The following is a 144,179-nucleotide window of genomic DNA, read 5'->3' on the forward strand; positions in this document are numbered from 1 at the left end:
TTAAGTCTGGAGTTTCCACCTGGGCCGTTAGGAGTCTCCAAACCCCCAAGTTGTAAGCAGAGTTATGAGTGCATTTTTATGTTCGTTTGGGAGAGTCGTTTTTATCAAATACCTAAAGAGATCTGTGACCCTAAAAAGGTTATGAACCTTTGCCTGAGTGGTTTCTGGAAGCCAAAATTGGTGAAAATTCTCGGATCTGCCTTCTGCGGTGTGGTCCAGCCCAGGTGACCTGGAAATAAGGGAAGCTCCATCCATCTGTGCGTTGATGCCACATTAATCAGTGCTTTCTCTGTGCAGAGTCCTACAGAAGGAGGGTGGGAGATCCAGCTGGGACCAAACAAGAGCTTTCTTCTGAAGCTTATAATCTCTTGTGGCTCAACAAATAATAAACAAATAAATAAATCATTAGAAAGTAATGAGTGCTAAGTAGATGAGAAGATTTCCAAGAAGATGAGTACAGGTTTCTGGGACAGGCACAAGGGAAGCTACATTTATTTAGCTGGGGTGTCAGGGAGAGCCTCCCTCTGAGAAGGTGACATGAGATGTGGAGGTGAGATACCAGTGCACTGAAGGAAAACAAATAAAAAAGAGTTGTCCTTCTCAAAAGACCCCAAAGAGAGCCTCTGTGTCTGGAGTTAAGTGAGAGGAGGTCAGAGGGTGGGCAAGAGGGAATGGGTCTTCCCTACCTTAAGGCAACCCATGCACTAAAAGCCACCAAGACAACCCCAGTCTCCAAGCTGGAAATTCTCAACTAGAAGAGGATTATTTAAGCAATAATTAAACCCCAGACTATGGGATGATCTGCAATTTGCTGTAAATTTAGGACAGCTGCTTTCTAAACTAATTCTACCCTCAGGGTACATTTTCTTCCTTTCTTGGGCATTTTGGCTTCGGTCTAAACTTTGTGCCTCCTCCTTTCTATCTGACTTCAGGGCAGGGCCCAGCCCTGTCCCACCCACCTTGCCCGTTCTGTGAAGCTTCTGCTTTAAGGATTTTGCTGCTAGTGGAAAGAGATGGGAATGCTAAAGGTGAGACTTTAAGCTATAGAAATCTCAATGCTCTTGTCATGACACTTAAGTAAAAGATAAAAGCAGAAGAAAGTTCCCTTACTGTATGGCCCAGGTTAGGAAAAGCTTGGTTCAAGAATAGGACCATCCTTTGCCTTCCCTCACGACCTTGCTGTGATGGGCAGAGGACACCCTCCTGAGCTTCTGCCCCCTAATGTTCTTCCCTCCAAATTCCCACATCACAGCCAAAATCACGCTCAGGTCAGGACACTTCACATAGGTGGTCTTAGCTGGCCTTCAAACAACCTGTAAAAGAGGGGGTGCTGTGCCCACTGTACAGATGAGAGCCTGAGTCTCAGAGGCGGTGAGACCAAGGCAACCATAGACCAGGCTAATGAGGCTGAGCTGAGCCTACAATCAAGGCACCAAGGTGAAACAGGAGGAAAGGAGGCAGGGCACAACTTTTGAAAGAATGACATAGCCCGAGGACATGACAAAAACTGATTAGAACCAAATGGGTCCAAGATGGGAGACAAGTTGACTTCCACTAGACCTTGAGCCTCAGTATACGCTCACTGTAACACATCAGCAAGCTAAATGACACGCCCACAGGCGCCATGACAGTTCCAAGACCAACCATAATGATCAAAGAGTGGGCGATGGCCCAATTCCTGGAAATCCCCGCCCCTTCCTGAAATAGCTGGAATACTCCTCCCACTCATTAGCCTATGAAATTACCCACCCCTATAAAAACTGACAATCCCATACCCTGGTGCTTTTCTCACCTTCTCAGATGGCCTACACTCTGTGGAATGTGTTTCTCTCTAAATAAATCCACTTCTCACCTGTCACTTTGTCTTTCACTGAATTCTTTCTGTGATGAGACATCAAGAACCTGAGCTTCATTAAGTCTGAAACCAGGCGTGTGATCTCAGTTGGAAGACTGTGGGTTTTGGCTGGGTTCCAGTCCCAGCCACGTGGGTCTAGTCCCAGTCTGAGTTTTGGCTGGGTTTGAGTCCCGGCACATGGGTTCAAGTGCCAATCTGAGGTGCACGGTTTCAGCTGGCGACCACGAAGGGATAGTGATTAGGTAAGAAAATGTTGAGAGTTTGGTCTTGGTTCTAAAGAGGCCCATGGGACACCACGAGCCAGGCACACTGGGGAGGACGCTCTGTCGATTGTCGGCTCCTCTTTGACTGGTAGGTCAACCCCATATACTTATGCACATCCAACAGCAGATCCACGACAGAACTGTCAATTCCTATACTCTTCTCCTTGACTCTGAGGTTTTTCTCCTACATTCTTGCATTCTTGTTCATTCCTGCTCTATTTCTTTCTTTTCTATCAACCCCAGAAGACCTGTGAGACCACCAAGGTGTACTTTTTATTACTTTTACTCCCCTCCCTCTGACCCTTACAAGTACTTCACTCCCAACTTATAGCCAGACCAACTCCCGCTCATCGTCAGCACCACTGGGAACATCTTCTGTGCCATTTCTTTGCAACTTTTGGGGCCCTAACCTGGTTGGGAGACTACCTTGGAAAGGATAGCATCTAAAATCGTAAGTGCAAATCTTGACCAAATTGTGCAGTGGATTTTGACTTAAGAGTGGAATTTGGATAGCTCATGAGTTAGGCTCAGGCTTTGTCTGAAATGGGTCAGGCATCAATCTCAACCAATACCCCCTGGACCATATACTCCGGGACTGGGAAAGATTTGGACAACAGTAATTAAAAGGAAAAACTTAGCAGGTTGTGTAATCAGGTCTGGCTACAATACGAGTTAGGAAATTTAAAATGAAGTACCCTATGTTCAGATTTTCATGGCCTTGTATCTAGGCAATGAAACCCAAAAGAAATCTAAGGCGTGTGTAGCTCAGAGGGGTAACTCTAGAAAGGACACAGAGGACTTTTTAACTGACCTACCCTACAGGGCCATGGATCCCGAACGAACGTGGATCCCTCCTCCCCTGAGGTACAGGCCCTTTTGGTTATGCATTTCATAGCCCAGTCTGCCCCAGACATCAGGTGCAAAATTCAGAAAGCACCTGCTGGTCCTCAGACTCCAATGAATGGTTTGTTCCAATTGGTTTATTTGGTTTTCAGTAATAGGGATGTGGCCAAAAAGGCTGAACACACCCAGAGAAACATGCAAAAGGCCCAAATGATGGCAGTAGCTTTGTCTGCTCAGAGACCACCAAAGGGGAAGCTGGCTTTTCTGGGCCAATCTGGCCCTGACAGACCCCATGGCACACGGGTACCCATACAAGGCCAGTGTTACCGTGTGTGGACAAAAGGCACTGGAGGGAGGATTATGACTGATGTGCGCTTCGCAAACAGCCAGGGCATTGGAAGAGAGAATTCCCCAGAGGCCAGAGAGTGACGGGGCCCCTCCTCTATTGATGGTTTTGCAATCAAAAGACTAAAGGGGCCCAAGGCCGAAGGTGGCTCTGCCTAGAGGTACCATCTACATAATTAATGTCAAGGCTCAGGTGGTCACTGATGTGGCGGGCCACTTGATAAAATTTTTTTTTTTTCTTTGGAGGGTACGCGGGTCTCTCACTGTTGTGGCCTCTCCCGTTGCGGAGCACAGGCTCCGGACGTGCAAGCTCAGCGGCCATGGCTCACGGGCCCAGCCGCTCCGCGGCATGTGGAATCTCCCTGGACCGGGGCACGAACCCGTGTCCCCTGCACCGGCAGGCAGACTCTCAACCACTGCGCCACCAGGGAAGCCCGATAAAATTTTTTTATAGACACTGGTACAACCTTCTCGGTCTTAACCCAAAGGATTGGAAACCTTAGCAATCATAAGGAATATGTAATGGGGTTGTCAGGGAAGAGACAGGGACACACTTTCCTGGAACCCCTTTTGTGCAAGATCAAGGGCCAACTGTTTTTACATTCCTTTCTGTTCATGCCTGACTGTCCCATCCCTTTAATGGCAAGAGATTTATGAACTAAGTTAGGGGCCACTCTGTTTCTCGAGGGGCAAGAGAACCACCCTCATCATCAAATGGTTCTAACAAAAAGCAAAAAGGAACAGATAAAATCTGAAGCTAAAACAGAAGCCTTAGTAGACCCTGGAATGTGGAATATCGAGGTTCCGGGCTTGGCCAAAGATATCCAGCCAGTGATTATTAAGTAAAAAGTGTTATATAGTGTCTGAATATAAGGTACAAATTTCTTAAACCTAGGGAAGATCCTCAAAAATGTTTGTAAGTAGATTACCAAAATAGGAGGCCACTGGTCTGACTAAGCTGACCACAGCTGATACTCAGAGCCTGATGGGAATTTTGGAAGAGGGCTTCTCCCCTAAGCTAAATGAGGAAAAGTAAAACTTAGGTGAATGGGTATGTCAGTCCTTCAGTATCATTGAGGTAACCACCCAATTCTCTGAAAAAGCACACAAAACTGTCCTTGTTTGACAAATTGTAGTCTTTATAGGACCAGAAGTGTGGCTCCAAAAATAATCCAAAACCCACCCATCCTTTTACTACTCCCCAAACCTTCCCTATTTATCTTAAGAGGCTTGTAAGTATTAAACAAAGGGGAAACAAAGTCATCCTAGGAGGAATTTGCCTGTACCTTTGAGATGAAAATGTCCTATCTGGTCTTCTCAGAAAGCCTTATCTCTGCCATCTTTTTAAATGCAAATTTTAAAAAAGAGGGTAAAGTAATTTAGAGCTTGACTTATCAAGGATAAATAGAAGTCTTAAGTGTCTTTTCTGTAAACACTAGTAAATAGGGTTTAGCCATCTAGGTAGGTGACCTTGATTTTCCATCTGCTAGAAGCGCAGTTTGAATCCAACCCCTTGTTACTGATGGTTTTATGCTGTATCTGACTCAGGGCTGAAATTCTGGAGTGGGAACTACGAGGTCTCTGTGTTTGTGTGTTCATATGTATCTATATGTGTGTTGTAGGTGTATGGTATTGCCAAAAATGAATTCGTAAAAGAGCTCTACTTAATTGCCTTAAAAAAAAATAAGCAATTATATAAATACTCAGAAAGAGAAAATAATCTGGCCAGAATGAATTTCAGGTTCATGTCATCCGGAAAATATTCAGTACTAAACTGATATCTGGTATTGAAGGTGGCTTAAGCTTGTTGGTGTGATTAATACAGGCAAGTTAGAGTCATCAGTGTTGAGTATAATACTTGTGTTGTACCTAGGTTTATTAGAGGTCAAATACGACCTTATTCTGTTACAAATTTGTCAACAAGAAAAGTATCTCAATGTGAAAAAACTTATAAGAAAAGTAAGATATGCGTTTTTAGTAAAAGAAGGTGTGAAGAATGAAAAATACTGAAAAGAGTTATGCGTGATCAGGATTTTCTAAGACTGGATTGAATTTAGTTGAGTAAATGGATTTTGTTAGGAATGGGCTGGAACAAGACTGGATTTGGCTTCTCCCTCCAAAGTATTCTTGAAATTCTGCTTTTTTTTTTTTTGCGGTACGCGGGCCTCTCACTGTTGTGGCCTCTCCCATTGCGGAGCACAGGCTCCGGACGCGGAGGCTCAGTGGCCATGGCCCACGGGCCTAGCCGCTTTGCGGCATGTGGGATCCTCCCGGACCGGGGCACGAACCCGTGTTCCCTGCATCGGCAGGCGGACTCTCAACCACTGCGCCACCAGGGAAGCCCGAAATTCTGCTTTTGACAACAGATTGTGTGAGTTTCTTTGCCTTTAAGTGACTTGTATTTGCTTTTGAGATCTTTTGTAACTTTGGTTAAGGAATAAGTATTGTCTCACAGTGACCTATGATCTTCTTTGACCAAGTGTTTAAAACTTTTTGACACACTTCCCAAGTATCAAATTTTAATTGTTTCTTTTGATTTCCAGCTAACTTTGGGGTACTTTAGAGGTCCCCTGAGGTATCTTAAAGAGAAATATTTAACTAGGATTATTTGGTATGTTAAGTTAAATGCAATCAGTCAGAATTCTGGTTATTGTAACCAAGTTTCCTTATTGATTACACTATAATCAGGTGTTTAACCATGACTTTTAAGTCTTTTGTCATTTATAGATATTCTTGTAGTCTGATGCTGTTACAGAAAGTGCTTCATCATCAAGGAGCTTCATAGAAAAGCTATGGAAGCAGTTACAACAGTTCCACACCAAGATGATGGCTATGCGAGGATTACAGCCCATTCTGACTTAAAACAAGGAGCTGCCCTGCCCCTGGGGCCCCTAGATCAGGCATCCAGAGATTTTTACTCCCTGACAGGCAGGGTCCACACCCCCACTCAGCCCTGAAGCAGTTACATAAGCCGGACCATGCCCTTCTGCTTCTCATAAGAATATGGGAGTAAAATCTCTGAGGGGGGAATGAAACAGGAGGGAAGGAGGCAGGGTACAACCTTTGAAAGAATGACACAGCCCGAGGACATGACATAAACTGATTAGACCCAAATGTGTCCAAGATGGCAGACAAGTCGACTTCCACTAGACCTTGAGCCTCAGTATACGCTCACTGTAACACATCAGCACACTAAGTGACACGCCCACAGGCACCATGACAGTTCCAAGACCAACCATAATGATCAAAGAGTGGGCGATGGCCCAATTCCTGGAAATCCCCGCCCCTTCCTGAAATAGCTGGAATACTCCTCCCACTCATTAGCCTATGAAATTACCCACCCCTATAAAAACTGACAACCCCATACCCTGGTGCCTTTCTCACCTTCTGAAATGGCCCACACCCTGTCTGTGGAGTGTGTTTCTCTCTAAATAAATCCGCTTCTTACCTATCACTTTGTCTCTCACTGAATTCTTTCTGCAATAAGACATCAAGAACCTGAGCTTCATTAAGTCCTGAAACCAGGCGTGTGATCTCAGTTGGAAGACCGTGGGTTTTGGCTGGGTTCAAGTCCCAATCTCAGGTGCACTGTTTCAAAGGCTCAAGTTGATTCCCGCTGAAGCCTCACATCTGGCAGAGCCACTCAGGACACTCAGTGGGGGATAAGCCGTGTTTATTCAGAATACTCATGGATCTTAGTGGAATTACTTGCATTTTTGAGTCTTGACTTCCCTGTAGCATCTTTGCTCCCTTCTGAACTCCACAGCAGGTCCACCAATAATGAGGCCAACCCCGGGGAGGACCCAGAGGCCCTGTATATCACGATGCTCCACCGGGAAGATGGTCCAATCCTGAAGGTGCCTTTGATTCCAAATCTACTGCCATAAGCAGAAGCCAGGGAGCACAGTGGGGGATGTGGTTCAGATCAGGCGATCTCTGAGCAGATTGGTGTGATTCTGTGCACAGAGCCCTGGTATGAGGTCAACTCGATTTATGAGTTTCACTTCTCAGATCCCTCTATAACTACATAGTAACAGAAAGTACAGAGAATTCAGTAAAAGCCACCGTGGAGTCCATAGAGGGGAAGTGGGATGGGTGAGGTTACAAATCAGGGACATGGGAATAAAGCAAAATGATGACAGTCATAAACCAGAATATCTAGAAACTGATATTCTAGAAATTGAGGAAAGTAAAGCCACAAGTTTAATAAAAGAAGCAAAGGCGAAGCCAACTTCAAAGCCAGCCTGTGCAATTCCTCCAAGGCAGCGCACGTCTGTCTGACTGAAGCCTGGCCCTGCTGTTCCTCAGTGCCTTCCTATTAGTGTCTTAAGCAATCAGCATCTCCAGTAATCCCCTCTGCAGTGTTCAGGAATTCACCTCATCATGGGGAAACTTGTGGTTTGAGGACTTATGTTTTTAGAAAACTTTTCTTTTCAAAACTGTACATTTTTATTCCAAATAAAAGAACCCTATCCAATACGTTTCTAAAGAATATTTTTAGAAAATTTTCAGTTAAAAAATATTATAGGTTCACTGTGGATTTGGAAAATACAGGAAAGTGTCATTTTAAAGCCCCACTCTTAATCTTACCATGAAGAAATAACCACTGTTACATTTGGTACATTTCCTTTCAGATTTTTATTCTACAGGCACAGAGGAGAGGAGGGAGATTTAGTTTTTAAAACAAAAATTGGAATCCTACCATATGTACTGTTTTATATCCTACTGATTGTTATTTTTTGTTTGGGGCTTTTTTTTTTTTTTTTTTTTGGTAACTGAACAAATATTAATTGAGCATCTGCTTTGTGCCAAGAACTGTGTTGGCTACTGGGCATAAAAGAATGAGGAAAAAAAAAAAAAAAGCATGGTTCCTCTCAAGATGAGTATGCAGTGCTATAGGGAAGATAATTTTTTCTGTAACAACATACATAAATGTGTAATTATCACAAAGGAGAAAGTGCTATGCAAACATGTAGTAAAAAAATTCCTAGCAAACATCTGTTGTTTGCCTCTCCAGGATCCAGTCTCCCTGCCTCCTGAAATCCCAGTTTAGGTTTGGGGACCCGACACACACATAACGCTTAGCCTTAGGAGTAGGGCATGGCCTGACAGTGCCCTGGTGGATCAAAGCATTGCTTTCCCATGGTGACAATGATTGGTTCTAAAATAGGCATATGCTTGGAGTCAAGTAACCTAAGCCAACAAGACTAAATTCTGGGACACTTATTGGAATCTCCTTGGAGAAGTATATCCACTCTTCCTCCTAGGTTTGAAGGTGAAGAGGGAAGCTGGAGCCACTGCAGCCATCTTAGCATGAAAGATGAGCTTCTCTTTGGAACCAGCACCAAAGAAACGCGGCCAAGAGACGAGAAGATAATCAGGTCCTGGTGACACTTTTTGAGTCCTGGATCAAGCCAGAAAGTAACCCTGGATTTTGCAGTGACCTGAACTAATTAGGTTGTCACAGTTTGGGTGATTAAGATGATTTGAGGCATAAATGAGTCAGGTAAGGTTTCTCTGAGAAAGGGAGGTATAAGGTGAGATCTGAGGAATTAGGAGCTCAGCAGGCCTGAAGCGGGAGGGAGGTGAGGAGCCCCGTTGAAGGCAAGAAACAGCATGCTCTCGTGCTTAGGAGCCTGGAGCAGACGAAGCTGCAGAACATGGGTCCCAAAACGCTTGAGCGCAGGGACGCGGCAAATCACGCGGGGCCCTGGAGGTTGGATTAAGCATTCAGAATATGAAATCAAGAAGTGGGAGCCCATTTAAGGCTTATAAGTAAAGAAGTGTCAAATTTGTGTTTTAAAGGTGTTTATTAACAATTTGCTGTGGTGCGGAGAATAGAACTGGTGGCAGACGGGAGAAGATACAGGGCGTCTAAGTGGTCTTTGCAATATTTCAAGTGAAAGACGATACAGTGACTTTGACCAGGATTCTTGTAATGGATTTTTTAAAAATATATTTATTCTTATTTATTTGGCTGCATCGGGTTTTAGTTGCGGGATCTTTGTTGCGGCATCTTTGTTGCGGCATCTTTGTTGCGGCATCTTTGTTGCGGCATGCGGGATCTTTCGTTGCGGCGCTCGGACTCCTCTCTAGTTGTGGTGCACAGGCTTAGTTGCCCCATGGCAGGTGGGATCTTAGTTCCCCTGACCAGTATTGAACCTGTGTCCCCTGCATTGGAAGGCAAATTCTTAACCACTGGTTCACCAGGGAAGTCCCTGGATTTTTTTACTTAATGCTATTTTGTGAGAATCTCTCAGTATCAATTTCTAGTTAAAACAACAACAACAACAACACAGGGACCTCCCTGGTGGTGCAGTGGTTAAGAATCCGCCTGCCAAGGCAGGGGACATGGGTTCCAGCCCTGGTCTGGGAAGATCCCACGAGCCACGGAGCAACTAAGCCCATGCACCACAACTACTGAGCCTGCGCTCATAGAGATGTGGGAATCAATAAGAAACCAGTTTGGGCTTCCCTAGTGGCGCAGTGGTTGAGAGTCCACCTGCCAATGCAGGGGACGCGGGTTCGTGCCCCGGTCTGGGAAGATCCCACATGCCGTGGAGCGGCTGGGCCCGTGAGCCATGGCTGCTGAGCCTGCGCGTCCGGAGCCTGTGCTCTGCAACAGGAGAGGTCACAATAGTGAGAGGCCCACGTACCACACAAAAAATAAATAAGAAACCAGTTTGGACTTTCCTGGTGGCGCAGTGCTTAAGGATCCACCTGCCAATACAGGCGACACGGTTCGATCCCTGGTCTGTGCATCACAACTACTAAGCCCGTGTGCCACAACTACTGAAGCCCACGTGCCTAGAGCCTGTGCTCCACAACAAGAGAAGCCACTGCTCGCCACAACTAGAGAAAGCCCGCGCACAGCAACGAAGACCCAACGCAGCCAAAAAAAACAACAACACAATACTTAAAGGACATATAAATAGCCTATTCTTGGGCTATGCATATTCTATTTCCTTATAACTGACATATAATGAAATTCCAGGAATATAAGTCCTTATGACTAAATACTGAGATTGTTTCCACTTGTTATTTTATGAATATTATTCAATACAATGGAAATCTTGTACATAAAATTTTTCCTCCTTCTGGTTACATCAGGATAAATTCATAAAATTCAAATTACTAGTTGAAAGAATACACTTTTTGAAGCATCTCTCTATATATCTATCCAATTTACACTGGTCTATATTCCCACCAGTAATAAACAACGCACGTAACTCTTGAATTAAGAATAAATTTCGGTATAAACAAAGTTCCAGCTGAATTCAGTTGGAGAAAACTCACAACTCTGCTGGCCTGTCTCAGTTTAAATTCCTGCCCACACATTCAAATAGCCTTTAGGGCCAACTGGCAGTCTCACCACATCCCCCAGCCAACTTGCTCCCCTCTGCTGAAGGACTGTTGAAGACCTTCTCTTCTCTCCTCATACTTCAGCACCTCCTCCCCTTTCCTCCCTCTCAGCTTTTTATTCCACTGAGAAAATAGAAGCAATCAAAAGACACACTGCTATATTTAAAATAGATAACCAACAAGGACTTGCTGTATAACACAGGGAACTCTGCTCATTATAATAACCTAAAGGGGAAAAGAATTTGAAAAAGAAGAGATCTATGTATATCTATAACTGAATCAGTTTGCTGTACACCTGAAATTAACACAAAATTGTTAATCAACTATATTCCCATATAAAATAAAAATTTAAAAAACAAAAAAGATCACTTCCCCAGCCTTAAAACACCAGTGTTCCAGCCTTCCCGAATTCTCTTATGTCTCCCCCTTGCTCGTCCCTCCATTACTACCACGGATGGCCTGTCTGGAACTGTCCACTTGGGCACGAAGTACCCCCTGCCCCTCACAGAGGCAAGGAGCTTGTTCTGGAACTGCCACACTTTTTTTCATCATCACTTCCTCCCATTCTACAAGCCCATCCCCATGCAACATTTAAACATGCAGTAATATCCTCCATCCTTTAAAAACAAGACAAAACTTCCTTTGGCCTCGTGTTCCCTTCTAGCTGCCCCCCTATATCTCTTCTCTCCTTTATAATAATGTTAGGGGAACCACTGACTGAAACCGCCCACCCGGGCCAGGCACCACGGTAACCATTTGCATGAGTTATCTTGCGACAGGAGGTCCTGGTAAGGAACGCAGAAGTAACAAGCCACCACCAACCAGAAGAATTCGGAAAAGGTCAAAAGGAGAGAGGAGATCCCATCCAAATGTCCTACCAACTTCCCAGAATCCTTCTCGCAGTAATCCATCTTGGCTGAGTGACATGTATGCCACCAGGAAGGACCCAGAGTCAAAGCGATTGGTCAGAGACAACCCGGAAACTAATCCCATCACCATAAAACCTGAGACTGCGAGCCACATGGCAGAGCAGTTCTCCTGGGTTCCCTCACCCTCCTGCTCTCCGCCCTGGTGCCCCTTCCCAATAAAGTCTCTTGCTTTATCAGCACGTGTGTCTCCTCTGACAATTCGTTTCAGAGTGTTAAACAAGAGCCCACTCTCGGGCCCTGGAGGGGTCCCCCTTCCTACAACAATAAAGACTCAGTTAGCTGTTACTCCCTGTCTTTGCATCCTCTGATTCCACATTCTTTTGAACCCACTCCCATTAGGCTTCTGCCTCCACCACACTGCTTTTATCCAGATCGCCAATGAGCTCACGTTGCCCAACCCCGTGGGTAGCACTCAATCTTCATCTCAGTCCACCCATCAGCCAGGTCTGACCAAACTGCAGGCAACCTCCTCCGGGAAACTCTGTCTCCTTGGCCTCCAGGACACCACTCTCTCGGCTCTCCTTCTGCTTCACTGGCCTCGTCCTTTTGCCTTTGCTAAACCCCCCTCATCTTCCAATCCTCTAAGCATTGGCCTACCCAGACTCAGTGTTTGGACCTCTGTCATCTTCACTCTCACTCCCTAGTTTAGCTGAGATGTGGCATGAGTTAAGATAGTGTTTCAAAGCCACTACTGTGTATTTGGACCAATTTTTTTTTTTTTTTTTGCGGTACGCGGGCCTCTCACTGTTGTGGCCTCTCCCGTTGCGGAGCACAGGCTCCGGACGCGCAGGCTCAGCGGCCATGGCTCACGGGCCCAGCCGCTCCGCGGCATGTGGGATCTTCCCGGACCGGGGCACGAACCTGCGTCCCCTGCATAAGCAGGCGGACTCTCAACCACTGCGCCACCCAGGAAGCCCTAAGTGTACTTTTTGAGATTTGAGAAGAAACTAGTAACCTGGCCAAGAAATGCAGTGTGTGTATGTGACTTGATTCACTGACATGCATGTCTGCACATACACACATGTGCACACACAGACACATCCCCAATAAAGGCAACATTTCCACAATTCAGTTCCTTTGTGTTGTGGCTTTCATTGATTATTGAAACCAATCACCAGGGAAGGCAATCCACAAACTCTCAAGCTGTTTCCATTTCTATATAAGCTTGTTTCCAACATGATTTTCATGCAGTAGGGATTTATGGAAAGAGGGGTGCAAGCCCTAGAGCCAGAGTTGTGGTGGGGCTGGGAAACATCCTTGAGGAAGGTGGGAAAGCCATATGCTGCAGGTTTACTGTTGAAACCAAGCCCTGTGGGGTTCCCAGGCACAGAGACACTTTTGTTCCCTCTTCCTTGTAGGCAAGACTCCAGCCTCCATGACCTTCCCTGAGTTCCACAGTTGAACATTTGCTAATCAAGGGAGAAGCAGCTGAGAAACCACCTGAGGCAAGACTGATGGGAACAGAGAAGCTCATCAAGATTAGGAGACCAACCACCTGAGACGAGATAAAGGGAGTGCAAGCCTGCTCACGCCCTAATCTTGCTGGAGACCCCACCTTTGAACCATTGTTATAAAAGCCCTCATCAAATCCTCCCAGGTTGCTACGCAGTTTTTCGAGGCAGAAGTCCAGTGTGTCCCCCTTTGCCCAGCAAAGTAATAAAGCTATCCTTTTCTACTTCATCCAAAACTCTGTCCCTGAGATTTGATTCAGCCCCGGTGTTACCAAAAGAGAGGCCAAGCTTTTGGTAACACTGTCACCCCTACAAGTTCTCAGTGGCGGATGTTTTGAGTGGGCTCCTCCCTCTTAGGTGAAAGTCCTAGACTGCCAGGCCCCACTGGTGCCTCCATAAGTTAAGTACGCCCATTATCTCTAGAGACCGCAAATTGGCTTTAAAAACGTAGCTACATGCATATCACCAAGAGTGGGCTGGTCTAACGTCTCTTCTTGACATACTGAAGGATTCGTGCAGACATTGCAAATCCCTGAGAAGGTGAAATTATTAAAGCATGAGACAAATATCCCTGCAGTCACCTTCATTTCTGCCTTAGAGGTTTAATGGTATCTAACCAGATGTATATACTAATTAATACTATTCAAATGTTAATTTATCACACTGTAAATGCCAGATTGTCTTTAGAAAAGAAAAAAGGTACAAAGTGTGCCTTTGTGTGTGTGGAGGGTGGGGGGAGTGATTATGCAAAACCCTTCCTGATTGAATTCTTAACACTGTTAAGAATTCAATCAGGAAGGGTTTTGCATTAATCATCCCCCACCCTCCACACACACAAAGGCACACTTTGTACCATTCTTTTTCCTAATCATAAAGAAATCTGGTTAAAGGCTAACTAAAATAAAAATAAATGGCATGGGAGGAGTAGTCCCTGGGTTTCTCATTTTGTTAATCTGGTCAAATACAAGATACTTCCACAAAGCAGGGGGCTTGTTATCGCTGCCCCACCAAAGGAGAAAAGAAAATGGAATGCAGATACACCTTGATATCGGCTGGCAGCTACAATTACCATTAACAATGCAGAATATGTCAGAATAATGGATGCCATGGAAACTGGAGAGCCTTAGAAACAATTTATTGTGTGAGAGCTGGCCTTTGATTTGATCTTCAGTTATGTTCAGAGACTTGCCTTCCCCATTCTGGGTCTTGGTTTCAAAGGATTGGCATCAGTCCTGCGTGCTGCGCTTTTGTCTGACTTCTGCCACCGTTTTCTCACTACTTATATCCACCCGACTTTGAATTCTGAATGCCCAGACAATCACCACGGTCCGGGAAGTTCTTGTGGCCACTCACAGTACCCAGTGGTGACGCTGATGAGTTACCCAAGACATAGATGTGATGTTTGGGGCCAGATCTATAGCTGGATAGGAGGGGGCTTCAGTTTGTTCTGAAGCTTCGTGCCACTTTGGCTTCATACATTGGCAGTCTCCTGTGAAATATACTGAACTCCATGGTTGACATTTAAATTTCACATCAACCAGAGAATCCTTTGCCTTGGTGTTCCTGATAAGCAACAACTTTTGGTTTTGTAGCATTTAGTCGAACTCCCCATGTAATCCTATGGTCATGTGTAGGCTAAGCACGTGTACAGAGTCACTAGATAAATGTATATGTTGGGCAAGAGACTGAACGTCAGAGCCAGTGATTTCAAAATCCAGGGCAGGGAGTGGGGAGGGCAATGGAAAACAACCAGAATCACCTAGTCCTCAAGTGAGTTGGGACAGGGAAAGAGTGGAGAGCTAACATCTCCCCAAGGTAATGTGTTGGGATTGTCTTATGGGAGGAGAGGAGCTTCTGCAATCAGATGCCCTGAGTGCAAGTCTGGTCTCTCTGCTTACCTGCCATATGAATTTGGGCACCATGTTTAACCTCACTGTGCCTCCATTTCCTTATCTCATTCTTATGCCTCCTAAAGATGTTAGCAGTATTAAAAAGTCCACACAATAATTATAGCTGTACTACCACTAGCAGTAAATTTTTTTTTTAAACCTCATATTTGTTTATTTATTTATTTTTGGCTGTGTTGGGTCTTCGTTTCTGTGCGAGGGCTTTCTCTAGTTGCGGGGAGCGGGGACCACTCTTCATCGCGGTGCACGGGCCTCTCACTGTCGCGGCCTCTCTTGTTGTGGAGCACAAGCTCCAGTCGCGCAGGCTCAGTAGTTGTGGCTCACGGGCCCAGTTGCTCCACGGCATGTGGGATCCTCCCAGACCAGGGCTCGAACCCGTGTCCCCTGCATTAGCAGGCAGACTCTCAACCACTGCGCTACCAGGGAAGCCCACTAGTAGTAAATTTGATAAGTATTAACTTTATTTAAAAGCTGCCTCACTGACCAAAACACCTTTTCCAAAGCATGATGTGCCTTAAAAGCATGTTTCAAAGCACTGGAGAGAGCTAAGTGGGATGGCATGGTAGCTCCGTGGGTCCAGCCAGCTCGTCCCCAGCAGTGCAAACCACACTTGACTTTCACATGAAACTCAGGTAATGAGCAGAATAGTAATCTGCATACACAAGCAAGACTTGGGCGATCACATGGTCTCAAGGATCTTTAGGGTAAGTGATGTGAATGCCTAGGGGAGATGGCCACCTAAGAAAATGTCAGCTCACTGCCTCCTACATTCAGGAGTTTGTGAGAGAGTATTTGTTCTCCTTCTGTTGAAAGAGATCAGGTTCTCTGCCTTCTAATTTCCATCCTTATAATATTATGCCATCATAAATACCTGATTACATGTTGGCTTTTTTCTTTTTCTTTTTCTAAAATAATAATAACGAACATTTATTAACTGCTTACTGTGATTCCAGTAGAGGGTTTTATATGTATTGCCTTATTTAATACAATTATCCATTGATATAGGTTGTATGTACTATTTGCATTTTTTTAAATTGAAGTGTAGTTGATTTCCAATGTTGTGTTAGTTTCTGGTGTACAGAAAAGTGATTCAGTTGTATATATATCTACATAGATATATTCTTTTTCATATTCTTTTCCATTATGGTTTGTTACAGGATAGTGAGTATAGTCCCCTGTGCTCTACGGTAGGACCTTTTTGTTTATCTATTTTATATAGAGTAGTGTGTATCTGTTAATTCCAAACTCCTAATTTATCTCTCCCCCCCTTTCCCCTTTGGTAACTGTAAGTTTGTTTTCTATGTCTGTGAGTCTATTTCTGTTCTATAAATAAGTTCATTTGCATCATATTTTAGATTCCACATATAAGTGATATCGTGTGATACTTGTCTTTGTCTGACTTCCTTCACTTAGTATGATAATCTCTAGGTCCATCCATGTTGCTGCAAATGACGTTATTTCATTCTTTTTTATGGCTGAGTAGTATTCCATTGTATATATGTACCACATCCTCTTTATCCATTCATCTGTCAATGGACATTTAGGTTGCTTCCATGTCTTGGCTATTGTAAACAGTGCTTACAATAGGGGTGCATATATCTTTTCGAATTAGTTTTCTCCAGATATATGCCCAGCTGTGGGATTGTAGGATCATGTGGCAACTCTCTTTTTAGTTTTTTAAGGAACCTCTATTCTCTTTTCCATAGTGGCTGCACCAATTTACATTCCCACCAACAATATAGGAGGGTTCCTTTCTCTTCACACCTTCTCCAACATTTATTATTTGTAGACTTTTTTAAAAATAAATTTATTTATTTGTTTGTTTTTGGCTGCGGTGGGTCTCCATTGCTGCGCACAGGCTTTCCCTAGTTGCGGCGAGCAGGGGCTACTCTTCATTGCAGTGCACAGGCTTCTCACTGTGGTGGCTTCTCTTGTTATGGAGCACAGGCTCTGGGCACGTGGACTCAGTAGTTGTGGCACACGGACTTAGTTGCTCTGCGGCATGTGGGATCTTCCCAGACCAGGGATCGAACCCGTGTCCCCTGCATTGGCAGGCAGATTCTTAACCACTGTGCCACCAGGGAAGTCGCTATTTGTAGACTTTTTAATGATCACCATTCTGACTGGTATGAGGTGATACCTCATTGTAGTTTCGATTTGCATTTCTCTAATAATTAGCAAAGTTGAGCATCTTTTCATGTGCCTATTGGCCAACTGTATATCTTCTTTGGAGAAGTGTCTATTTAGGTCTTTTGCCTATTTTTTGATTGGGAGGTTTTGCTGTTGTTATTATTGAGTTTTATGAGCTGTTTGTATATTTGTAAATTAAGCCTTTGTCAGTTGCTTGGCTTTTTTCTAATATAGGTCAGTATTCTAAAAACAGTGTTAGGAGGTAACAGATATTGGCTGTTAATTTTATCTTTATTTCAAATATTCTGCCCTTTTGATATAATATTTTAAGACTTCGGTGAAGCAAATAATTAGCAGGAATTCATTCAGCTGTGAGGTTTTTCTGTGCAGGCTCAGCCCCCTCTTTATCTATTTTCTTAAACCACAGACTTTTCCTCTCTGGCTACTCCTTTCTCTCTGGTCACACTTTTTCCCCTCTTGTTTCTTCCCTAGTCACACATTTTGGAAAGTACTGAGATTGTTCCAGATATTCTGTGTAAGTTATTATCTCTCTTTTGTAGATAAGAAAACTGAGGTTCAGAATGGTGAAAAACTTGTTAAGATCACCTCACTAGTAAAGGGCAGAGCTGGGGTTCAGATTGGGCAACCTTGGCTCCAAAGTCTAGTATCTTTCCACTAAGTAATCTTTTAGCCCCCAGCCTGTGTTTTATCCAGACCTTGAGCTTTCCTTTATTCTTGTCCTCTTTATTCCCAACTCCAAAACTTCCAGCATTTTCGAGCACGACCCTGAAGAAGGTTTCCTGTTCTGCACACACCGTTCACATCTCCTTCTCAAGCCTGATGTATGCGAGTCCACCTCCTGGACACAGGTCAGGGTCCCACGGATGGGAAGGGCGAACTCAAACACCCATGAGAAAATTCCCGCCATGGGAAGCCATGAGAACTCTGGCCCCGCTCACTAGAGCCAGTGGACCCCAAACGTTGGTGTGCACAGAAATACTGAGGAGGGAACGTGCTGAAGATATATATGCCAGCCCCTCCTGAGAAATGCAGACTCAGGAGATCTGTTCCAGGGCACAGAGTGAGGTAGTTATGGGCTTACATTCTACTACAAGGCTTTGATTTTAGTCCTGGCCTCACCACTTACTAGCTCTGCCACCTTGGGCTGACTGCCTAGCTTCTCTGTGCCTGTTTCCTCATCTGTAAATGGAGATAACACCAGCATGAAATTCAGTTTTATTGTAAGAATGAAGCACAATAATAATAATACCTGAAAAGGGTCTAGCGTGGTACCCGGTACATAGTAAGTGCTTAATAAAAGTTAACTGTTCTTGTTGATACTAAATTTTTGTGAATTTTTTCTTAGGCCAAAACAAAGATCTCACTCGGACTGTGTGCCCCCAAGGCTAGTAGAGGAGCTGGAGTTCTGAGCTTGCCCTCCCTGCCCCTGACACCCACAAGCATTCTTCATCCCCACAGGCAGTTCTTTTTCAGTTCAGTTCTGTCTGGAACGCTCTGTCATAAGACGTTCTCCCCGAGAGCTGCCTGGGTGGAGAAGCCGGAAGTCAAGGCAGAGACTACCCCGCACTTTCCAGCATAAATGATTAGAGGACTCACAACTGGTGAAGACCTCAGAGCCACTTTCGTTATTCACAAGCACTGCTCCATTCACCACCATTTCTTTCTTTTCTAAGCCCAATTCAGAAATTCTGTATTTTGTCCCTACTATGTGCTGGGCACTGAGGTAGGTGTATAAGCACCAGTGGATGCAACAGACAGTATCCAGTGAATTATAATCTAGTGGAGGGATGGAAAGTAACCAGTACACCAACAAAAACACTATAATTGGAAATTGTGGTGAATTCTATGATGGATGAAACCAGTGGCCAGGGTATAATGGGGAATCCACTTAGAAGGGGAATAAAGGGAGAGAATGTCTGATGAAGAGACATTTAACCTGAGGGTTGAAAGGGGACCAGCCAGGTAAAGTGGATGGGAGAAGACAGGTGAGGGCTTGGAGGAGCTGGAGGAGGGCAGGTGGGGCTGGAGCACAATGGGGGGCAGGGCAGTTGAAGAAGATCTTGGTCCCAGGTGAAGGAGGCCTCGAGGGCTCGGATAGAGCTAGGATTTTGTTCTTAAAACATCTCTTTCTTTTAGCTTTCTAAACAAAATGGCACCCTAATCTCATTAGTTCCCGTGATTAACAAATTCACGAACAAAATGCTTGCTTCCCACTCCTCTCTCCTCTCTCTGAATCCTTCTTTAAATGGCGTCACCTATCTCAACCCTTGGCTATGCGGGTATTTGCTTACCTGAGTTCCCCTAAACAGCACAGGAAATCATTTTTCTTGGAATGTGGTGATTGGGAGTGATCCACATTTTTCACTGCTCCCAATTAGTAATCATTGAGCATTTGCCTAGATAGTTCTCTTGCATTAAACCTACACTCCCAGGCAAAAGGAGAGTGTAAATGTTAGCTCAGAGTTTGACTTCTGGTAAAATGAAGTTCCCAGAGCAATAAATAACTTTTTCTGTTCCTGCTGGATTTAAAGACTAGATTCTAACAGTCTTATGAGAGTTAGGTGTTAGTACAGCTTTCAAGGAAGACCAGAAGAGTGAGCTAATTTCAAGCCAAGACATGGCAGTAGAGACCCCCTGTGTTCATTTTGAGTAATAGCTGCTACAGGAACCTGTTTTTCTCCTGACTTAAGAAAATTAGAGGAGGGAGGGATAAATCAGGAACTTGGGATGAACACACACACACTACTATATATAAGGTAGATGAACGACGGGGACCTATTGTATAGCACAGGGAATTATACCCAATATTCCGTGTTAAACTATATGAGAAAAGAATCTAAAAAAGAATGAATATATGTATATGTATAACTGAATCACTTTGCTGTACACCTGAAACTAACACAACATAAATAAAATTAAATTTTTTTAAAAAGTCAATGGATTCCAATTGCATGCCTTACAGACAGTAAGAATGTAATCAATGTTTACTAAATTGAAATGAATTGATTTGAATACTTGGATAATTAAAAAAAATCACAAAAAAAAAAAACCCAAAGAGATTTCTCCCTAAATTGTATTAATAAAACTAAGTGACATTTCACATAAAAAAAGAGAAAATTAGAGGAGTTAAGTGGAAAAATGTCCTTTATGTACCAGGGCCATTCTTAGGAACTTTATTTTTTCTATAATTAGTTGCCACCTTTCCAAATAAACAAGTCAGCTCAGATTCAGTGGCACTAAGAAGTAGGGCCACTAATAAACTGTCTTTCAGCCATACTGAGCCTTAAGCGTTACCATCTGTGAAAATAGTAAGTTTGGTCCATGTACTGTGCAGCGGCCGTTTCAACTCTAAACTCCCGTACGTATATATTGTATGTGATGGGGATTGGAGATGTGGATTCTAGTCTTGCCTTTGCCTTGGGATGGTCAAGTCACTGAGCCTCACCAGGTCTCAGGGTCATGGAGGAACTGGGGGATTGCATCAGTGCTCTCCTAGGCACTTCTCAGCTACTTTAAACTTGTAACCTTCAAAAGTTCCACGCAACTTCCAAGGCTTAAAAGAGTCACCATTGCAACTTGTCCAAATCTATGGCATTCCCCAAGCTTGACTCTCAGACTGGGCGGCTCCCATTACACTGTGGTCTCTGTCCCCAAACGAGAGGACATGATTACAAAAGGCCAGTCACAGGAACCAGAGAAGAAAGACTCAGACGTGAAACCCTGGGATGCAACTTGGGCTTTTCAAACACACCCTCATCAAGCAGGGCTGGGAACTGGGTCTGGGATCTGCCCGACACTGTCTTCACCTTGATGATAGTACCCAGCCTCCACCTGCCAGGCAGGAGGGCTCTCTAAGTGCCTAGCAGGCCTCTGAGATGCATTAGTATTCTTTGAATTTCTAATCTTCTCTCCCACTCTGGTGCATCAAAGAAGTTCAAATTGGGCTTCACTGGTGGCGCAGTGGTTGAGAGTCCACCTGCCGATGCAGGGGACACAGGTTCGTGCCCTGGTCCGGGAGGATCCCACATGCCACAGAGCGGCTGGGCCCGTGAGCCATGGCCGCTGAGCCTGTGCATCCAGAGCCTGTGCTCTGCAGTGGGAGAGGCCACAGCGGTGAGGGGCCCGCGTACCACAAAAAAAAAAAAAAAAAAAGTTTAAATTTATATCTATAGAATGGAATACTACTCAGGAATAAAATAAGTAAACGAAAGGTTCACTCACTCAGCAGCATAGGTGAATCTCCAAGTCATTATGCTGAGTAAAAGAAGGCATACATAAAACAGTACACATGGTACAATTCCATTCATATAAAATTCTAGAAAATGAAAACTAATGTATAGTGATGACAGAAAGCAGATCAGCGTTTGGAGATGGAGATGCAAGGAGGATGGATAACAGAGGGGCATGAGGAAGATTTGAGGGTGAGGGCAAGATCCATTACCTTGCCTGTGGTGATAGTTTCATGGGTGTGTACACAAGTCAAAACTCACCAAACTGTACACTTCAAAGATGGGCAATTTATTGTAGCCAGTTGTACATCAATTAAGTTGTAAAAAAAATGCATTTATTATATAATTTAAAAGCTACTGAAAAACATAATAAAAAAAACAAAAAAAGTTCAAGTTTACTGAGCATTGAATATGTGGCAGGCAGTGTGCAAAACACGTTGTATATATTAGCTAATTTAATCTTTGCTACTAGACTCTCTGAAGGTAATTACTCTCCCCCACCTTATAGATAAAGAAATCTTAAGCCAGAGGTTAAATAACTGGTCTGAGACCACACAGCTCCTAAGGGAACTTCCAGTCCAGGAATTCGACTCCACAGCCCATGGTCATGGCCACCCCCCTAACCGAACCCTAACAGCTTTGCAGAGTGGGTGCTCAATGAATACATGTTGAATAAATCAATTTTTAAATTTATAACTCCAAATTCTCTATACTTATTTATTTAAATATTTATTTATTTGGTTGCACTGGGGGCAGGCGGGCTCATTAGTTGAATGAATCAATGTTGAATGACTGTTTGAATGAATCAAAATGGAACTCACTTCAAGATTCAAGATCCCACTGAGGAGTGTTCCTGGACTCCAGATTCTCCTAGTCCCTTCCCTTCCTTTCTGGCCCCTAAGGGACTCTTGGCCAGCAGGTCTATTCCGGGCCCATGGAGAATGTTTCCCCTCCATGAGTACAGAGCCCTCTTTGTTACCCTTGGAGAGGCGGCCTCACTCATATCTCTCAATCCTGCTCAATCAGATTTTACGGGTTTTTTTCTTTGATTGGTAATAAGCACCCCTGGGGCTGGGTCAGGGAACAGTTGTGTGCACTGCCCAGTATTGGCATTTTGTTAAAGCACGCTGTGTTTTTTCTAGGCCATGAACCAGGAACTCAGGATGCAATCAGACCACACACCTCAACTGTCCAACCCAAAGTAGGTTTTGCCTCAAGGGGCATATCCCACGCACCACTCTCCTCTTCTCCATCGACTTCCCCAAAATATATTCAATCTCCACTTCAACACCATCATTTCTAATGAAAGGGAGGGAGAGGAAAGAAACTAATATCTATCATGGACACTAAACTAGCTACTTTAAACACCTTGTGCTTTACATACGTGATATTATTGTACTCATTCTACAGGTAATGAAAGCAATGAGTGGCCAGGATGTTTGCGTAACTTGTCAGTGTTAACATATCCAATGAGCAACAGCGCTGGAATTCAACCCCAGATAAATCTGGGAGCAAAGTCCATGCACTTTCTACCCCATGTAGGCTTCCTCTAGGAAGTCAGAATCAACGCTTGGGCAGAAAAACCAGAATTTGAGGAGCATTTCTTCATCTGTAAAATAGGAGTAAAAATAGTTCCTACCACAGAGGGTTTTAAAAAGGATTAAATCAAATAACCCAGATGAAGAATTTAGCACCACATTTGAAAAAGAATAAGCGCCACCACTCCACCTCCACCTCCTCTGGACCGCAGGGAACCCACACTGGGCCTCACACAGGAGAAGCAGTAATGCCAGGCCATTTGGAAGATGAAGCAGCAGCATGGTGGTAAAAAATAAAAGGGGGGCGGGGGAGGGGGGGAGTAGAGATGTAACTTTACATCCAGACAGGCTTGGCCTCGAACACAATTTAAAATCATATGCTGGCAGCAAATATGCGTTGAATAGAGAAATTAGTTAAGCTCTAATTCAGATTTTTAAATGAACTGCCGAAAATCCAACAGAGAAAATGTACAAATGCAAAGAGAAAGCAACAAATAACAAGAACACAGCGTACTGAAGATGTTATGTGCTGTAGGAATTGGGCCTGACCCGCGTGCTAAAATGTAAGCATTGGATTCAAGAACAAAATGCAATACAATATATATTCTGTGCCTTTTTTTTTCCAGCATGGAAGAGGCTATTCTTGGAAGGTGGACATTTTCAATTTTATTTATTTATTTATTTTTTGCGGTACGCGGGCCTTTCACTGTTGTGGCCTCTCCTGTTGCGGAGCAACAGGCTCCGGACGCGCAGGCTCAGCAGCCATGGCTCACGGGCCCGGCTGCTCTGCGGCACGTAGGATCTTCCTGGACCGGGGCACGAACTCGTGTCCCCTGAATCGGCAGGCAGATTCTCAACCACTGCGCCACCAGGGAAGCCCTCAATTTTATTTTTATAAAAATATGGTAAATGGAAAGAAACAGACTTATTAAAATTTTTTTAAGATTACAGTCAGGGACTTCCCTGGTGGTGCAGTGGTTGAGAATCCACCTGCCAATGCAGGGGACATGAGTTCTATCCCTGGTCCATGTGCCACAACTACTGAGCCCCTGCACCACAACTACTGAGCCTGCTCCCTAGAACCCGTGAGCCACAACTGCTGAAGCCCGCACGCCTAGAGCCCGTGCTCCACAACAACAGAAGCCATCACAATGAGAAGCCCGCGCACCGCAATGAAGAGTAGCCCCAGCTCGCCGCAACTAGAGAAAGCCCACGTGCTGCAACGAAGACCCAACGGAGCCAAAAATAAATAAATAAATAAATTTACAAGATTACAGTTAGAGGGAACCAGTGTGGGAAAAGCTGTAAATTAAAGCTAAAGAGGTGAAACTACATGGACCTATGCATGTTTTAAAAATCTTTAGTATGCAGTAGCTTCTGCAGAACTTCCTACTCACAGTTTTCCCTCTTTTCCCCAGGGAAACACTTTAATAAAGCTGTATATCTAGATCTGTATCTATATCTCTATCCCCTAGGGATTCTTCACCAACCAATATAACGAGTCCTTCACTAACCATCTTCACGTCCTACTCAATGCTCCCCTCTCAACACAACTAAGGAGTCATCTCCAATTAATTGAAGCTTCCCAGGAAGATGGACTTTTCCTTCTTATTAAACTCTGTGTATCGCCCAAAAGACCCTGGAATCTTAATTAAGGTCCAGACAGATTATAAATAGTCCCTGGACACCAAAATTTCAGCTAACCCTTTCTGTTTTATTCCATCATCGTGTAATATAAAATCCAGCACTCAGAGATTCATGTGTTTTATTTATTGCTATATCCCTAGTGTTTTACTTCAACCGGTGCCAGAAACTAAATATGTGAAGAGGATATTTGAATGAATGAATAAATAAATAAATACATGAATCAATATTTACCCTCCTTGAAACATTGGTTCTTCGATGCTCTACTTTTTAATTTGACTTTGTTGAAATCACCAGTCGGCTGTAAGTAATAACCCAATATTCTTTCATTTCACCAGAGATACCTAGAAGAATACCTAGAAGAATATATTGGACATATTTTTTGCCGTTGAATTAACTCTAAGCCCTGTGATGTCAGAAAAAAAAAAAAGGCAACTAGGTTTCAAGACTTAAAGCACTTATGTTCCTTTGAATATTTGCTTTCTAGACACTAAGCACAAACACTGAGGCAAATTCTGTAATGGTATTTTATTTTCTGAGCTGTAAATGCTCCTCTGGATCCTGCTGTGACTTGGTTTTGAGACTTAGGCAATAGGTGGAAATAAATCCAGCACTCTGCATTTAATTAGAAGCTTTCACTGCATTCATTAGAACGCAGATAAATAGTTTAAATAGGGAGATTAAAGAGCAATCGAAGGGCTTCCCTGGTGGCCCAGTGGTTGAGAATCTGCCTGCCGATGCAGGGGACACGGGTTCATACCCCGGTCCGGGAAGATCCCACATGCTGCGGAGCGACTGGGCCCGTGAGCCATGGCCGCTGAGCCTGCGCGTCCGGAGCCTGTGCTCCGCAACGGGAGAGGCCGTTCAACACCATTAGGTACTTAATTGTGTACTATCCTTAATTAATACATTTTAACACATAAGCCATTAGGTTGAAAAGCAAAAACTACCCTTGTCTACTGCCTGCTGGAAATCTGAAATCTGAAAACTATTTGGAGGTTTCTCCCTATCCTTTACCCAATAAGTTTTGAAAGGTTCAAATTCACATAAGTATAACCTGCTTAATATTTGTAAACAAGGCTTAAAGTTTTTGTAAAGAATTTGTAAAGAATAAAATAAATAAACAACAACAAGGACCTACTATATGGCACACGGAGCCATATTCAGTATCTTGTAATAACTTATAATGGAAAAGAATCTGAAAAAGAATATGTAAATATATATGTATATATATATATATATATATATATATATACATACACATATATATATATAGATAGATAGATAAAACCAAATCACTTTGCTGTACACCAGAAACTAACACAACTGTAAATCAACTATACTTTAATAAAAAGTTGTCTGTTTTGAAAAATAAACTTCATATAATATTCAAAAATAAATAAAAATAAAAGGAATTTCTAAGGAGCCATGTGAAAGAAATATATATCACATTCCCAGACACCAGCTACAATTTTAACTCTGTTGTATAATTAGGACTTTGACATTTTTTACCTTAATTAAATGTGAAGGTTTGAGATAACACTATATTAAAATGTACATTTCTTAATTTTCATTTTACTACTTTTACAAGTTGTGGTTGAAATGAAAAAAAAATCTTCAAGTAATTCATTATAACTCTATCACTGATGTCCAGGTTTTATGAAGACTAACAGGTTTTTTTTGGTGTGAGGAGAGGGAAACACAAAATTGTTTAAAAACCCTCAGCACTCAACCAATAAAATAATTCATTCAAGAAGCAGGATATATATATATATATATATATATAAAGGTTCCAAAGAACCTAGGGGCAGGACAGGAATAAAGACGCAGATGTAGAGAATGGACTTGAGGACACGGGGAGGGGGAAGGGTAAGCTGGGACGAAGTGAGAGAGTGGCATGGACATATATACACTACCAAATATAAAATAGATAGCTGGTGGAAAGCAGCCGCATAGCACAGGGAGATCAGCTCCGTGCTTTGTGACCCCCTGGGGGTGGGGGGTGGGGGTGGGATAGGGAGGGTGGGAGGGAGATGCAAGAGGGAGAGGATATGGGGATATATATATATGTATAGCTGATTCACTTAGTTATACAGCAGAAACTAACACAACATTGTAAAGCAATTTTACTCCAGTAAAGATGTTAAAAAAAGAAAGAAGCAGGATATAATTTCAAAAGACAAAAACAAATCAATAACCTTCATATACTCAATTACCAGTTAGAGGATACAATCGCTGAGAAACCTGCATTTACCCTATCAACAAAAATGAAAGGAAAAAAAAAAACACTTGGGAATAAATTTGACACAAAATGTGCAAAACCTTAGAGGAGACCAAAATTTTCCTGAAAGACACAAAGTAGATTTGAACACAAGGAACACATTCTCTTTTGCACAAGATGACTGAACATCATAAAGATGTCAGTTCTCCCTAACTTAATTCATAAATAACTATCCCAATAAAAGTACCAAGGCATTGTTTACAGAGCTAGACAAGTAGAAATAAAGTTTATATGGAAATATAAACATTCAAGAGCAATCAGGAAACATTTTAAAGGAGCTACAAAATAGACTAGCTCTACTAGACACTAACACATACTACGAAGCCTTCAGAACTAAAGCAGTATAGCACTTTGTGACAGGAGCAAATAGACCAGTGGAATGGCTTATAAAGTCGAGAGACAGACCCGAGTCTATTCGGAACTTTATGACAAAGCTTATCGCGAATCACTGACGCAAAGATGGATTTTTTAATAAATGGTACTGGTACACTGATTTACCATTTGGAAAAAAATAAAGTCAGGTCCATATGTCACGCCACATGAGAGTAAACGCCACAGGAACAAGGAACCTAACTGTAAAAACGAAAGAAAGGGAGAAAGAGATAGAAAGAGAGAGAGAAAGAGGGAGGAGGGAGGGAGGGAGGAAGGAAGGGGGAAGAGAGAGAGCAAGAGATAAAGGAAGAATGAAAGAGAAAGGAAATCACACAGAACTAAAGAAAACATAAATTCCCCTTTAACCTGTGCATATGGAAGAGTTTTTCTAACAAGAGACAAAATCAATAAAAGATTGATAACTTTGGCCACATAAAAATTTTTTTTTAATTTTATGGCAGGAAAAAAACACCATAAGTCAAAAGACACATGAAAAACTGTGGAGGGACTTCCCTGGGGGTCCAGTGACTGAGTTAAGACTCCATACTTCCACTGCAGGGGCCACAGGTTCGATCCCTAGTTGGGGAACTAAGATCCAGCAGGCCACATACAGGGCCAAAAAAGACAAAAAAAGAAAAACTGGGGAAACATTTCTTGCAACATAGCCACAGATAAAGGGCTACTTCCCTAACATAGAAAGAACTTCTCAGAATTGAGAACAAAATGATCAAAATACCTGACTGAAAAATCTCTCTCTCTCTCTGTCTCTCTCTGTCTCTCTGTCTGTCTGTCTCTGTCTCTCTCTCTCTCTCTCACACACACACACACACACACACACACACACACACACACACGCACAAGTTGTTTTTGTTTGCTTTTTGTTTTTTATTGAGGTATAATTGACATCACATAATGTTTTAAATGACCATTAAACATATGTAAAGATGTTCAACTTGAGAAATGCAAATTAAAACTGGAGATTCCTCAACTTTTTGGTTAAGGATTGATCATTGAACAGCATGACAACAAACTCTGTTGTCAGGCTGTGGGGAACAGGCTCTCTCATCCATTGTTGTGGGAATGCAAACTGGTTCAACCCTTATGCAGGGTAACTTGGCAACACCTAACAAAACTATATACGTGTTTACCTTTTGATCCAGCAATTCCACTTCTAAGAATTCACATGAAGATACACCTCCAACAATACAAAAATACAGTGCACAAAATAAATCTCTGTGACATTATTGGTAATTGCAACATATTGGAAACCACATGTAATCCGTGCATAGGAGGCATCTAAATAAACTACGGTACAGCTATACTCTGCAGCAGCACAAATGAATGAGAAGAACTTCCGTGAACTGATGCGGGTGGTTCCCAGGATATATTGTTAAATGAAGAAAGCAAAGTGCAAGAGTATGTATAGTACTCTACCTTCATACAACAAAAAAGAGCAAACAAAACACACATGCATCTGCTTCTTGTGAAGAAGGAGCCTAAACCAGGCACTGTCCGATTATTTGCCCAGAGTTAGTGGGTGGGATGGGAGTGGAGAAGCTAGGAAGGGGCTAGGGGAATGTCACTTCTCTACGTATAGCTCTGGGCACAGTTCTAACATTTGGATCCAGGTTAATGTTTCACATCTGTATTAGTCAGGGTTTCCTAGAGAAACAGAACCAATAGGATGTGTATATATAGATGGCCCCCAACCTATGATGGTTCGACTTATGACTTTTCAACCTTACCATGCTGTGAAGGTGATACGCATTCAGTAGAAACCATACTTCGAATTTTGAATTTCACAGGGCTAGCGATACTCGGTTCCATATTCTCTTGTGATGCTGGACAGTGGCAGTGAGATGCAACTCCCAGTCAGGCGATCATGAGAGTGAACAACTCATACATTTAGAACCATTCTGAATCCAACCACCATTCTGTTTTTCATTGTCAGTACAGTATTCAACAAATTACAGGAGATATTCAACACTTTATTATAAAATAGGCTTTGTGTTAGATGATTTGGCCCAACTGTAGGCTAAGGTAAGTGATCTGAGCACGTTTAAGGTAGGCTAGGCTAAGCTATGATGTTTGGTAGGTTAGGTGTATCAAACGCGTTTTTGACTTAAGATTTTTTTTTTGCGGTACGTGGGCCTCTCACTGTTGTGGCCTCTCCCATTGCGGAACAGATTCCGGACGCGCAGGCTCAGCGGCCATGGCTCACGGGCCCAGCCGCTCCGTGGCATATGGGATCTTCCAGGACCGGGGCACGAACCCGCGTCCCCTGTATCGGCAGGCGGACTCTCAACCACTGCGCCACCAGGGAAGCCCGACGTAAGATACTCTTAAGATGGGTTGATTGGGTTGTAACACCATTAAGAGTTGAGGGAGATCTATAGAGAGAGACATTTATTTTAATAAATTGGCACACGCAGTTATGCAGGCTGACAAGTCCCAAACCTGCAGGGTACAGTTTTTGGACCCTATCCCCTCTGGTTAAAGATAAAGAACTGTTAAATACTGGACCAGAATTTAGGAAACAAATTCTTCCTCTTCTCTCTCCTCCCGCCAAGTCCTTCTCCTTTCCCTTCTTCTTTGGAGATATAGATTAGGAATTCTAAAACCATTTCCTGTATATTCTAGGATTCAACAAGTAAGTAAATATATTATGGGTCATGGGAGACAGGTTTCTCACTGTTGTAGAAGGGAGTCATAAATGCAGAAAGAGTGGGTGGTAGAATGAACCCTGTAGTGTTGGCTTGAAGTTGGAATTATCATTAAGAATGCATGATAGGGAATTCCCTGGTGGACCAGTGATTAGGACTCCATCCTTCTACTGCAGGGAGCACAGGTTCGATCCCTGATTGGAGACCTCAGATCCCACATGCTGCGTGGCACGGCCAAAAAAAAAAAAAGAAAAGAAAAAGAATGCATGATAGAGGTATAGAATAGATATAGGTGTGTGTAGGTATATATGTATATGTATATGTGTGTGTGTGTGTGTGTGTGTGTGTGTGTGTGTGGAGACATACATCTATTTCCTAAACTCACTCCTTTGAAAAGGCCTAAAATCGGTAATACCCCAGAAGCAATGAGCCCACCTAAAACCCAGATCTTGCTTCTATATACCATGAAATAAAACAAACTTTGAAGAAATGACAGGCACCAGAGCTGACACAGGGAAAGTGTAAGAAAAGCCTGGAATGTCTTGTTGTGCCAGAAAGTAAGCAAAGAATGATAGTGACATGTTCAGAGGACACAAGAGCCAGCTTGAAAGGACTCCCACGGGAAAAATTAAATGAATTCAAGCAATAAAATAATAATAGTAAAGGATTATAACCTATTGGATAAAATAAGAATTCACTAGTCTACATGGATTGATTGATTTATAAACAAACAAGCAAACACATGAAGGGAAAGGCAAAGCTTTTTTAAAAAATTTATTTATTTTTTATACAGCAGGCTCTTATTAGTTATCTATTTTATACATATTACTGTATACATGTCAATCCCAATCTCCCAATTCATCCCACCACCACCACCACCACCCCTACCACTTTCCCCCCTTTGTGTCCATACATTTGTTCTCTACATCTCCACCACCCCTACCACTTTCCCCCCTTTGTGTCCATACATTTGTTCTCTACATCTGTGTCTCTATTTCTGCCTTGCAAACCGGTTCATCTGTACCGTTTTTCTAGATTCCACATATATGCGTTAATATATGATATTTGGTTTTTTTCTCTCTGACTTACTTCACTCTGTATGACAGTCTCTAGGTCCATCCACATCTCTACAAATGACCCAATTTCATTCCTTTTTATGCCTGAGTAATACTCTATCGTATAGATGTACCACATCATCTTCTTTATCCATTCGTCTGTTGATGGGCATTTAGGTTGCTTCCATGACCTGGTTATCGTAAACAGTGCTGCAATGAACATAGGGGTGCATGTGTCTTTTTGAATTATGGTTTTCTCTGGGTAGATGCCCAGTAGTGGGATTGCTGGGTCAAGGCAAAGCTTTTCTTAGTAGAAAGCAACTAATAAATGTAGAATAAATGCTGGAATTAAAAAAATCATCAAGCAGTCTTGGTGAGTACCAAGAAAATCATCAAGCAAGAATCACCAATGGATGCTAAAACTAGTGGGTGAAAATTTGAAGAGTAATAGGGTGCTCATAGAATCTCAAAGTATTCATTACATGTGTTACTGAACCAGGCTGGTTTGCCCAAAGCACCCCAAGCCAAACACTGAGATGCCGAGGACTGTAGCAGAGAAGGGGTTTCTTCACAAGGCAGCCAAGTGAGGAGATGGGAGAACAATTCTCAAATCGGCCTCCCTGAAGGCAAGGGGCTTGGAATATCTATGGGTAAAGAGCATAGGGTGGTCAGGGGTGCAGGGGAAGGTGATTTGAGAGAGGAAAAAGGTGAGGTAATTGCTGCTCTGCACAGACATATCTGAGTTACGTGCTCTTCATGGGATGCACGTTCAGAAAATGGTGGCATTAGCTTGATCTGAGGGTGGAGATTTTGACCCTCTGACGTCAAAAGGTCAGACTGGACAGCTGCACAGGCCCAGTTTGAGGGTCGGTGGTCCCAACCAGTCTTAGCCAGCTCCAACTGTTACGATAGCAACCCATAGGTCAGAGGTATTATCTATGGCGGTGGGGGGAGACTTAGGGAGTCTTGTGATATATTACCAAGACTGTGTGAAGCTTGGAGGGTATACAACTTGCAAAAATAATTAAAGCGAGCTTAGTCAGTGAAGGCAGTTTACAGGATATTATTTATTAAGCGAATTATAGTTTAAGGGATCTAACCGATGACTGCCTTCGGTTTCACATATAGTAAAATACTAAAATTTGGAGAATTTGGGAGGGTCCATGGGAATTCTTGCAACTTTTTGTAAGTCTGAAGTTGTGTCAAAATAAAAAGTTAAGAAAAAAGCCGTTGACAGCATTCTCAATTATTGATAATTGAGGACCAAGATACATTCAACAGTCTTATGCACGTCCTAGATGATTGGAATTTTTAAAAATAATGTTTAAATGCTCACAAATACACCAAGACCATTTGTCTTCTAAAAATATTTTTTATTGAAATATAGTTGATTTGCAATGTTGTGTTAGTTTCAGGACTACAGGAAAGTGAATCTTTTTTAGACTCTTTTCCATTATAGGTTATTACAAGATATTGAACTTGGAACTAGGAGCTACTGTATGGTTCCCTGTGCTATATTGTAGGCCATTGGTTTTGAAGGACTTATTTCTGTAATATATTTTCTATTTTTTAAAAAGATGATTATTGTAAAGACAAACGGCCATTGAAATCTTTTTTACCTGGGGTGAAAGTCACTGTGAAATCATTGAAAACTAGAATTACGTTGCTCTTTTCTCTAGTAATCAATTAGCAATACTGTGTCAAAGTAAAGAAAGCTGGGTGTTTTGGGGGGCGGGGGGCAGTGGTCAGTGGGAAGGAAGGAAGGAAGCTTTCACATCTTGAGAGATGTGGTGGTTATGCTTTAGCTTTTAATTCATGAAATTAAAATGGAAGCTTTAAATATTTTAGATTAAAATTACGTTATGAGTAAAATGATGTCATAATAGTTTTAAGTCTTGGAGGTAAACTGGAAACCTAATTAAAATCAACATATATATCACTCATAATTATGACTATTAAACAATGTGAATTAATTTCAAAATCAAAATAGAAATTAAAAATGGAAAAATGCATCAAACATAATCTGTAGACATAATAATTCAAAATCTTCTTTTCAAAATTTAATTCTAATGAAAATTGATCCTGTTTTAACTGGGTCTCTTGTAGAGTCTGATAGAAACTTTGACCTTGACTAATTTGGGGGAATATAACAAAGAAACAGAAGGAATTTGAGTATGACAACGTTTATATTTTATGAGAACTTGCAAGAGTGTTGGTATTAATCTAAAATTTGCCTCCTGAGTAATATAAATACTGTCTGTTTATAGACACAGAGGTGTTTATTTTATTTGTTTTTTTTGTTTTGCGGTATGTGGGCCTCTCACTGTTGTGGCCTCTCCCGTTGCGGAGCACAGGCTCCGGACGCGCAGGCTCAGCGGCCATGGCTCACGGGACCAGCCGCTCCGTGGCATGTGGGATCCTCCCGGACCGGGGCATGAACCCGTGTCCCCTGCATCGGCAGGCGGACATCTCAACCACTGCGCCACCAGGGAAGCCCGGTGTTTATTTTAATTTACTAAGGCTTAATAAGCTGAATTTTGAATCTGCATAACATATCCTGAGCACACGTCCTATGTGCCAGGAACCATTCTAAACACTTTTACATGGATTAATTGATTTGGCCATAACAACCTCCCAGTGATGTAGGCACCATCACAACCTTCTCTTTAGAGATAAGGAAACTAAGGCACAGAGAGGCTAAGTAACTCACCCAAGATCACACAGCCAGTAAGTGATAGCTGGGATTCAAGCCCAGGCATGAAGTCATCAGGGGATGCACTCCTAACCATTAACCCACACTGCCTCCCCTTCCCAAACAAAGTTAGATGCTTGTAAAAGAAAGGGCTATCACCATTAACAATAAAAACTAAATTTTTTGAATTTATCAACGGTATTTATCATCAGTCCCAAAGAGGTTATTCCGTATACTCTTTGAAGTAAACTATGTGAATTTTCTACTACTGGGACTTGAAATATGAAACACTGATCCACTTAACCTTTGCGCGTGGTGCCCTAGAGTTCACTGAGATTCACCAATGTTTCCCGACGTGTATAAAGTGTTTAAATTAAAACTTGGGAAACTTGAATTAATGAAGAGAAGACACTAGGCAACTTTTTAGATAAATGAAAGGCCAGCGAAGGGAGAACAATAACCATTTATTTTCACCAAAAGCAAAAAAACAAAACAACTTCCATTTCAGCAAGAATGCTGAAGAATGCTAGGCTGGGCTGTTAAGAATGTCCTCACATTCTTTGTAAATCACACAGACAGGTGGTTTTGTAGAGTCCATATGGGAACGTGTATGGATTAGAGAGTCCTTGGGTATTTGTTTCAATCTAGATTAAAACTTGAAATGAGAAGCAGTAGTTCTTAGAAATGGAAGACTCCAGGGACAAAACTCTTTGTTCAATATCTCCTGACTTGACTCCAAATCTCTATTTTGGTTGAATGCTCCCTTCACTAACTCATTCTCATGACAGAGATTTCCTGAGCACCTGCCTCGTGCCAGGCACAGTCCCAGGTGCTGTGACCATGGCTGCGTTATGACTTCTGTGGGCCCCAGGCCACTCTTGCCATCATGGCCCCCCGTCCCCATAAAAATATCTTAGATAGTATATTTTATGACTACGTTGGTATAAAGACAAATATAATCCAGGCTAGACTCGTTATTATTCATTCTTCTTATCTTCATTTTCTCTTCTGATTTGAGAAGGAATTAAAATAAAACTGCTTTTGTGAGCCTGTAGGCATGTGCTTCCTAACCCTACTGCACAAGCAGGCTGTTTGTGACAGAGTTTATATTTTCATTGAGCTTACTGTCTAAGGAGGGAGAGAAATATTGTCACATTATTCACATTAGTAAACGAACGAAGAGGACAGCTTCACATGACGGTAATTCCTAAGAAGATGAGGGTAATGTGACTCAGGTCAGGACTAGGGTGCAGCATGTGAGGCTCCCGGGGCATAACATTTAAGGAGTCAAAGCCACACAAGTTATTAATCCTGAGCTTGTAGGATCCTGAGGGTGAGGGTGATTATGCACCGTTTAATGGAACCAGAAAGCGAATGAAGGTGAACAAGCTTCCATTTAATTTCACTTGTAAATAAAAGTAAGAAACCAAGATTTAAAAGCCCTGAGGCAGTCTGGAGCGGTTGTAGTTTTGCATGCACCCTGCATACCAGATCTGCATGCACCCTGCATACCAGGTCGCGCGCCACCGTCTATCAATGATAAAGGTATCAGTGGACACTTCACCCTTTTAAAATGGTATATATAAAATAATTAACTACAATGGAAAAGAAAACAAAATGGTATAACTGCGATGACTATTCCACGCTGGGATAATAAGATGTCTGCAGATCCCCTTCTCAAATGGACAAGCTAGGCATCTAACAAAAAGTATCCTGGACTAGTTCCCCACACCCACACCTCCTGAGGAGCTGAATAGTCCAGCAGGCATGGCATTTATGCAGCAGTAATTCCCCTGCAAGCATTGCCACCGTTCATCAATTCCCTCCTATTAAATATCTCCAAGGAATTACCCGGCGGTCCAGTGGTTAGGACTCTGCGCTTCCACTGCAGGGCACACGGGTTCCATCCCTGATCCGGGAACCAAGATCCCACATGCCGCCTGGCACAGCCCCAAGATACCCAAACCAAACACAAAACCATCTCCAAATAACAGAAGTCTAGAAAGATGTAAAAATGTAGTTTATCAGGCATTCCTAATTGACAGATCATGTGGCACCATAGTGAATCTAGATGTCAAAAATAATATGGTGCCGAAGTCAGCACAGCAAAGACACAGAAACTACAGGTAACTCATATACCTTCTCTTAGAAACCTTACATACTTAGATACCTATGATTAGGAATTATGTGTTTATTATGAGAAAACTATAGGTAGGACCCAGAGCAACCTGGCCTCAACAGTCTTTGGCAGCAATGTGTTCAAGCGATATGAGACAATAAACAGTAAGGACAGAAGCCACTCAAGTTGAATAAATGGGTAAATCAAGTGGATTGGTAGGTAAAAAGATACTGGAGGATCTATTGATTCAGGAGAGGGGAGATTTAGGAGGCAGTGACACTTTTTAATCAGTAATTAATTTTGTCTTACACAACTGGACAGTTGAGTAACATATTATGAGAAACACAGAGTGAAAATGCCAGGCGCTGAGGTCCAGTGAGGAAGAGGGTCCCCGGGGCTGCAGCAGAATCGACAGGCTGTAGAGTCAAAATGGAATTGAATCCCGGCCCTTCCACTTAGTAGGCTGGGCAAGGTCACTGAACTTTAATGTCTCTGAACCTTTCAGAACTTTAGTTTCCTTCTCTGTAAAATGGTTATTCGTTCTCATTCATGGATGTTGCGTGAAATAAAGAAAAAACGCACACGGAATATTGGCTTGGCACCTGGTCAGTTCTGAATATGCTGGGTTCTTTTTGTGGTACGAGTTCGGATCAGGGTTCCCCAGCATCTACTTTTCAGCTCGACAACTGATCGTAATTCTGAGCTATATGGCAGCCCCACCCTTCCCAATGCTCAGGGGAAAACTTGGAGCGTTTTCTGACTGAGCCGCCATCATTTCTCTCCTGGATTAATTGCCAGCCTCTTCAGCTACCTGCCTGCCCGCATCACTACAGGGTATGGGCAAAGGAGCAGCCAGTGACCCTCCTAATATGCGAGTCAGCTCATGTCACTCCTGTACTCAAAGCCTTCAGGTGGTTCCTACCTCACTCCGTAAAAGACAGCATCCTTGCAGTGGCCTCCGTGATCCAGCCCCCACTGAGCTCTCACTTTCTCTGCTAAAACTCTCCCCTTCACTCATTCCACTGCAGCCACTCTGGTCTCCTTGCTCTTCCCCTGACACATCAAGCTCACCCCTGTTTTGGAACCTCTGATCCAGCTATCTTCCCTGGGAACTCCTTCCTTGATTTCCTCTTAGCTATCTTCCTCACCTCCTTCAAATCCTTTGAACACGTATCACCCTGATCACTCTATTTGGCAAACTACCCCTACCCACCACCTGCATGCTCTATTTGTGGCAACCTGTTCTTTGCCTTTTCTCCATAGCACTATTACCTTCTAGTATACTGTATAACTTATCTATTAGGCTTACTGTGTATTGTCTGTCTCCCTCTGTAGGAATGTAAACTCCACAAGGGCAGGATCTTTGTTTTGTTCATTTTCTTTTTTTCTCAAGGATCTAGAATAGTACCTATACATGGTAGAAACTCAGTATTTTTTCAATGAATGGTGTTGTGTCAATAAAAACCCAATATATATGATGTAATACACATCACATATAGTAACGTTTCAGTGCTTAGAAAACTGGGAATTCCATAATTCAGAACTCTCCATGCCCTAATCATGGTACATAACTTGCATTTACATAATGGGCAAAAAACATTGAGAAAATTAGAGCACCCTTAAATATGACCAATATAAAATCTGAATATGCTTAGTACAGACTGGGTTAATTCAAAACCAAATTCATGTGGCAGCCTGGATGGGAGGGGAGTTTGCAGGAGAATTGGATACATGCTGTGCACCTGAAATTATCACAACATTGTTTTTTGTTTGTTGGTTTTAATTTATTTTATTTATTTTTGGCTGCGTTGGGTCTTTGCTGCATGCAGGCTTTCTCTAGTTGCAGTTAGCAGGGGCTTCTCTTCGTTGCGGTGCGCAGGCTTCTCATTGCGGTGGCTTCTCTTGTTGTGGAGCACGGGCTCTAGGTGCACGGGCTTCAGTAGTTGCGGCATGCAGCCTCAGTAGTTGTGGTGCACGGGCTTAGTTTCTCCGCGGTGTGTGGGATCTTCCCAGACCAGGGCTCGAACCTGTGTCCCCTGCATTGGCAGGCGGACTCTTAACCACTGAACCAGCAGGGAAGCCCTATCACAACATTGTTAATTGGCTAGACTCCAACATTAAATAAAAAGTTAAAAAAAAAAGTTTAATGTGGTCAAAAGGGAAATCTCAAAGAAAAATTTGGAGTGGAGGTAGGGCGATGGGCTTGGAAGGTAGGAATGCAGAGGAAATCTGAAGAAAGATAATGAGGATTATGACCCATTAGCTATAGGTCCCTAGAGTACTCTTATGAAAAGGAATCCCAGTTGTTTCTGAAGAAGCTCGTTGGTACTGTGTTGCCTTGGGTCCACTTCTCTTGCTTGGGTTGGCGGGTGGGTAGGGACGGTGCTCTGTCCTATGGCTCCCAGATGAGGAATTAATGGCTTGTTGTTCAGGTTACTACTGCTGTGTAACAAATCACTCCACAACTTAACAGCTTAAAACAAGCATTTTATTTTGCTCAGTTTGGTGGGTCACGAACTGGGGAAGGGCTCACCTCGGCAGCCCTCGCTGGCTCCTCTCCTGCGTGGCAGTTGTCAGCTGGATCTGCAGACATCTGAGAGCTCAGATAGGCTGCCTCCAAGATGGCACACCCAGATAACGCTGGCTGTCAGACGGAGCTCAGCTCTGCCACCGACCACAACACCTGGCCGTCTCAGGTGGCTGCTTTCCCGCAGAGAACAAGGTGGAAGCTGTGTGGTATTTTCTTATCCAGCCTCAGACACTGCACGGTGCCACTTCTGCCATAATCTATTGGTGAGTCACTAAGGTTGGCCCAGATTCAAGGGGAGGGTACCTAAATCCCACCACTCAATAGGAGCGTTTGCAGAAATATTTTTAAACCATCATAACTTAGAATCTTAGTTATAACTTAAGCCTAACTCTAAGCGTTTGCAGAAATATTTTTAAACCATCATACCCATCAAACATGAAGCTGCAGGGCTTCCCTGGTGGCACAGTGGTTGAGAGTCCGCCTGCCGATGCAGGGGACGCGGGTTCGTGCCCCGGTCCGGGAAGATCCCACAGGCCGCGGAGCAGCTGGGCCCGTGAGCCATGGCCGCTGAGCCTTCGCGTCCGGAGCCTGTGCTCCGCAATGGGAGAGGCCACAGCAGTGAGAGGCTGGCGTACCGCAAAAAAAAAACAAAACAAAACATGAAGCTGCAGGGTATTGTCTTCTGATTAGGTCTTAATGATGATCAGACTCCCAGAACTAGTGCTTGATGTTTTAGAAACATCTCATGTCCCCCGTGTACTTACCTTCTATAACCTCTCTACACTTTTCTCTAACTGCTCCTTCCAGCCTCTGGAAACTGTAAGAGTAGCTTGGAAGGTGAGATAGGATGGGTAGGAATGATGGTGGTGGAGGAACAGGAATTTCACCCTACGGATTCACTCCCTAAGAAAATTCACCTAAGTTCCTTGGCATTTATGCACATAGCACCCAAACTGTACACATACAGGCGTCATCATTTAAGTGTCTGTGGTGTGCCTGATCCTCTGCTCCATGCTGTGTCTGCACAAATTCTCTGTCCCATAGAAGTTAGAGAGAGGAAAACAAGAACTGCATGGTTAGACAGGAGCAAGCAACGAGAACACCGAAGTCAGGGAGATAATGACGGGACAGGTTAGAACTTGGGCTTCTAACCCAAGAAGTGAGTGGGGTGGAGTCGTGAGGGTTTTGTGTACGGGAATGACATGATCCGAGCCGTGTTTTTTGTTTTTTGTTTTTTTTGCGGTACATGAGCCTCTCACTGTTGTGGCCTCTCCCGTCGCGGAGCACAGGCTCCGGACATGCAGGCCCAGAGGCCACGGCCCACAGGCCCAGCCTCTCCGCGGCATGTGGGATCCTCCCGGACCGGGGCACGAACCCGTGGTCCCCTGCATCGGCAGGCGGACTCTCAACCACTGCGCCACCAGGGAAGCCCCCAAGCCGTGTTTTAACAGGTGTGTTGAGAAGAGGCTGTTAGGGGCAGGAGGTGGGAGACTGGTTGGGAGGTCACCGGATCAGTGCAGATGACAGGGAACTGGATCACGGTAATAGCAGCTGAATGGTGAAGAGTGGCCGTACTGGGATACATTTTGAAGGTACAGCCAATAGGCTTGTACTGAGGTTTGTGCCTGCAAGCTTGCCTGTATTTTCAGCACACATTTGCAACTTGGGATTCATCTGATAGATTACAGCTGACATGACTCCTGCAGCAAAAGACATTTGATGCCATGTCAATAAAATACAAGAAATAGGAAAGTACAATAATAACGCAGAAATAAAGTCCCAAGTCACTCGAGCAAAGAATTATTTTTACACAAGTAAATCCAGAAATAAAACAAATTTCTGTTTGACCGTATGCTTTCTCCTCTCCCTTCCTCTTTTTGACACTACACTGGGTTAATTCAACCAGATGTTCCTACTTAATTTTAGAAGTTGCTCTTCAATTAGTTCCTCTAAGTACAGGTAACAGCTCAAGGAAGAGCACATAAAACCTTCAACGTATTCAGCCCAATGTGGCATTTTCAAAGGATGAGAAGAAACAAATGTATGATGGGCAATGAGGATACAGATAGAAAGGCTGGTCCCTGCCTTTCAGAGGCTCTCAGGCAAGAAGCAGGGCACATGTCAGCAGGCCATCACAATGTATGTATATCAAATCTGCCGTCATGAGTTAAAGCATGTGGTGGGTCCGAAAGAAGAGTTTAAATAAGGCTGCAATTGTTCGAAGATAATTTTCCTTCCTGTGACTTCAGGTATCTTGAATTCAACAAATTGTGCAATCATGCAAATTTTGATATCACAGCATTAACTGGAACAGTCTACAGCTATTGAAATATCTGGTTACCGTTATCTTGTCAAAAGAATATCCTATTTATTTAATAAGGGAATGATACTTTGAATTCTGAAATAGTAAAATCATGTAACTGTTTTGTGACTTTATTAGTTGGGTTTGATTTTGGTGGAGTCTACGGGCTATTAGCTATTCTTAAATGTTGCGGGAATAGATGAAAATCCCCGTTACGAGAGCAGATTTAAGTAAAAGTCCCTTACCAGTGTCCCAGGCTTAACAGCCGCACTTTAGAAGAGTGATTCCCAAGTTCTTTCAAATTTATTAGCTTGATCTGGGGACACTGCTACATTCTTTGCTGTGCATTAATCTATTTCAGATAAAAATACAATTTACTTTCTGGAAGGAATTTTTTTTAACAGTTTCAAAATGATGTATAAATAGTAGAGGATCATAAATATCATAAAACACAGATTAAGAATCACTGCTCTTTGGAGTATACAGGAAATGATTGGTCTGTAAGAAACTTGGCGTTATAAATGTCACCACAGAAGCCACCTATCAGCGACACCACTGATTCATGAGTCCAGTGTGAAGGTGAGGGGGTGACAAATAGAATCCTAATGCCCCCCTTGACCTTAAACTCTAGGGTGTGGGAAAACATACCACACATCCCTTGCTAATGGTGTAACGAAATTTCTATTACTTTATCTTTCTCCAGGATCTAAAATTTCTTCAAATATGAAAGACCCAGATGGGGTACTAGAAAAAGAAGCATGAGTTTTGAGGTCAGATGGACCAGAGCTTGAATCTTCCATTTCTATACCACAGATGACAAGACTAAAGTCAAGAAGGTGGTCTCATAGTGTGTTACTCAACTTTTGTGGGAAACTATATGTATCAATATGTAATAAACTCCCTAAGGGATGGTTTGTGTGTGCAGTGCAAAGATTTAGAAAGAGATCTAACTATAGTCAAGGAAACTTAGGGACTAAAGAGTGATGGATGGGAAAGGAAGCTATAACTCAAGTACCAGCATTAGCCTCCCGAGAATGTTTTTATAAGTGAGGCAGGTGAAACCTAAAAAGGGAAGGCAGGAAACAACTTGCTGGTCTGTTTCCACTTTCCGAGTGAAAAGCGACCAGCTGACTCTCCAGCACCCTCGGCAACAAGCACATCAGGCTGTCGTAACAGCACTGAGGTCATCCAGCCAACCTTTTATCCCCCGCATCCTTGTCCACTGCACAGGCTGCCGGAGGTGACCTGGGTTCTATCTAGACTGTCTTACAGAAACCCGTAAGTCAACAAGCTGGAATTCCATAGATTAAGACACTAAGCTACGCCTGTTTATTGCCTGTTCAAAGGAACAAATTCAAGTGCTGGCAATGGTATGAGGATATTAGCAATAAGAATAAATGCAATATGCATATTCTTTGACCTAGCAATCCCTACTGCTAAGAATTTATCCTAATCATTGGAAAAATGGGAAAAGATGAGTATACAAGCATGCTGTTTAGTATTTTAAAATATTTAGAGTTTTAATTAAAAATTCAAATATTCAAAAGATGTCTAATCTAATTTCAACATGGGATTGGTGAAATAAATGATGGTTCAGCCACATAATGGAACAATGGAATACCGCTGTGCAGGCTACATTATGCTACAGCTAAAACACACACACACATACCCTACCTCAGCGGACTAAAACAACAAAGATTTATTTTCCCCTCATATAACATCCATGCAAGTCCAGGGCATGTTGGGTTCCATGGGATGGTTCAGCATCATAGTCCTCTATCAACATGTACTTCCGTGACCGCTCGGGAAGAAACTGGTGGTTGAGCCTCTCGCCTGCAATTAAATGCTTCTGCCTGTACTCCATTGGCTGAAGTAAGTCACGCGGACTTACGTAACCTCACAGAGTTGGAGACTGGCAGTCCCAGTACACGTTCAGACAGCACAGAGCTAGTGTCCACTGCGACTTTGCAGCAACTGATAATGCTAACGGGGTGCACAAGTTTTTGACATGGGCTAACTATCCGTACTACATCAGGTGGGGAACAAAGGTAGTCATCCGTTAACACTGTAAGTGTGTGTTCTATATGTACATGTGCATTTAAAAAAAAAACCTGCAAAGATACACAGCCTAAAACTTAACAGTGGTTTCTCTGGGTGGTTGGACTAAGGGGTTTTTAAAAAATCTTTTAAATACTTTTTGGTATTATCTTTTTACTCCCCTTTTCTTTTTATTATAATAAACATATTATTATTATATTTTTTCCTTTGGCCGTGCTACGCACCTTTTGGGATCTTTGTTCCCCAACTAGGAATCGGACCTGGGCCCCTGGCAGTGAGAGCACCGAGTCTTAACCACTGGACCGCTAGGGAATTCCCAATAAACATATTATCTTGATGATGTGAGAAAATAAAGCTTTAGTGCTTAAAAAAAAAAAAATCAATAAACTGCCAATCTGATCTCTAAACCAACCCCTTATCGGTTAAGCTGAGGACTCAGTTGTCCTGGGTCTGAACCACCCTGTGTTTCTTCATAAGACTGAGCTGTTGGCAAGGGGGCCTAGCGCAGGGATCATGGTGTTTCCACGTGGCTCAGGGCACTCAGGGGGCCTGTATATCCTGAGTGATCCGACTCCAGGGCTTCACAAACTTCAAAACAGATCATACCTACTTCCTTTATATAAAACTCTCATTACACGCTAGCACATTAAGGCAGGAGGTATGAAGAAGGCACGTGCTTTCAAGTCAGACAGACAGTATCTCCTTGGTTTTCTCATTTGTAAGACGGGGAAAACAATGCCTTGCAGAAGTGTTTCCGGGACTGAATAATGCAAAGCCCGCAGAGCACCCAGCACACAGACAGTGCTAGACCACGGCAGCTACTACTGCTGCCCTATGTCCAGATCAAACATAACAAAAGCCAAATGAAGCAACAGAGTAACAAGCAAGGAACACTTTATTGTACGCACATTCTCAAAAAAACCACAAAAACAGAACCCGCAAATAGAAGCAAAGAACAAAGTTTTCTAGCTGTCTGGGACACGCAGGGCACCCTATCTTATAGAAGCATAGCTAGTACAAGACAAAATGTACTAATCAACATTGCCCTTTGCTTCCCCAGTCAAAAAAGCCTCTAGAGAAAAACACTTTAAATTGTATTCTAATATAAATTTGTTGCACAATTAAACTTCAACTGACTCAAAGAGTTACCTGGATAGTAAATAGCAGATAGTAAATAGCAGAAAATAGAGTAGGCATTCAATAATCTGCTCACAATTAACAATTAAGCAATAGACACTTGAATAAATATAGCATGTATTACTCGTTAAACTTCACATTTATAATGAGGAGATGGTTTATCATTAATAGTAACGGGTTTCTTACATTTAAGGAGATACCAGGTCCAGTAACGGAAGTAGGACGCAATGTAATGAAAACTGATTTTAGGGCTTCCCTGGTGGCGCAGTGGTTGAGAGTCCGCCTGCCGATGCAGGGGACACGGGTTCGTGCCCCGGTCCGGGAAGATCCCACGTGCCGCGGAGCGGCTGAGCCCGTGAGCCATGGCCGCTGAGCCTGCGCGTCTGGAGCCTGTGCTCCGCAACGGGAGAGGCCACACAGTGAGAGGCCCGCGTACCGCAAAAAAAAAAAAAAAAGAAAACTGATTTTAGAAAATATCTCCTTGGGTCTTGAGCCACTATGGTATTTATTCCATACTTAGGCCTGTTTCAACAGTTTAAAAATGTAGGTATTAACAAACTGAATGCTTCAGGGGGAGAACAAAGTGACACCATCTTCTAGAGCAATATGTTTTGTTTATATCCTCTAGGCAGCAGGATAGAACTAGGGCAGAGTAAACAGAGATTTACAATGTAATGAATAATCTGTTTCCATCTCATGCTATAAGGGTATATTCCTATCACCTGCACTAATAAAGAGCAATTTTAGAACATGTTTAGAATGAAGAATTGGCAAGTCCTGATCACAAACATACTAGATCTAAACAGAAGGATATTCTCTAACGTTCTGTACTTTGTGATTCCCTAATTGCAACTCAGCGTGAGTATTCAGGAATGGAAAAACCGGTAAACCCTTACTCAAAGAACTATGTTAAGTGACCCGTTTAAAGAGTAACGCAGTCAAAATAAGGCAATAACTAGAAGTCTAGCTGTACTCTATGTGCCCAGTCACTAAAATCGTGAAAATAATTGTCACCCACCTTTATAAAAAATATTACCCCATTTGCTACCTAGTATGTGATAGAGACAAGCCTGCCATGTGCGTTTCAAAAAAAAAACTGGTAATAAGCTCTGGTGGAGAAAAAGTACATTGAAACATTCTCCTTTCCTTTTCTGGATACCCTGCTCCAATTCTTCCTCACACAGACCTTTCCTCCTTGACTTAGGTTAACCCCTTCCGAAGTGCTATATCAGCCTTATATTCTCTATGAAACACTGAGTTTTTCATTAAGGATTTTTTAAAATAAAAAAAGTCTCAAAGCTAAGGCATATTCTCAGCAGCTGCGAAACTCTGCTCAGTCTACCACAGGCATCATAAAATCACATTTTACAGAGGTTAAAGGAAAGCAAAACCGCAGTTCGGCACCCTTCGACATGGCAAGGGATCGATCATATTCTATTTTCCTTGCCTGACTTCATAAAATCCCCAGGATGGCACCTTTGAATGAGCTGAACCATTGACTAAACCAAGCTAACATTCAACACTGCCATTCAAGTTACCATCACTCAAACTTTCTTCTGGATTATGTTAGTAACAGACATTAGGCAAAGGGCCTAGTAAAAAGTTTTAAAGAAAACATCTTTTTCAAGTGATATAACACAAAAATTACAAGGAGCAACAAAGTCGACTTCTACTGCAGATCATTCTAGAACATGATGTGCCTGACCCCCTTCTCCTTATTTGTGCCACTTGGCCATTAAGACATCTTAGTTTAACTGCCTGTCTTAAACTAGTATTAAAAAAAACTCATACAGAGTGAAGTCAGAAAGAGAAACACAAATACCGTATGCTAACACACATATATATGGAGGAATCTAAAAAAAAAAAAAAGGTTCTGATGAACCTAGGGGCAGGACAGGAATAAAGATGCAGATGTAGAGAATGGACTTGAGGACACGGGGAGGGGGAAGGGTAAGCTGGGACAAAGTGAGAGAGTCGCACTGACATATATACACTATCAAATGTAAAACAGATAGCTAGTGGGAAGCAGCCTCATAGCACAGGGAGATCAGCTCGGTGCTTTGTGACCACCTATAGGGGTGGGATAAGGAGGGTGGGAGGGAGGCTCAAGAGGGAGGGGATACATGTTATGCGTACAGCTGATTCACTTTGTTACAAAGCAGAAACTAACACACCATTGTAAAGCAATTATACTCCAATAAAGATGTTAAAAAAACCATTTTAATTAACAGCTGTTATTTTAAAATATTTAGTCCCTTAGTTATATCATACACAACGATGTTGTCTTGATATGATCCCCCAAAAGCGATGCAGTAGTTTTTTTCAATATCCATTAGTAAGACTAACAAAAATACTTTTGCTATCTATTTTAAAATCTGTCCTTAAAAAAAGCCGACTTCTCTCCACTCACTTCCATAGCCCTAAAGTAACAGATACATGTTTTGCTGTTAAAAACAAATAGATATTTGAATATTAAAAGACAGGCTCCCCATTCCCTACCTCTGCCCCATCCTGGTACTAAGTCACCAAAAACTTTTAAAATGCCATTTGATACAACAGATTTTGCTAATTGTTATGAAAGTAATTTACAAGTTAGGAATTACTGTGCAGGACCTGGTTAACAGTTACTGCTCTGGATTACTGATTTCCTTCTATGAAATAAGTTATAACTAAAAGTCAACCTAGTTTAAAAAGCTTTGGAGTCCTTTTCTGAGGTGTCTGTTAAATTGCCACAGTATCACAGGGGCTCATCTTGGAACTACGAATAGATTGTGTCTTTTAGGAGGACTGGGCTGTTCCATGGAATGGGCTGATCATATCCCATCACAGTCATGCTGGTAGCTGGGTTTTCCATTAGTCATCACTGACTGCAATCAGAAAAAGTCAGGCGGCTTGTGTGAGTCCCGTGTTAACAGCACCATAGAAACATCTCGTCCTCAGAGCACATCTGGGGGAAAGGGAAGAGTGCGGACTGCCTGCCTTGGTTAGTATAAAAACTGTACAGCTCACTTAGTGACAATCTGAGAGTTCGCCCACGGCATGCTGACTGGGACGAGAAACAACTGAAGTGGGCCACACACTAAGAGCAGACATGGCACTACCTGGAGAGGACAGATATTGTTAAGAGGTTTCTCAGTGACGAGGCGTAGAGAATATTCACAGACTGCCAGCAGATGAGGAGAATCTCTGGGCTCCTAAGTCCCACTGCAGCCCCCAAGGGAGAGAACAAGCCCTCCTCCCCTGACCCCTGCTCCGCCTGCAGAGAAGCATGGGAGCCCCTGCGGGCCCAGCAGGTCTGGGGGGAAGTGTGTTTGTAGTTGGAACTGCTTGAAGAAAGTTCTAGGCTTTAACTCTTCCGTTCAGTATTTTTCCTCCGAAACTCTCGCGTGCTAAATTACTACCTCAGCACACGTCAGCTCACCATGCCCGAGGACGTCTCGCTGGAGTAACTCCATTCCTTGGGGACCCGCTACATCCCACAGGTAGTTCCACAAAGGCCCCAAAACACACCTTTACATTTTTTTTTCTTTTTAAAAACGTTGATTTGGTTTTTAGTGGCTGCTGTCCATCCACGTGACAGTGACTGTGGAGCTACAGGGAAGCATCCTGTTTGGTGAAGGCTGCTGCTGGGAAGGTGCAGACCCCGCCCGGCTCCTGGATCAATGTGGAGAAAACCCAGTCGCCAGGCTGCAGCCCACCACGGGCGTCATGTCCCAAATCTGCAAGAGAAGGGGGAGGCCTGGAGACGCAGCACCAGTCACGTGGCCCCCCAGGAGGCGCTGTTGGCGCTCAGAACAGACAGCTGTTACACTCTCAAAGGGGCCAACATAACTCATTCTCTTCTTTCCCTACAAAACCTTCTCGAGATTTACACAGCGACGAAACAACGTGGTCGGCTAAAATATGAAAACAGCTTATAAGCAGTATCTCTCTCGACACCTGTAAATTACATCATAATGATGTTTTACTATAAATTTACTTTTATTTTTAATAAAAAGCCCACTGGGGAAAAGCCCCTTTTTTTTTTTATTATGACATAAACTATGTCATAGTTTTACAACTCAAGAGTGGTACTAAGGATAAAACACTTACTTTCAGTTTCTGCGTTAGCCACCCAAGGATTTAATAAAAAAGCGTGTGGTTATTTCTTATATGTGGGAAGCCTTCTGCCCAGGATGAAAGGATCAATAGCCAGGGAAGGCGTGATCAGAGAAAGGGGTCAGCTAAGGCCAGGCACTGGGAGGGAGGACCCTGGGGCTGGCTCAGTGCAGACAGTGACAGAGGTGTGCCAGGCCCTCACTGGCTCACCTGGAGAGAACGACGTGGCCGAGGGAGACACCACCAAGGGCCTGGAAACTCACAAACATGCAGTTCGTTTCCAGGTTTCCACGTGGCTATAGGTTGTTCATCAAAAGGCAAGGCGAGCTTGCCAATCAGAATGCCGTATGCACATTCATAGCATGACGGTGGAGCAATCTACACTGAGGTGCTAATTGGCAGGTTACCTTCACCACGCGATCGGTCCCACAGGTCACCATCAGGCCCCTAGCAACATCCATGGACATGTGGGAGATGTTATGTTTTCCTTCGTGAAAGGTTGCTAGAGAAGTCCGACTAACAGAGAGAAAAGAGACCATTTAAACTCCCCCCACTGTTTCTAGAGCCAAGGGATGAATTTTCTTAGCAACAGAGAGGAAATACGATAACAGCGTCAAAATTCGCTCCTAAAAACGTGGCTGCAGTTTTGAAAACTATAATTAAAGGATGATGGAAAGCATGATAAGTTGCAAGACTATTTTATAAAAGATTTTCTAAAACTCCCAAAATAATTTTTTTTTCTTTTTTTTTTTTTTTTTTTTTTAGCGGAAAGGCTGGTACCTTCCTAGACATAAGGACAAGACTACACTGCATGAGATCCCAGGCTGCAGGCTCCCCCGGAACCCTGGTGTGAGAAGCAGTGCTCCTGAGCACACTGACCCTCACTCTGCTCCAAAGCCAGCAGCAGCCCAGGCCCCATCTCCAGCTCCCTGACCGGCACCAGTGGTGCCGCACTAGCTTTCCTACTTGGGCTTCCCCCAAGGTGTGTCCGTCTGCTACTTTCAAAGATGATTCACCAGCTTCCCCGGTGGCACAGTGGTTAAGAATCCGCCTGCCGATGCAGGGGACACGGGTTCGAGCCCTGGTCCGGGAAGATCCCACATGCCGCGGAGCAACTAAGCCCGTGCGTCACAACTACTGAGCTGCGTGCTGCAACTACTGAAGCCCGCGCACCTAAAGCCCGTGTTCCGCAACAAGAGAAGCCACCGCAATGAGAAGCCTGCCCACCGCAACGATCAGTAGACCCCGCTAGCCGCAACTAGCGAAAGCTCGCACGCAGCAACGACGACCCAATGCGGCCAAAAATTAATAAAAATAAAAGAAAGGAGCAAAATAAAATGCTGGTTCTGTCCAAATGGATCTGAGTCAGGAGAGAATGGAGGACAGACAGATTTGTCTTACACACAAATAGTTATTTAAGAACAGATTGCTAGGTCGGATTGTTGTGGAATAGAGAACAGGGGTCTCCGGAGTTTTCCCACAAATAAAATTTCCATGCGTGTGTGCGCACAGGTGGAAGCCAGGGTACTTCTGTAGGGTGCCAGTTCAGCCACCCATCAGTGTGCACACGGCCTGCACCCTCACAGCATCCCGAGTGGTGAGGGGCTCCGGGCCAGACTGGTCCTAGCAGCATCATTTCTCACAGTGTTTGGGAGAAACTTGTCTTAAGTCATAAAGCTAGAGCAGAATCCTCTCTTTAGAAACTGTTTATGAAAGGGATAAACGTGTGGGCAGGAACACAGGTGATCCTGAACAACACGCTTCCAACGGCGTGGGTCCGCTTATACCCAGAGTTTTTTCAACGGTAAATACCACAGCGCTACGTGGTCCGCAGAACCGTGGATAGGAAGGGCCAACTCTTTTTATACCCAAGTTACCCACGACGCGGAGGGCTGCACCTCTGACCCTCGCGTTGTTCAAGGGTCAACCATGTATCTGTATCATTTCTCGGGCTCTCCCACTGCAGATGGACACACAAAAAGATAAAGATAAGCAAACACTCACTCCTCGTCCTTGATGGAGTCATAGCAGGAATCGCAGACGCGGACCTGGAACTCAAAGCCCATGACAGGGTAGCTGGAGCGCTTGCTGCTGCACTTCCCACAGACAGCCTGCCCACACTTCCTGCAGTGATGCTTCCGGGACCAGAAGGAGGAAGAGGAGGAGTTTACCTTTTGCTTTAATGCCCGTGGCCTCACTTCAGAGTAGGGGAAATGGAATTGGGACAATGTGCCTCGAATTATAATCACCCCCAATTCAATGTATCAATAAACACGCCAAAGGCAGACAATATCAACACCCGTTGAGGATTTCCAAATATCTTTGCTTTGTTATTGGTTAAATACTAGTTTTTATTCATTCATATTATCTGCCTAGGCGACCATAAACAACATTGCCAAGACCAAGTTCAAGCTCATTCAGGAACCCAAATGGCTAGAGACTTCAGGAGGGAAATATTTATTCCTATTACAGAGAAAAGTTTTGATATAAAGTTTTACATGTAATTTGCCCTCATTAAGAAACAGATAACCATAATCATGTTGTACTATTTCTTTTAATCTTTCAAACTGTGATTCTGGAAATAAGCACCAAGAACATTCCAAAATAGCCCAGTTATTATTACTAATTTTAACATATTTTTTTTAAACCACTAAAAGCCTTGTGATCCACACCTTTCCTCTCTCTACCACTAGTTGTTAACTCATAAGATTAAAATTAATTCTTCATGTTTCCTTTGAAGTAGAGACTACTTCACACATAAGTTACCACCAGACATGCGTCGCGAAAACTAGGCCAAGGCTGCAATGTGGGTGCTACTTCCAAGCATTAGAATGTTATGAATGCTAAAACAATTCCTGCACTGCCTCCCAGTCTCATACCTGACCTTGGTGTAGAGTAGCTTCATAAGTAAAGTCAAAGAAAGTTTATTAACACACACAAACTTTCCATCAATCCCTTAGAGAGGTGCAACCAGTAATAAAAGGAATAAAATTGGCATTCTTTTTTACTTAACCTGCACAAATTCATATTCAATCTGAATGAGTGGCTACCTTCAAGGCTACTGTAGAACTATTTTTTTTGTAGAACTTTAGTGTTACGTGACTATCCAGTGGTAACCGCTTCCTTGAAATCTGTAGGCTATTTGGGACATGTATCTTCAACAAATTAAAAAAGATAAAAAACAGTACATACTTGAAACATGCTTAATAGAAATGCTCCAGGTACACTTACATGGAACAATTTATGAATAATCTAAAATTCTTGGTGTCAGAGTATTCCAGTGAGGGCTAATCTGTTACTTGTTGTCTGTTTGTGCAAGCATTAGGCTTAGATGCCCCAGTTCATTCTGATGTAGTACAAACACTGACTTTAACAAGTGATAGTCCTAAACTCAAAACTCTTTCATCTATTGACAAATGGGCTCCCAGGGTTTTCTGTGCGTCCCGGCTTTTCCAGTGCAGGACAAGCAGTGGCATAGTCTGCTAACGGTCTCACTATTACTCGGGAAAGGCCCTGCTCATGGTCGGTCACACAATGATGGTGACACCACAAGGGTAGGAATCAACAGCATTTACAGGGAAAAGTGCGATTCCAAACAAAATGACAAATTAATCATATAAATAACAAAACACATAATTAACTCAGTGATGACTCGATGTTGGCTACTCACCTGTCTCAACCCCAGTGTCTTCGTGTCCCACATCTGCTTTATATTCCAGAAAAAGGGCTGCTCACATTTCTGACAAGAATCACTTTCTAACCACTGAGGAGCCTGGGGGAGGAGAAAGTGAAACCCAACATGTGAGCATCTGCCTGTTTACCCTGAGTTGTCAGAAATTAACACAACAGTTCCAGACCTTGGTGGGGTTATCCTTTTTTCAAACTCTTCAATATATTATATATTGAAGTATTCAGTATTCATTATTAATTATATGTAATAAACATATTCATTATTAATATGTAATAAACCTATTCAGTATTATGTTTGTGTTTTGAATCATCTTTATCATTTTTGCCATGTTTTCAGGATTGTTCATTTTTAATCTACCAATAGGAGGGAGTAGTTCATTTTGCATTATGAACTCTTAAGGGTTGTCTTCATACACTTCTTTTTTATGCCCAAAGTTTTTAAAGTTGTTTGATAACTATATCCAGTTGAGCAAAAACCTTTCTTGCAGAACCTGACGAACTACCACTTGAGAAGGCTTGTGGGGTCACAAGGTGACCAGCAGGAGATCTTTGGGGCGGGACATCGTGTCAGACAGGTGAGCTGCCCCGCCCCCATTCCCAGTTCCCGGGAGTGGTGCCCACACAGCCAGCCTGCGGACCCCCATTCGAGCAGTGATCTCTCTGCACTGCAATTCTTTTTTTTTTCTTTTTTGCAGTACGTGGGCCCCTCACTGCTGTGGCCTCTCCCGTCGCGGAGCACAGGCTCCAGACACGCAGGCTCAGCGGCCAAGGCTCACGGGCCCAGCCGCTCCGCGACATGTGGGATCTTCCCGGACTGGGGCACGAACCAGCGTCCCCTGCATCGGCAGGCGGACTCTCAACCACTGCGCCACCAGGGAAGCCCTGCACCGCAATTCTTTATGCACATTTCCTCCCCCCAGCCCCTTCGACTAACCTATGAATTATTCACTGGTCTTTTCATCTTTAAATACGTTCAGCCTGTCACAGGGTAGGCCTCAATGAATTTTTGTTGAAACAGGGCAATTAGGCCTCAAAATTACTTCACTGAGAACTTAGAAAATATTTCTCTAAACAAAACATTACAAGTTGTATTTGATTACAAGATGAACCTGCTAAAAGCCTATTTAACCTCAATCATGTATCGTCATATACATGCAGTAAAAATAGAAAATACTACTTCCATAAAATTAAACCAAAGGTCATGAAGTAAGAAATAATCTGTTCTTGATCTGGAAAGTTAACACTCAAGAAAAATGTATCTGTTAAGAGGAGACCATGGGAGAACCACAGGAAATGACCTACACTGATCCTTATAAAATATTCAGTGAAGATGGTCAGCTTTACAGAGATTCGAAAGGGGACTTTTGGTGGTTTAAAGAATGAGTTTCCCAACTTCTTTTTTTGTTTCCTATTTCATCAAAACTTTTGGCTTTCCTATTCCTTATTTTAGATATGGCACTAGAAATATTTCTATATAGGACAGCCATTACGAAGGTCTTTCTTTCGGGGGTTGGGGGGTAAGGCACTCACAAACAGAATGAAGTGGGCTGAGACAGAGGAGAGGTTTCTTTAAATAACTGCGCTAATGTTGGAAATGAGAAGGGAGGACAGAAAGGATGATAAAGAGATGCACACCTCTGTGAGGAAGAATACTACTTGATGTAGAATTACTTGTTTCTGTGACCAGGGAAGAGAGAAGGTGGTTTGAAAACACTGCCTGTGAACAATGTTCCTGAAGGAGAAACGGTGATTACAATGACTCGACGGGCCCTGCTGCCAACAACGTGGGGACATTAAATCGCAGGGGGAAGGAAAGCAGGGGCCACTGTCTAGTCTTATGTTTGTGACACACACCAGTGTAACTCCTGCAATACCACCCACGTGAGGAACAGTCACGTGGGACAAGATGAACGCAAAAACGTATTCACGGCAGTGATATTCAAGTATGAGTATAAACCGCATAAGGCTGTGAGGATTAAATGAGGCAACGTTGGCGAAGCGTTTTGCATAATGTCTGGTATATACAAAGGGTCTTATAAGTCCAGCAGTGTGTGCCAAGGGTTTTATATGCCTTACTTTGCTTAATTTTCAGTACAACCCTAGGAGATACAGAGCAACGTTCTCCCCATTTTACAGGCAAAGAAACTGTGGCTCAGAGATTGAAGCGACTGTCCATGGTTGGTTAGTGGGTAGAGCTCCCAGTAGACCCAGGAGTCCAGTCCACAGCCCTGCACTCGTCCACTGTGCTCCACACAGCTCTGGACATGGTCCTCTTCACTTCAACATGTCAGGGTCTCCAAACATGTTTCCGGAGTATGACAACCTATGGGGACTGAGTTCCTGCACTCAGGAACCATGCTTCTGCCTAAGGGTTAGGAAAGAATATTACTTTGCTGAACTGGAGGGCAGAGGGGCATGAGGGAAGAAAAAATATGCTTTAAATAATTTGAGATAACAAATGAAAAAATGAACTCAGAAATAAACAGACTTATTGGAACATATTTTGATATAAGAAATATCCATAACTTTGTTTCTTTTAATAGAATTGTGTTATGGTGTAAGCTATCATGAACCATCCTATTAAATGCTTATTCTCTAAGGAGACAAAGTTTTCTTTTATGCTGAGAAGAGCCGAAGAGAACATTAATCAAGTTTTCTGTTTCACTCTCTTTTCTCCATGTTGCTCCATCTGCCTAATCTGGACAAAGATGATGTAACAAGAATAATCCCAATGCACTGCTGCTGCTAATGGGTGCGCTCGCCTACTTTGCACTGATGTATAAGATAGTATCCATTCTGTGGTCTACTAGCTCCAAATAAAGTTCTCATTTCAAGAGGATTCATTCTAATTCTTGTTACTTGCTCATTTGTGTTTCATGCCTACTTCCAGAAAGGAGTCCCTTTGATTACAATCTGGAAGGGAGGCAGATCTGCTTCCAACCAGCCAGTGTGGTGGCTGACAGCCACTGTAGGCTGCGGACACTCCACAGTCAGTGTTTCCAGGTGACTCAGAAAGAAATTCCAGCAAACACTGTGGGGCTAGGGAATCTGGGATTAATCCTCTAGGCCTGTGCCTAAAGAAGTCCTACAAATTGTCCAAAACCCTAACTCAAGTTCAGAATCTAACAGATTGGAGGTGGCTTACTTTTGCACTAATATTTACTCAGCTGGTAGAAACAAAACAAAACAACAACAAAAAAAAAAAAACCCAAAAAATCTACTAAAAGTGCTGCATCTTTTTGACATAATTTTCTTTCCCACCAATACTGCCAACCATTGAGACAGAAAAGCTCATAGAGCAAAACGTATTACCAGCTGTGTGCTCGTGATTTGGGGTACTCTTCCATAAGTGACTACAAGGAAAAGAGTGACCCCCACAGGAATGACAGGACTGTCTTTTCTTTCCCTAGAGGCACAAATAAACTCCACACTCACATAACCTTGAAGGTAAGAACTCTGCTTCTACTTGCTACATCTGAAAGAACTTACCAAGGATGAGAATAGTGGATCGAAATCCAAGCGGTTAAACTCTTATAAGAGCCACTAGTAGCATCAGGCCCCAGTGGTCTCCTCCCTCATGATCCAGGAAACACAGAATAAGACTGAAAAACAACAGGCCGAGTCTAGGAAATGGAACAGTATACTAGCTGCCACTGTCGCACATAACTAGCAGATGATAAATATAAAACGCGGCTCAAATAAATCTTTGCAAAGAAAGTATTACACACTCTGGAATATCGAGCCAATGTTACATATGTTTAATAACAAGTTACTCTAAGCCTTACAAAAAGACCTTTAGAAAATTCTAAAAGGGAAATTAACCAGCAGACATGCAATCAAGATTTCCTCTATATGAGGTCACTAAAAAAGTAGCGATCGGTACTTCTCCAGATGACGGACCGCATTTTATCATTTATACGGTAGTCTGTTTCCTTCACTAGATTACAAGCTTCTTGCAGGTATGAATCTTTGTGTATAAAGCATGGTAATCATAAAGTCTGGAAGTGAGTAATACTGCTATTTCTTTTATTTTGTTTTATAAATTTATTTTTATTTATTATTTTTGGCTGTGTTGGGCCTTCGTTGTTGTGTGCAGGCTTTCTCTAGTTGCGGCGAGCGGGGTCTACTCTTCGTTGTGGTGCGCGGGCTTCTCATTGCAGTGGCTTCTCTTGTTGTGGAGCACGGGTTCTAGAGCACGCGGGCTTCAGTAGATGCGGCGCGTGGGCTCAGTAGTTGTGGCACATGGGCTTAGTTGCTCCACAGCATGTGGGATCTTCCCAGAGCAGGGCTCAAACCCGTGTCCCCTGCATTGGCAGGCAGATTCTTAACCACTGTGCCACCAGGGAAGCCCGCTATTTCTTTTAAGTAGACTGAACCCCTTTGATTACGTCCCTAGGGTATACTAAAGATGCGAGTTTATTCATTGAGAATCAGACTCACAAGTAATTAGAGGCAACACAAAGCAGATACATGCAGGGGTGGGTGGGAATGCTGCATTCATGCCTGGCGTCCACCACAGAGGCGTGCAGCATTCTGACCTACACGCTGCGTAAAGGACGGCACCTGGAACACATCATGTGACATCATGCGATACAGTATGTACTGCAATGCAGTATCATTTATGATGCATATGCACCTAAGTTTCCAGACTTTAGGGCCACCCTTTAGATGCTCAATAAATGTTTCTGAAATTAAACCATAAGTCTTTAACACCCCTCACACTAAAATCTTCTCTGGATTCAACTCCGCTATCTACGTCACAGGTTTTAAACGCCACTTGGAAAAGACAGATAAATACCTGTGCTGGCAGAGATGAGAATGGAAATCCTGCCTGGAAATCATCTGACAACATTTATAAAAAGCATTCAGAATGCACATATCCTTGACCCAAAGGGTCTATTTTCAGAAATTTGTCTGAAATAAATAATTGAACAATCACACAATCACAAGGTCAAAAATGTTCACTGCAGCATTCTTTAAAATAGAAAAAAAGACAGAGAGATTGCTTAGATAGAGTGTCTGTCTAAAGAATTGGAAGAGACCTCAGAAGTCATCTCATTCAACTATTTCACTTTACGGAAGAAGGAATGGAGACTCAGGGAAATTAAGGCACTTAGAACTCAGGTCTCCTGAAAAGAACATTATGTTACATGGACTCAGTGGAACAGAAGTCAGTGGAAAATAAAAGCAGAGAACAGAGATATATTTTCCCAGAGGAGCTATGCCCCTGGTGCGCGTCTCGGGGACCCCAGGGCAGGTGTGCAACCTCGGAGTGCTTCCCCACAGTCACTCCCCTGGGCATGCCAGACCGTCTCCCGGGTCCTCTCCTTGCCCTTCTCTGTGAAAATCAGCCTAAATGCCCTGGCTGTGTATATCGCCTGTCCCTGTGGAAACTCTCCAATGAGTAGTGAATGCAGTGCAAAGTGACATGCAGGACCCCGTCAGCTGATAACCAGTAAGAGCTGGGACTGTCTGCACCTTGGCTGGCATCTCCGGTCACCGGGTAGAAAACCAAGAGGCAGGCTGTGGGAGCTCTCCTGGTCAGCCCTGCTTTGCCCTCTCTTACCTCCTCTCTGCTAACATCCATGTTCCACACTGCAATTCCGCCGTCTGAGGAACAGGAGACCAGCTGCCTCGTGAGCTGAAGGTAACACAGCGACTGCACCCTGTCACTGCAAACAGCACACACAACAGTCACGTGTCTCAATGTGGAAAACACAGACATCATCATGCAGGCTCAAATCTCTCCCCTCGTTGGAATCAGCAACTGACATTTTATCATTGATGATCTGGATCCCAGTATAAACTTTAATTGGCATTCTATAACTTATTATACAGAAAAATAGTTTCTATGAAATAAACACTACTAATCAGTCATTAAGAACTGCAGGTCAGAGTCCCCCACCAGCAGCCGGCAGGCGCCCTATTTGTGGGGAGACGCTAACTCCACGTTTTCCCACACTGCCATCTTGTTTATAGCAATACAATCTCACCTCAAGAAACAAGAAAAATCTCAAATAAACAATCTAACCCTACACTTAAAACAACCAGACAAAGAAGAACAAAGAAAACTCGAAGTCAGTAGAAGGAAAGAAATTATAAAGATCAGAGCAGAAATAAATGAAATAGAAAGGAAGAAAGCAATAGCAAAGATCAATAAAACTAAAAGCTGGTTCTTTGAGAAGATAAGCAAAACTGATAAACCCTTAGCCAGACTCATCAAGAAAAAAAGGGAGAGGACAAAAGCAATAAAATTAGAAATGAAAAAGGAGAAATCACAACTGACACTGCAGAGATGCAAAAGGATTATAAGAGACTACTATAAACAACTATATGCCAATAAAATGACAACCACGAAGAAATGGACAAATTCTTGGAAAGGTACAATTTTCCAAGACTGAACCAGGAAGAATTAGAAAATATAAACAGACCTATCACAAGTAATGAAATTGAAACTGCAATTAAAAATCTTCCAACAAACAAAAGTCCAGGACCAGATGGCTTCACAGGCGAATTCTATCAAACATTTAGAGAAGAGCTAATACCGATCCTTCTCAAACTCTTCCAAAAAACTACACAGGGAGAAACACTCCCAAATTTATTCTACGAAGCCACCATCACCCTGATACCAAAACCAGAAAAAGATATCACACACAAAAAAATTATAGACCAATATCACTGATGAACACAGATGCAAAAATCCTCAACAAAATACTAGCAAACAGAATCCAACAGCACATTAAAAGGATCATACACCATGATCAAGTGGGATTTATCCAAGGGATGCAAGGATTCTTCAATATACAGAAATCAATCAATATGCTACACCATATGAACAAACTGAAGAAGAAAAACCATATGATCATCTCAAGAGATGCAGAAAAAGCTTCTGACAAAATTCAACACCCATTTATGATAAAAACTCTCCAGAAAGTGGGCAGAGAGGGTACCTACCTCAACATAATCAAGGCCATATATGATAAACCCACAGCAAGCATCATTCTCAATGGTGAAAAACTGAAAGCATTTCCACTAAGATCAGGAACAAGACAAAGGTGTCCACTCTCACCACTCTTACTCAACATAGTTTTGGAAGTCCTAGCCACAGCAATCAGAGAAGAAAAAGACATAAAAGAAATACAAATTGGAAAAGAAGAAGTAAAACTGTCCCTGTTTGCAGATGACATGATACTATACATAGAGAATCCTAAAGATGCCACCAGAAAACTACTAGAACTAATCAGTGAATTTGGTAGGGTTGCAGGATACAAAATTAATGCACAGGAATCTCTTGCATTCCTATACACCAACAACGAAAAATCAGAAAGAGAAATTAAGGAAACATTCCAATTTACCATTGCAACAAAATGAATAAAATACCCAGGAATAAACCTGCCTAAGGAGGCGAAAGACTTGTACTCAGAAAACTATAAAACACTGATGAAAGACATCAAAGATGACATAAACAGATGGAGAAATATACCATGTCCTTGGATTGGAAGAATCAACATTGTGAAAATGACTGTACTATCCAAAGCAATCTACTGATTCAATGCAATTCCCTATCAAACTACCAATGGCACGGTACTTACTACCAATGGACTAAGGAAGAAGAAAACCCTGGCCTCTGTTTTTGTTACAGAACACCAGACACTCGGGCCTCACGGAAAAGCAGTTAGAAGCAGACTGAGAGAGCCCTATCAAACAGGGCTCACTGTCTGCTAAGAGACGGGGTTTGGAGAAAGTAGTCTCAGAATACTAACGCCTCCCCCGACCTGCCCCAACTCAGATTCTTTCCCCACCCTCACGAACAGTCACGCACTGGTGGCCCTGCAGCAAGAGTGTGCGGCCTTTCCTTCCTCCGATGTCCCACATGATGACGCTGTTGTCAGAGGCTCCTGAGAAGAGTAACCGTTGAATAGGGTCCCACCAGAGGCAGGCGACACTACCTAGGCGTGAGAGAGGGAGGCTAAATGTAATTCTACATCAGGACATACACATCTGAGGCAGAAGACCGAACGAGGACCAGCTGAATCTTCAAGTAAAAATGTATTTTCATCGTACAAAAGGGCGTTCAACACTTTATCACGAGTCACAGAGAAGGCACAGCACATCCGCTGTCCCAAGCTACAAGATTAGGATTTTCAGTTGTATATCAAACTGCTTTGAACACAAATGTGTTTAAAGAAGATTTTCCCCGTCTATACCAAAAAGTTATAAAATAGCTGTATATGAGGGTTAGTTCAGAAAAAGCTTCTGAAGAAAAAAAAATAGCTACCAATATCTAATGAGAAAAGGCACTGAAGTTTTCTGTGGTTACCTTATATAAGATTAAAATCTAGATTATTCTAGGGCTCTGGGACCTTGCAGGTGTCTTACCACAGGATGCCTACATTTAAGAAAACTGAATTAAGTATCTCAGAGAAAAAAAAAGAGATGCAGGTGTACCATACAATTATGCCAGAGAACTTAGGTAAAAAAATCCAAACCCTACATTTCACACTCTATATTGGCTAAACTTATTAAATTTGATATCCTTGGGAAAATCTTTCTTTCTACAGATTTCACTTTCAACAGGTCTCTTCATTGTTCCATTGACTGCTGCTTGCCTAGAAAAAAACTATTAATAAACTTGATAAAATTGAACCAGTCACACAAGCTAATAATATTTTTGGTGGGTATACAGAAAACTGATAAAGCCACATTCAAAACCAACCAACAGAGACTAGTTTCTCACAGAAGCTTAACGAAAGTGAAAAAAGAAGTATTGTGCAAAACTGGCTTCAGGGATCAACTTTGCAGAAATCCTGACCCTGTTTGATCCTATGCCCCATGCACTTCAGCTAGAGGCCTAAGAGCAGACAAGCAAGGTCCTTCTACATGAACACTGCTAAGTAGTTATCAGAACACACTCTGCCCTTAGCAACCCAGAGAATACTTAACAGCATGGGGATCATGAGACCATTAGTCATAAACAGAAAGTGGTTTCTGCAGGGCCTGTGCTTTCCTGCCTAAATCTATTCAAACTTACTGTCCTTCTCTCTCCCTTTTCCCCTTCAAGGTCCCTGATCTGATAGACTCGGTTTTAAATAAATAGATTAGCTATGGAGGACATTTAACTTGTTACACTTAAAAACACTATTTTCATAAATAAGTCCATCATTAATTCCTTCAACAAACCCCCAATTCTTCGATGTGAACCAGATGGCCTCAGAGCTTCTAATTTGTTACTCAATACAGCCGATTGAGTTTTAAAGCCTTTCCACAAAGCCCGGCCAACTCACCATCCTACAGAAATAATAAAATTCCACCCAGTCATTCTTTTCCCGGGGATGTTTCCCAAGTAGAGACAGAACCAGCTCATACATTTCTTCTAGTTGTACTCACCTACTACATCTTGCTTGGTGTCCTAGAAAGTGACAAACTTAAAACAGTAATAACAACATTCTTCCAAAGGTCTCACCATTTATAAGACATTTGAAAAGGTCTTCAAAAATCATTTAATTTAAAAGGTAAACAAAATAGAAAGTATTTCCACACAAGCAATCTAGAAGGGATTTGGACAACATGAAACCCGACCCAACACCCTGCCTTCACTTAGTTTTCACTCTTTGAGACCTTTTGAGATTTAATTCCCCTATCTGGCCGATCGAATTGAAATCTGACAGATCATAAGGAGGTGATCATTCGTGAAACCACAGAGCTGAGACCTAAATCTGGATGCCCGAATTAGGTGAAAAACGGCGGTGATTATACAGCCTACCTTCATGTCCTTTAAGGGTGGTAATGACTGAACAGGAGCTCTGTTCAAGCTTCAGCAGGCTGATCTGTCCAGAACAGTCGCCGACAAAAGCATACTGAGTATCAAAGTCATATCTGTGGAGACGCAGTCAAGGACGTATAACACAATCCATCTCAAAGTTATAAAGAAGAAAATGTGCCTTCTAAAGAGAATAAGTGACACACCTAAAACTACGAGAAAAGAAATACCCAGCTGAAAATCATACAACGTGTAAATATTGAAGAAAAAGAATGTTTTAAGCTAGAATTATCAGGAAAATTAATATTCATTCATTCAACAAGAATTCACTGAGTAGCTGTTACTATTCCAACCAGCATCCTGGGAATTGGCAACAAAAAAGTTAAGAGCTGATGGAGAAGACAGACATAAAAACAAGCGACTATAAGCAAAGTATAACTAAGTGTTAAAAAGTAAAATGCTCAATAATGAAAACAGCCGAAAAGAACTGGAAGAAAACTGCTTTTCATGAAATATCTCTGGAAATGGTGTAAAACTGACAGCAAATATGGACATGAACCCATCTTTATGGGGGGCCTAGATGATTTAGCGTTAAGTGAAGAGGATGGTTTAAATTGCTGTGAAGAGTTTTAATTTTGATCAACCAAACGGCAGCCATTTGGGGTAGCAGTAAACTTTAAATTTAAAAATATATTAACTATTGGCAACAACTCATTACTTTCTTGGTCGCTTTATGGCCATAGACATTTGTGGCAAATCAGTAGTTACCCACAATAAGATAACTACTATTTTAATTCCAAAACATAGATCAAAAGGAGGACCACAGGCTGGGCCATGATTATGTGATTCGGTGCCATTTTCTATCAATCCATACGAAAGCCAAACACATAACAGAAAAACTTATTTAGCACCTGATACATCTGAGTAGTCTTCCCTTGCTTGATTCTAAAGCATGTGGTACTATTTTAAATATCTCAGGCTGTGCATTCATTTGTAGCACACATTTTTTTATAAAGGCTTTCAATGGAAGAGAAGAGTTTTACTACACCAGATGTCCAACTCTCAAAGAGAAACTACTGCGGGGCATTTGTCTGTTGTTGACAGCCTTGACCTTGCCATCACTAAGATACACAGCTACCACAGGCAGTCTTAAGCAAGAGCGAGCTCTACGTGAAACAAATCCCATAGAGTAGTAGAAGAATTTGAGAGCGGCAATTCTGTAACATTTGGGATATCCTGAGGCAACTTTGCAAGTATTATAAGGATTATGAACCCTCTCCAAACACACTGTAGCCCATTTATGAACTCCAGGGTCACAGACCCTTCTTATGTTCTCCTGTGGGGTCTGCAAAGAAACCATCACCAGAAGAGTCGTTCCTTTCTTTCCTTCTTTATACAACAGAAAGTCTTTTCTTTCACTTTGAAAAGCAAAGGAGTGAAGGGAGGGGTCTGTGCTAATGAGGCTTAGGTTTTCCGAGATTTTGTTTTGTTTTGTTTTGTTTTTTCAGTATGTGGGCCTCTCACTGTTGTGGCCTCTCCCGTTGCTCCAGACACGCAGGCTCAGCGGCCATGGCTCACGGGCCCAGCCACTCCGCGGTATGTGGGACCTTCCCGGACCGGGGCGCGAACCCGTGTCCCCTGCATCGGCAGGCGGACTCTCAACCACTGCGCCACCAGGGAAGCCCCAAGATTTTGTATTAAAACACCTAGAGCACATCCCAGCAGAGAAGAGCAATTCATTTAGTTATTATCTTTAATAAGCCGACTTTATAGCAAAAAAGCAGAGACAGAAATTCTTAGATTTTATGTGAAATATGTAGGAATCGTTCAGTCTTTGGATCTCAATCAGCAATTTCCAAGCAGATTCAAAACTAGCTACTGAGACCGGGAGGCGCTGGGCAGGGAAGGATACTGCAGACACGAAGTCCAGGAAGTGGAGAAGTGCCTCCCGAGCATGTTCCCGCTGCGGGTGCACATCCAGCTGACACACTTGTCGTGGCCGGTGCTGATCACCCACTCTGTGGCCAGGCTGAAGATAATCGCGGTCACCCGGTTCTGATGAGCTGTGGGGACAGAAAGGGAAAGTCTGCGCCCTTCAGGAAGAAATGTGACCTTTGGAGTCCAGTCTCCGTGGGTGTGAACTGAGGCTCCCCTTCTCCACTTGGTCCGCCTGCAGACGCACAGGCTCAGCAGTCCTATCCCGGAGATGCCCGCACTCCAAACAGGCTGCAGAGCATCTGCCCGCCCCAACCCAAGATCTATCGCAGGCTCTCTGTGGCCCTGCCCTCTGCCTCCCTACAGGGAAGACCATCAAAAGCTACAAATCATTACAGAGTAAGGCTCAAGAGGGATTCAAATAATATATTAGAGAACTGATTAAAAAACACACATACAACTCTCAATGAATTCCATATGGAAAACAGCAGTCTTATCTCAACAGAATAGGTTTGTTTGTTTTTTATTGTCTATACCTTTAGTGTTTTGACTCTTTAGAAAACACTGGCATTGTAAAAAAGGGCAACTGAGATTTTCTGAAATTAACTTTTTATTATTTTTAAGATGAAGCATTTGTAAAGTTCTGCATCCCAAAGCAATAGCTGAGAATGAGGAAGGTGTTCTATTACCTAACTTCTAGAATATTTGTATTTCCAGGCCAATTGCAAGCCACACCAGGGCAGTGACCTGTCTACTTTATCTGGAACAGGATCTTGCATGCAGCTGGTGTTTAATAAATGCCCAGTTTGATGAATGAAGTCAGAGGCTAGACAGAGACACTTCTGACCTTGCTCTCAGCTGTGTAGGCTGCTTCAGAAAAACAGAGGGGCTCTCATAAATTAATCAGAAAAATCAGAAAATACTACAACTTCCAGGAAATATGGGCAAAATCATGAACAGATATTCATAAAACATGACAAATGGCCAACATTAAATAAAGCCTAAATAATTTTAAAACTGAGAACAATTTTTGACTATCAAACTGGCAATAAACATTTATAAAGATCAATATAGACTTAATGAACAGGCACTCTCAATCACCACTCATTAAAAATTTACACTATTGCTGGAAGGGTTTTGCAAAATAAATCCAGAGTATTAAAAAAAGTTTTAAAGTTTGACTCAGTTATTCTACTTTTAGTAATCTGTCTTAAATAGAAGTAATCAGAGTTACAGAATTAGAGTAAGAGTAACCATCAAGGACACACACACACACACACGTGTATATACACATATATGAAATATACACACTCACAGATATGTATACACACATATACACACCATCATATATGTTAGTATGTGTTATCAAAAAATGGAAGCAGTATACATTTTCAAAAACAGAGGAATGGTTAAATTAAATCTGCACCCAATGGAATACTATACAAAATTTCAAATGTTAATGAGCAGGAAAAGGATGGTAAATAACTCTGAAGAGCTAATAGCCTCCCACATAACTGGGGTAACAACACTTTTAAAAAGTTAATGTGAAAACCTAATTTTGATCATAAGACATGGTATTCTAGTTGTGTGTGTGTGTATTATAATTACCTGGGTAGGTCTTGATAAAGTTCATTTTATTAAAATCTTCAGAAACGTGAAATTCCTAAAAGTAAACACATGCAATAAGAAAACAGTTATGGTTTTAAAAACAACAGGACCTTAACTTTCAAAAGGAAGTAAAATCCAAAAATGGCCACCACCAGCCTTGGGACTCAAGATTAGCTTCGTAAGAACAATAAGGAATTGCTTCTTGGTCCTGTCCTCGGGTTACCATTTCTTTTGGAACCAGACAAGTAAAGAAAGTGCTGCTGACCAGCACAGCATTTTTGTCCAATTCTTCCTCTACAAATGAGTGCTCTGTATTTCCTCTCCCTCTAATTGCAAAGGAGGCATCTTGTTAATTTTGCTCTCTTGGCTTCACTAGAATTTCCTCAAGATGACACATACAAAGTAAAACTACAAAGACCCATTACTAACAGAATTCTCAGCACTAGTGAAAATAAGGCATTGGGTATCTGAGGCAATAGAAGAGGAAAATTACGTATACTTAATATATAAACACACACTAAAAAGCACATTTAGACACTGTGGGTGTTTTTTTTTTTTTAATACTCCTGTATCTTCCAAAATTTATATAGACTATGTAATACTTTATAACTAGGAAAAAATTAAAAGTACATATTTCTTAATGAGAAAAGGAGCCTCAGCATAAAACTGAGAAGATAAAACTCTAAAGAAAAAGCACTAATTAAAAATTCTATTGATCAGCGCTAAATTGATAAGTCCTTAAGGGTCTCGATAACATGGACATTATGAAATGCTGATCGGTCAGGATGGAAAAAAAAAAAAACAGCCCACAAAGGAATACTGATTCCTTGTCCTCCATCTTGGTTTTTTACAAAGTACAAAAATGTATCAGCATTTTATACATACTAATTTCTACTTGGGGGAAATCAACAGATTAATACTAACTAATAATACATTGAATTTACATTGCCCCTTTCCACTGAGGAGCTATAAGGGTTTTATATGCCATCCTGTAACTGCAGAGAGTACCCCTGAACTGCGAGCCACAAGAATGGTCCCTAGAGAAATAAATGCATGACCACTACCACCCCTGGAGAAGGCATGTGAGGCTTGCACTCGTGGCTTCTCGTTATATGTGTGCACACATCGCCACGATATTCCTATAAAATCTTCAAAGGGAGAAAAACAAGACCACTGGCATTTATTACTACACAACGTACACACAGCAGCCCCAAGCAGGTGGGCGCTGACCCCCAAGCCCGCAGCTCCCCAGCCCTCACCAGCTGCCCACCGTTGCGTGAACTGCTTAAGCAGAGAGCCTGTCCTTTCTCTTGGCGTTCTTTCTTGGCCCTTAAACACACTCAAGGCTTCTTCTCCTTTACTTTAAAAAGCAAAACAAGCAAACAAAAAACAACAGAATTCTCTTAACGATACTAAAACTTTCTTCATCCCCTCCTCAGCCAAAACCTTCTCTACAGATAAGCCCACACTCGCCACGTTCAGGGTCTCTAGCTGCTCACCCCGGTCACTCTTGAATCCATCGTACCGCAGGGCACCACCTCTGCTGCATGGGAAGGGTTCTCCCTGCAACCACCAGCTGCTGTCTAGCTGTCATCCCCAAGGTCGTGTCCCTGCTCTGATCTTAGGCCCTCTTCCCACATGGCCCATTCCGTCTCTGTCTCCCCTGTGGGTTCCCAACCCCCTGACTTTCTCTTAAACGTTGATATTCCCCAGGGAACATGACCTTGGCCCTCTGCTCTTCTCGTAGTACCCGCTATCCCTAATTGACGCCAGCCACAGGCGTGGTCTCCACTGAGACCTAAACTGGGAGGACTCCCAACCCCAGCCCAGGCCAACCCCTTGGGCACATGACCCCAACAGTCAAAACTGAACCTGTCACCTTTCCCCTCAATATCAGCGTGTCTTCTGTCTCAGGGAGCAGCTAACCGTTCACCATCATCTTGGCTAGAAACCGGACGTCGTCTTATCAGCACTGCTCTCTATTAAACACCTATATCTAATCAAACATCTTCCACATATCGGCACACTAAGCAAACAGACAGACACCTGACCGTTCCATCCTCCCCGACTTGATGCTCCTCAATGGCTCCCCATCATGCAGTGATTCCTTAATGCACTCGATCCTAAGGGTCATCGAAAGGACTTGCTAAAATGCAGACTCGCAGGCCCCTCCCTAGTGCTTCTGAAGCTGTGGGTCTGGCATGGAGCCAGGCAACGCGAATTTCAGTAAGTCCCCTAAATAATAAATATGACTGACTATGCAAGCTTGGGAAGCTTGGCTTACACAATGTAGTCCAGGCTCCTTAATGCACACTCAGGATCACCATTTCCCCTTCCTTCCTGGCTGCCTTCCTCATCAACCCCGCTCCTAAATCAGTCATTCAGGACTCAGGCCTGGGGCCTGTCTTTTCTCATTCTCCCCCCAGGAGATCACAGCTCTTCTTTTTTTTTTTTGGCGGTACGCGGGCCTCTCACCGCAGTGGCCTCTCCCGTTGCGGAGCACAGGCTCCGGACGCGTAGGCTCAGTGGCCATGGCTCACGGGCCCAGCCACTCCGCAGCATGTGGGATCATCCCAGACCGGGGCACGAACCCGTGTCCCCTGCATCGGCAGGCGGACTCTCAACCACTGCACCACCAGGGAAGCCCGATCACAGCTATTCTTATGGCTTGAAAGACGCCCTATGTGCAGTTGACTCCCCAGCCCGGGCTCCCACTGGGCTCCAGGGCTGCAAATCCAATGCCAATTCCTCATCGCCATTGGTTGTCTCACTGGTATCTCAACTGTACGGCTGGTTCCTCACTGTCTTCTTTCCCTCTAAATGCCCCCTCTCCCCACATACCCCTAAGCTTTTCTGTTCTCAATAAATGATACCTCTGTCTAGCAGTTACTCAAGCCAGAAACCTGGCTGTCACCTGAGTTGCTGCCCTTCCTCCCCTCTCCACACCCAACCTGCCACAGATGTATGTCCGTCATCTGCTTCTGTCCATCATCACCGCCACTGCCCTCTCTCACCCAGAATGCGACAACACCTGACGTTCCCGCCTCCACTCTTGTGGCCCCTTGATCCACTCTCCACTGAGCAGCTAGAGTGATCTTTTAAAAATGTAAATTAAATCACGCCGTTCTTCTGCTGAAAACCCTGTAAGAGCTTCCCACAGATTTACAAAACTTAAAACTTCACCCAGACCTACAAGGCCCTGCATGACCTGGCCTCAGCCCACTTGTCCCATCGCCCCTCGTCCTGCCCCGTCGCTCAGCACCACCCAGCCAAGATGACCCCCTTCAAGTCCTCAGACACAGAGATCTTCCTGCCTCGAGTCTTTACTTGGACCTTCACTTCTGGAAAACTTACTGTGGCTCTGTCTCCTACCTGCCCTTTAGGCCTCAGCTGAATGTCACACCCTTGGAGCGGTCTTCCTTCCTGAGGATCCCGTTTGCTATGAGCGGGGCTACACATCTCTCTGGATTCCCTCTTTCCCTGCGCCCGTTCACTTCTTCACAGCACCTACCACAACCTGCAATTTCATGTTTACTTGTGTATTACCTGCCCCTCCCACGAGGCCATAAGGCTCCTGAGAGCAGGGACCATGTCTACCTTCTTCTTAATTAGCACTCTGCATGACACCTAGTGCTGAATGCAAGGCTCTCTGTGACCCGCTCCAGCCATCTCTTCAGTCTTATGTGCTTCATGCTGCCAAGCTGCTTCATTCTTGTTCCCCGCGCACACCCTGACTTTGAAAACCCCTCTGTCTTTGCTCATGCTGTCCTCTGCGTCTGGAAGTCCTCCTCCCTCCTTCCTGGTTAACTCCTAGCCATCCTCTATGACTCAGCACAGTAACAGGCTGGCCTTGCCGCTCTCCAGCCAGGTGCAGGCACCGGTCTGTGCTCTCACTGCTCTGTGTGCAGTTCTATAAAGCAGTGATACTCAAAGCACGGTCTGCGGACCACTGGTCCTGATGAAAGGAGCAGAGAAATAGGGAATGTGTGTTCAGAAGCCTTTACAGCAATTTAAATGTCATATTATTATGACATCCAAGCAGACAAAACCAGCAAATTTTCTCAATCAACAATGTAATACCCCAAATATCAATCCAGCAAACTAAACTCAGAGCAAACCGAAGGAAAAATAATAGAGTTGAAATACATTATCAGAGAATCGAAAAAAACAATAGAGAATCAATTAAATCAAAACTGGTTCTTTGAAAAATATCAACAAGATTAACACACATTTAGACAGAGTGGGGAAGAAAAAGAGAGAGACGACTCAAACTACTAAATTCAGTAATGAAAGGGGGAGCGTTACTATAAACCTTACAGAAAGAAAAAGGACTGTAAAGGCTGCTATGAACAATTACATGCCAACAAATTAGATAAGCTAGATAAAATGGACAAACTCTTAAAAAGACATAAACAACAAACACTGGCTGAAGAAGAAACAGAAAACTCATAACAAGTAAACAGATTAAATTAGCACTCAAAAAACTTCCCAGGACGAAAAGCCCAGGACCAGGCGGTTTCACTGGTGAAACTCTTCTAAGCTGAAGGTCCAAGTATTTTACAACTCAACAATTAAAAAAACAAAAACAAAAACGCAAAGGACTTGAATAGATATTTCTCCAAAGAAGATATACAAATGACTAATAAGCACGTGAGAAGATGCTCAAGATCACTAGCTATTAGGGCAATGCAAATCAAAACCGTAATGAGATACCGCTTCACACCGACTAGGATGTCCATAATAAAACAAAAACAAACCCAGAAAATAACAAGTGTTGGTAAATATGTAAAAAACTTAGAACCTTTATATATTGCTGTTGGGAATGTAAAATGGTATAGCAACTTTGGAAAACAGTTTGGCAGTTCTGTAAAAAGTTAAGTACAGAGTTACCATATGACCCAGCAATTCCATTCCTAGGTGTATATACCCAATAAAATTGAAAACTTAGGTTCACACACAAACTGTTATGCGACTATTCATAGTAATATTATTCATAATAGCCAAAAGGTAGAAACAACCCAACTATCCATCAACTAATGAATGGATAAACAAAGTGTGGTATATCCATGTAACGGAATATTATTCTACCACAAAAAGGAATGAAGTATTAATTCAAGCTACGACATAGATGAACCTTGAAAATATTATGCTAAGTGAAAGAAGCTAGACATAAAAGGATATACACCTTATATGATTCTATTTACATAAAATGTTTAGAATAAGCAAATCTCTGAATTCAGAAAGTAGATTAGTTACTGCCAGGAGCTGAAGGAAAGGGGACTGTAGTGTGACTGCTAATGGGTGCGGGATTTCTTTTTTCGGGGGTTGGAGGAGCTGATAAAAATGCTGTAGAATTAGAGTATTAACGGTTGCATGATCTTGTAACTAGACTATAAGACCAATGAATCGCACACTTTAAACTGGTGAATTTTATGGTATATGAATTACATCTCCATTAAATATATGCATACACACACAGTTAGACCCACAAAAATACTAATCTATAATAAACTGAAAATTTAACTATCTGGTCCTTCACCAAAGACAGTTTGAGATGTAGAGACTCAAAGAGTTACATGAGCTGTTGGCTGAATGACTAGTCCCTAGTCTTGTTTTCCTTCCTTCTCACCTTACACACACACACACACACACACACACGTGCGCTCTCTCCCACACTTTCCTTGCCCCAGCCTCCTCCTTCATGGGTTCAGGGATCAGGGCTGCTACAGGACTCACATCCCCTGTACAAAGGCTGTACTTTGTGGGCTAGACTGAGCACCAAACCATCAATCATGACAGCATTCAGAGCTCCATGGAACTCCAGATGGTCCCTGACTTATGATGGTTCAACTTATGATTTTTCAATTTTACGATGGTGCTAAAGCAACGCACCTTCAGTAGAAACCACGCTTCGATTAATGTTGATCTTTTCCCAGGTGACTGATACGCCATACGATCCTCTCTCACGATGCTGGGGAGGGGCAGCCGCAGCCCCGCTCAGCCATGTGATCATGAAGGTTAACAACCAACACACTTACCATCATTCTGGACTCACACAATCATTCTGTTCCCCACTTTCAGTATGGTATTCAATAATTACAGGAGATATTCAACACTTTGTTATAAAATAGGCTTTGTGTTAGGTGATTTGGCCCAACTGTAGGCTAATGTAAGTGTTCTGAGCATGTTTAAGGTAGGCGGGGCTCAGCTATGATATTCAGTAGATTAACTGTATTACATACATTTTCTTTTTTTTTTTTAAGTTTTGGCTGTGTTGGGTCTTCGTCGCTGCATGCGGGCTTTCTCTAGTTGTGGCGAGCAGGGGCTACTCTTCGTTGCGGTGCATGGGCTTCTCATTACTGTGGGTTCTCTTGTTGCGAAGCACAGGCTCTAGGCGCGTGGGCTTCAGTAGTTGTGGCTCGCGGGCTCAGTAGTTGTGGCTTGCAGGTTCTAGAGCACAGGCTCAGTAGTTGTGGCGCACGGGCTTAGCTCCTCTGCGGCATGTGGGATCTTCCCGGACCAGGGATCGAACCCGTGTCCCCTGAATTGGCAGGAGGATTCCTAACCACGGCTCCACAAGGGAAGTCCCGAATGTATTTTCAACTTATGATATTTTCAACTTAACGATGGGTTTATCGGGACGTAACCCCATCATAAGTTGAGGAAGATGTGTAGTTTACAATTAAGCACTAACTAAAATTAACCCATTTTTAGGCCTAACATCTGTACTGAATGAAATATTTTCTAATGCCAAACAAGCAGGCATTCATTGTTAGCTTTATTTACACTGTCCAACAGGAGTGAACACAGGAGGTCAGTATAATGAATACATTCTGGAGGCTACCTACCATCACGGCTCCGTTATCCTGGCCCACAAATATCCTTCTGCTATCATGATGGTAAGCCATAGCCGAGCAAGGAGCTGCCAGAAAGACAAAGACCACGTTACGCGCAAAGCTAAGCATGTTAAGTCATTGTTCCAGGTACATTATTAAAAAGAGCTATAAAACTTAGGTTAAAAGAAAGAGGGCAAAAACACTTCATAAAAAAAAATTCTGTTGTCTTAGTGTAAAATTTTAACTTTAACAATCTTCCAAGTTACTTTTATAACTTTGGGTGAAGTGAGCTCCATGAAGTTTCATCTGATTGAAACTCCTACCTGTTTCTGGAAAGGTCTGGGGTCCAGTGCTTAGAGTAGGTGATCTGCTACCCAAATTCCGCACGTCATCCTGCCCCTCCCACTTCCCCATCACAGGTAAAACAGCACCTGGCATCTGTGGAAAGAAGGGTTCCCGGCACCACAATTCCCTTTCCGTGGCATGTGAGCAAGCTGGGAAAGCCACTTTGGGATTACTTGGGCTTTTTTCCCAGTGATGAAAAAAATGTTCCGTTTTGTGATGACTCATACAACCCCAGTTTGTGGTAACGCATTGTGAGGGGTAGACATGTCTCTTTGTCCATAGCATGTCACGTGACTAGGACAGCCCCGACTCTTCCCAGGTATGCACCCCTCTTCCAGCTTCTACATAGTCTTCTGCCAGAAAGCAGGGGCCAGAGAATGAGTTTCACAAAGGAGAAACTCTAAATCATCTCCTCTGCTAAAAATCAGAATTAAAGTGATTTAGAAAATGGAACATTTGGAAAAAGAAATGTTTGGGTTCACTTCAGCCTTAAGAATTTTAATTGACTGTGGAAAGAAATGCATGCTAGGAAATAAACAAACAAAATTGAGTTTATTTTGAAATAAAACTTCTTAAAAAAAGTAAAAGAGAAAAATCTTATAAATGAAGTTACCATTTGAAAACAGTTTAAAGTTCTCTAACTACAACGGCTGATATTCTCCACCAAAGGAAGGAAATAAACTACAATACTGAATTGTACTCAAAGGCAGAAACATAGTTAGCTGTATGATCAGACTATTTCAGTTGCATTCAAAAAACTATCTCGTTGAAATGTAGAGACCAAAAGTGTCTACACACAAAACAATTAGAACTGACTACAAGTTTGTACACCCTTATCCACCATATTGATGTTTCAAACTACAAAGAACGATCATGTTTAAGAATTATAACCACAAGGATATATGTATCTTCATAAAAAGTGCTTTTTAATAACCACGCATAAAATTATCTTTGAGAAATCAAATCTCTTTGATGATTTTAAAGACTCACTGTCATCATTTTTGCTTGCTTTTCAGTTGGTACTAAATCTTAATGCTTTAGTTTTAAGCTTCTTTTCAATTCTTTTTATGCCCAATCCTATCACTAACTGTACATAAACATGTTAAAATCTTTTGCGTAAAAATCACAATGTGCTGAGTAATTTTATAAGACTAGAGAATTCTCACATATTTTTTTAAAAAAGCCTCGCTAGTTTGCTGTGTATCTAAAAATGTCCTGGCTTTTTTCCTAGAAGGGAAGCTTCTACTGAGATAAACTATATATATATATATATATATATATATATATATATATATATATATATATATATATATATATATATATTTTTTTTTTTAATGTGAATGTTCACATAATTTTCTTTTGTTGTTTGTTTGTTTGTTTTTGCGGTACGCGGGCCTCTCACCGTTGTGGCCTCTCCCATTGTGGAGCACAGGCTCCGGACGCGCAGGCTCAGCGGCCATGGCTCACGGGCCCAGCTGCTCCGCGGCATGTGGGATCTTCCCGGACCGGGGCACGAACCTGCGTCCCCTGCATCGACAGGCGGACTCTCAACCACTGCGCCACCAGGGAAGCCCCACATAGTTTTATAAATAAGCAAAACACAAATCATCTTTCAAATCAGTGACCTTTTAAAAAGGCACCATTGCAGTCCAAAATCATATGCCTAAAACTTTAGTTTTGTAAACAAAGGGTTTTCTGGAATACAGTCAGGCTCTTTCATTTAGGTATTCCTTATGGCTGCTTTCACATTACGATGGCAGAGTTGAGAAGTTGCCACAGAGATTGTTTGGCCCATAAAGCCTAATATTTATGTCTGGCCCTTTGCAGAAAAAGTTTGTGGACCCACCCCATATTGCGGTGAGTAGCACAGTTTTGGAGTCAGGTGGGCATGAACTGGAATTCCAACCTCTGGCCTCAGTTTCCTTGTCTACTAAATGGTGAAAATATCATCTACCTTATATAGCTGTGGTGATGATTTCATAACATAGTACCAAAACCCAAAAATGCATGAGGTACATAGTAGATACAGAAACTAAGAGTTACATTTTTCTTCAGCTAAAGCAGATTCTGAAAGTTATTTCTGTTATGTGAGGTAATGTTCTGAATCCTAATTGGTCCACGTACAGCAACATTCTAAGGTTTGCTTACTGATCACCTCTGTTAGGTCACAGGAAACAAATTGGTGGATGACCACTAAAATGTCCTCAACTGGGTAATCTGCAGACAGTTTTTAAAACCAACATGGCACTTTTCTTCTCAGACTTCACATTTAATTTTAAAATAAAACAGACAAGCAGTTATTTCTCAAAATTCATTCATTCCGTTTTCTTCTGGCAATGTTCTTGCAATTTCATCAGTAGACACTGTTCCAGATGGAGGTGACACGTGCACATACAAACATGAAGGTGTGAGTCACCCACAGCAGAGGTGTGTTTTTACTAGTCTTTCCAGCCACAGCGCCGGAAGCTACTTCTGGAGGGTACAGTTAGCCCAAGGTAGCAAGGGATGGCAACAGAGAAAGCAAAGCCATGTGCCCAAGACCCAAAAGCCAAGGAAGAGCGTGCACTGCTACTGCTAGGTTCCGGTGCCCTGGGGGAGAAATCAATTACAAAGTGAACTAAATATCTGGGGGGACTACAAGCCAAGGAGTCACTGAACTAAACACTGGACAAAAATCTATCTCAGCCTCTCTCTGTTCTTAAGAGCATGAACTCCAAGGTTGAGGTCTCAGGAGATTGAGCTGTGGCCAGATTATGAAGTGCGGGGTAATGGAGAGGAGGGAGGGATAACGGCAAGAGCACTAGCAGGACTGTCCACAAAGACGGCGAAACATCCCCCAGCACAGGTAGCAGGTCCCCAGGCTGTTGCTATTCCCGGCTATCAGATCTAACGCTGGGTCACTGGAAGTAAGGAGTTAACTGTCTAAGAGAAGCCTTTCATTTTTCAGTTGGGTAAAGGATAGGCTCAGAAGCCCAGAGTATCCCACCTACCTCTGTCCTGCTCCCTCAAAATCCCAAAGTAAATTTATCAAACGGGCTCCATAAGCACATTCACGAGACATCAGCCACTTCCTATTTCACACTGAGTAACCAAGGTGACAAATCCACAGACACACACGGACACAGGACGGGAGGTACTACTGCCTGGCATAGTAAATCATGATTAGGGTTTCAGGTAGTCTTAACACACTGCATATGGTAAAGTTTTCTGGTTCCTTTTATAATAGTTAGCTTTATACCAGTATTCCAAAAAGTCCACTTCATTTTCACTGAATGGTTATCAAGATAGAGAAGATAACCAGCCTGCCCAAGCTGTCGATAGAAGGCAGAACAAATGAAAATCCTGGTAAACTACTAATTATTTGTGGAAATGCTTATAGCATTTAAACCCTGCACGTATCCTGCGATAAATGTGCAAATGAGAAAGTGCTAGCCAAGAAAGGAGGTGCTTGGAAGGATGACTCAAGCTGATATAAGGAATTTGCTGAATAACTGGCAGCTCTGTGTTTGTAAGAAACTCCACGGCCCCTGGAATAACTCTTAAGGGAGCTATGAACAGTGTCCACAACGTCTGGAACTAGCAAACACTCTTCTTTGGAGAACTTTGTAACAGTCGTCACTAGCAAACCGTCAAGCCTACTCCAGAAACTTTTGTCTTTTCCTAGGGGATCCTCTGATTATTGAAACCTTAACTGAGGAAAAGCCCTCATGAAGGACCAAAACCACCAGGAAATAAGCAGCTACGGATGCCTTCCACGTGGCCACTGCGGCGGGCAGGACACAACCCCAGCTTGGACCTGGGTGGTATCCAGGCACTTTTTTCAAGAAAGGATGGAGAAGTGGGAAAGAAGGATGCAAAGCTGCTTAGATCTGCAGGAAGGGCTGGATTTAAATGTAATTTTATATCACTACATCTCAGGGCTGTTCTAAAATCTCAATGCAGAAGCTTTATCGTCAGGGTTTATTTTTAGAACATATTTGACTACTGAGAAAAATCTCCATTTAGAATGCGCTGTGCCTTGGACCAAATCTCTCAACAGTACCCAGAGTTTATGAAAAAGTTGGACAAAAGGCCAGTTAAGAAGGCAGAGTGTTCAGAGCCCTGTTTTAGTGTCAATATCAGCTATTACTAAGAAGAAAGTTACTACTAATATAAGTTGGCAAAAGGAAGACAAAGGAAAAATGGAGGAGGTGGGAGGCTTTCCTCTTCCTTTTATTTTTTCCACTTCTGTTCAAGTCCACTTCAGTTAAGCCGGTAGACCCAGCTTCATTCGCAAGAGAAAGGGAGCCTTCCTGTGGTTTAACACAGCCTATCAGAGGTATTAGGCAACTAAGAAGCTCATTTTGAAATCTAGCGGCATTTTCTTTAATCAGGAATTTTGAAATTTAAATCCTCAAAGACAGCTACTCACAGGCCATTGTGTGGTAAATGCTGGGCCAGTACTGACCGCTGTCTCTTTTCAGCCATACTCGGATAGTTCTGTGGAGAAAAGCAAAGAAAAAAACGAGTAGTCTTTAGTAATTTTACCTTCTTTTCTGCTCCAGGCAAACTTTTTATTTTATTTTCAATACTGTTTCCCATTGACCTTATAACATTAATCAACTGGAAAAATTAGACAAATATACACACAGAGCATTATGGTATACTTTATACTAGTATATATGTGTATATACACACACACACATATTACATAGTTACCTACAGTATGTCCATACATGGTGAGTTATGCAGGAACTAGGAGTCAGGATTCTAAATAACTTTAATAATATGGAAAATGTTCATTATCTAATGATATACAAAGAAAGCTGAGAACTATTAACTACTTTTCTTGGCAACAAACTGCAAACTGGGTCGCTTGGCTGTCTCTGCCAAATGAGAGTCGTAGACGTAAATGGAAAGAAAACGTTCCTGGAGAACCGGGAGAGACGTGTGTACAAAGCAGAGCCCACACCACTGCTCGCTCACAGATAATTCCCAGTCGTCTCGGCCCCGGGAGGAAATCCTTCCACACCCGTCTCTGGGCCTCTCCTTTCACCAGAACGCACACAGAGAGATGAGGAAATCCTGGACACAGGCAGGAAAATGACACACGACCAAAACAGCCAAAGTTTAATATTTTGGCTTATCACCTCCGAAGAACACTATGGAATATTTCTCCAGCACTCATGGAACCTCCAGGAAGCTCTGGGCCCCTTCCTCTTCAGAGTAGGACACTCACTGCCTTTTCCGGCACAGCTGTGCTCTGCCTTCGCCATGACTCCTGTCTCAGTGTCCCTTATTGTCAGCTCTGTCACACTCTTGTATTTCTAACAGCAACACAGATTCTGGCCCACAGCCAGCACTGAATTAATGGTTGCAACCTTGAACTAAAATACAATAAGGCTAAATGCTGACACTGTGTTTCCATTCTGCTTGAAGTTCAAGACAAGTAACACAGGTCTATGAGGATAAAAATCAGAATAGTGGTTGCTTCTGGAGGTGCGGACAGAATGCAGGGAAGGGATGTGAGGAAACCTTCTAGGGCCATGGTAAGGCTCTGGGGAGTAGGTGACGTGGGTGTATGCATCTTTCAGAACCTGCCCAGCTGTATTTAAGATCTTACAGATTACTGTAAATGATTAGAGCTAAATAAAAGAAAATAAAGACTAGATGCTGACTTTCATTCATCCAAATAAATAAGACGGCCTAGCAGCACAGCGGGAATCATGCTATTTTAAAGGTGAACTGGCCATATAGGCCTTAGTGTAGGAACAGCCATTTGTAAAACACGACCCATCTTCCAGCCACTGCTAACTGGTCATGATGGAACCTTTGGCCAAGTTGAATCCCTCAGAATTTTTCTCTACATCCCACCTCTGATCACAACTGGCCAGACCAGAAATGGGATCAGTCAGTTCCTTCCCCGGGAACTCAGAAACCAGGGGAGACAGAAATAGATCAGTAGGTCTCCAGTAGTTGAAATGACTGTTTCTGGTCACACATTTTGCAATTTGGACTGGAGAATTTTGTACGTTAATAAAAGGGAAAGAATGAAGCCGACCGAAGAGGAGAAGCAGTAGCGAGCTGGAGACAGTCCAGGTGGAGAGTCCCCTATGCCAGCTGCTCCTGAGGCCGCTATTTCCCTAGACTTGGGTTCCCCAGCATCCTCACCATTAACACCCTCAGCGGCTTAAGCGAATCTGAGTAACCTTTGCTATTTGCAAGCAAACAGGTACTCACACACTGTGTCTGCGTGGGACACCATGAAGTCTCTCGGACACTGTCTCTTCGTTCAAGCACCATTAAACAAGATCCTACATGACAAAGTTCACAAGGCAAGGCAATCAGGCAGACTCCTTCAGGAGCACCTATATTGTGATAGGAAGTTCTAGAAAGTTCAAGTTCACATCCAAAATTAAAAGGGAAAGAGAGAGAAAGATCAGACTAAAGCATCTGTGAACAGACCTATACTTTGTACTGTTTGTAGTTCGACATCTTAAATCAAAATTTGACACTCTTTGAGGTAAAGTTTTAAACCACTGTTATTATTTGTGGGTTCTTGGTTACTGTTCATGATTATTTAGTTTTCTTCTTCCACAAACCTCAGAAGTTAAGACTTTTTCATGGAACAGATCTTTCTAGCTTTAAACCATTTAAATGAAGCTATGAAAAATATTTAATGGGGATTTCCCTGGTGGCGCACTGGTTAAGACTCCGCCTGCTAATGCAGGTGACACAGGTTCAAGCCCTGGCCCAGGAAGATCCCACATGCTGCGGAGCAACTAAGCCTGTGTGCCACAACTACTGAGCCCATGTGCCACAACAACTGAAGCCTGTGCGCCTAGAGCCTATGCTCCGCAACAAGAGAAGCCACCGCAATGAGAAGCCGCAATGAAGAGCAGCCCCTGCTCGCAACTAGAGAAAGCCTGCACGCAGCAACTAAGACCCAACAACGAAAACCCAGTGCAGCCATAAATAAATAAATTTATTTTAAAAAATACTGCTTATTTCTTTAGGTGTGATAATGGTGTTGCAGGTTTTTGCTTGTTTTTTTAAGAAGTAAGCAGTGGGCTTCCCTGGTGGCGCAGTGGTTGAGAATCTGCCTGCTAATGCAGGGGACACGGGTTCGAGCCCTGGTCTGGGAGGATCCCACATGCTGCGGAGCAACTAAGCCCGTGAGCCACAACTACTGAGCCTGCGCGTCTGGAGCCTGTGCTACTCAACAAGAGAGGCTGCGATAGTGAGAGGCCCGCGCACCGTGATGAAGAGGGGCCCCAGCTTGCCACAACTGGAGATAGCCCTCGCACAGAAACGAAGACCCAACACAGCAAAAATAAATTAATTAATTAATAAACTCCTACCCCCAACATCTTAAAAAAAAAAAAAAAGTAAGCAGTAATGCCTACCTGGGACACTGGCCCTTGTCTCTGCTCTCAGCATGCCCACCACCGTCCAGCCCTCATGCCTCAGTGCAGCCTCCTCTCAGGTTATGTGGCGGGCTCATCCCTCTGGTCCACCTCGGGCATGTTGACTACTGGCTACATCTCCCAAGGAACCATGCATCCCACTGACCCTGTGTTCAGAGCCCACCAATTGTTGTCTCAAATCAGGGGTTCAACTGACATAATTATGATTCCCAGACCCAGACCCTACATCCCAGCAAGCTGTCAACCTCAGATGCCCCAAATATGCTGAGCCCAGGTTATGTCCTAATCCCTCCTCCCTCACCACTCCACCAAGGACTTTTCTCTCTAGGCGGTAGTTCATCTGGGCAGTACCCGCAGGATGGGTACCATTTCAGCATGACCTCCCTCAACTAAATTAATCAATAGAAGCTTATAATGATGATCCTTAGGCCTGAACTACTAACACAATATTACATTCTGTTGACTATATTTTATGTTACGTAGTACAGAATGTTTATGGATACATTTCATTACTTATGTTCAACATAGGGGATGAAACAGGAGCTATAAGAAGTCAAAGGCCAACTCACCTCTAAGCATTAAATCTGTTCAAGGATTCTACTCCACTTGCAAAGACAGGACAGCAAAGGCCAAGGTACTTGAAGATGAGAGCACCGTACAGCGCCTTCATTCACTCAAAGGGATTAAACCTATTTGTCTGGTTTTTTAAGGGTCTAAAGACCAGAATGCTGATGTAGCCTAAAAGCCCCCAGATTACCCCCAAAAGTGGTGGGTCATGAATGCACTGGTAGCTCAATGGAGGCCTCAGAGGTACATGCTTTTCCCTGTGTCCTCTTGAAAGAAGAGTGATTTCAGACAGCACAGAAGTCACCGTGAGCGGGAAACCTTAAAGGTTGTCTCTTCCAGCCAATCATCTAACCTGGAAAAGTCAAATTTTAACTTCACCCAGCTTAGTCCAAGGTCAAAATGGGACCTACCTAGACCCCAGCATCTTTGAAACACAGTATTATTTCCTTTGGAGGACAAACATCTGTTACTACCATTTGGTCTGCACCCAGCTGACACACTAGGAAATTGGCAAGACAAATGATCTCTTGGGGTGTTTCATTTGGAAATTATTTATCACATCCAGGCTGAGAGAAGACCATCATCCTTGCTTGGGAATCGGGTTCCAAATCAGGCAACTGACCCTGAGAGTTGGCTCTACCTCTGTACTCACACGTTCTATCTGGAATTCCCTTCCTTCTCTTTTCAAGCCAAACTCTTTCCCTTCTTTGGGGGACGCATTAAAATCTCCCACTTCTGAGATAAAAATCAACACGATATTAAATTGAACTCCTAATACTCCAGCACTCTCAAGAAACTATGATATTAAACAGAGGTGTATAATTTCTACTAGGTAATATAGAAATTTGTTTTGTATTGTAGTCAGAACATGCCTCATTGGTTTAAAAAAATGGTTATAAAAACAGGCTTAAGTTGGGCTGTTTCTTTAAAAAAATCAACAAATTCCACAGACTAAAAAATTTACTATTCAGAAAACTGGAAACAAAATCTACTAGTCACAATTAAACAGTTTAGTAACATTTTACAGGAGCAAACTATTAAAAACTCTAGGATGGGCTTCCCTGGTGGCGCAGTGGTTGAGAGTCCGCCTGCCGATGCAGGGGGCACGGATTCATTCCCCGGTCCGGGAAGATTCCCACGTGCCGCGGAGCGGCTGGGCCTGTGAGCCGTGGCCGCTGAGTCTGCGCGTCCGGAGCCTGTGTTCCGCAATGGGAGAGGCCACAACAGTGAGAGGCCCGCGTACCGCAAAAAAAAAAACCCAAAAAACAAAAACAAAAACCTCTAGGATGATACTAATGAACGATATAATCACCAAAGTGTCAGGATCAGATGGCTTTATTTTTCCAAAAAGCACATTATTTTCTGCCCAGATGAATGTCTAAGTCCCCCTCCGACTGAAGTAAAACAGCTTCACTATTCTGACAACCTACACCCGCTCACCTAAACTCATTTTATGTTTTGCCTGCTGCTTATTCTACCCATTTTTCTAGTAGAGGGATCTTGTTTGATGTTCCAAGACTGCATCAATCTGGAAAAAAAATCTTTCCTTAAAACCAGAACCTTAGAAACATGTTCATCTTTGCCAAGATCTATTTTTAAGTTCTTTTGAAAACAACAGTCTGATGGTTTTCCAAAAGGTACTTAGAAAGGAAATGTGTCATTTCTTTCAGAGCCTACGCTACTATAAGTGCTTTTCAATCTTCCCCACGCTCCTGCTGTCCCTGTGGAGGGCTGCACCATTAGTCTCCTTTGCCCTCCTAGTTTGAGAAGCATGAACTCACGTAGGGCTGCAGCGTTTTCCATGGAGACATGAGAGGAAGTCTCTCTGTAAGACTATAGCCCCACTGTGTGCACATCAAACCATCATCTTATTTGTCTCGTTCGGTGCGGTGGATCACCATCTATTTAGTTTCTAAATAAATGAAATGCCAAAGTTGGATTGTATTTCTTTATTTTAAATATTTCAGACTGAAATGTGTTTGAAATGTATTGCCGGGCAGGGCTAAGCAAAGGAACAGCTGAGAACAATAATAACATGCCGTTCCTGGGGCTCTCATGATTTTCTGTCAGCACTCCGCACTAGAGCTAATTCCTTGGCGAGAATTTTGCTCCATATAGTGAGAGACACGTCTCCTGCCGAAGCATAATGATAACAGTATTAACAATGATGATGATGGTAACGACAACGATAAACTGATTTAGGAATTCCAGGCTCGGCAATTGATCCTGAAGACATTTTTTAATAGATGAAAAAAAGAACCACATATTTTAAAAAGTTCATATGAGCATTATTCAAAGGAGTAAAGTTAGGGGAAAATGTTAAATAATGAAATGGATGAATGACACATGCATTTAATTGCCTATATAGTCATTAAAATTAGTTGTGAAGACCACAGAACCATGAACAAATGTTTAAAATATATTAAGGTTTTATGGGGTTTTTTTGTTTTTTTGCGGTACGCGGGCCTCTCACTGTTGTGACCTTCTCCAGTTGCGGAGCACAGGCTCCAGACCGCAGGCTCAGCGGCCACGGCTCACGGGCCCAGCTGCTCCGCGGCACGTGGGATCTTCCCGGACCGGGGCACGAACCCGTGTCCCCTGCATTGGCAGGTGGACTCTCAACCACTGCGCCACCAGGGAAGCCTGTTTTTTTGGTTTTTTTTTTTTTAAGCTTAATATAAGATGATAGAACTAAATTCCATAACTACGCTGAGTCAGGCTGGGCAGGGAGGACAAGGCGGCTGACCAAGGGCAGAAAGGAGAGGCGGGAACACGCCCCCGGGGCAGACAAGGACTCTGGTTCCTGGGGGACGGCGGGGGGGGGGGGGGGTGGTCCCCAAAGAAAAGATGTAGAGCAGCTGAGAAGCAGGAAAACAGCAGGGCCACCAACAATTAAACACCTCCTCATAAGCCTTGAGGCACATAAGGACTTATCTTGTCTGATTTTCAAGTGTACCTATCTCAAATTCTAAATGTAAAAACCGTCCACTCCCTGGGAGCGTGCCCGTTAAATCATTACCACTGAGAGCAAGGGAGGCTGAGTAGTAAAGCAGGGGTCAGACTGAAGCTCTCTGGCGCGGCTGCAGGCACTAGAATCAGAGGCAGTTTCAAATAGGGCTCGACCACTTTCCTTTTTTCAGTGCGGCAGAGTCTAAGAGGCCCTGTGCCCCCATGGAGTCTGTCAGGGGATCCGCTGCATCCACGGAGGTCAGCGCAGAGGAGTGACGAGGGCCTGGACACAAGGGCTAGAGATGCTGGGTGGGCGGGGCCTCGAGAGCATCAGTTATGCCCCGGGAGCAGTGAGCAGAGAAGCAGAATGGGCAGAGCTGGGCAAAGAAGTCCAGTGCAGAAAGGCAGGAAAGAGAAGACACCAAAAGGCACAGGACTCGATGGCCTGAAAGATACAAGGCAATAAACCGCGCCTCTTCACAAATGTGTCCCCGCTTAACTTCTCAAAGTTCCCAGAGAAGAGCTCCAGTGGCACAGGCACTACCTCCTGCCTTCTACATATGCACTGGGAATCTAGAAAAGCTGTGGTCTGTTGAGAACATGATGCCACACCCTCAAGGCAAAGACGACAGCCAAGACCTCCATTTTATACTTAGGGAGGCAGAGGTCAGGAGGGAGGAAGTCCTAAAATCAAACAAACCAACAGCAGCCCTGGATCAGATTTTCTAACTCTGTCTACTTATTCTGCCAGAAGGTGATGAAAATCCACATTTCAAAACAATACCAAAGTAAATAATTCAAAGCAAAGAAGCTTTATATGGTAATTAATTAATATATAGAACATTTTTTTAAAGGGCATTCAGAAAACTCTACATTTTATCCTCCAAAGCAGTAACTCCTAAATAAGGAAACATGAAGCATTAAATTCCTTTTTTTCTCCAAATAAATGCAGAATGTGGAAAAGTCCAGGTCTAACTCCAAAATTCTCACTTAGCTCAAAAAAATCCTGACTTCTGTGCTCAATATGTACAGTGATTCTAACAAAATCTCTCACTACCTCAAGATCAACTACAGTATACGATTCAATATGTAAGTGCTTGAGGTAGCAAGTTGCAAAAGTGGGCCCAATTCTTTACCCCTCCCTGCACCCATGCCCTTTACAATGTGACTCTGTAGCTCTTCCCATCAGGAGGTGGAAGCTACTTCTCTGATCTTGAAAATGGGCTGTCTTGTGACTTGCTTTGGCCAGAAGAACGTGGTTGTAGCAATGCAGTGCCAGCTCTGAGTAAAGAGGCCCTCTCTTGGAAGCCTACCATGGTTACAGGAACAAGAGGGGCTAGCCTGCTGGAGGATGAGAGATCGCACAGAAGAGAGCCCCACCGTGCCAGGTGAAGCCGTCCTCCACAGGGCTGCGGCTAAGATAAGCAGGGCCAACACGTGTATAAGTGAGCCTGGCTGTGACTAGATGGACTGTCTAGGTGACCCATAGGCTCATGATCAATGATAACACTTGTTGTTTTAAGCCACTGAATTTTCGGTTGGTTTGTGACATAGCAATAGCGAACTGATACAATGCCATCTGTCCCAAGCAGTATATCTTTGAGAATAGTTAGGAATCTGACCTTAAAACTGGAAATAAAAACAGCATTTGGCGTTGACCAAGTGTCAAGAATTTCAAAGTACTTAGTGAACACGTAAGTCCACTTTAACTTTTAACTGAGCTCTAGGATCCTCACTTTGCTCAGATGCTAATTTGATTCCCAAGAAACTGAAGACATTACTGTAAAAGCATAAATGAAGTCATTACTCTTAATTAAATATTATTCAATATTTTCATCCTGTCTATCAAGGATAGTAGTTCTGTATGTTTTTACCTTACTACAGTAGATACATAAAAAGCAGACTAAAACCCAAAAGTTTGATTAAGAAAGAAGTACTTATTCCAGGGAGATTAATCTGTGATCTGCTCAAAGACATTCCTGATGAGGAGCAGAGAGGCCCCTTTTATTTCTTCTAGTCCCTTTGTTTGACTCTTTCAAAGAGCTGATTGAAAGCAAGTTAAAAATATACTTCAGGAAATCACCAAGTCTATAAAGCCTCATCTGCTTAAGCTACAACATACTAGAGCAAAGACAGATTCAAAGCATGATTTTTTCTTCTAAAAATCACTGGCTCTCAAAACAGGAGGCATCTCATGTTAAGTCATGATTAATACCATTTTCAAACCTGTAACTCCATGAGAACATACATTTGGTTCAATACATATTATTTTCTGGTATGCTTACCTTGAAAATCACGCCCACACTTGGATAAACAGATTCAAATAACACACAAGTGTTTCTGTAAAATCACAAGGCCAAGTTCCACCTCGCCCTACACATCAGCATTTCTAAAACCAGCCCTTTTTTTTCTCTTTTATTGGTATGACTTTTTTTTTTAGCATCTTTATTGGAGTATAATTGCTTTACAATGGTGTGTTAGTTTCTGCTTTATAACACAGTGAATCAGCTATACATATACATATATCCCCATATCTCCTCCCTCTTGCGTCTCCCTCCCACCCTCCCTATCCCACCCCTCTAGGTGGTCACAAAGCACAGAGCTGATCTCCCTGTGCTATGTGGCTGCTTCCCACTAGCTATCTATTTTACATTTGATAGTGCATATATGTCCATGCCACTCTCACTTCGTCCCAGTTTACCCTTCCCCCTCCCCGTGCCCTCAAGTCCATTCTCTACGTCTGTGTCTTTACTCCTGTCCTGCCCCTAGGTTCTTCAGAACCATTTTTTCTTAGATTCCATACATATGTGTTAGCATAAAGTATTTGTTTTTCTCTTTCAGACTTACTTCACTCTGTATGACAGACTCTAGGTCCATCCACCTCACTACAAATAACTCAATCTCATTTCTTTTTATGGCTGAGTTATATTCCATTGTATATATGTGCCACATCTTCTTTATCCATTCATCCGATGATGGACACTTAGGTTGCTTCTATGTCCTGGCTATTGTAAATAGAGCTGCAATGAACATTGTGGTATGTGACTCTTTTTGAATTATGGTTTTCTCAGGGTATATGCCCTGTAGTGCGATTGCTGGGTCGTATGGTGGTTCTATTTTTAGTTTTTCAAGGAACCGCCATACTGTTCCCCATAGTGGCTGTATCAATGTATATTCCCACCAACAGTGCAAGAGGGTTCCCTCTTCTCCACACCCTCTCCAGCATTTATTGTTTGTAGATTTTTTGATGATTAAAACCGGCTCTTTTAAAAAAGTTCTCAGGGGACTTCCCTGGTGGTCCAGTGGGTAAGACTCCACACTCCCAGTGCAGGGGGCCCAGGTTCGATCCCTGTTCAGGGAACTAGGTCCCACATCCATGCCACAACTAAAGATCCCATGTGCTGCAACTAAGACCTGGCACAGCCTAAATAAATAAATATTTTTTAAAACTTAAAAAATAAAGTTCTCAAAAAAACACCCTAATCATCTCAAAATAGCTAAATTAAAGCAATTTAACCATCTTTAAATTGTAAACTGATATACAGGGGTTATTCAACAAAATGATTTAAAAGAATACAGAGTATAGCATATGCTACAAATTAATTAAGCCCCAGGCCTGATTTCTTTTAAACTCTGAACAAATAGTAAATTTGGGGAAATGTGATTTTCCAGTCACTCTTAGGATCACTGATACTATTTTATATCTTGGTAAATCACCAAACATTTGTGTTACCTACTACAAAGGATATTTTTTCCTAGTCTGACAGTACCTCCAGGGTTACCTACAAAAATGCGTAATTCTGGTAGCCTGGCTGGTTTCTATAACATTAAAATGTTAGCCTAAGAGGGAGAGGAAAGGATATGGTACAATCTGCTTTTATCAAATAAACAACAGTTTCCTCCCAGCCAAGTCTCCTGAACTCTACCCTCTTCATTACTGCGGCAGAAAGCGGCCTTTCTCCTTTGATAACAAAGGGGGGAAACACTAGATTTTTATTGAATTGATTATCTAAACTGAAAGTCAGGGAAACTAGCCTCTTTCTACAGAGGAGAATCAGACTGGTTTAAAAAAATTAAAATTTCCACCCCCTTCTACAGTCCAGGGAAGGAATCCGGGGCAGCTTCAAGGGTCCATGACAATGGTGACCCTCAGACTGCAGACCGTGTCACAGGCAGACTTTTATCCTGGAGGGAAGGCTACTTGCACTTGTGTGGTACTTGCGCCAGCCCCTAAATGCATAGTGCTGCTCCAGAAGCCTGATGGCTGGGTTTTCTACCCGCTGATGTTTTCTTTTTTACTTGAGGAACCACTCCTGCTGTTATCTTTTCCTGCTGTTATGCTTTTGTTAGCATCAAAATTATTTTTTGCGACCTCTGCGCCACCCAGGAGGGTAAAAGCTATCACAACCTTTGAGGAGCCGGGGCAGGATAGGATAGGATGGAGTCGATCAATGTAGGGTCCACGCAACACTGATTCTTGAATTAAAAATAAAAAGTTTCAAACTCTGTTCACAGCCTAGAAGTCTTGAAATGCAAGGTTAAACTAACCTAAAAGAAGCACCGTTGGAGGCCGTAAGGGAGAAGCCTGTTTTTCAATTCTGGTCCATGCTTCTTCATTCCTACCAGGTTTATTTGTTTATTGATTCACTCAGACTAACATTTGAGAGACCGCTGACCACATGCTTTCCTTCTGGGAGTCTGGAATTGCAGCACGTGTGAGGCAGAGGCTGCCTTCATGACCAACCCCCAGTGAAAGCCTTGGGTATTGAGTCTCCAGCCACCTTGCTGGTAGAAGGTATTTCACACATGTGATGTAACTCTCTGCTGGAGGAAGAGAGCGCCTCCACAGGGCCAGGCCCCTTGGAAACTCATGCCTGCTTTCCTCTAGACTTCACCCCACGCCTTTCCTTTCATGGATTTTGGTGTGGGTTACCCCACTGTAATAATAAATCATGGCCTTATAAGCAGGACTATGCAATGACAGTCCTAGTGAGCTAAGGAAATTGGCGGTGGCCTTGGCGCCCCCAACACAGCAGGCCAAGATTTTTATAAGGGAAAACTTATGACTGACGTGACTTGTGAGTGACCAAATATGGAAATGATGAAAAGGCATAACTCGAAGACAGTTATAAGAACTTAGGTGTGTAAGTGGCCCCCAAAACGGTATTATCCTATTCAGACAGGAGAAATCTCATTTTATTTACACACACACACATACACACCCACAGACACGGTAAGCAGAGACATCTTTAGCTTCTGATGAGATGAAAGCAATTAAATGGAAAATAAATGGGAACGAAAACAGTAACAGCCAACACACAAAAAGCGCTTTCCTCTGTGCCAGGCACAGTTCAAAGTGCTTTGCATATGAATTCATCTAATTCCCACAAAACCCTATGAGGTAGGTGCCTTTATTATCTCCATTTTGCAGATGAGAAAACTACGATACAGAGAGAATAAGTAACCTGCCCAGGGTCACATGGCTGGGATTCAAACTCTGGCATTCTGGATCCGGAATCTGTTCTAAACTATGCTATAAAAAGAAAATGATCATAACAATGAAAAACTACTCTAACGACAGAGGAATAAATGCTCTCCCACCCAGGCTTCCCCTTTCTCACTTCTTCACTTTATTTTATAACACAAACGAAAGAGTCTACTTTTAGGCACTGCATGACAACAAAAATACAGTGGTTAACATTCTGGTTTTCTGTAAAAACTTCCAGCTACGCCAGGTTTCCTCCTAAGCATAACACTTAAAAATCAAGTTGTTTATTTAAGATTGTTTCCATGTGAACAGCTACTAAATACACAATTTTTCCTTCAAACCATCTTAATATGCTCAGAAATGTCTAAAAGGAAACAAAACATTAAATAGCTGGTGTAACAAAAAAAATGGAAGATGCCACCAAAAATATTTTAAAAGTTGATTTTCTATAATCTCTATTATTTACCAGCCTAACAGCAACATCCTAAAATATCTTAAAACATATGAGATATCTCTTTGTTTGACTTGGGCCAGACAAAATTGAGTTTCTTGCAGAAATCAACCTTGGCCTACAGTCCCCTGAAGCAATAGTATTAGCGCGCTTTTCTCCAAACTCTATTTTTCAAAAAATGAAGACAGCAGGCCCACAGCCTTAACTCACTGATAAGGCTTTTAATAAAGTTTTTATCTTTAAAACATGCTATCTATCCTTTTCAACCAACTGTCTAATTTTTTGGTGCAGTTCACAGCAAAGAAGTTCAAAAAGCAAACGTGTCTGGGGCATCAATTCCTGCTGCCTCACCACATTTCAGTTCTGCCCTGAAAGCAGAGTCTCATTTTCTGTTTCCCTTACCAGGAAAATGACTGCTGCGGTTCAAATTCTGAAACGTAATACTGAGGCTATTACTTTTATTTTCACAGTCTCCTGACCAGAAAGACAGTCATACTCCAGTGACTCAAGAATATTTCTTTTCACTTTACAAATGTATCATTCTACTTTGCATGCTCAAATATTCTAGTTCCAAAGTACGAGCAACTGAAAACTAAAATTTAAAAATACTAATTAAGGTTTCATGAAGAATGAAGTTTAAGCAAAAGAGCGTAGGGTGCTTATTACTTCAACAAAATAGAAATGAATGCATGTGAGGGTAGTGCCATTCTCTGTTAACCCTTCATGGCACAGTAAGCCCTGAAGGTTTCTGATTAGACCCCTAAGCTCACTGCCCAAACCATTACCAGTGACACCAGGTCCGATGGAATTAAGCTGAATACCCCACAATGGTTTATTACTCCCTGGGTTTGGGGGGGGGGGATTCTCTGTATGTAGCTCTATCATATATATAGTTTGGTTTTACTGGGAAATAGGTGGGTATATCTAAATGACTTCAGGCAAATACATCCCAGAAGCTGACAAAAAAGAGGACAAAATATAAAGAGTATTCTCTCCCAGTGGGTTTCCACAGGCAAGCATCATGACAAGTAAACTCTCGACAAACTCTCTGGCCCCGCCCCAGACTTACTGAACCAGAATCCCTGTGTTTTAACAAGATTTATCTCCGTGCGACTCTGACGCACACTCAAGTTTGAGAACCACTGTCTAGAGAGACCAGATGAACAAGTACATAAAGCCTAGACCAGAGTTTCACAACCTGCGCATTACTGACATTTGGGGCTGCATAATCCTTTTCATGAGGGTCTGTCCTGTGCATTAAAGGATGTTGAGCGTCCTCTACACACTAGATGCCAGGAGTACCCTCCCCCAGTTATGACAACCAAAATGTCTCCAGATATTGCCAAATGTCCCCAGGGGGAGCGGGGAGGGGGTGGAAGGCAGAATCCTAGCATTTTACACTCGCCAGAGTAGACAATCACTGACACTGCCTGGACTCAGGTTTTCCAAATGTGTAGAACTAGGGCCATGGCAGAAAGAAGTGGGGCCTCAGAGTCAGACCTGGGTTCAAATCGCAGTCCTATCATTCACTAGCTACATGACCTTGGGTACTTATTCAATGTCCTTTGTGCCCCAGTTTTCTAAATGATCAAATGCCCGTTACAATAAGATGCTTACACCGAATGTTCCATAAAACTCCCAGCGGGGCCTGGGGCAGCGCCTGCGATTAAATGCGTTGCTATTTCTGCAGTGAAACAAATGAATATTCACACCACACGGGACAAATAAAGATTACAAATAGTCTCAACTATATAGGTCAACTTGTAGCACCAATGAGTTTTCAGGCCTAACTCACACAAAAAAACAAACAAAAGCACATTTGACTTTTTAAATACTTTGAATTTTGGAACTGCTGATAAGACTAGGTGACCAAGCTCACCTCACAGGGAGATGTGAGGATTGGATGCAGTCCTGTACATTGGTCCACTTCTGTGCTGAGAGAGGAAAGGGACTTTTAAAAGGTTAACTACTGTTATTTCTCAAGTACAAATTCTGATCATGTCATTTGCTTGCTTTGAACTCTTTGATGGTCCCCCACTGCTTGCAAACTAAAGTCCAAATTCTCCTGTCCTTTCCCTCTGCCTGGACCAGGGTCACACAGACCACTCCTCTCTCCAGTGATTTCTCCTCGGGGAGGCTTTCCTTCAAACCCAGCCCTCACCCAAGGATACTCCTTCCTCTGTGTTTCCCCAGCACCCAGGAAGCTGAGAGCACATGGCCATCTCTTCACCACACCATCCAGCCCTTTGGAAAAAACAATTTCAGCATCAGTTTTTTCGACCCACTGGTCTAGCATGGGCCCAGCACACAGTAAGTGTCCAATAAATGCTTGTTTGATGAATTAGGGTGGCCAGTGTTCTATTTCCTCAACAGGCAGGTTCTATCAGGTCAGAGGCCATAAAATCAATGATTCCAAAGTTATATAAGGGCAGGTGCTATGACTTTTGATCCTTGTTCTATCTCTAGGGTCTGGCACTCAGTAAGTACAGTATTGCTAAATATAGAAATGAGTGAATAAATAAATGATTGAAGAATATGACACATATTTATGACAATGTAAAAACAAACCACCACATCCAACAACAACAAAAACCCCATAGCCGTGTACTTTCGTAAATGTCATAAAGTGTAGCACCTCCTGAAAAGAGTGTCCTACCTTCCAGGACGGTCCATGGGCCTGAAACAAACTGGAAACCTGAGGCCCCTACCCTCGCCTGGTCCAGTCATCTGCCAGGACCCTGCTGTGCCCCAGTGACAAAATGAGCTGATCTAAGGCTCCCCCAGAACACTTCAGTCCCAGAGCAGCTAAGTAATCACTTTCCATAAAACATTAATCAGCACTGCTCCTGGCCAATAATCTCAAAGATTCAGCGACTGACCCAACACACGAATCATGAATAAAATATTTTACCGAATAAAGACAGATAACTTGTATAAAGCCTTGCCTGCATCTATGTTCATATCATGCAAATATCATTATTCTGTCCTTTGCCTTTTTTTACGTTCCCCTCTTCTCCCTGTGGCTCATGCGTCCCTCTCTCTCCCATTCCCATCCTGGTGACGCACCCACACCCAGGTCCCACCAAGGTCAGCTACATGTAAATCGCCAGGTCATGATAAACTCACTCAGAAGCAAAATGCAAAGGTCAAAGAGGCCCTGAGGGCTTCAGGTTTCCTCTTTCCATTTGGGACAGGCCCTCAAAGGTACTCACTTCAAATGATAGATTACAAAAGGCCTCCAGCTTTAAGAGAACAGCAGTACCTTCCTTCTTCCAGAAAGCCTTTCCACTTTTGCAATATCACCATTTAAGACCACTGGTTGTAGCAAGGAAATGCAGTTTCTCTCAATAACATCAGTCATTTCCTCCAAATTCCCACAGTAAAGCCACTAACCTTTTAAACTTTTAGGGTTTAAGAAAATGCCAAAGTTTTAAAACAAATAAACCTCTCTCCAATCCAATCACACAGCCCTGGGAAGACCAGAGAGCTGGACTGGGGAATCCTGGGGTGCATTTATGGCATCTCCAGTATTTCTGTGCCTCTCCGTGGGCCTCAGTTTCCTCTTGGATAGAATGAGAAAATCGCATCAGATCAGTGTTTCCCAAAATACGGTGGGCAAGACGTCTTGTTACAAGATACAGCTGACTTTAGGTGACACAGATGAACATGCTTTAGCTTTTAGTTTAATTTCTTATGGCAAGTGATAACCGGTTTTCCATTAATAGTGGAAATATCAAGTTATCTTAAAAATAAAAGTATCTTTCACTATTCTTATTAAGTTTTTTCTTAAGAGAGTCACTTTTAGAAAAAAAAGAAACTATTTTGTAAATAACAATTCAGGTGGTCCGAGCTGCTGTGATAAAATAACTGATCTAGGAACCTGGTGTGCGCAACACAGAGGTGTAAACTCCAGCGTAAAGCACAAGGAAGACCGTTGAAGCCCCGGGAGGTTTGTTGCAAGAAGGGAATCACTGGCACCGGGTCCCGCTGTAACCGGCCGCCAGTTCCGGCTCCCAGAGAAAACGGCTCGGAACTGACCGAGGAGGGGACGCATCCAGCTCTGGGCGAAATCCCACAAAGGAGAGTGCGAGGGGGGGCGGGAGTCCCAGACTGGAGGGACGTGGCGGAGATGCGGGTCTCGGGCTGGCAGAGCGCAGTGGACGCGGGAGGGACAGGTGTCCCGGACTGAAGGTGCGAAGCAGGTACGGCATACCGGGCGGGAGGGGCGCGGTGGGCGTCGAGACTAGGGAACCCAAAAGCGGGAACCCTGGACGGGGGTGGGGCCCAGAGGCCAGAAAGGTTGGCGGGGGCGACAGGCCGCCGGACCCGGGGGCCGTGGACGTCCCCACGAGAAAAGCGACGAGGCCGCCGACCCCACGGTCCCTACACCCGGTCGCCGGCGGGAGTCCGGGCCGCCCCCGTCGCGCCTCGGCCCCGCGCTCGACCCGCCGGCCCTACCTGTCCTCGCTGGCTGTGATCACGCCGTCCTCCTTGGGGATGAGCAGTGCGGCCGTGACGGCGTCCTGGTGCCCCTCGATCTTGCTCAGCAGCACCGGGCGGCTGCTCTGCGGCCTGGAGTGGATCTCGGCCGCCATGTTCGCACAGCGGCGGCGGCGGCGGCGGCGGCGGTCTTCGCGACGGGCGGCCCATCAGCTGATGGCCGGGCGGGGACCTGCAGGTTTCGCTTTGGCTCCTCGGCGGTGAGGGTGCCGCACCGCCGTAAGCTCCCGAGTGCTGCCGCCAACGATCGTATTGGCTGGGGAAGACGCGCAACTAAAATTACTAGGCGGAGAGAGAGGCCCTTAGGGATTTGCCAGTAAAGTCATTCACCCAGGAGTGGATTGAGCAGTTGGCGGCGAAGAGGAATTGTCCCCCAAACCAGAGCCTTGGGAAAATAATAATACTACATTGTATCCATTCTAAGAAGCCTTTGTTTGGACCACAGCTCCGTTTCAGACATGATAAAGTGTGAAAAAAAGGAGTGCAATTTAGAATCTTTGAAAGGCACTCATTGAGGGGTGACTATATACCAAGCACTATCCCAAAATCTTTACATGGGTTATCTCAATACTGATAACAACCATAAGAGGTGGAGAGGTAAGTGCTCTTTTAATCTCATTTTGGAGATGAGAAAACTGAACCATGGAGAAGTTAAATCACTTGCTTAAGGTCACAAAGCTATGAGAAAGAGAAAAGCAGCCCTAGACCTCTAGGAGCTGACCTGGTACTGTCAGCCAGACTTGGGTGTTGCTAAGAGCTGGCTGGGTGCTCACAGCTGGTTCCTGTGGAACATAAACGTCACTGAACCGAACTTCGTTCCATTAGGCCGCACCGCAGCAAAGCCAACCTACTGACACCAGGTGGTGAAGGAAAGTACAGCGTTTATTTGTAGGGTACCAAGCAAGAACAGGCAGCTCTTGCTCAGAAGACTCAACTCCCTGATGGCTTTCAGGGAAGGGTTTTTAAAGGCAACATTTGGGGTGCGGGTTGCAGTTTGTGGACTTTCTTCTGGTTGGTTAGTGGTGAGGTAACGAGTTATGTTTCAGAATCTTAAACATCAACCTCTGGTTCCAACTGGTCTGGAGTCTATGTGCTTTTGGTCAGCCTGTAGTCACCATCCTCCACCTGGATGGGGGGTGTCTTAGTTTCTGCAGAATATCTCGGAGATATGCATCAGACTGCTACGTCTCTTCCTTGAGGAGGAACAAGGACTCTGTTTTATGACTAAACTATTGTTTAAGCTATCATTACTTTCCTTGCTTGACTGCTATTCCTTTGTTTCTATGTTCCTTCACTCCCCTAATTAGTAACTGAGTCTGCTCTTTGGAACTCAGGGAACACCTAGTGACTAAAGCCTTTTTCTACCAACAAGAAACTGGGGACATGGAAGGGCTTTTTTGTCCTGCTTGGTTTCAATCCCCCCCTTTTCTTTAATACTCCTCAATGAGAAACTTTCAATAGAGATACTTCATTTAACATTATTGTGCTCCAACTAGATTATTAGATCATTTATTAGATTATTTCTCTCAAGTAATGGGATATTGCAAAAATACAGTTCCCTGTGCTTTCTTCCATTCCATTTATTTGATTGATAGTCCATGAATTTTCAATACTTCACATTGCAGTGTAATACAAAGACCAATCACAATCCCCTCTCACCTTTTCTTAGAGAACTTGCTTCATCCAGAAATTCATAAGCTTGTTTTGTGATATGTACCAAATCCCTCTTTTCTTCTCTCCCTCCCTATAGGGAACCTTTTTACAAGCTGGAATGAACAGTTCAGATTCTTCCTCTTGAAATGTTAAGCTAAGAGACCTAAAGTGTTGTATGACCTGTCAAAGAAAAATAACAGATAGACAGTAGTTAATAACAGATTTTATTTAGGAACTATTGCAATGAGGGAAAAGGGACCCCAGTGTACAACTGGGATCAATTCCCAATATAGCATGGACAAGTGGGGATTTGAAGCCAAGGAGCAGGGTGGGTGGTCAGTGGGTGGAAAATTACTAAGAGGAAACATCAGGGGTAAAGGAGGAGTCTGGCTAAACCAAGTTGACAGAACTCTTGCAGAAGGCAGGTCAGGGTGATCAGACATCACTGGAGGATAGAGAGGCTTATAAATTTGATTAGATATCAAGGGTGATGAGATAATGAAGATGGGGGAGCCTCTCTAAACTGACTTAACAGGATTCTTGCTGAAACTGGGTGATGCAGGCCTGTCAAGTGGGGCGGACACTGGAACCTAAGATCAAAGCTTTGTTGAGGAGAGGGCTTACAGCAGCCTGACTGAACTTTGGTCAAGGGAGAATCTTTGCCAGATCCTAACATCAGAGATTCTTGAGCTAAGTAGTAATATGTTTGGGTCTGTGTTTCAGGGAGATGAATGTAGGTGAGATGTGTAGGTGAGATGTGCAAGGGAAGAGAGGAAGGTAAAAGACTGATTACAATGAAGGCTGATTACAATAACTTGGGAGAGAGGTAGCGTAAGCCATCAGGTAGCTGCTTTCAGTCTAAACTGAAAAAAGACTTGGCAACTAGACAAAAGAGGGTGTTTGTGGAAAAAGGAACAACTGAAGACATAGGAGCCCAATCTGGGTGAGGAGGGATTTTAACGCCATTAACAAGTAGAGAGACCACAGAAAGAGGTGCCCCTTTCAACATCTAGATGTTCTGCACCCAACTCAAAATTTGATAATTCAGACAAGATTTCCCTTGTGATTTAATATTAAATTTAAAATATATATTTACAGTTTGGTAAGAAAGCAATATAATGATATTGCTAAAAAGTGAAAGATTAAAAAAAGACATAAGTCCACTGTTCCCATCTTGATGTATTTTTTTCCATTTCCCCCCCTTTTTTTTTTTTTTGCTGTAAGAAAGTTCGTACTTAGTTTTTAAATAAAAATGTTTATTTTGGATAAATCAATATGTTTTAGTATAGGGGTCCTAAAACGAAGGCTTCTGGAGACATGCCAGGTAAACATTTTCTCATAAATAGCGGCTGGATTGATGGTCTGGAGCTCTAAGACATGTTGATAAGAAGTGTTTTCTTTTTTTGAGAATTTAAGTGTTTTCTTTAAACGTGAAACAACTTTTTTGTTTTACTTTAATTAGAACGGAAGGAACGAGAGCAACTGACAGGATGAAGAAGCTATTCCAGAAATTCCTGCACCCAAATACCCAGCAGGCCCCGTTCCCCCAAGATAAATTCCCAGGCGCGCAAAAACACCAACATTTGCGCATGCGCACTAAAACAGCCCAGTCGCCCCACCCGCCGCGCGCTGGCTCCGCCCCGACCTCGCTCTCCTACCCCGGTTCCGGGGGAACTGTGTTACAGCGACGCTGGGCCGACTTTCTTCCTTCCGCCGTCCGTTGCTTTCTTCTGCGCGATGGCATCCGGGTTGGTGAGGCTGCTGTTGTGGAGGCCTCGCTGCCTCCTGGCACCGGCCGTACCTGTTCTCGCCCCGCCGATTCGGGGAGTGAAGAAGGCATTCCGCGCCGCCTTCCGCTTCCAGAAGGAGTTAGAGCGGTGGCGCCTGCTTCGGTGCCCGCCGCCGCCCGTGCGCCGGTAGGAGCCACCTCAGGACGGGGTAGGGGTGGCGGTTGGGGACCCTGGCCTCCCCTCCCCGCAGCTTCGCGCCGGCGGCGGGAAGGATTGCTCATTGCTAGTGCGGTCCTGGCTTGACCCTAGTTGTGCGTTAGGGACACCCGCGGGACGTGGACGCGTGGCCGAGGCAAAGGGAATGATGGATTTCTGCTAAGGGGTTGGGCGCGTGGCTGCCCCCGACGCTTTCGGAACTCCCATTTAGAATCCGAAAGTTGTGGGAAAGTTGTGAGAAATGAGGCCGCCTGGAGGGTAATCTTTATCTGGGCTTGGGTGTTGTAGCCCCTGCTTTGTGATGATGCCTGCGAATTCTTTGGGTACGGACAAGAGGGAAGAAAGCACTCTACAGTATTGCGATTTAGGGCAAGAAAAAATTACACAATCACAAGTCCACTGTCCAGAGAAAAAGGAAAACGGTTTGGCTTTAGGTTTCTGCCGAAATTAACCTTGTTCCAGTAGTAGAAAATCTGGTAGGAATAGACGCAGATCTTTATAGCTTCAAAAAAGACCCTGCTATGCATGAGGTTTTGCACCTTTTTCTCTTTAATAATGTGTCTTTGACATGTAGTTGTGGCTATACAGGTTGATGCACCGCACTCTTTTATGACTCCATTTATGGTTGTTTGATTTCCATACTGTTGCTATTACAACCGATGAAACAGTGTACATCTGTTAGTTACATCGATGTAACAGCTTTGAAGTTATTACTGTTTTGGAAATTTAGTATGAAAATTTGATAGGTACTTTAATGTTGCCCTCCAAAAAAAAAGGTTGATCCGGTTTGTACACCTGCTAGGAGGTGTATTCGTGTTCATAGTCCTGTATACTTTCCACACAGAATATTAAGTTCTTTCTAAAAAGAAAAATAAAATAATGTTTCTTCTTAATTCACATTTGATTATTGTGAGGTTAGTCAGTCTAGGCTTTTATAGTTGGAAGAAACTTTGTGGATTGTATAGATTATATACATCGTATGACTTGCAGCCCATATCTTTATACTTTGCTGCGCTTTTTTACTTAAAAGAGTTTTATTTTCGATTTATTGTCTTTATTTTTAAAAAGACCTATTAATAATTCTTGAGAATGATTATGAACTTTTAACCTATTTGTAATATTGATACTAGATTAATTGCTAATTTAAATGGTTGTTTCCAAAACTAATAATAAAATACAAGATAAATATACTTACTGTTTATGGGTTGACCCTATGAAATTATAATTTGTATTTCATATCTAAGCAGGAAGCGTAGTCCCATTTAGAGCAGAAGTAAAGAACCTAAAAGTTAGGATAATGGCTTAGTCTCTGATGTTGAAGAACCACTTTGATGTGGCATTTGACTCAAAGGGAAAATTAATCTGGCAAAGAGCCACAAGTAATCACGTGACATAAGTTTTAATTTTCAGAAAATCAGAGTCTGGAATTTAAATGAAACTCAGTATTTTTAAATCTCCTTTATATAATTAATAAAATTGCATCACAATGAAAAATGTTTGCATCATAGTAACATCTTGTTGTTCTCTTTACCATCTATCTTCTGTTTTACATTTTCAGTTCAGAGAAGCCCAACTGGGATTACCATGCTGAAATGCAAGCATTTGGCCATCGGTTACAGGAAACCTTTTCCTTAGATCTTCTCAAAACTGCATTTGTTAATAGCTGCTATATTAAAAGTGAGGAGGCCAAACGCCAAAAACTTGGAATAGAGAAAGAAGCTGTTCTTCTGAACCTTAAAGATAATCAAGAACTATCTGAACAAGGGACATCTTTTTCACAAACTTGCCTCACACAGTTTTTTGAGGATGCATTCTCAGACTTACCCACTGAAGGCGTTAAAAGTCTAGTTGACTTTCTCACCAGTGAGGAAGTTGTGTGTCACGTAGCTAGAAACTTGGCAGTGGAGCAGTTAACGTTGAGTGCAGAATTCCCAGTCCCCCCAGCTGTGTTAAGGCAGACTTTCTTTGCAGTGATTGGAGTCCTGTTACAGAGCAGCGGACCTGAGAGGACTGCACTTTTCATCAGGGTAGGTGATTGTTAAATGCACACTCTGGGACATGCTTGAGGTAGACAGAAAGAAAAATTTCTTTTTATACTTAATGTCCTTGCTCTATGACCTTGGCAGGTTACGTGTGAGTTTTTCTCCCTGCCCAAACTGAGAAAGACCTAAAGCTTCTGTATGGTAGTGTCTTAATTATTCCAGTTGTCTCTTACTGAGGACAGCATCAGAGGTGAATACTAAATTCTGGGTTGTGAGTTCGTAAGCACTGCAAGCCATGTCTTTAGCTTTACATCCTCAGGTACAAGGGCAGGGCCTACATGGTAGACGCTCAGTAGATGTTTAGTGAATGAACGAGTCCAAAGAACACTATTGGAGGGGCTAGTATGGTTAGGGAGCTCCATGCTTAAGTACTAGCTGCTGTTCTGTTCTTCTAAAGTGATAAAATCTTGGATTTCTGAGTCCCTATGATGTATACCTAACTCCTTGTTAGCCAGTAGCTTGGCTAATTAAAATACTTAATAAATAATTGGTATGACTTAACTCCACTGTCCTTTTAGGATTGTTAACTGGGAGAAGTTTCATCCTTTGCTTTTGGATGAAAACATGAGTTTTTGGTCTTTCTTACATAATGCATAGTCCAGGCAGTCTCTTCAATTCACAAAAACGGTCTTGATTCAGACCTTTGAACCTCACGTGTTTTAAACCAGCATCCCTTACTGTTGGAATCTATTTATTTAGTTTTGACACTGATCATTTTGTTCAAGAAGGATACCTGTGTTGACCAACACTCAGACTTTGTTCATAGATGAGACCCGTCTTCCTCCTTCCCCAGCCAGGGCTTATAATAGGTAGACTACCTGTTTGCCTTTGGGAAGCAGGTCTGTTAAGTGACCCCTCTGGAGTGGGAGCTGAGGGAAAGAAGGAAAGCAGAAGATATTTACTTGATGTCTGTAAACTGGTTTAGTGCTTTCTGAGCCTGATCAGTGTTTAAAACAGACTCTAGTGAGCATTTTGTTCCCTGCTGGAACCTTGTAACCAGGTTCCTTTACATGGGTGTTGGCTGTCAGCTTCTAGTTTCCTGGGTGGGATTCCTCCCAAAATGACATCCCTTCTGTGAGTTCCACGTCAGGCCTTAAGGATTTGTGTACCTCTGAGAGCAGGTGCAGACTTCCACCCCACCACTGCAGGCAGCTTCTGCCAGCCTGTTGAGCAGGCGTGTGGGTTGGCTGCCCGTTGACTGAACATCGCTTGCCTCACTCAGAAGCCAGTGGACCCTTTGAAGCCCTCTAGGCTTAAGGTGAAAAGGGAAGCCCCTCCTGCGCCTTCCTCCCCCTGCAATTAAATAGCTTTTCCTAAAGAAATTCTGACAAAATCTTCCCTTGATTTCCATTCTCTCCCTATCACTATAGCTTATGTAGAGGCTAGAACTGCCTAGTTTTCAGTCACCTTTTTGAAATTTTCACAGGGTAGTCATGAGACCATTTTGGAAATACTTGTTTACCATATTTTAGTGCCTCTGTTGACAGTTCCAATTGTAGATCCTAGTAGAGTCAGATAATTCAGATAGCCATTTCTAAGTCAAGAGCTTTGGTATCTCCCGTGGTAGAAGTGACTGCATTGGTGGTATAGTGGTGAGTGTAGCTGCCTTCCATAGTAGAACTGACAGGTTTGAGTTGTCTTATTTCATTCATGTGTCCACTTAGTATTTGTTGTCTGCCGTGTGCCGGGCACTGAAGCACGAGCTTAGTAGCATTCGATCCTTGCCTTCAGGGTCCTACTCACAGCTCATTAGAGGTAGAGTGGGATGTGGGCGGTGCTCCCACTTATTATAAGGAGGAGAGGGAGCTCAGGAGGCAACAGCTAACTCTAGTAAGGCTGGGGAAGCTTTACAGAACTGACACCTGCCCCAAGAAGTTCATTCCAGGAAGAAACCTTGAGGATGAGCTGCTCTAGGAACTACAAGTAATTTTGTGTGGTCAGATCATTTTGTATCTGGGGAAATGGGAGGTGGGTCTGGACCTTTTAGAGCCAGTGTGGGGAAGATCTTTTGAAACTGTGCATCAGTATTACCATCACTGAGAACGTGCTAGAAATGCAGACTCTCAGGCAACACCTCGGACTGCTAATGAGTATCCCTGGCAGTATGGCCTAGAAATCTGTTTTAACTAGGTCTCCAGCTGATCCTTAAGCACCCCAGAATTTGAACAGCACTATTTTTAGCCATGCTGAGGAGTCTGTATTTGATGGTCTAGTAAAGGCTAATGTGGAGACAGCTGGAGAAGCTCTAGGTAGGAGATCTTCATGATCAAATGTGCATTTACTTGTTTATTTTGATTTACAGTATTAATTTCAGGTGTGCAACATAGTGATTCAATATTTTCATAGATTATACTCCACTTAAAGTCATTATAAAATGTTGACTATATTCCCTGTGCTGTACAGTATATCCTTGTGGTTTATTTATTTCATACATAGTAGTTCTTACCTCTTAATCCTGTTAAATTTTTAAATTTCTATAAAAAAATGTACTTTGAATTATGGTCCTTATTTTCTTTATACTAATTTAAATGTATCAATTGTATTTTTTATATGCAGGACTTCTTAATTACTCAAATGACTGGAAAAGAACTCTTTGAGATTTGGAAGATAATAAATCCCATGGGGCTACTGGTAGAAGAATTGAAGAAAAGGAATATTTCAGCTCCCGAATCTAGACTTACTAGGCAGTCTGGAAGCACCACAGCTTTGCCTGTGTATTTTGTTGGCTTATACTGGTTAGTAAAATTTTAATCTCAACTTCATAATATTGATCAGAAGCCTTAAAAACTGACTTTTCACAATTTCTTATTATAACCTCTAATTGCATTAAAAGATTTTTTAAAAAATCTCATTCCCATGGTTATCTAGCCACTACTTCCTTTCCTGCATAGTAGCTTTTGTTAACCAACTATTCACTGTAGAATTTCATGGAGTATCTGCTAATATAAATATTTCTGTAAAAAAATTTTGACTCATAAGTATTACAGATTTAACCGCAATCCACACTTGTAACAGCTTCACTTGAGCCTAGAACTGGGAAAGAAAAGAAACTAAACGTTGTCCACCAAAAATGTATAATTCACCCATGCTGAGAACATTTTTGGTTTCTTAGTAACAGTTGACCTGCCTCAAGTTGATTTCAGGCGGACTGAAGTGTTAACTGTAAACTGTGAATATCTACGGTAACTAACTGAGATTTAGGTAAACATTTTTCTGATCTTTATGTGATGTAGGACTTTATAGCTATGAAAGCAATGGAAGACATCACAAAGGAGAAAATTGATAATGTTTTAAGAAGTTCCTTCTTTAGTTTTAATTGAAGTGCAAAGCAAAATGAGATACTCTTGCTTATCAGATTGGCGAGCTTTAAACACATCCTTTATCAGCAGTTCATACACTGATGGTAGAAAGAAAAAAAAGCGCAGTATTTCTGTTACTTCTGGTGAATATTGTTGCCAAAATTAGATCAGGCAAAACTGATTGGTGCACTTTGTTTTATGATGCACCATGTAATTTTAGGCTACTGTTGGGTTTTTTTCCTAGTGATAAGAAGTTGATTGCAGAAGGACCTGGGGAGACAGTGATGGTTGCAGAAGAAGAAGCTGCTCGAGTGGCACTTAGGAAACTCTACGGGTTCACTGAGAATCGCCGGCCCTGGGACTATTCCAAGCCCAAAGAACATGTGAGAGCAGAAAAGACCACCACTGCCAGCTAGCCAGCCAGAGATGTGGCAGCCTGAAATTTGTAAGCAAAACAGCGAGACAAATGTCAAAAGACATCCAAAGCTGGACACTTTTTATATTGTAAAGAAATACATCTTATTCCTCATACTGAGTTCCTGAAATTAAACAAGTATTGATATTTATCAGGTCACTTTTCTTTTTAATCACTTTTGTCAAAAGTCTTTTTTGTTATTTTTCTGATAAATTTTAAAGTTCTTGATTTTATTATTGTAAATATTTAACTTGTACAGTTAGGTGTATTTTATTCCCTTCTAGCTTTGAAGTATCATAATTTGAATATATGTTTTATGTGAAGTTTGCTGTAATGCCAATAAAAAAGTTACTCTTTAAGTGTTTCATTGTAGCTTAATTTGCTATACCCAGGTTAGTGAACTTTGCCTCCCTAGTATGACTTTAGCTAAAAAGTAATGTTGTAACTCTTAACGTTTAGAAATGTAAGGGGCTGATTATAATAATTAGGCATTTACATGAACTCTAGATTCTGTCTAGGTTTAAAATTCTGTATACTAATTAATTTCATAGTTATTCAATATCTATAAAACGAATGGCAGGGAACGTACGTTTTATGCTTTTAAAATAAAACAGAAATCAAAAGCAGCTTAAAATGTTGAAGCTAATGGAAAAACAGGGTATGTATCTATCAATTAGTATTCCATAATCATCATCACACCTACCATGTACCAAGCACTCTTCTAAGTATTTTATTATAACACGTTTAGTTCAGTAGAGGACAAATCTTAAGAGTGTGTCCTTCTGGTTCTTTAATCCTTTGTGGTCAATTGAGTAATCCTTCTGCAAATTCCCTTTCTTTCTTTTCAACTTTTTGGCAACAGTAATAATTTTTAGTTTCAGTCTGCCAGTAGTCACTCCCAGAGGTTAACAAGAAAAGTGGGAGTTGAGAATAGAAAAGTGGTAAAATGTTTAAACTGACAGCACTTTTCCCATGAAATCTTTTTTATAAGGGAAGATGAAGGACCTTTGAAACTCCTTTCCTGAGACTGGTTAGGAAAGTGGACTTAATGGTATATGTAAGAGGGCTCACAGCTATGACAGCTAACACAGAGACTGCATTTGGAGGGACGTTTGAGAATGACCTAGTTGGCAGAATTAGTAGGCTAAATGTAAACTATTTCACCTTTCTTTTGAGAGTAACTGCAACTCCTAATAATTCAACACAGGGATAGAGGACCAAATCCAGTAGTAAAATGCTACTCTTATGCGTATCATCCATGACAAGTAAACCTGACTTGATAAGCATCTCATTGACACCATAGGAGGAAAGAGATTATAGAAAGTTTCTGGGATGCAAAAGATGGTACATGTCCTCCAACCACTTAGTCATCCAGCATGTGCAAAATGTCAGATTCCAGCTAGAGCAGTGTTCTAATTTTATTTTAGTTGAATATTTTTTTGAAAAGTCTGGAGAACTCAGTTGCAGACTCAGTAAAATCCTTTTTTTCCCCCATAAATTTGTGCTGATATTTCTCCTGTTGAGGGCAGTTTGTAGGACCTTAATCTACAAGGTTGGAGGGGAACTATCCTCAGGTTTTCAAGCTTCTAGACTTGAATGCTTTTAGATTAACATGTGGAGCAAATCTAGCTCTAGTTCATGAAAACTGCTTTGCAAGAGATCCAAATGCCTTGAAAAAGAATGATTTCAACACAATTCTAAAGTCTTAGAACCTAAATTAAGTTACACCTCTTAAAAGCACCCATTAAAACATGATGGACTAGAACACAGAAAACAATATGCTTTTGAAACACTTCTGTGTGAAATAGCTTGAAACTTGGAACCAACCTGGACAATTACTTAATTTGCTGTATGAGAATAAATATTGCATAAGTTTGATGTGTGGGCAAGAGGAACATGTGGGTGTGAGGGTGTTGCCAAAGGGGGTTTGTACCCAAGAGCATTCAGTGACCATTCGGAGAACTCCTGTTTGACTAAAGTCTAATCCACGTTGAGAAGACAGTCGTTATGACCATAGGAAGTTGGTGGGATATAAAAGCACTGATGCTTAACCTTGGCAGCAGAGACAGACATTTAAAGTCATTTGCTTTGAAATTCTGACACTTTCCCACCCTCCAGTTTCCTAAGCCCAAAATACAATTGCTCCAAAAAGATTCCTTAGCCAAAAATGTTAAGATTGGTATCTACAGACTCAATTATACAAGGCTTATTCTTTTTAGTTCATATTATGTTTTTATTATATACATATGTAAAATAGGGCATATTATTCTCAAAAGTGTTTTATATGGCCATGAGAAAGTATTACTAGAAACTAGTAAGCTATTATCCCAAGAATGGAACAAATGCGGCTTTTTGTGTTCAGCATGTGTTAGATTTTGGCCACAAGGTGGTGCTCTAACCCTACTTGCAGTGAAGTAATATATAAAGTGCTATTATGGGGAGTACCATTTTCTCCCTATACAGGAAAGATTGATTACATTTGATTACAGTGATACATGACTTTTCTAGGCCCCTTACGGCTATAATATGTTATGACTATTTCTGCAGAAGCTAGTTTACCTGTCCCCTCAGGACGTAAAGTTAAGAGTTTCATGTATGAACAATTCATTTCTGATGCCAAGGTATGGATGTTTGAGCTCTTTTATCTTTACTGGAAAGGGAGAATTGCAGGGCTGCCACGGATAAAACATTGAAAAGACTTTTTTTCCTCTTCTCTTTTTATGATGGCAGAAAATGCACTGCAGAGGCAAGGGAATCTCACTGTCCATCTTTTTTTTTTTTTTTTTTTTTTTTTTTGTGGTACGCGGGCCTCTCACTGTTGTGCCTCTTCCCGGACCGGGGCACGAACCCGTGTCCCCCGCATCGGCAGGCAGACTCTCAACCACTGCGCCACCAGGGAAGCCCTCACTGTCCATCTTGACACTTCATAAAACCAGATGTGGACATTCTTCTCATGGGGGGGTGGTCCAGCTCACAACTTTCCCCAGCTGAGGGTGGCCCCATGCTGCCCACGTCTGCATCCTTAAGCCCACTTTTTCTCTTCCCCTCAGCCGACCCCTGAGTCTTCTCTCAGTTGGTAAAGCCCTCCACCATTGTTGCTAGGCCCTAGAGCTGTGGTTCGCAGCTTTGGTTGACTATCAGAGCACTTGAAAGCCACAGTTCTCTCTGAAGGATACCAAGACTGATGGCTAGATTGAATCGCATCTTGCAAACAGAGAACAATTTTTCCAGGAGAAAATGCATGCAGTCAAAAATAATCACAAGCACACACGCTCCTGAAAAAAGAAACCTGTCTCGGTATCAGTAGTGTCTGTGCTTTCCACTCAACGCTCATTCGCTCCTGTTCAATGATCCGGCTGCCTGTTAGTGCTCACCGATACCAGAAGACTAAGGGTTTTAAGAAAATTTTCTGAGAGAAAAATGATTGAGAAAATTAAATACATTAGCTTCAACTGAGGAAGAACCCCATTAATTTGATGATTCACAGAACACCGTTTTACCATATCTGTTGTACTGAATGGGATCAGAAAACTGGAAATGGGATCAGAAAACTGGAAATTTACCATATCTGTTGTACTGAATGGGATCAGAAAACTGGAAATGGGATCAGAAAACTGGAAAACCAGCACAGTGAACTAGTGAGTTTGTTTTAATGAGTTTTGCAGGAGAGATGAGTAATCAGGTCATTGTCAGCTAGAGAAGGACATTTCAAGTCAGTGGAGGAAGGGTTTACCTGACTTTCTGATAACACTTCCTCTACATAAATTATTGATATCAGCGCCTCCACAGCAAGAAAACATGTCAGCAAGGGCCAGGAGATACTTACCAGCAGACGTTACAGTTAACAAGACACAGTCAAAAATTAACTGACCATCCACAGATGAACTTGGCAATGGTGACCATTAGTTAGGCCCCAGACAACCTGCCACTAGGACTCAGGTTTTGGTCCTGGGATTGTTTTTTGTCTAGAAAGGACAAGCACAAAAGTCTGCCACCCTTCCCTTTACCTTTGGTAGCTGGGATTTTAAACTGCAGACGAAGGAGGTATAACATTAAGGGATTAAAAAACTCATTTCCATTTTACTACCTCATATACAACAATTTAATCTGCAAACAACATACCTGATATCGTGTAGAGCAGTGGTTTCTCATTTAGCAAATTTCTCTAAATCACATCTGCATCCTGTTTTCTTCAAGGTTTGGAAGAGGGTCAAAGGGGCAGTTTGGGGAATCTTGAAAGAAACAGGGCTTTGGAGCCAGTGGTGTTGTCCACTCTTTGGCCGCCCGAAGTGGACTCTTGGTAGGACACAGTGTCTTTCAGCATTCACGGGAGGTCAAGGACATAGAGGTCGTCCAGCAGCTCACCCAAACCTCACCTCTACCGGGCAGTCACCGCCGACCACATTTACTCTGCCGGCTCTGAGCAAATCCCTGCCCTTCTTCCTTCAGTTTCTTAAGTCCCTTAATGTGGAGCACATGTGTCCTTCAGTTTTTTATTTTCAGGAAAACAAAGAGCTGCGGGTACAAAAGCCACTCCCTTGTGTCTTTCTGTAAAGTTCTCTTATGATTGGCATTTTTTTCAGGTCACCTGTCATCATTTCCTTTTTAGAACAAAGACTCGAAGGCCAACAAGACATAGCGCTTTCAACTTATTTGGGTCAGTGCCTACTCTTTGTTTTCATTGTGTCTCAGGCAGAATTGAAAGTCCCAGCACTTCCCTGGTGGTCCAGTGGGTAAGACTCTGCACTCCCGATGCAGGGGACCCGGGTTCGATCCCTGGTCGGGAAACTAGATCCCGAATGCATGCCACAACTAAAAGTTCGCATGCTGCAACTTAAGAAGCCTGTGTGCCACAACTAAGACCTGGTGCAGCCCAAATAAGTAAATAAATAAAAATAAATTTAAAAAAGAGAATTGAAAGTCCCCATCTCATTAAGTGTCAGAGGAGTGAGTTTACTGGCCGTTGTCTTCAGCTTTTCCAGAAGTCTACCACTTTGTTACTTTAGGGAAATTGCAGCCTGTCTCCTGTCCGAACTCAGTATGACATCTGATCCACGTGTAGATTGTTTGCTCAAATATCTACATAGCAAATAAAGATTCTGACACCCAATTCCAGTGTGTGTGGGTTTTCCCTACACCAGCTGGGTGTCCTACAATTCAACTCAATTCCGACACTATCTACCCGGAGAGAGTATCATCAGATTCCATAGGTTAAGGGCTCAGGCCAGTAGGACTGTCTCCCACCTTGGATGCCAATTGCAAGCCCAGGTGGTTACCTGGGCTTCTGACCCACTGGCTATAAATCAGAGGTTTCCATGACCCCCTCCTTGGGTTCGGTGAATTGGCTAGAGCAGCTCATACAATGCAGAGGAACATCTTATTTACTAGATTGCTGGTTTCTTACAAAAGGATATAACTCAGGAACAGCCAAATGGAAGAGACAAATAGGGCAAGGTCTGGGGGAAGGGCAAGCGCAAGGAGCTCTCAATGAGCATGCCGCTTTCCCTGTATCTCCATGTGTTCAGTTCACCAACCCAGAAGCTCTGCAAATCGTCATTTTGGATTTTCTCAGAGGCTTCATTTCATAAATACGACTGATTAGATCTTTGGCCATCGGTGTGAACCCCTAGCCCCTCCCCCTGTCCCAGGAGGTCATGGGGGTGGGACTAAAAGTTCCAACCCCCTCCAATCACGTGGTTGGGTCTCCTGGCGACCAACCCCCAACCTTGGGAGCAGGAAAAGTTACCTTATTAACATAATAAAAGACCCCTTTTTTGTGTTCCTCACTTAAGAACTTCCAAAGGTTTTGGGAGTTCTGTGCCAGAAATGAGGATGAAGACCAAATATATATTTCTTATTATAAATCGCAGCAGCACAGCAAACATGATCTTTTACCCCAGGTATGTCATTTTTGTGGCAGTCTCCATATTTTAAATTTATTCGTTTCCCTCAAGTAAAGGAGTTTTCATAAACTTTATCATTTTGAAGACAAGGCCGACAGACCCACTAAGTATGTCAAAAGATAAAAGTTGAATTTTAGAAAAATAATAATTTGAGAGGAAATTTTTCCCCAAGTCCAGAGATTATAAACAGGGTCTAAGAGTCAGCCAGGGTCAGAATCTGGGTGTTGACTGATAAGCGTAAAAAGTTAATAAACAGAAACTGCAATAGAGTCTGGAGACCAGAAGGGGGAGCTCTCACGCCCTGTGAAGACAGTTGAGTCCAACAGGGAAAAGACAGACACCTCTTCTTTCCCCGCAAGGACTCAGCCAATGGGAAGCCATGAACCCTTTGTTTATCACAGCCGCTCAACTTTCTTTTCTCCTCTATAAAAGCATTTCCTTCTTTTGCCATGGGTGTGCACTGTACGAGGCTCCCCAAAGTTGCAGACCCCGAATTGTAATTCTCTGCTGATCCCAAATAAACCCATCTTTGCTGGAGAAACACCTGGCATTCTATGTGTTTTAGGTCAACATGAGGAAAGGCTAAAGATGAGTAGGTTGGGAGGATCAAATGAAAAATAGGAGATATATATATATATATATATATAGTCTGAGAACCTTCATATTATGAATTTTTCATGAGATGTTTCCAAGTTTTGTATATCATAAATTTGAAATGCTATAATTTATTGAAGAGGCATTCAGAAATGGGACCAGATACTTCAAAATTTAATGTGGCCAGTAAAATTTGACTAATTATTTTACTGGGGAGCCGACTACCTGTATCATGTAACAGGGCCGCTATATTGAAAGGCAAACTCTTCCGGTCCTTTCTGGAATGATCAGTGCTGGAGTCAAGAGCCCAGGGATCTAGTCTTGACCCTGCAGCCACTTTTATATCCTCTCTCCTGGACTAATGACCACTTGATCCTACTTCCACATCTTGTAAATACACTTGCAATAGTTAGATACTTTGCTGGGCTAGGATTCTCTCTTTCCCTTCCAAAATCAAGTCACTTAAGGAAAGGACATATTTGTCTTTGTACCGCCTGGTACTTGGTACCCCAATAGGTATATAAACGAATGAATGAATGTATAATTCTCAAATTACTGCTAACACTACGCCTTTTTTAAACTATTCAAAATAATATAACTGAATGGGATCAGAAAACTGGAAAACCAGTAAAACTACTTTAGAGGCATTAATAACTATACTAGCATGTTTGCTAGAATGCAAGTGGCCTCAAGTAACCCTTCAAAATAATTTTTTGGCATTTACTCTTAAATCAGGAAAACAATTGCCCCCTTTCTCCATTCTCTCTTGGTTAACCAAGGTATCCACACTTAAATAGTTGCAAACAGCAAAACTCAGTCCACTTGACGAATAAAAATTACAAATGGCAAACTGGTGGAGAGTTGAACGTGAGGTTTAAATGTATAAAGAGAGACGAACAGAGCTCGAAGGTTAAAAAAAATAGTTCAAAGTTTTGATAAGAAATATTTTTAAAAGCATTGTGATTTAGATAAGACTACCCAAATCTTTAGGAAATTAGTAAAAAAACAAAAAAACAAAACAGGCAAATAAAAAATGGTAACATTAGAATTGTGATGAGTTCTCCAAAAACACAAAAGACCAAAAGCTTGTCATTTCAAAAAACAAAAGCTCCGGCCTATCATCAAAAATGAAACAGGGCTTCCCTGGTGGCGCAGTGGTTGAGGGTCCGCCTGCCGAGGCAGGGGACACGGGTTCGTGCCCCGGTCCAGGAGGATCCCACGTGCCGCGGAGCGGCTGGGCCCGTGAGCCATGGCCGCTGGGCCTGCGCCTCCGGAGCCTGTGCTCCGCAACGGGAGAGGCCACAACAGTGAGAGGCCCGCGTACCGCCAAAAAAAAAAAAAAAAAAAAAGAAACAGTCACTGTTCACTAGGTAACTTCTTTCTACTCTTGCTACAAAATCCCTACCTTTGCTGAGAAGCCTCAGTGCTCACCTGAGGAACCGCAGCTGACATCAGAGATGGATTTACTGTGACAGTGGCTCTCGGGAGTGATCTGTAAACTGGCGAGTGTGGGGGCAGGGAACAGTGTCTGATTGCTAGGTTTAGAGGGAAGGGAAGGGAAGGCCAGGGGTTTCTTGCTGTTTGCCTAAGTGCAAAGGTTTACTAGAAGAGGCTGAGGTATTTTTAAAAGGCTATTTCTTTTGTTGTATTTTCAAATAGCAGAGAAATGGCTTTTTTTTTCTTCTACTACTCATAACACTTTATTTTTACTTTGTACAAAATACAAAAATGCAAATCCAAAGAGTACAGAACAGCAGCGACAGGCACACTGCACAACAGCAAACCTTGTCTAGCAAGACCTTAGTTTTTTAAACTTTATTTTAGTGAATACATGCATTATATAAAACAACAACAACAAAAACACACAAAGAGCCTAGAGATTTCGCTATTTCTATCCCCAAAGTAATTCTTACTATCAAGACTTTGGATGAGACAAAAAAAAAATTTAAAAGGCCAATAATATTTTTTCATATAAAAGTCAGAGCTACCATTAAAATGTCCTTTTTTCCCTCCCATCACACTGATTAATTTTTTTTCTGAAAAGCCACACATATAAACAAAACAAAACAAAGATCCTGAACTGGACAGTAAATACTCAAGAGGGCTGTTGACCTAGGGAACCACTCAGTAGTTTAAAGAATCTTTTAGACATTTTGAAGCCTTCTGTTCATTTCTCAGTACAGTGTTCCAGCCGTCTTGCCCTTTTTTCCCTTAACGCCTCCCAGAACAGAAACACTGCATCACTGAGTCTCTGTTCCTAAGAACTAGTTTTTAAAAAGAAAGTAATGTACAAAAATATTTAACAGAACTATGAAAGATGTAGGAAAGGAGTCTTTTCTTCGTAGCAAAGTAGTCTTTGCTTTGCATGGTTCCTTTTGTGTACTCTTCAGGGTTTGTTTATCTGCCCCATGAAAAGAACAGCACCTAGAGAATTAAAAGGAAACAACACATAACTCTATAAAAAACAATCCTTAAAATAAGATGGAAGGTATATTTAAGGGGAGGTTTCTGGGCTGTGTTTAACCCACTGCTCTTAAGCAGTGCTGTCCAATAGAACTTTCTGCAGTGATGGGAATGTGTGTATCTTCATCGTCCGATATGGTAGCCATTGGTCACATGTGCCTACTGAGCCCTTGAAATGTGGCTAGTGTGATTAAGACACTGACTTTTTAATTACATTTCATTTTAATTAATTAAAGTTAAAAAGCTAAGTATCCACATGTGGCTAGAGGCTCCCATATTGGACTGTTTGGCTCGGGAACACACTAATTATAACAATGAAGATGCAATGAGATAAAAGGATAAGGAACTAGCTTATGTTATTGATTAAAGTCAGAGTAAACGCTAGACTATGTTAGTTTCTACTCTGTACCAACATGACGACAACGTCTCCACAAAGGCAGTCTTAATTATTCTTCATAACTGTATTAAGAGGTAGGAATTATTGTTATTCTAATTTTAAAGATGAAGCTAAAGGACAGAGCCAACTCTGAGCCCATGACTCATGGAGCTAAGACAGACTGAATGAACAATTCTCAGGTCATAACCGCAGGGTGCCCTTACAAAGGTTGAAGACGGGTAGCTTCCTGCAAAATGTACCTACTGCATTTATAAAAAAAATCAGTAGACGTCTCGAGGGCTGCAGAGCTCTCGAGATGTTAACAAAACAAAACAAAACCTAAAATCCTGTGTTTGAAAAATGCCATCACACTCTGTAAAAACAGCCTGATTTTCCTCTCTCTGCGAGGGGCGTGGGTACATTACTGAAAGCGTTGGCACTTGTTGACACATGGGACAAGGATTAAAAGCAGCACTGCTGGAGTTAACTAACAGCGAAAAATGGAGGAGGAGAATCACTTACCTGTAGGATTATGTCGGATGAAAAATAGAAAAGGTCTGTCTACTATGAACCAGGGAGGCGATGACCTTGCAATCAGAATCGCAGCTGCGGGAGGAAAAGGAAAATGCAGTGTACGCCCAGCATGAGGCCAGCAAGGCAGCACGTAATTCAAGGCAGGACATGATTCCTGTCCCACAGGCTAGCCATGTAATAACAGTGGTCACCACTGACTGCACACCTGCCATGGGCCAGGCCATTTCCATCCTTCCTCGTTTAGTCCACACAAGCCCCATCGCCTTTAATAAACGTACTTACTCCTTGTAGGGTTTTTATTAGGATTAAATGAAACATATTACAGCTCTTAGAACAGTGTTTGCCACTTAATAAACACCCACTGCATATTCACCGTTATTATTAGCTGTTTTTCATTCATACCATCTTCCTAGCTGATGCCTGGTCCCTGGGCCTTTTAGCTTATCCAAATCCTGTATCAAGGGCCCACTCACTTCTCATCCATTTTGTCTGTGCCTTCTTTGAGCACATCATCTAGACTGTGCTCTCACTGGCAGTGTAGACTGCTCATCTGGGACCTACTACCTTATACTGCTGTTCAACTCATCTGGTGTAGACATGGGACTTAGAAAGCAAACTTATTTCGGCTTATGGTCTTACACATGTTTACTCTGCTGTTTACCAACGGTAGCTTTGATGTATAAGCCAGTGATAAGGCCTTGCAGGAGGGTAGTTATGGACTGAATTGTACCCCCTCAAAACCTGTATACTGAATCCCTAACCCCAAATGTGACTGTATTTGGAGACAGGGCCTTTAAGGAACTCTTTAAATGAGGCCATGAAGGTAGGCACCTAATCCAATAGGACTGGTGTCCTTATAAGAAGAGAGGGAGACGCCAGGGATGTGAGCACACAGAGAGAAGGCCATGTGGCCGTCTGCAAGCCAAGGAGAGAGGCCTCAGGAGAAAGGAACCCCGCCAACACCTTGATCTTGGACTTCTATTCTCCAAAACTGTGAGAAATAAATTTCTGTTGCTTAAGCCTTCTAGTCTGTGGTACCTTGCTATGGCAGCCCTAGCAGACTAATACAGCAGGGCTGGCTTCAAGCGCATGTGACCTGGGCAGTCACAAGAGCCCCACACTCACAATGGCCCTGCACTTGGTTTAGTGCTCTGCTATTGCTGTCTTGAAATTCTTAATCAGTTTTGAACAAAGGGCTCCATATTTTCATTTTGCATAGGGCCCTGCATCTTAAGTAGTCAGTTCCGATAGTTATACCAATTGGCAAAATTGCTCAAGAACTTTGGCAAAATTTAGATATCACTTTCTAGGTCTTTGTTTTAAACCCTATTTTAAAGGAATAAAAAATAAATGTTTATTCTAGAAAGGCAATAAAATGTCTATTTTGAGTATAAATGATGCCTTTTAATGACCAGAAATATTTGACCTAGTTACAGGTATAGCTAAGACATTCACTTTATGAATTCACAGAGTTTGGCCAGATCTATTCATCCAATCTCATGTGGATAATTAGGGGGTACAAAAACCAACCTACAATTGTTCTATTTTCTCTAGCTTAATTATATAAGCTATTGAGGAGAAAGCAAACGTGGATGTTCTAATTATCGAGGAAGGCTGCACAGCAATCTTGCTGTAATTCAATAGTTGCTTGTTAATTCTTCACTTTGTCCTTCATCCAGACCCAACTGGCTATTTTCCTATTAGTAGTTGCTATTATTTTATGTTTTAATGTGAAGATGGATCTTTTCTGTCGATAAGAATCCACAATATGTTTTATCCTTCTGAGAGCGGGGTCAGTAAACTACCATCCTTAGGCCAAGTCTGAGGGGCCCTGCTTTTATGAAGAAAGATTTATTGGAACACAGCCATGCCCATTTGCCTGTATAGTCTATGCTGCTTTCACACTGCAAGGATAGAGTTGAGAAGCTGTGAGCGACCCTGTATAGCTCACAAAGCAGAAACTATATACTATCTAGCTCTTTATAGAAGAAGTTTGCCAACTCCTGTCCTAGAGGAATTTCTACTGAAGTGCTTTCCTTAATGGAACAGACTCTGAGCTTCGTGGGTGCAGATCCTCCTAAAGTCACCACTGTCTCCCAAGGATCAATCCACAGTGCTTGGCTAGAAATAGGGCTCAGGACACATTATTTAAGTTGATGAGTGGACCAGGGTATACTTGCTCCCTTCACCAGGACCAGTCCTGCCCAGGGCTTACTTACTTGCTGACCCAGGGCTTACTTGCTGACCCAGGGCTTACTTACTTGTTGCTGCTGAAGCTTTGGTTCCATCTTCACTGACTTCAATTTTCGCTTTTTGCAAAATGTGAGAAACATGAAGGTTTTCGGACCCTGTTTCCAGAAAATAAAACAAAAACGGCATTTATTAGGTATGCAGGCCATCGGGTTAGTGGGGGAAGTAACCTCAAAGCCATGGCAAGCTCCAATTCTTAAAAGGTGTCAGAAGAAGTGACCTCTTACAGTCCTGGTGATTGAAGGCTGCATGTAGGGTGAGGATCACCCACGGTTAATTTCAGTCTCTGCTAAGTGAACTGTGATATCATCAGTTCAGAGGAGGGAGTCCCGGACCCCAAATGTGTTAGTGACTCTACCAATTCAACTCTGATCACTAAGAATTTTATTAAAAAATGAAAAGAGTAGGGCTTTAAAAAGGTAGCCTAGTTTTCCAGAAGAAGCAAGCCAACAATATTATTTTTCAATCACAGAATGTCAGATCCAGAAAAAATATGGCACTTACAGATGGGGAAAGCGAAGACCAGAGTGTTAAGAAATCTGCCCCCAATCACATGGCTAATTAGTGGCGTGGTAAGTGCTGTCTTTTCATAACAAAAGTCACTCGTCTTACGGGCATATTAGTGAAGAGGAGTAGCAGAGGGCTTCCCTGGTGGCGCAGCGGTTGAGGGTCCGCCTGCCGATGCAGGGGACACGGGTTCGTGCCCCGGTCTGGGAAGATCCCACATGCCGCGGAGTGGCTCGGCCCGTGAGCCATGGCCGCTGAGCCTGCGCGTCCGGAGCCTGTGCTCCTCGATGGGAGAGGCCACAACAGTGAGAGGCCCGGGTACCGCAAAAAAAAAAAAGAGTAGGAGCAGAGTTTAGGCGCTCTGGAGGGCCAGGCTCGGAAATGCAGCCGTGCTTCCGGGACCTCCTAGTGAATTCACTTTGCTTCTCAGCAAATCTTACCATTCCAGCAACGCCCACTGGGGTTAGCATTCGAGGAGAATGCAGACAGAAGTTAATGGTGACCTTGATGGGACACAGGTCTGATGCAAATGGAGAAAGTGCTTTTTGGGTCATCTGCAATGGTCAATGCTCAGCTCTAATGTGACCAATCATGAATGAGAGGCACGTTTGCAGAGACCACATCACCTGCACGGTGAAACAGAACCTCTCAGGAGAATTTCTGGCACCTGGTCCTCCCTCTGAGCACCTGTGAACGCCCTGAGACTGATATCTAGTATTTAAGCTACAAAGCTAATCCTGAAGGGGAAAGGGCAGGTTAAAACAGTGCTTCTCAGGGCTTCCCTGGTGGTGCAGTGGTGACGAATCCGCCTGCCAATGCAGGGGACACGGGCTCGAGCCCTGGTCTGGGAAGATCCCACATGCCGTGGAGCAACTGAGTCCATGTGCCACAACTACTGAACCTGCACTCTAGAGCCTGTGAGCCACAACTACTGAGCCCAAATGCCACAACTACTGAAGCCCGTGCACCTCGAGCCTGTGCTCCACAACGAGAAGCCACCGCAATGAGAAGCCGGTGCACTGCAAGGAAGAGTAGCCCCCATTTGCCACAACTAGAGAAAGCTCGCACATAGCAGTGAAGACCGAATGCAGCCATAAATAAATAAATAAATTTATAAAAAAAAAAATCCAAAACAGTGCTTCTCAAACTTCATTGGGATGAGGAATCTTGTTAAAGCGAAGGCACTGATTCAGTAGGTCTGGGTCAGGCCCAAAATTGTGAATTTCAAACAAGGTGATGCTAATGCCACTGGACGGGGGAAGAGAGTTTGGTTCAAAAGGGATGAGAGTATCAGAACATCCACGGAGCTTCAGCTTCACCAGGGAAGTCACCTTAATCCCCAGGACAGGTACTCAGGTGTTCACTAGCAGGCAAGTGGGGTTGGTAATGAACTGTTTCCTTATCACTCAGGGGAAAGATACAACATGGAGCACAAATCATGTTTAAGCCATGCCTTTGGCAGGAGGTGGCTATGCTCTAACTTAGAAAGACAAAGGACCGACCATTCAAATATGACTCTAGGAAAAAATTACATGTACTGGCAAATGAAGGGATATTATACCAGCTGTGTCCTAGATGGTTTGACAAAGGAAAGCTCTAATCAGACTCCTTTGAATTTATATTAGTTCAGATTAACGGGTGATGAGATGCCAAAATACCTATCTAAATATAGTGGTACCTGCTGTTGTCTGGGGGAAGTAAGCATTTGGGAGCTCAAAAATCTTGATTCTGAAAATCTGAAAATACAGGGGGAAAGTTTGCATTTGGAAAAGGAAGAGACATATCTAACTAAGAGCCAAATGTTTAGGTAACAGAGACAACACGTGAAGTGCTTCTTTAAATGTGTGGGATCGTGTGGGCTTCACATGAAATGTACATGTGAAATGTAGGGATGGATGACATGCTGATTTAAGGGATGAAGGTTCAACAGCACCATTGGGTGATTTTTCAGATTAAACCTTGGAGAGTTTTATGGCAGCACATTCCTAAGTTTGACCTTTTCTTTCTGAACAAATCAGAGGCTCAGTTTGTAACATATTCCACAAGTTTCAGAGCAAGTTTTAAATTGAACATACTTGTTATTTTTGCAAAATTTGCCTTTGATGGATCAAACATATCGGTGATGCCAAGGACCTTCAGCGGCTCCTTCAAATCTGTTTGTGCTACAGCTGTGAACCTAGCACGAAAGCAGAAAATAGGGGGAAAATCAATATACTATAAATGACATAAAATGATATAATCAGTGCCAGTGGAAAAAAGGTGTACAAACAGATCCTTTTTAAAGTACACTCTGAACACCTAATATCTTTAATTTGAATCCCAAGATTTAAGTACCAGGTAAGTAGAGAACAACTCATCTCTCAAACACATATCTGGCAAAATAGCACAGTATCAGCAAGTAGGGGTGTCCTTACCCTCATGGGCAACAGGCTCCCCATTCCAGTCCTAGGAAGATCTACAGAAGCACTTTCTCTTATGCTGATGAGGAGATGCAGGGTTGCAATAGGGAAGAAACTTTGTATGCTATTGCAAGTTAATCATTAAAGGGGTGTTGCCTATAAGCTTAAATTACACATAAATGGCCCATCTCTGGGAACCCTGCCTCCCAGGTAATGAGCATTAAGCTAAAATACTTCTGTTTAGCTCACAGTAACTATCTTGACCAGGCCCACCTGTGAATGACTGCAGGAAGGAAGAAACGAACACATTCCCTCTGGAGGCTGATGGGAACCAGGAAATGTTTGACTTTACTCCCTCCCCTTTTAGTATAAAAGAAGCCTGAATTCTAACTCAGGCAAGATGGTTCTTTGGGACACTAGTCCACCATCTTCTCAGTCTGCTGGCTTTCTGAATAAAGTTGCTATTCCTTGATATTTCTTGATTTACTGGTCTGTCATGCGGCGAGAAATACAAGCTTGGACTCAGTAACAGGGTGTTGATGAGTGTCTGGTATTCTGGAATATCTACTGTTCTTCCCCATACCCAACCACAGAGCCATGATCTTGGCTGCTGTAAGAGCCACCATACTTACTGGGATTGGGGATGGTCAAAAGAGAGGAAATACATTCCTGCTAGTTCGTGTTGGGATTCTGGAAGCATTTTACCATTACATTTTACCAAACAGGGGCAAACATTAGGAATGGTATTCATTTGGGTGTGATATGGATTTCTTGGACATTTGTGGACTATCTGGCGTTATAGCTATAGATATGTAAATGTCAGTTATTAAATCTATCATCAGAGGACGTTTTACCAGATTTTATCACATCCTGTGGGAAAGCGGCAAGGCTAAGTGAGCAGATTCTCATCACAGATGGGCTATTATGGTAATTTATATGGTAATTTACCATTATAACTATAATTTATTTACATCACCAGCTTCTTCATTTATGGCAAGCACTGCCTATGTGAAGGCTTATTTTACAACAAAAAGAAATACTCGGGCTTCCCTGGTGGCGCAGTGGTTGAGAATCTGCCTGCTAATGCAGGGGACACGGGTTCAAGCCCTGGTCTGGGAGGATCCCACATGTCGCGGAGCAACTAGGCCGTGAGCCACAACTACTGAGCCTGCGCGTCTGGAGCCTGTGCTCCGCAACAAGAGAGGCCGCGATAGTGAGAGGCCCGCGCACCGCAATGAAGAGCAGCCCCCACTTGCTGCAACTAGAGAAAGTCCTCGCACAGAAATGAAGACCCAACACAGCCAAAAATAAATTAATTAATTAATTAATTAAAAAAAAAAGAAATACTCTTGGGAGAATTACTAATACTAATAAGAATTACTAACACTTATTATGAATGTACTCTTCTGATTACTTAACTCAGTGGCTAGAGAATTAAAAGCTATTAGAACTGGAAGGTATTGCCACCACCACTGAGGCCTGGGTGGTTTAAAGCCCTGGGTACCGACAAAACAGTAATGTTGAAAAGTTTATAAAAAGGGGACATTCACTGCCTGCCTCACAGATCTGGGCAAAGTATTCTCTGACCTGTTAGAAATTTAGGAATCAGACAGAATTTGGGATTCCTTTCCCCTTGGTTTCAAGTCCTAACAGTTCAGGTTTCATTTATATTATACTTTTAGGGTATAATAGAAAAACTGCCCTAGATACTAATGTAAGAACTCTGCCTGGGTGGCTTCAAAATATTTCCTATCTTTTGGACCTTGGCCTTTAGCAACTTGCAGCTAAAACTTAAGTGCCTAAGATGAAACTCCTTATCAAAACACATGGAGCACTACTAAACTTTCTTGTATTTTCAGCATACTATCAGATGATGATATGCATCTGCTTTTCAGTCTTTTGAACAGTGACCTATATTTAAAGCCCTTGTAGTGGCACAAGAGCTGTAGTCTTGTGGAGGCTTAGAGACCAGGCTGCCTTCTTTCCTTCCCCATCATCACTATCCTGCCATATAAGAGGCACAGGGATTGAAAACCAACTTTTACAAAAGCACAGCCTTGTAGTCCCACCATACAATTTCTGCAAAATAAGGCAGGTTTCATGATATATCTATTTCAGCCTTCAGTTGTCCAGTAACTGACACAATCACTCCCAGGGATCGAGTAGTCCTGTTGTTTTCTCTTTTAGGGAAGGGGGCTACTTACTTGGGCAGGATGACCTGCACCCTCTTGGGCACCATGGTGCTCATCCAGCTGTCTATGGTCTTGGTGCTGATGTGCGGGATGATGGCCGAGAGTGGGGTGGAGCTTTCTGTCGGCAGTGCGATCAGCATGCTGATGCTTTCCCCGTGGTAGGGCAGCTCGATAAAGTTGTACCATAAGTCACTGGGGGTGCTTGTAGACCCTAAAGAAATCAGAGGCAGGTTCAGTGCATCCTTGGTGACTTCCAGAAGGGGCATGAATGGTTGCTGATCACCAGGGTAACTTCAGAGGGAAGAGAGCAATTCAGGTTGAGAACTTCCCTATTCTAAAAATAGCTTGCTTAAAAAATCCTCAACAAAATACTAGCAAACAGAATCCAACAACACATTAAAAGGATCATACACCATGATCAAGTGGGATTTATCCCAGGGATGCAAGGATTCTTCAATATACACAAATCAATCAATGTGATACACCATATTAACAAATTGAAGAATAAAAACCATATGATCATCTCAATAGATGCAGAAAAAGCTTTTGAAAAAATTCAACACCCATTTATGATAAAAACTCTCCAGAAAGTGGGCATAGAATGAACCTACCTCAACATAATAAAGGCCATATACGACAAGCTCACAGCAAGCATTGTTCTCAATGGTGAAAAACTGAAAGCATTTCCTCTAAGATCAGGAACAAGACAAGGATGTCCACTCTCACCACTATTATTTGACATAGTTTTGGAAGTCCTAGCCAAGGCAATCAGAGAAGAAAAAGAAATAAAAGGAATACAAATTGGAAAAGAAGAAGTAAAAGTGTCACTGTTTGCAGACAGTATGATACTATACATAGAGAATCCTAAAGATGCCACCAGAAACTACTAAGCTAATCAATGAATCTGGTAAAGTTGCAGGATACAAAATTAATGCACAGAAATCTCTTGCATTCCTATAGAGTAACAATGAAAGATCAGAAAGAGAAATTAAGGAAACACTCCCATTTAGCACTGCAACAAAAAGAATAAAATACCTAGGAATAAACCTACCTAGGGAGACAAAAGACCTGTATGCAGAACACTATAAGACACTGATGAAAGAAATTAAAGATGATACAAACAGATGGAGAGATACACCATGTTCTTGGATTGGAAGAATCAATACTGTGAAAATGCTACCCAAAGCAATCTACAGATTCAATGCAATCTCTATCAAATTACCAATGGCATTTTTTACAGAACTAGAACAAAAAATCTTAAAATTTGTATGGAGACACAAAAGACCCCAAGTAGCCAACACAATCTTGAGGGAAAAAAATGGAGCTGGAGGAATCAGACTCCCTGACTTCAGACTATACTAAAAAGCTACAGTAATCAAGACAATATGGTACTGGCACAAAAACAGAAATATAGATCTATGGAACAGGATGGAAAGCCCAGAGATAAACCCACACACCTATGGTCAACTAGTCTATGACAAAGGAGGCAAGGATATACAATGGAGAAAAGACAGTCTCTTCAATAAGTGGTGGTGGGAAAAATGGACAGCTACATGTAAAAGAATGAAATTAGAACACTCCCTAACACCATACACAAAAACAAACTCAAAATGGATTAAAGACCTAATGTAAGACCGGACATTATAAAACTCTCAGAGGAAAACACAGGAAGAACACTCTTTGACATAAATCACAGCAAGATCTTTTTTGATCCACCTCCTAGAGTAATGGAAATGAAAACAAAAATAAACAGATGGGACCTAATGAAACTTAACAGCTTTTGCACAGCAAAGGAAACTACAAACAAGACGAGAAAGACAACCCACAGAATGGGAGAAAATATCTGCAAACGAATCAATGGACAAAGGATTAATCTCCAAAATATATAAACAGCTCATGCACCTCAATATTAAAAAAAAACAAACAACTGGATCCAAAAATGGGCAGAAGACCTAAATAGACATTTCTCCAAAGAAGATATACAGATGGCTAAAAGCACATGAAAATCTGCTCAACATCATTAATTATTAGAGAAATGCAAATCAAAACTACAATGAGGTATCACGTCACACCAGTTAGAATGGGCATCATCAGAAAATCTACAAACAACAAATGCTGGAGAGGGTGTGGCTAAAAAGGAACCTTTTTGCACTGTTGGTGGGAATGTAAATTGATACAGCCACTTTGGAGAACAGTATGGAGGTTCCTTAAAAAAATAAAAATAGAATTACCATATGACCCAGCAATCCCACTACTGAGCATACACCCAGGGAAAACCATAATTCAAAAAGACACATGCCCCCAATGTTCATTGCAGCACTATTTACAATAGCCAGGTCATGGAAGCAACCTAAATGCCCATCGACAGAAGAATGGATAAAGAAGATGTGGTACATATATACAATGGAATATTACTCAGCCATAAAGAGGAACGAAACTGGGTCATTTGTAGAGACATGGATGAATCTAGAGACTGTCATACAGAGTGAAGAAAGTCAGAAAGAGAAAAACAAATATCGTATATTAACGCATATATGTGGAACCTAGAAAAATGGTACAGATGAACTGGTTTGCAGGGCAGAAACAGAGATACAGATGTAGAGAACAAAGGTATGGACACCAAGGGGGGAAAGCAGTGGGGGGTAGGGGTGGGGGTGTGATGAATTGGGCGATTGGGATTGACATGTATGCACTGATGTGTATAAAATGGATGATTAATAAGAACCTGCTGTGTAAAAAAATAAATAAAATAAAATTCAAAAATTCAAAGAAAATAAAAAAAAAATAGCTTGCTTACAAAGTCAAAGATAAGGGCAATTATTTCTGCCTTCCCTGGTAAAGAATTCTTTAGTCTAGACATGTCTTAACAGAATGCCTTTGGCCATCACTAAAGTCATACTAATTCTGTTGAGTAGAATTTAACTAGATCACAAGGCACTTAGCATACAGGGCTTTGCAAGTTGGCCCTTATCATATGGATGAAGGAATGAATCTGAGCTGCCTAAGAACGATTCTTTTGGTGGTGTCTCTGAATGCATGTGAGGAGGAGGGAGGATGGGTGGGGGTAAACAGCTTCCACTGTTTAGGGTCCACTCCGTGCCAGGCCCACACCAACCACCCCAACGCAATTAGCCTCTACAGCGCCCCACGAGGTAGGTATACGCAGTCCTATTTTACAGCTGGGGAGGCTACAATTCGAGAAATTACGTAACTTACCAAGGGACACACGGCTAAAAGGTGGACCAGGACTCAGTCCGTCTAATGGCAAAGATGATCCTCCTTCACTGCCTGACTTCCTACTCGCTCTTCATTCATTCCAGTAACTACCATTAGGGCTTTTTGATACTTTATGGTACTTGTGCTTACTGATGAAAACACAAGAAGGATTTAAACCAGCATTTCTCAGAATGTCGTCTAGAGAACACACATCCCTGCAAGACGTCCGGCAGACAAAACAGATTCCACATCCCAGGAAGTTGAGGAAGCCCCAGACACTCAATTCTTCCTGCAGATTCAAAATATACACCAATGCTAGAAAGGCTCTGAGATATCCCGAAGAAAACTGTTTAACTCTAGTTATTCTCAGGTTTCCAAAACTAATTTGATCTTAGAACCCTTTTATCCCCGCTTAAAATGTTCAAAACATTTAGCAACTGAGCAGCACAGCTGAGCACTACCCATCCGAGTGGACGCAAGTGCAGACATGATAGGCACTGGAGAGAAGCCCAGGGCATGAGCATGGCGCCCAGAGGGGCCATGAACTCCCGGGAGAAAAAGCCTCCCACAGAGCATGCCTTAGGAGCCCACAGAACCTTTACATTAGACATGCGATGGGAGAGTTGTAAGAATTAACCGGGTGAATGGAAAACCAGCATTTCTAGATGACGGTGGATGTCTGAAATGTCTTCTGAAACACTTCCAACTTTTGAAGAAGACCTCGGTGATCTTGCTGAGGTTACTTAACCTCTGTGTGCCTCCGGGTTTGGAGCATGGAGAGACCAGGGATATTGCAGTGTGTAGTGCTGTGATGATGAGATTAGAAGACATATGCATATAAGGTACTCAGCAGGGCCTGGCCCACGGTGGGTGCCCAGTGAACACTGGTTCCCTCTCCCTCCTCCCCTGAATGACCCAGAAGGACAACATATTTAAGAATGAGAGAAAAAAGAAAGTGAGTTTCTCTCATGATTGCCACTTGTCTTTTCTTTGGGGATGACTTTGCTAATCACTGCAACTGAGACAAGGAACTTCAGTAAGCCAGTTGTCCATAGACAGGGGTTGGGATGGAGGCACCAATGGAGAGAGAGAGAGAGAGAGAGAGACAGCGTACTGTGTCTTCGTTATGCAACAAATACTTTTAGCTGTAAAATATGATAAGAATGGTGAAGCTCTTAGAATACATGACACTACAGGATGACATGACAGCTTCTCCTTGAGGAAGAAATATGCGGGCAATTCATGGGGGTGCTCGGTGTCTCAGGTCCCCATGTGCCGCCCTCGCCTGCAGGGCTGCTCAGGTACCCAGGGTGACTGGCCCCAGCTCCGGACACATGTGGACTCTCCTTCTTGCCCGGGTCCTGTCTTGGGGCTGCCTGAGAGTCCAAGATGGGAGCCTTCACCTTTACTATTACCCCACATGATAAAATGGTCTCAGCAGGAACTAAAAAATTGATTGGAAAGTGAGAAAAAAACCCACTTCCTAATAAGCCCTTTAATCCTCAAAGAAAACATTAGGTTCCTACACTGGTAGAGCTCATTTTTAGAAACTGCGAAAAAGGGACTTCCTTGGTGGCGCAATGGTTAAGAATCCACCTGCCGGGCTTCCCTGGTGGCGCAGTGGTTGAGAATCTGCCTGCTAATGCAGGGGACACGGGTTCGAGCCTTGGTCTGGGAGGATTCCACATGCCGCGGAGCAACCAGGCCCGTGAGCCACAACTACTGAGCCTGCGCGTCTGGAGCCTGTGCTCCACAGCAAGAGAGGCCGCGATAGTGAGAGGCCCGCGCACCGCAATGAAGAGCGGCCCCTGCTTGCTGCAACTAGAGAAAGCCCTCGCACAGAAACCAAGACCCAACACAGCAAAAATTAATTAATTAATTAAGAATCCACCTGCCAATGCAGGGGACACAGGTTCAAGCCCTGGTCCGGGAAGATCCCCCATGCCACGGAGGAGCTAAGCCCGTGCGCCGCAACCACTGAACCTGTGCTCTAGAGCCCGCGCTCCGCAACGAGAGAAGCCACCACAATGAGAAGCCCACGCACCACAACGAAGACCCAATGCAGCCAAAATAAATTAATTAATTAAAAAAAAAAAAAAAGAAACTGCGAAATGTGGGAAGTTGTTAATAAATGACTGCTCCGGGGCATGACAGCATGAAAGTCCCTTTAATTACCTTCTACTACAAGCAGTTTTGTGGATTTCTGAGTCTTAAGGAACTGTTCAGGCTATACTTAAGTAGAAATTGAAATATACATTTGAAAAAAAGAACCACAACAAGTAGACCTGCTGTATATAGTAGTCTGTATTCAGGCTTCAGTGGAAAGGGAGTTTGGGGAGAGTTGATGGGGAAGGAGGAGTGATTTAAGCAACTGGGTGAGTGTTGGTGCCATTTGCTGGGTGAAGGAACACTGCGGGGAGAACTAGATGGCAAGGGCAAGTATATTTATCTGTGGAAGCAGAACTTAATAGACAACTAATTAGAGACATAATATGGATATGTAGGTATGAGTTGGAAACTCAGAGGAGGGTGGAAGCTAGAAACATATTGTATATTCATAGACACACATGTATATACACATACATATGTATGTTTGGAATTCTTTGTGGTCTTTTTCAAAGCAGAAAAGTCTCTTAAATCTAAATCCATAACCATAAAAACAGAAAATTTGTAACAACTTTGATTCAGCAATTCCTATCCAAGGACATTACCTTTAGAAGTTCTGACACAAATATCTAAAGATTTATGTACAAGAATGCTCACTGTAGTGTTGCTATAGGAAAAAAGTAAATGGCCATCCCTAAGGTATTATGATACATTTATAACATTATGGGGCGTTATACAGCTGATAAAGGATCAAGTAGTTCCACGAGAATTAACAATAAAAGGTTTTCCAAGATAGACTGTCTATTGAATAAACAGATTACAGAATAGAAATTATGGTGTAATCCTACGTATGCAAAAAAGTTGGACAAATTTTACATATCCATAGACAAAGCCTCAAATGATATGCATAGAAAAAGCCTCAAAACGCCTAGCACTTAATAGGGCTTTTTATGCTGGGAAATGGGAATATAGAGTAACATTTACTTTCTGCCTTATATACTGTTGTATTTGAGGACTTTGCAATGAATATGAAATACATTTCTACTAATTTTTAAGGCTTTTTTTTTTTAATGGAAAAGTCTCTGCCCTCAAAGTGCTTACACTTTATAGGGCTTAAGTCAGAAGAGTTTTCCCCTCCTATTTTCTACCCTCTCCCTTAATGTTATTAAGGAAATCCTCTCAGAGACCTTGATGATATCTTGGAGGAAAAGTCAGGAAGGCTGAAAAATAGTAAATGGAAGGACAATGTTTCAGCAAAGTGACCAAAGGTGGCGAGGCTTGGCTGAGGCCTCACGAGGCGCTGGGCCGGTGGCACCAGAGGCTGAGTGAGTGACTTCAGGCAGCCTGGCCTGGCTCAGCTATCAGGACCACATGCCTCCCATCCCTGGCTGGTCGCGTGGGCCAGACTGCGATGAGACAGGACGAAAATGGGTGACTGGCTGTGTGGTCTATGGTCATGAAAACAAATGACTCCTTGGGGCCACCACAGATGGCTGAGCTTTCTCCACAAGACAAACCTGCCTTGTCTTTCCATGAAAAACTGCTCTGCTGGCCAAAGAGGGAAACCTGGGAGCAGATGACACTACTGGACTCTGTCTCCTGGCCCACGAAGGAGCTGGGTTCCAATTCCAAGTTACTCAGTAAAAACCCATGACACCGTAGAAAGTGGGGGCAGGAAGGATGGTCCCAGACCACCTACAGTGTTTACTTGGCAGGGAATGAGAGCAAGGGGACTTTCATGTTCTGTTCTGAATTCAGTACAGATCAATCAAGGTCTGACAGCTAACAGACAGGACACCAAACTGGGTCAATTCAGCAGAGTTTAATGAAGGGACCACTTATAAGGCAAGGATAGGGTACAGAGGAGCCATTAAGGATGGTACCCTGGGCTACAAACAGTGGGGCACCATTACCAGCCTTAGCCTTGGAGGGCCAAGGGTAGGGGCTGGTGGCCCAGAGAGGAAGAGCCCTTGGGCAGGTCCTGATGGCAGGAGACCTTGGGTGGAGGGATGCTGCGGCCCTGGCGATGCAAGGAGAGGGCTGGGAAGCCAATGTCCGAGCCCACCCTCCTCCCTTACCCCATCACCTGCTGGTTCACACCACTAGCCAACCAACAGGAAGCCAGGGGAAAAGGGAGCCCACTGATGCAGTCTCCTGGGAGCTCAGAAGAGGGTGGAGAAGGGAGGGCATGAATCAGGGAAGGTGGGGGAAGAGATCTCCCACACTGTGGAGCTGTGGAGTTTGAATCTTGGACCATAAGAATGTAATTGTGTCTTACTTTCCATAAGGCACACCACAAATTCTTAGACAAATCAGTTCTTAATTGAAAAGCCACCTGGATATGTAACTCCCTCTCTGGGAACATCCTGTATATTCAAGAAAAGCATCTTCCATTCCTACAAATACAAACATTTCAATCTTTCATGGGAATGCCTATAGAAGCCTTGCTGATTTATTCTTTACTGACTTATTCATTATTTTTCAGCAACAGAAACACACAGTAAATGAGGCCTTCTCGCGTTTTGTTTTATTAGAATGTGTACAAAGATTGACCTAAAATAAAATAACTGTGCTTCAGATAGGAGCCGGTGGCCATGATAGCATTCCATGAAGAATGCCCAGCATTCTTCCTGGGCAACGTAACCTGAGGATGAGTTCTGGACAAAAAGAGCCTTTCATTGGTCTCAGTTGTTTAGCACGCTACCTTTCTACAGGACTTTTTTTTTTTTTTTTTAATATTTATTTATTTATTTGGCTGTGCTGGGTCTTAGTTGCAGCATGTGGGATCTAGTTCCCTGACCAGGGATCAAACCAGGGCCCCCTGCATCGGGAGTGCAGAGTCTTAACCACTGGACTGTCAGGAAAGTCCCTCTGCAGGGCTTTTAAATACATATTATCTTGAAAAAATTTATTGAGTGAATGACAAAATTCTACCTGGAAGTTTGATGAAAGACATGGGGGAAGGAAAGTGACTTTATTGTGTCCCTAGCATGAGTCATTTCTTAATTTAAAGCATTAGGCAGCTGGAGAAATGTTGAGCAATGCTTGATCTAACGTATACTGTATATGCAAAGGGAATACTTGGGACCCACATGTCCACATATAGATTGGAGACATAAAGGCTGACTTATAGAGGAAAAAGAAGTTTAACTTAAACTGGACCACTGATACTTCAATGAAAGTCGGTTTAAAAAACAGTCACCAGCCTTAGTTACCTATGTGTGGTAATGACTACAGAGATGGGTCATTTTCTTTTTCCCCCAACTGTAAAACTGACACATGTTCCTGAAAAAAAATTTCAAACTCAAAGAAAAATAATCATTTGAAATACTACCACCTAACATTTTATTGAACATCCTCCAAGACATGTCTGCATGAATATATAGAAAGTATTTTACATAAATGAGATGAAACAGCCTCTGCTGTTCTGTAACTTGTCTTCTGAAATCAACCACATATTATATAACTTTCTGCTTATATAAATCTAATTATCATGTGTGTTCCACTACATGTACATGTATGGCTTCTATTTATTTGCTAGTGTGTGATTATCCTCATATTATAAATTCCTTGGCGTGAGACTGCTGAGGCGGGGCTTCTAGAAAGTCCTCCAGACCACGGTTCCCCACCACCAACAGCACCCAAGGGTGCCCACGTGGCCCCCACACCAGAGCCACGACTGGGCTTTGTCAATCTTCATAATTTTTGCTAATCTGATCAGTGAGAAAGAAATCTAATTTTTACTTTTATTTTTGATTTGGTAATGTAAGATTGCTAATGATGACTTGATAATGCATGCAGTATGTTTCATGTCCATTTACACTTCTCATTTTGTGAATTGTCCTGTCATCTTTAAATTTCAACCTAAAAGCATTACATGTGTTATACATTAATACATAACCTTTGTAAATAACGCAGAGACTTACCATGAGCTTTTAAAATATCCTGCCGTCTCCTCCCTGCCCTTTATAAAAAATAAAAAGGCAGATTTGCTCTTGAGCTAAGTGACAGCACCCGAGGGCCTTTCTGCGGCTGGCGCATTCTAGGACAGAGCCTCGCTGAGTGTGAACTTACCACACCGGAACACGGAGAGCTGGGCCAGCATCGGCACTTGGTAGGATTTCCCATCAGCTGCCACAAACGTGCGCTTCTTTGTGTTCTCAGGCTGAAACCGTGATTTCCATAAACCCTTAAAATACACTGCATTGACCAGGACCAGTCTGGTGAGGACACCGTCGAGAAGATCCGGGGACAGCAGATTGTCGATCATACCTGTGCAGTCAGAGAACAGACACAGAGGACACTCAGTACGGGCAGTCCGTCTGGGGGCAAAAGGCAGCTGCAGGATCGGGGGGAATGAAAAATCTGAGAAATTTTAAGATTCAAAGATTTGTAAAATTTAAAAATTCAAAGATTTTTAAAATTTCAAAGATTTATAAAAGAACTTTTACAATATCCTGTTGTCCCTTCTAATTTTTTTCTTCACTAAAAATTAAAAGCTGAAAACAAGCTAAAAATCAGAGAACCAGAAAAGACTTCAGAGACCCTCTATTTAGGGTTACCAAACTTTTCATCCAGAAATTCTTTTATAGGGGCTTCCCTGGTGGCGCAGTGGTTGAGAGTCTGCCTGCCGATTCAGGCAACACGGATTCGTGCCCCGGTCCGGGAAGATCCCACGTGCCGCGGAGCGGCTGCGCCCACGAGCCATGGCCGCTGAGCCTATGCGTCCGGAGCCTGTGCTCCGCAACGGGAGAGGCCACAGCAGTGAGAGGCCTGCGTACCACAAAAAAAAAAAAAAAAAAAATTCTTTTATAACTAATTCCCCATAAACCCCATATTTTAAGAACATTTTGCTCATCTGCATAAGCTATACTTAATTCATAATTAACTTCTCTGTTTTTGATAATAACTGACACGTATGACTGCCAGTGAGGGCTTTTGGTCGGCACAAGATAAACAGTTGTGTTGCTTTGTTGTAACCACTGGGATGATTTAATCCCAGTTAAAGGAACACTTCAGCCTGTGTAATGTTATCAAAGGCAAATGCTTAATTTGTCTTAAGATTTTAGGAATGTTGAGCATTAGTTTGGAATCCCTGATTATTATATAGCTACTTAAAGAAGAGTTGAGACTAAAATCGGTATCTATATTTATGGGTCAGGGGTCCATTTACGCTCATATTATAGAGATAAAAGGAAACGGGGTCTCTCCTAGAATAATTAATTGTTAAGGAAGATGCTCTTCACAAGATATCAGGATGGTTCAGCTTGTTTGTGCAGGAATGAAGCACACACGACAGTTGCAATTTCAGGCTGTTCTTGTGAAGTCACAAAGGTCCTTCTAAAGTGCCACCTGTGCTTGAAGCTTTGAATTTTCATTTAGGTTCCTTTTGCTTGGTTTTTGAAGATTCAACTGTGTGTGTGTGTGTGTGTGTGTGTGTGTGTGTACGGGTTTGAGATCACTAACGCTAAAGCTATTAAAAATTAGTTCAGTGTAGCTTTTAGTCCAACTTTTTTAAAATGTTCATAACGTAAATGCAAGTTACAATACATTAAATGGTGAGAATAAAACCAACAGCTTCTGAAGAAGCAAGAATATCTGATTCAGCAGAGAGAGCTTTAAGTTCTTTGAAATGAAACTCAGGAAGATTTGGAGGTACAATAAACAGATGTTTACGTCAGTCATGGTAAAGAAGCACACTTGGAGGATTCCCTGACCCACAGGGCGCCCGGCAAGTCAGTGTCATCATTGCTCATTACTTACACAAGGGGGCACCAACGCCACCTTACATCAGGATCTGGAAGGAAAATACATGCGATATAAATAGCCATCGCTCAAAGCAAAGCGGCATCTGTGCACAGACTCTGTCCTGTGGGAAGGAAGTGAGAACTCTGTGCTCCAGTGATAGCAAGCTCTTGAGAGTTGGTTTCCCAATAGCGAAGGCTGTGTTTTGCCTTTGCTGGGACCATTACCCAGTCCAATTCCTACTTGCCTTGGAGACATAGCTCAGTGGTCCCCTCTTCTTCTATCTCTTCTCTATCACTCCTTCCTATCTCCTGGAGTTTCCATAAAGCCCAACGCTCAGCACCACCGTTACACTGCGGTATTTTATTCTAGCCAAATGTAGCATCTGTCTCCCTCAACTGAACTGTGAGCTGTACAAGAGCAAGAACCCTGTCATTCATTGTAAAAAAATCCCACCTAAGATTCTATGTTCACTATTCTGTTGTTGCACACCGAGAGTCTGAAGGAATCTCTTCTGCCCTTTTTTCCTAAGGTAAATAAAGCCTCTTATTGCCACTGGTAGAACTAAGATATAATAAGGGGGCACAAAGAAATAAAAAGAAAGGATAAAAGAGAAGTGTAAGAAATGCACGGTTTAGAGGCAAGGAGGCACATGGGGGACCTGCCATCAATAACTACCATAAACATGCATCCATCACCCATCCACCCATCCATGTATCCAGTCTTTGATGTCTACCTGAGAAAACAAAACAAAATAAAAATAAAACCCGCCCTTCCAAAAGCTATAGATTAGAGGGAAGTGGAGGCTGATATAAGTGACTTGCAAATGCAATTGTAATAAATATCTTCAAGTGAAAGTACTTAAGGATGTGAGGGCAAATAAGAGGGGGATCTGATCTGGTGGATGAGGTCAGGGATGGATGGATTCTTTGAGGAAGTATTACTTGAGCCAATGGCTATAAAAATAGCTCACGTTCGTTGAACATTTGCAAAGTGCCAACCACCTTGCTAAATGACTTATGCTTATTATTTATAGTCCCATAACAACCTTAATGTTATTATAACAATTCTAGTAGTTACCACTACTATATCTCCATTTTACAGAGGAGAATGCTGAGGCACAGGGAGGTTAAGTAACCTGCCTAATGGTACACAGCCAGCAGGTGGCAGAACTGAGGTTCAAACTGGGCACTCACGCTTGTAACTATTATTCCATTCATGAGATAGTGTGAAATGAATAGGCAAAGGGCAACGGGGAAGGAAAGCATTCCAGGTAACAGGATGCACCGGGGTGGGGGAGGGGGGCGGGGGGCGGGTTCTGTGATTGGAGAGAGGATGGTGAGTATGAGAGTTGGGAGGAAGCCCGCATGGTTGGGGCTGAGGCTGCAGAGAGGTGGCAGGGCAGCCCCAGCCAGGCCATCACCACATCCCTAGCACGCTGGAAAGGTTCCCCCACTCTCTGCGGGGCAGGATCTGTCATCACGCAGCAGTCTTCCACACGTGGACAGTTTGATCACCAGGATCCTTCTGACACCTCACATATACACAAGCGCCTCTGAGCGGGCAGTTTGGAAATCTGTGGGAGTGCTTCTGGTTGCAAAGACAGTGGCCAGAGATGCTACACATCCTGCAGTGTTCAGAACAGCCCAAACAACGAACTATCCTGCTTTCAAACACCCCGCTGCAGTCACGTTCTTGAGAAACCTGCTCCTTGTCCTCTGAGCCCAGAACCTTATTCTTTTTCCGGTGTAAACACAAAGTATCTTTTCTTTTGCATACTTTTAATGTATGCTGAATCTGTCAGGAATGTGACTACCACGCAAACCAAGTAGAGTCTGTTACTTGTTTTGCTCGGAAATTTACCAAGAGTTTTGCAGCGTTTTAGAAAAAACTGCCTCAACGATGGTAACACAGCCCGTGGTTTTTGTGTCCCCAGTGCAGTGTGCCTGTCTCGGTCTGCTTTTGTGGCTGTCAATTCACAGTCAATGTGAATGTCAATTCTTATTCTAAGAATCTGACTGTTACGTATTCAGGGGTGGCTGTACCCAAGGGTTTACCTACTGAACTACGTCTATAAATAACTTTTGTTTTTCCTGGTATTACAGTTTGGCATTATATTAATTTTTTTTTTAAATTTGTGTACATGTGCATAGGTTATATGAGCTACGAGTTTCGTTTCAAGAGAATAAACAGAGTGAAAATCTTTGTTTAACAGAGGGAGTTAGGTCTGCAGGGTTGAAAATCACTTTTCTAGCCTCATCGCTCTCCCTTCCCCGGTTGCTGTGAGAAATGCATTGAGTCAGTGTGTGTTCAAGTGGTTTGAAATGGTCGGGTGGCATCCTGAGGAACTTACTACTCCCAGGACACAGCAAAGAAGAAGGCTGGGTGGGCGCTGACACGTCACATCATACAGCTACCAGCATCTGAGGGCCATCAGCTTCCTACCTCTGTTCTTAGCCCTACGGGCTCAGAAGAGCCCACTAACCCCCTCCCATTTGCTGGTCTCCTGCATTTCTGTTGTGAAAGGCCTGGACCCACTGACTGCTCCGCCCTTTCTCTCTCAGAGTCCCACGGCTCAGTCCGCCTGATCATTTCGTGGTTTCAGGAAGGGAGCCCAGGTTGCACCGTGCAGGATCCTGTTGAAAAGGGATTTCATAGGTTTACCAAAACCACACGCTGGCTCTCCTCCGCCCTCCAGAGCATTCCCCATCCGGCTCTTCTCTAGCCCCTCACATGGTTTGCAAATATTCACATCTACGAGTCTAGAGGGAGACCGGGGGAGGACTTACTTTAGTGCAGAATGCTGGGTCCCTGCCTCAGTAGATTGGGGTCCAGAGACCTGCATTCCTTTTTTTTTTTTCTGCTTGGGATCTTAGTTCCCTGACCAGGGATTGAACGTGGGCCCTCAGCAGTGAAAGTGCCTAGACATAACCACTGGACCACCAAGGAATTTCCCAGAGATTTGCATTCTAAACACACGCCCCAGGAACCACGCTTTGAGAGACATGACCCGAAAGGCCAGAGTTTCCCCAAGTTTTGTCTTTGGGCTTTTACTCTCCTTATTGAGTCTCTTTTGCTTCCACTCTTGTGACTTTAACTCTCCCCTTCGGTGAAAAACGGTTCCCAAATCTCTATTTCTAGCTTTAACTTTCCTCCGATGTTCTGGACCTACCTCTCCCTCTGAATGTTTCCGCCTGAACCTGAAGTTTACAAAGTAACAGGCTAAAAACACTGATGTTAGACATTTCTTCAGTTTCGTGGAGGGAGAGATGCACGTACACAAGTAATCACATAGTGTGGATGTGCTCTAACGAAGGGTGCAGTCGTGGATAAGCATATGCCCATCATAACCGGGGGAGCCACCTACTTCCTGGGACGACAGAAGCAAGAGGTGAGGAAGGGGAGGGGGGAGGGAAGGGGGAGGGGCATCACAAGGGCAGGGGGTTCAGAGGAACAAACGATTAGGTATAAAACAAGCTACAAGAATGTATTGTACAACACAGGGAATATAGCCAGCATTCTATAATAACTATAAATGGAGTATAACCTTTAAAAATTGTGAATCACTGCATTGTACACCTGTACCTTATATAATATTGTACATCAATTATACTTCAATGTAAAAAGAAAGAGACAAGGAAGGTGTGGGGAGAGCTCAATCCCGAATCTTAAAGGCTGAGAAGCACATTCTGGGCAAAGGGAATGTGGATACAGAAGTAGGAAAGAATGAGCACTAAAACCTTCGAAACAGACAAGGGCCTGTGGGCAGGGGCTCTGGAGATGAGATGCTGCAAAGAAAGCGGTATTCCGCCCTGCCGCCCGAGAGCCACGGGGAGACAAGTCCCCAGGGGGCACAGGTGATGGCGGCAGGAAAAGGGTAGGAAGGCGGACTGAGCCATGGGGCTCTGAGAGAGAAAGGGCGGAGCAGTCAGTGGGTCCAGGCCTTTCACAACAGAAGGGCCACCGGACACGCCGGCCCCAGTGACGGTCTCAGAGCCCAACTCACGCTTTCATTCACAAAGTGGAAAACCACACCCGCTCATTCCCGGGAACCGTGGCCACTCACCCCTGGTCTCGTTCCTAACCCACACGTTGATGGAGTCACAGGCGGAGGCGGGGTCTTCGAAGTTCGCGTTCCGGACTTCACACTGAAACACGTCTTTGTTCCTCGTGACGAAAGGCACTTCCATCTTAAAGCCATTCTTCACAAACACGGCATTGGCCACTGTCACAATATCTTTATTCTTCTTGGAGACGATGGCTTTGTTGATCTTCTTTAATACTTTACCCACTCCTGAAGGAGAAAGGAGAAAATGCAGCAAATTTCCGCAAGAATGTAGGAAGGTTATTATTTTTTTTAATATCTTCTATATTATGGCAAATAAGAACCGTAGAAACAAAACTAGTATGAGTAGCAAGAGACTAAGTCATCTGCTTTCTCAGTGGCCTTCTGTTAAGAAAAGGGAGGGCGTAGAATGAAGTATAACTATTAATAGCCCCTAAAGATCAATTGCGCTTCTAGCCTCAAAGCAGGCATCTTCCAGGCCTTCTCCACAGCTTCCCCAAGTAGACCTGGCTCTCCTGGAAGACTTTCCTGGCACCAGGTCAATAGGGAGACTGGAAAGCTCTTCAGTTATGTAGCCATGGGGGAATAAACCAAAGGACTCTTCCTAATGCCGTCTCTCTTTCTTAACAATCTTAAGCGCTATTTCCTTTCTTGCCAGATTTAACAACACGATTTTTCTCTATTTTGGGGAAAAAAAGGTATAAAGTTGAGCATCAGAAAGACTATAAAAAATGGCCATGTGCCACCATCCAAGAACAAGGTGATTTTTATTTGATACGAAGCTCACAACGTAAGGGAATTCGTTTTATGGCAACGTAAGCTTTATTTTACACAGACCATTCATACATGCTCCATTTAGTTTCAGAGCATGGAAAAGAGGGAAATAAGTTGTAAAGGATGAAATGTGTTCCTACAGAGAGCTTGAATTACAGATCTGTCTTACTTGCTTGGGGTCCTTTCAAAATGACACTGTCCTAAAACAACCGGCAGAGTCACCTTGACGGTCCCCTGGAGATCTGACCTGTCCTTCTTAAATGATGGCAGGTAAGATCCCCAAGGTTTGGCCCTTTGTGAGGCCTCTGGAGACTGCACCCCTCACGGGTTCTGTGGGGGCAGGCCCAGCAGGAGTGGGCAGGCACGTTGTACAACGAAGGGACCAGCAGACTTCACAGCCCAATCCCGGCACTTGTCCCTTTCAGCTCCTCCACGCTCCCCAGTCTCCTGCCCAGAAAAGATCAGGGCAGATCCTCCTCCCGTGCCCCAGACTGTCCTGCCTCTGCCCTCAACCAGAGTGCCGCTGTCTTGAGTTCTCAGAGTCTGAGCCCAAACCAGGGCCTGAAAACCCACCCGGGCTCCCCCAGTGAGTCTCTCATGTGAACTGAAGTCATTCCACAACTCAACTGCTAGTGATTTGGGAGGAAGAAGAGATGGGGGTTGCGGGGAGTTGCCAACAGACCAATACTGTCAAAACTTTAGAAACACTAGTGAAAATGAATGTGGTTCAGCGGGAAGACAAACAACGACAATCCAGTTGCTCTTTGGGAATGGTGCTGGCCGACAGGGCCTGGATGGTGCTGGGAGAGGCCAGGAGCCCCGTAGGTGATTCACTATGAAGTTATAAATCACCAGGAGTTCTGTGGGCTTCCAAGCAAGGGCATAACGGTGTGTTCCAAATATTTAGTCCCCCAGTGCTTCCAACAGGTAAACAAACTGCAAACTCATGCAAAAGTTTAATGCCCTGTAAACAGAGCGGGGTGGGTAGGCATCTCGTGCTGGCAGCCCCCGGGGGCTACACTGAGAAGGATCGAACTGGGGTGCAGAGGGGAGCCCTGAAGTACGCACACCCCCATCTCTCCTCCTTTCCCAGCAAAGGCGTCAACGTGGTCAAGATTCCTAGAACTTTATGGCCAGTGGGAATGGAGGAACGTGGGTGGGAAAACGTCCTCGCTTCCCAATAAAGCAACTAAAACCTGGATGTCAGATGTGACTTGTCAAGGTCACGGCACAGGCTGGTGCCAAGGAAGGGCTCCAAGGCTGGCACTGGCCCATGCCCAGCACTGTGGAGGGGGCAGTGGAAGGGGACTCGGGTGAGAAACCTGAGCTAAAGCTGAGTGACAGAACTAGGAGATGTAAGCTCTTAAGCTTAAACAGGTAATTACAACGGGGCTTTCTTTCAGGAAAACGAAACCATTCCTATTGGACCTTACTTTTTTTGTTTTGTTTTGTTTTTTTGTTTTTTTGTTTTTTTTTGCGGTACCCGGGCCTCTCACTGTTGTGGCCTCTCCCCTTGCGGAGCACAGGCTCCGGACGCACAGGCTCAGCGGCCATGGCTCACGGGCCCAGCCGCTCCGCGGCATGTGGGATCCTCCCAGACTGGGGCATGAACCCATGTCCCCTGCATCGGCAGGCGGACTCTCAACCACTGCGCCACCAGGGAAGCCCTTTTTTTTTTTTAATTTATTTTATTTATTTATTTATTATTTTTGGCTGTGTCGGGGCTTCCTTGCTGCGCGCGGGCTTTCTCTAGTTGTGGCGAGCGGGGACTTCTCTTGTTGCGGAGCGCGGGCTCCAGGCGCGTGGGCTTCAGTAGTTGTGGCTCGTGGGCTCTAGAGCGCAGGCTCAGTACTTGTGGCACACGGGCTCAGTAGCTGTGGCTCACGGGCTTAGTTGCTTCGCGGCATGTGAGATCTTCCCGGACCAGGGCTCGAACCCGTGTCCCCTGCATTGGCAGGAGGATTCTTAACCACTGAGCCACCAGGGAAGCCCTGGGCCTTACTTTTAAACAAACTTCCTTTATAGCTTTTTATTTTGAAATAATGATAGAATCACGGGAAGTTGCAAAACAATATACAAGGTGGTCCCGTATATTTCCACTTTTCACCCAGTTTCCTGCATGATGGTAGTACAGATCCACAACGAGAAAACTGCCACTGGTGCAGTCCTCAGAGCTCATTCACTTGTTTTACATACGTACGTGTGTGTGTGTGGCTCTATGCAATTTTACCCCCCATGGAGATTCGTGTGTCTGCCACCTCAACAGAGATGCAGAGCGGTTCCATCAGCAGAAGGCTGCCCTGGGCTGTCCTCCGTGGTCACACCCACCCACCTCCCCAGATTACGGATTTAAAAGTACGTTCACAGCCATGATGCATTCTGAGCCCTGTACAACATAGAGGGGGGGCAGATGGGAAGTCTTCTTGTTAGAGATGAGAAAACAGGGGCATTCAAGGGGTCAAGTGACTGCCCAAAGCCCCACAGCTACCGAACGGAGACCAGAACCCAGCTCTCCTAACTCCTAGCCTTGCCACTGTGCCTTAGAGGAGACTGGCCCTCAAGCCCAGGGGGCACCAGCAAGACCCCTCCCAGCTGCTCTGCAAAGACCAAGCCAGGGGCCCTCCAGACTGGGACTCCTGCAAGTCCCGCCAGCCAGGCCCAGGCGCACGCACCATTCACGCCGTATCTCATCACTGTGGTGAGCTGCTTCTTGGTCCTGCCGTCGGCTCCCAGCTGAAGCATCCCCAGGACGGACGCAATCCCGTGGGGGGAAATGACGATGTTGTCATGAGGCCGGGACTTGACAATCTGATTGAACACCTGGATTCCTGTGTCCGAGCCTAGTTCCTCCAGAGACAGGGGGTTGAACTGGGAGCACACAGAGGGCAATGTCACGGTGGCCACGAGGAAAAAGGGAAAATGCCAATTCATGGTTCCTTCTGGCAAGGACAACCTGAAAAATGAAATCGAGAAAATATTTACATTCTACATTTAATGAATACTCAGCTAGATATGATTTACTAGCCTCAGTGTAACTGAATATCTTTAATATATTCAAGACATAACAGTGTAGATTAGATTGTTTTCCTTTATATGTATTTTGTTAGGGGGATGCGGAGCGAGAGGAAGGAGACTTCCACTTGCTGGTCCCAACTCTGTGCCAGACACAATTCTAATCATTCCATCCTTGCTACCACCCTTCATCCAATCACACCAATATTTACTGAGAGCCTACTGTGTGCCAGGCACTTGTCTAAGTGCTGAGCATAGAAATGTAAGTAAGATGGCCAAGACCCCTGCCCTCCTGGAGTTTATATTCTAGAGGGGAGACAGAAAATAAACCAGGAGGCAATAAAGCCATTTCAGAGGCGGATCAGGCCACAGCAATAAGACACGGTGACGTGTGTGAATGGAGTGGGGGAGCATGGGACAGGACAGGCAGGGAGGCCACCTCTGCAGAGGGACACGCGTGCTGAGAGCTGAGTGACGAGAAAGGGGGGAAGGATGTGCCAGGCAGAAGGACGGCAGGGCGAAGCCCCTGAGGTGGGAACAAAGGTGGATTGTTGGAGCGATGTAAGGGACATGAAGGGGAGAGGTTGGGGAGGAGGCAAAGAAGAAAAAGGGGCCAGATCCTGAAGGGCCTGTCACACCAGGTATGGCTCTTGCATTTCATTCTAGGGGTCACGAGAAACCACTGGAGGGAGCTCCCTGCCGGCGCAGTGGTTAATACTCCACGCTCCCAATGCAGGGGGCCAGGGTTCGATCCCTGGTCAGGCAACTAGATCCCAGATGCATGCCCCAACTAAGAGTTCACATGCCACAACTCAGGAGGCTGCGTGCCGCAACCAAGGAACTGGTGAGCCGCAACTAAGGAGCCCGCGAATTAAAACTAAGGAGTCCACGTGCCGCAACCGAGGAGCTGGTGAGCTGCAACTAAGACCCAGTGCGATCAAATAAATTAAGAAAAAAAAAAAAGAAAGAAGGCACTGGAGAGTTTGAAATAAGGGAGTGAATCCCTTGGGTTGCTGTGATTATCTTATAACTACACACTTTCTTTTTCTTACCAGATATATAACTTTCTTAATTAATGAATTGTTAATGAAAATAAATTTAAGTGACACCCTTAAATCTACAAGACGGCAGAACAATTGGCAAATTCATCAGTTGTGAAGATGGCATTGTTTACACTGATATTCTCAATTACAGTGATTTTTTTGAAACATGCTTTCTTCCTTGATTATCACTTACTGAGCTTTCTTTAGCTGTGACAAGCAAGAGGTAGGAAATTTACATGTGTTTATGGAAAAGCAAATACTTTCATTAAATAAGAACTTAGAAGCAGCAGCTGGTAAAACAAAAGCAGAATTTGAGATGTGGCTAATTTGGTTCCTCCCTTATAGACCCAAGCTTCTGATCAGCACAAGTTTCCCCAGGAAACAATTTGTCCTCCTGTTATGTGCATTTAAATGGGGGAAGTTGGGGGTGTCTGCAGAGAACAAGAAAGAGGGGAGCCTTTTAGAGAGGAGACCTGGAGCGAGGGGAAATAACGTCCATGTGCTCCAGGGAAAGAAAGGGCACCAGGACAGCATCGGGCAAAACGGGCACGTGTGTTCCCTTGTCTTCCTCTACGTACTTGTCCTTCTTCCCACCCAAGTAGATGTTCAGTAAATATGTGTGGGATCAAACCTGATGGCTGATACACTTTCTATTTTTGTTCATTCTTTTTCATTGCATCAAAATAATGTTTACTGAGCGTGACTAATTTAGTCCTGAGCCTCAGTCACTCTTAGCTCCAAACACTTCTCAAGCAGAGTGAAATTCACTGGGGTGGGAAGAGGCCTGTCAGCAGAGGCAGAGTTCCCCGCCAGCGCCCTACCAAACACTCAGGGCCCCAAGGTGAACCATTAAGGCCATCGTTCAAGGTGATGGTGCAATTTTCTTATATGTTGGGAAAAAAGCACATTATAAAAAATTTAGAACATTCAGAACTTATCCAGCGCTTAATTGTAAAATGATTGTATAAACGCAGCCTGTCTAAATTCAAAACATGTAAGTGACCTACATACACTCCCACTTGGGGCTTTCCTATGGCCAAAGTGGCCTGTTTTGACTTTGGCACCTTGGACTGTCTCTAATACCATGATAATCCCCTGAGTTACTTTCAGCCTGTTGGATAATGGAGCGCTTCCAAATCCTGAATGGAAGTTCTACTCATTTGGTCTAAAAATTAGACATTGTGTCCGCTCCCCTGCTTCTTTCTTTCTGGAAATAAACTTCCTCTTTAACGTTTAATATACTACCAAGGCATCATAAGTATAAAACAATGTGTACCTTCTTTGTTACAAATGGCCAAATTTGGTGACTGGCACCAACTTCATCACTCTGAACTGTTGACTCTTGCATTACGATGGCTTCTGGCATCTGCCTTCAGTATGCCATTAGCTATTCTCCCCAAGCTTCCCAAAGAAATCCTCCTGGATCAGCAAATATATTTGGATAAATATTTGAATCTGCATACTCATAGTGGACATCATATTGGTTTTGCCTCTGATAGCTTAAAGTTGATTCACCCACATACTACAGACTTATGTAGAAGATTGTAAAATGGGTAGAAAACAACAGTAACAAGAGAAAGCTAAGTTCCAAGGTCTTGGAAATCAGCAAAGACGGTCTCCCAAATAAATACCCACCTTATTTAGCAGAATTTTTCTTGGTTGTGAATTTTTTGCTAAAAGAACAGTTTCATTATAAAGTGAGGGAAGGCTGCCAGGGGTGTTTTTCTTAGCTCCTTGGATTTAGGAAGTTTTTGTGAGATGTCTGTGTGTAGTTTCATAACAGTGCATTGGGACAGTGTCAGGGGCTGTGCAGAACTCGGAATCTGAGCAGTTTTTCTTTCTTTAAATTTTTTTGAATTTTATTTATTTATTTATACAGCAGGTTCTTATTAGTTGTCTATTTTATACATATTAGTGTATACATGTCAATCCCAATCTCCCAGTTCATCCCACCCCCCCACCCCACCCCCGTGGCTTTCCCCCCTTGGTGTCCATATGTTTGTTCTCTACATCTGTGTCTCAACTTCTGCCCTGCAAAACGGTTCGTCTGTACCATTTTTCTAGACTCCACATATGTGTTAATATACGATATTTCTTTTTCTCTTTCTGAATTATGTCACTCTGTATAACAGTCTCTAGGTCCATCCACGTCTCTGCAAATGACCTAATTTTGTTCTTTTTATGACTGAGTAATATTCCATTGTATATATGTACCACATCTTCTTTATCCATTCATCTGTCGATGGGCATTTAAGTTGCTTCTATGACCTGGCTATTGTAAATAGTGCTGCAACGAACATCAGGGTGCATGTGTCTTTTTGAATTATGGCTTTCTCTGGGTATATGCCCAGTAGTGGGATTGCTGGGTCATATGGTAATTCTATTTTTATCTTATTTATTTACTTTTTAAAATTATTTATTTATTTATTTTATTTTTGGCTCCATTGGGTCTTCGTTGCTGCATACGGGCTTTCTCTAGTTGTGGTGAGCGGGGGCTACTCCTCGTTGCGGCGCACGGGCTTCTCACTGCAGTGGCTTCTCTTGTTGCAGAGCAAGGGCTCTAGGCACACGGGCTTCAGTAGTTGTGGCACATGGGCTCAGTAGTTGTGGCTCGTGGGCTCTACAGCGCAGGCTCAGTAGTTGTGGTTATGTGTCCCCTGCATTGGCAGGCGGATTCTTAACCACTGCATCACCAGGGAAGTCTGGTAATTCTATTTTTAGCTTTTTAAGGAACCTCCATACTGTTCTCCATAGTGGCTGTATCAATTTACATTCCCACCAACAGTGCAAGAGGGTTCCCTTTTCTCCACACCCTCTCCAGGATTTATTGTTTGTAGATTTTCTGATGATGCCCATTCTAATCAGTGTGAGGTGATACCTTGTAGTTTTGATTTGCATTTCTCTAATAATTAGTGATGTTGAGCAGCTTTTCATGTGTATCTTGGCCATCTGTATGTCTTCTTTGGAGAAATATCTATTTAGGTCTTCTGCCCATTGTTTGATTGGGTTGTTTGTTTTTTTTAACACTGAGCTGCATGAGCTGTTTATATATTTTGGAGATTAATCCTTTGTCCTTGATTTGTTTGCAAATATTTTCTGAGGGTTGTCTTTTCATCTTGTTTATAGTTTCCTTTGTTTGTCATATATAACCTTTGTTATGTTAAGGTAGGTTCCCTCTATGCCCACTTTCTGGAGAGTTTTTATCATAAATAGGTGTTGAATTTTGTCCAAAGCTTTTTCTGCATCTATTGAGATGATTATATGGTTTTTATTCTTCAGTTTGTTCGTACGGTGTATCACATTGATTGATTTGAATATATTGAAGAATCCTTGCATCCCTGGGATAAATCCCACTTGATCATAGTGTATGATCCTTTTAATGTGTTGCTTGATTCTGTTTGCTAGTATTTTGTTGAGGAATTTTGCACCTATATTCATCAGTGATAATGGTCTATAATTTTCTTTTTTGGCAGTGTCTTTTTCTGGTTTTGGTATCAGGGTGATGGTGGACTCACAGAATGAGTTTGGAAGTGTTCCTTCCTCTGCAATTTTTTGGAAGAGTTTGAGAAGGATGGGTGTTAGCTTTTCTCTAAATGTTTGACAGTATTCACCTGTGAAGCCATCTGGTCCTGGACTTTTGTTTGTGGGAAGATTTTTAATCACAGTTTCAATTTCATTACTTGTGGTTGGTCTGTTCATGTTTTCTGTTTCTTCCTGGTTCAGTCTTGGAAGGTTATACCTTTCTAAGAATTTGTCCATTTCTTTCAGGTTGTCCATTTTATTGGCATAGAGTTGCTTGCTGTAGTCTCTTAGGATGCTTTGTATTTCTGCAGTGTCCATTGTAACTTCTCCCTTTTCATTTCTCATTTTATTGATTTGAGTCCTCTCCCTCTTTTTTGTGATGAGTCTGGTTTTAAAGGTTTATCAATTTTGTTTACCTTCTCAAAGAACCAGCTTTTAGTTATATTGATCTTTTATTGTTTTCTTTGTTTCTATTTCATTTATTTCTGCTCTGATATTTATGATTTATTTCCTTCTACTAACTTTGGGTTTTGTTTGTTCTTCTTTCTCTAGTTCCTTTAGGTGTAAGGTTAGATTGTTTATTTGAGATTTTTCTTGTTTCTTGAGGTAGGATTGTATTGCTATAAACTTGCCTCTTAGAACTGCTTTTGCTGCATTCCATAGGTTTTGGATTGTCATGTTTTTGTTGTCATTCATCTCCAGGTATTTTTTGATTTCCTGTTTGATTTCTTCAGTGAACTTTTGGTTATTTAGTAATGTATTG

The 144,179-nt window shown here is 42.9% G+C and overlaps 3 protein-coding genes across 4 annotated transcripts; 1 reads left to right on the forward strand and 2 right to left on the reverse strand.

Annotated features, from left to right (window-relative positions):
* Positions 1 to 47,233: 47,233 nt before the first annotated feature.
* On the reverse strand, positions 47,234 to 93,521 carry WDFY1 (WD repeat and FYVE domain containing 1). The gene is made up of 12 exons (XM_065880496.1): positions 93,318 to 93,521; positions 76,410 to 76,477; positions 71,666 to 71,739; positions 64,818 to 64,872; positions 63,187 to 63,337; positions 61,278 to 61,390; positions 59,337 to 59,463; positions 57,081 to 57,186; positions 51,495 to 51,596; positions 49,829 to 49,959; positions 48,232 to 48,340; positions 47,234 to 47,445 (listed from the first exon to the last, which is right to left on the reverse strand). Exons 1-12 carry the CDS (start codon positions 93,452 to 93,454, stop codon positions 47,386 to 47,388), a joined length of 1,233 nt encoding a protein of 410 aa, XP_065736568.1. The 5' UTR covers positions 93,455 to 93,521; the 3' UTR covers positions 47,234 to 47,385.
* Positions 93,522 to 96,722: 3,201 nt separating this feature from the next.
* Positions 96,723 to 103,075, forward strand: MRPL44 (mitochondrial ribosomal protein L44). The gene is made up of 4 exons (XM_065880855.1): positions 96,723 to 96,928; positions 98,517 to 98,985; positions 101,557 to 101,735; positions 102,544 to 103,075. Exons 1-4 carry the CDS (start codon positions 96,750 to 96,752, stop codon positions 102,713 to 102,715), a joined length of 999 nt encoding a protein of 332 aa, XP_065736927.1. The 5' UTR covers positions 96,723 to 96,749; the 3' UTR covers positions 102,716 to 103,075.
* A 7,821-nt stretch (positions 103,076 to 110,896) lies between these two features.
* SERPINE2 (serpin family E member 2) lies at positions 110,897 to 138,787 on the reverse strand. 2 transcript variants are annotated; one of them, XM_065880551.1, is made up of 9 exons: positions 138,512 to 138,770; positions 135,066 to 135,293; positions 129,329 to 129,526; positions 119,945 to 120,143; positions 117,417 to 117,517; positions 117,020 to 117,022; positions 114,846 to 114,932; positions 112,573 to 112,656; positions 111,598 to 111,635 (listed from the first exon to the last, which is right to left on the reverse strand). In XM_065880551.1, the coding sequence occupies exons 1-9, from the start codon at positions 138,768 to 138,770 to the stop codon at positions 111,598 to 111,600; spliced, it is 1,197 nt and encodes a 398-aa protein (XP_065736623.1). The 2 variants fall into 2 exon arrangements, with proteins under 2 accessions (XP_065736624.1, XP_065736623.1); XM_065880552.1 differs by lacking the exon at positions 117,020 to 117,022 and having other exon boundaries at positions 110,897 to 111,635; positions 138,512 to 138,787.
* Between the last annotated feature and the right edge of the window lie 5,392 nt (positions 138,788 to 144,179).

This window comes from Phocoena phocoena, chromosome 7, assembly GCF_963924675.1.
Source record: "Phocoena phocoena chromosome 7, mPhoPho1.1, whole genome shotgun sequence".
Lineage (NCBI taxonomy): Eukaryota > Metazoa > Chordata > Mammalia > Artiodactyla > Phocoenidae > Phocoena > Phocoena phocoena.

Coding starts and splice junctions, on each gene's coding strand:
- WDFY1 (XM_065880496.1), bottom strand. CDS start 93,454: ATGGCGGCCGAGATCCACTCCAGGCCGCAGAGCAGCCGCCCGGTGCTG. Junction 49,960..51,494: donor AGACACTGGGGTTGAGACAG/GTGAGTAGCCAA, acceptor TGGTCCCGGAAG/CATCACTGCAGGAAGTGTGG. Junction 47,446..48,231: donor GGACCGATCGCGTGGTGAAG/GTAACCTGCCAA, acceptor CTTCTCTTGCAG/ATTTGGGACATGACGCCCGT.
- MRPL44 (XM_065880855.1), top strand. CDS start 96,750: ATGGCATCCGGGTTGGTGAGGCTGCTGTTGTGGAGGCCTCGCTGCCTC. Junction 96,929..98,516: donor CCGCCGCCGCCCGTGCGCCG/GTAGGAGCCACC, acceptor TTACATTTTCAG/TTCAGAGAAGCCCAACTGGG. Junction 101,736..102,543: donor TATTTTGTTGGCTTATACTG/GTTAGTAAAATT, acceptor TTTTTTTCCTAG/TGATAAGAAGTTGATTGCAG.
- SERPINE2 (XM_065880551.1), bottom strand. CDS start 138,770: ATGAATTGGCATTTTCCCTTTTTCCTCGTGGCCACCGTGACATTGCCC. Junction 117,518..119,944: donor GTGCAGGTCATCCTGCCCAA/GTAAGTAGCCCC, acceptor CTTTCGTGCTAG/GTTCACAGCTGTAGCACAAA. Junction 111,636..112,572: donor CATCCGACATAATCCTACAG/GTAAGTGATTCT, acceptor TTAATTCTCTAG/GTGCTGTTCTTTTCATGGGG.